At 52.5% G+C, this 139168-nt stretch overlaps 5 protein-coding genes and 1 long non-coding RNA gene across 12 annotated transcripts; 2 read left to right on the top strand and 4 right to left on the bottom strand.

The window, feature by feature from the left end:
• Positions 1-2812: 2812 nt before the first annotated feature.
• On the bottom strand, positions 2813-7844 carry Gpr142 (G protein-coupled receptor 142). Its single transcript, XM_005070218.2, has 3 exons — positions 7571-7844; positions 6654-6815; positions 2813-5655 (listed from the first exon to the last, which is right to left on the bottom strand). The coding sequence occupies exons 1-3, from the start codon at positions 7815-7817 to the stop codon at positions 4796-4798; spliced, it is 1269 nt and encodes a 422-aa protein (XP_005070275.2). The 5' UTR covers positions 7818-7844; the 3' UTR covers positions 2813-4795.
• A 5821-nt stretch (positions 7845-13665) lies between these two features.
• Positions 13666-21356, top strand: Btbd17 (BTB domain containing 17). Of its 2 annotated transcripts, none has more exons than XM_040750024.1 (3): positions 13666-13926; positions 17669-17945; positions 20034-21356. In XM_040750024.1, exons 1-3 carry the CDS (start codon positions 13860-13862, stop codon positions 21106-21108), a joined length of 1419 nt encoding a protein of 472 aa, XP_040605958.1. In that variant the 5' UTR covers positions 13666-13859; the 3' UTR covers positions 21109-21356. The 2 variants fall into 2 exon arrangements, with proteins under 2 accessions (XP_040605958.1, XP_005070015.1); XM_005069958.4 differs by lacking the exon at positions 13666-13926 and adding an exon at positions 14653-15078.
• A 491-nt stretch (positions 21357-21847) lies between these two features.
• Kif19 (kinesin family member 19) lies at positions 21848-48660 on the bottom strand. Of its 2 annotated transcripts, none has more exons than XM_005069959.4 (20): positions 48475-48660; positions 46764-46844; positions 34015-34125; positions 33245-33332; positions 32819-32955; positions 31508-31633; positions 31032-31226; positions 30462-30608; positions 29511-29633; positions 27766-27931; positions 27057-27231; positions 26724-26919; positions 25976-26246; positions 25759-25880; positions 25050-25183; positions 24736-24841; positions 24507-24594; positions 23052-23449; positions 22666-22825; positions 21848-22447 (listed from the first exon to the last, which is right to left on the bottom strand). In XM_005069959.4, exons 1-20 carry the CDS (start codon positions 48511-48513, stop codon positions 22317-22319), a joined length of 2994 nt encoding a protein of 997 aa, XP_005070016.1. In that variant the 5' UTR covers positions 48514-48660; the 3' UTR covers positions 21848-22316. The 2 variants fall into 2 exon arrangements, with proteins under 2 accessions (XP_005070016.1, XP_040605957.1); XM_040750023.1 differs by having other exon boundaries at positions 24760-24841.
• A 7910-nt stretch (positions 48661-56570) lies between these two features.
• Positions 56571-92346, bottom strand: Dnai2 (dynein axonemal intermediate chain 2). 4 transcript variants are annotated; one of them, XM_040750020.1, is made up of 14 exons: positions 92194-92346; positions 91881-92077; positions 85864-86063; positions 83471-83632; positions 82407-82528; positions 80460-80602; positions 78664-78777; positions 72147-72286; positions 70595-70717; positions 65388-65611; positions 62981-63116; positions 62004-62150; positions 59875-60102; positions 56571-57301 (listed from the first exon to the last, which is right to left on the bottom strand). In XM_040750020.1, the coding sequence occupies exons 3-14, from the start codon at positions 86044-86046 to the stop codon at positions 57185-57187; spliced, it is 1839 nt and encodes a 612-aa protein (XP_040605954.1). In that variant the 5' UTR covers positions 86047-86063; positions 91881-92077; positions 92194-92346; the 3' UTR covers positions 56571-57184. The 4 variants fall into 4 exon arrangements, with proteins under 4 accessions (XP_040605954.1, XP_040605956.1, XP_021082638.1 ...); XM_040750022.1 differs by having other exon boundaries at positions 62004-62114; XM_021226979.2 differs by having other exon boundaries at positions 91881-92288.
• A 5165-nt stretch (positions 92347-97511) lies between these two features.
• Ttyh2 (tweety family member 2) lies at positions 97512-136816 on the bottom strand. 2 transcript variants are annotated; one of them, XM_021227113.2, is made up of 15 exons: positions 136611-136816; positions 127277-127449; positions 123130-123241; positions 116504-116724; positions 113576-113671; positions 113144-113216; positions 108387-108456; positions 108082-108137; positions 107320-107412; positions 106962-107054; positions 105677-105819; positions 104868-105056; positions 104078-104156; positions 100332-100390; positions 97512-99159 (listed from the first exon to the last, which is right to left on the bottom strand). In XM_021227113.2, exons 1-15 carry the CDS (start codon positions 136737-136739, stop codon positions 99144-99146), a joined length of 1602 nt encoding a protein of 533 aa, XP_021082772.2. In that variant the 5' UTR covers positions 136740-136816; the 3' UTR covers positions 97512-99143. The 2 variants fall into 2 exon arrangements, with proteins under 2 accessions (XP_021082772.2, XP_005070017.3); XM_005069960.4 differs by lacking the exon at positions 100332-100390 and having other exon boundaries at positions 136611-136814.
• LOC121141557 lies at positions 135361-136507 on the top strand. The gene is made up of 3 exons (XR_005878504.1): positions 135361-135640; positions 135718-135820; positions 136204-136507. It is a non-coding gene; the product is annotated as an uncharacterized LOC121141557 (long non-coding RNA).
• Positions 136817-139168: the final 2352 nt, after the last annotated feature.

The following is a 139168-nucleotide window of genomic DNA, read 5'->3' as shown; positions in this document are numbered from 1 at the left end:
ATGGATTTGGGGTCAGCCTGTCTCAAGAACAAAACAAAAGGACAAGGAACTTCAGAGATGTGGGAAAATCCACTTCTGTTGTCCCAGCCCTAGACTGTCCAACTTTGTGATGTCAGCCTTAGAAAATGAATTCCATGGGTCCATAAAATCATTCTCCTGCCAACTTCCAGTCAAACCAGCAAAAACTATATGGCTTGGGAATTGCTGAGAGTAGTGGCCCATGCCTTTAATCCCAGTACTTAGGAGGCAGAGACAAGGCAGATCCCTCAATTCCAGGCCAACCTGAGTTCCCTGACTGCCAGGGCTCCACAGAGAAACCATATCTCAAGCATCACCCTTCTAAAAGAAGACCTGGGGAGAAATGGGAGACCAAGACAAGTGACTGTCCCCAAAGCTAATGAGGCTAAGTGATAGTCAACAGGACTAACTGACTCATGGTCACTAGGAAGCCAAGGACCCCAGGAAGGACTGCACCACTCCGAAGTGGATTCTGATCAGTCAAGATGTTTCTACCGGAATGTGGGTGGGTGGGTGGGTGGAGGGGCAGGGAAGGACAAACAAACTGTTAGGGACAGGGCTTCTTCACCTCTAAAAACCACTTGAGGGTTTATCAACAAGAAAATCCTTAAAGGAAGGTATAGCGCCTCACATGGTGTCCTCAGTACCCAGGCAACTGTGGCAAGAGAATCGCTCCAAGTTCAGGTAGTCATCAGTTACACGGTGAACTTTGATTTCAACGACCCCACCCCTGTCCCACGCCCCAAATCCTTAAACAGAAGTGCACAAAGAAACAAGAACAGATCATTTTGGGAGTTTAATTTGTTTGTTAGTTTTTAAAAATATTTTATTTATTTATTGTGTATACAATCTTCTGCCTGCCTGCCAGCAGAGGGCACCAAATCTCACTCAAGGTGGTTGTGAGCCACCATGTGGTTGCTGGGAATTGAACTCAGGCTCTCTGGAAGAACAGCCAGTGCTCTTAACCACTGAGCCGTCTTCTCCAGACCCTTGTTTGTTAGTTTTGTTTTTGCTGGATAACCCAGGCTGGCCTCAAACTCGTGATCCTCTCGCCTCAGTCTCTCAAGCACTGGGGCTACAGGTGTGTACCGACATGCCCATCTGAGAGCAGATACGCGATAGCACTTGTTGTTTGCATTTCAAGGATACACTTAACAGAATGGTATCTGATTAATTGGTAAACTTTTTTTTTTTGAGGTAGGGTCTCACATAGCCCAGGATGGCCTCAGGCTCCCTATGTAGCTGAAGGTGACCTTGAACTCCCCGTACTCCTGTCCCAGTCTCTCCAGTCCTGAGACTGCACTGTCTGCCTGCCTGCATCACTTCTGTCTGCCGGTCTGCAAAAAGTGTTAGAAGTTGTGACCCGGGGTTGGAAAAGACGGCTTAATGGTGAGCAGCACGTATTTCCTCTTCCAAGGGATCCAAGTTCGATCCCCATTACCCATATCAGGCAGCTCACTGCCACCTGTAACCAACTCTACAGGGATATTTTGGGACTGGAGAGATGGCTCAGCGGTTAAGAGCACTGACTGTTCTTCCTAGAGGTCCTGAGTTCAATTCCTAGCAACCACATAGTGGCTCACAATCATCTTGAATGAGATCTGGTGCCCTCTGCTGGCATGCAGGCAGAAAACTGTATACACAATAAATAAATAAATAAATAAAATATAAAAAAAGAAGTTGTGACCCAATGCATTTCCTCTGTGTTCTGAAAACCGTGTTTTAATTCTTTTGCGTGTGATGTGCAGTCTTGTGTGTATTCATGTGCCCGTGTGTGGACGCACACAGAGGCTAGAGGGTGACATTGGGTGCCCCCCTCAGTCACTCTCTACCTCATGTATTGACGAAGTCTCTTACTTGAACCTGGAGCACAGCCGCCTGGCTTGCCCTGGGGTGTTCCTGTTCCCATCTCCCGTGTGTTCAGATCACAGATGGCTGCCAGGCCTACCTGCCTCTCACCTGGGTGCTGGAGATCCAAACTCTAGTCCTTATAAGGGGTCCTGTCTGAACACCTGAAGCCACGCGCCTAGGATGTGGCTACCACTGAAAGTTCATGAAAGTTCACCGGCAAAGCAAGACGCCATACACTTAACCCACTGAGCCACCTCCTTGGTCTCACTTTAAAAAAAAACAAAAACAAACTTATTTTTAGACAGGGTCTGGACGTGGTACCCAGTGGGTCTCCACTTCCATTTCTGGTGGCTCACAAGTCCCCACCTGTGCGGATCTCTATCTGCCTCAACGGTACCTCTCCAGTCATTGGTGACATGGAGGGGGGAAGGGAGGGGGTATTCCTGGTTTCTCCTGTGCTCAGGGACATGCGAGAGCATTTTCTTTCTCTGGTCTCCCTGGGAACATTTGGAAGTTCTTTCTGCATTTGGAAGAAGCCTCCTGTAGCTGGCCCAGCCCCCTGGTGTGGTTGCCATTGTTGTCTAGGAAGACAATTGCTTGTCCCTGATCCTGGTACTCCCTTGTGGCGTTTCACAGCTTCCCCATGGGGGAGGAAGAAAGGACACCAGTATTCCATCTGGCTCAACAGCAAAGGTGTAATGAGAAGCTTTTTCTTTGCTAGCTGCTTGGGTTTATCCCCCGCCAGCCGCCTGGGCTCTGCCGCATTGTAGTCCCCAAATAAACACACAGGAGGCTATATTAATTATGAAGCTGTTGGCCTTGCTTGTTTCTTACTGGCTAGCTCTGACTTAAGTAATTACCCCATAATTGTTAATCTAAGTATGTCTCTTACCGGAGAATAGTTCCGGGCTCCTACCCCATGGCGTTACATCTCGAACTCTGTGTTTCTCCTTCCCAGAATCCTCCTGGACTCCTAGCCCCACCTATCTAGATTCCTATTGGCCAGCAGTGCTTTATTGACATATACACAGGACTTCCCCAACACAAAGGCAACTATTGCTTTCTCCTCAGAGACCCCATGTAGGGGATGGACTGGTCTGAGCTGAGACAGACGCCGTCCATTCCTCCCGGGGTTCCCTTGTTTCCTGCACCCTCTCCCCTCAGCAGGTAACAGAGACCCATGCGTCCACCTGCCCCACACACATCTGGGGATGCATACCGGAGACTCTGATGCCCAATGCCCACGGTGGCAGAGCACGCCCGCCCCCGGCAGTTCCCAGACTCCTAGCCTCTTTCTCATCTCAGCATCCTGTGTGTCTCAGAACCAGACCTGCTGGCCTAGAACACACACGCATCTGCTCTCACAGGGTGTAGCCAGAAGCACCCCACGCCACCCCCAAAAAGCCCTGGAGGGGCAGCCTAGCCGTCTCCAGTACACCAAAGCCACATCGAGACTGGAAACCATCACCTCTCAGTTCAAGCCGTGTCTGTGACACACTTGGAAACGTTTTTGCTTTTTCCGAATTTAATGGGGTTGAGCGTGGTGGCTGAGGGACAGGGATGACAACTCTGGCTGTCCTCTTCCCACGCATGGTTGAAGGCTCCTACTCTCCTGACAAGTGAGAGAGGAAGGGTGGGGGGCTGAGCATTTGTTCTGCACCAACTGTGTACCTGGCCTCCATCCGCTCCTTAGCTGGCATCACCCAGACAGTGGCAGTGAAGGTAGGTGGGGCTTAGCCTATCTAGGAGAGAGGTCAACTCAGCCTGCCTGGGAAGCAGAAAGGGCACCAGCTGGCCCCTAATGTGTTTACCCAAGGCCGGCAGCAGGTGGGCTGTCCATCTGCTCAGCCCTTTCTGCTGAGCCCCAGAAGGGGAAAGTGGGAGGAGGAGGGGAAGGGGGAGGGGGGAGGGAGAGGCAGAGCCAACAAGAATGGCCCAGCAGGGGTCAGAGAGTGGGGAACACTTTCCAGCCCCATCAGCCAACTGCTCTGCCTCCCTTCTTATACTGGAGAAATACCTTTCTCCAAGGCTCAGGGGTTGAAGTCACCTACACACACACACACACACACACACACACACACACACACCAGTTTCTCGTACCCGGGGGTGATGAAGGCAAAGCAAGACCCATAGACCCACTGTGGTGCTGGTGCAAGAGAAACCTAGAATCAACTTCAGATCGATTCTTCCCGGATGGGTTAGGCCTGGGGACACCCAATGTTTGTTAAGACACTGGGAACCTTTATTTCTTATCTAGGCACCCCCCCATTGCTCAGCCAAAATCATTGGCTCCCTCAACCCAGAAAAGGCCTTGAGTCTCTGCTCATAGCCTCCTTTTTCAGACTCCAACTTTAACACCAGAAGCCAAAGAGGCCATCACTTTAGGGAGTGGGAGGCAGGCCAGGTTCACATGAATACGTGCATCTGTCCGTCCATCCATCATTACATTCATCCATTTGGCTCACGTTAACGTTTGCCCTGTATGTGCCAGGCAAAAGGCCCCTTCAAAGGGGGTACCCCAGCAGCTGTTCTGATGTGTGGGCCAGCAGAGCCCGGTCCTTTCCCTAGAAGGTGGGAATTGGGATGAAACTAACCTACAGGGTAGCTAATTTTTTCCTTCTACCCGGAGTCACCCAAAGGGGGAGCCTTTTCCTCTTCCCCAGATTGCAAACTTGGAGAATTTTTGACAGATACAATTGCAAAGGTGCTCCCAGCAGTGGGAGCACGTGTCTTTCATCTCAACACTTGGGTGCCAGAGGCAGGTGGATCTCTGAGTTTGAGGCCAGACTGGTCTACAGAGCGAGTTTCAGGACGGCCAGGGCTGCACAGAGAAACCCTGTCTCGAAAAATCAAAACAAAACAATTGCAAAGGCCTCTTTGCCGGTGGCCCTGAGGCCCCCAGGATATCTAGCCTGGTCCTCTTTCTCTACAGTTCTCCCCCTACAGACTTCAACACAAGTTCCATCACCGTGCCCTTTGGCTGTGACTTTAAGGTGCAAGACGTGTGGGCATCATGGATGACTTGCCGGACTGTGACTCTGAAAGTCTTGCTGATGAAGCAATAGAGACCGAAGTTGATAGCTGTGTTGAGCATGGCCACCATGTTGGCTATGTCCAAGGCCAGGTGGACCCTCCAGTCCCGGTGAACGGGGGCCACATACAGGTGGTACAGCATGACACAGATGCGCGGTGCCCAAAGGAGAGCGAAGAGGGAGGTGACACCCAGGAGGATGGCTGTGCTCTTGCTCATCCAGGGACGCAGCCCTTTCTGGCTCCTCTTCCGGAGCCGGAGGATGATGGCTGAATTGGTGACCAGGAAAACGTTGCAGGGGATGAAGTAGACGATGAGGCAGTGAGCCCACTTGAGGAGTTTGTCCATAGTGCTGGGGGGGTCTGCGTCCCTCCACACATCCAGCCACCAGTAGAACGGGATGCCAGTCAGCAGGGCAGTGCTAAAGACAGCAGCAATGGCGCGGTGCGTCCTGCCTGGGGATGAGGTAGCCCGGTGGCGCAGGGGCCGGCACAAGGCGTTGTAGCGATCCACTGTGAGCAAAACTGCAATCCAGACCGACGCGTGATTGGCCGCAAACTCCAGGATGTTAGCTGTGCGCACCACAGCCTGGGGCACCTGGCGGGCCAGCACGGCTCCCTGCAGGAGGAAGCCCGCAAACACGATGACCACTTGCGTGACGATGTCTGAAACTGTGAGTGCCAGGAGATAGTGGTAGGAGGGCTTCCTGGTCCTAGCAGCAAGACGGGCCAGGGCCACTGTAGTCAGGAGGTTGACTGATGGAGACCCAGGTCATGGAGGGGACAGAGAAGTCAGAAGCATTAGAAAGGGGTGTTAGTAATGAGCTTCTCAAGAGGTTTGCATGGTCCTTCTGATCTGCCTTTGCGAGGGACAGTGCTATGCTGTTTCTAGTTCCCTCTTTACCTCTCCCTGCAGCCAAGCAAGTGCTGTATACTACTGTAGTACATCCTTAGTCCAGCAGCCTTCTCTTTTACTTTGTATTTTGAGACAGGGTCTCTTTAAGTTGCCGAGGTTGACCTGGAACTCATGTGGTAGCCTGGTAGGCCCTGCACTTCCTGTTTCTGCCTCCCCAGATCCAGCTGGTCTCAAACTTCCTATAGAGTTGAGGATGGCCTTGAACCTCTGTCCTCCTGCCTGTCTCCCAAGCACTGAGATTACATGTGTGCACCACTAAGCCCAGTTTATGTGGTGCTGGGATCAAGCCCAGGGCTTTGTGCAGGCTAGACAAACACCCAACCAGCTGAGCCACCGAAAGCCCTCCAGTGGCTTGGAAGAATAAGTGACAGATCACTTGCCTAGCATGCCACAGGTCCTGGGTTCTGTCCCCATTACGCACAGAACCAAGTCAAATGACAACAAAGCTTACTGGCAAGCTGGGCGATCTGTTCAGGCTTGCCCTGTTTTACCCCGGGCCATGGATCTCCTTGGTAATAGATGGACTCATCTAGGTGGGCATCCACACGCTGGCATTCCAGCCTGTGTCTTTCTCACGGGTTTTATGCCCTTCAGAGCAGAGGTGTCCTGGGAGCCAGGTGACTAGACTTAGGGTATGACCCCAGAACAAGGCCACCGGCCTTTCCTACATCAGTACACTGTCCCCTTCTCTGGCTCCACTCTGCACAGTTACACAGGGGCCGTGACAGTGCTGCACCGATCCTCTGTGGTTGAGCCATCTCGAGAGAATCTGGACCGAATGGAGGAGGGCCCTTGCTCTGGCTCAGTCTGAAGTCCCAGACCCTGACTCCACACTCACCAGGCAGTCCTAGGCTCAGCAGGACACTGTAATATATGACAGGGATGTTTCCAGCCACACATGGCGACCTCTCTGGGATCTCCGGCCAGTGACCATCCACATTGCGGTATCTTGGGTCACTCCCATTGAGCGCAGGAAGCAGGGTCACTTGTGACTGCCCAACTAGAGAGGACGGAAAGGCAGAGCGACAGCACTTACTTTTTTTGTTTGCTTTTGCTTTTCCATTGGGGTTTCATTGACAGCAGCCCTTGCCTGGCTCTAACTAAGGTCCTTCCATTCAGTACTGCTCTGTGCAGAGCCCTGGAACAGACAGCTAAGGCCAAACGTAGTCTCTGTCACCATGGGACTCTCACCCCCCCCCTCCACTCCGTCTGCTCTCTTATCAAGAGTCCTTGGAAGTAGCCTACCTCCCCCGCACCATAATCTTTGCCACTAAGGAAACCGGCTACCCTGTGGTAGTTGTAGACACTCGGGATCTGGAATGGCCCTGGAGTGACTGCAACTTTAGTAAAGATGGCGATAACTCTGGCTGGTGGCGGCTCCCAGCCGATGTTCGGTTCCATTCAACAGCCAGCCGCTCTCAGGCAAGACTAAAGGATCCCTTCCTTCCCAAGTCAAGAGTGTCCCTCTTCCCAGGTTACCACTACTGATGCTCAAATGACCCAGATTGTCCCAAAGGCAGCACCACTGTTGAGGGGCTAGCATGGAATGAGGATCCCTAGACTCATCTGCCTTGGCCTCAGATACGCTCTACGTCATTTTGGAGTTTAGCTTACACTTTTCTTTCCCACTGAAGGTGAGTGGAGATCCTCCCTCCCTCCCCCCTCCCAGGTCCACCACCCATCCCCACCCCCACCTCAGGTCCCACACCTGTCCTTTATCTTACTATACCCCTTCCCTGTTGGAAAGCATTTTACCCGCCTCTGGCTCCGCAAGTCCCATAGTGCTCAGGCCTGGGCCCCAGGTCACCAGCAGCTTTTCCTTGGGGCCTCCATGGTGCCGGCTGTGCCTCTCACTGGGGGGGAGTTGCCACACACTTCTCCTTCTCTGCTTCTCCCGGTAGGTAAGTCCGGTAAAAGAGTCTGTTGGTGCAGAGAGTGTGGGGGTGGGGGTGGGGAAGGAGAGAAGGAAGAAGCAGGAAGGGCGAGGTGCCCGGCCATCCATCGAGTCTCCAGTGGATTCAGGAGGAACAAAACAGCTTCTCCTGTGGTACAGTGTTGGCAGGGAAAGTTTGCTGGGTAGGGGGCTTCAGGACAAAAAGGCTGTGGGTCAGGATTTGCTTAAAGGGGTATGCCTGTGCTTGGGGGAGGCAGGGAAGTAAGTGAAAAGGCAGGAAGGCAGGCCTGGCTCTGGACAGCTGCCCAGCTCTAGGGCCCACGGCAAACTGATCCACTCCGTGGAGGCAGCCACACCCTGAAGTTGAGGCTCTTGGGGAAGGATGAAGGACACAGGAGACTGATTCTATGGGCACCCACACGATGTTGGTCAGAAAGGAAGGCATTTGTGTCCAGGAGCTGGGGGGTTAGCCCCAAGCCTCCGGAAAGCAGCAGCAGGTAGGGTTTCTACGCCCAGAGAGGTCCCAGGAATCAGGGTCAAAGGAGTCTTACCTGTAGACACCACAATGGGTGCTTAGGATGAGGTCCAGGGGACCTGAAAGAGGGGGGATGTTGGGACAAAGTCCACGAGGAAGCCACGTGCCGTGTTACCTCCAGGAGAAGGCTGGCCAGACTGCTGGCTGTGTGGAGCGCATAGGACCCAGTGGCCCAGCAAGCTGTTGCTTGTTTTTTCCCCCTGGACGTGGTGCAGCCAAGCAGCTCTCAGGAACACCATCCCCGGGTAAATAGACACCAGCCGGTGCCAGCAACGCTCCAAGGAAGCTGGAATCTGTGGCCAGCAGTTCCCTGCACCTGGATGCAGAGGATGCCGAGTAACCAGGCTGGCTTACCCAGACTCTCGGAGGACTGAGACCTACCCTGGAGCCGCTTTTCATGGTTGTCTTAGTCACTGTTCTATTGCCGTGAGAAGACACCGTGACCAAAGCAACTCTTATAAAATGAAATGAAACATTTAATTGGGGCTTGCTTACAGTTTTAGAGGGTTAGTTCATGATCATTATGGTGCTGAAGTAGCAGCTGAGAGCTTTGCGTTCTGATCCACAGGCAACAGGCAGAGAGTGAGAGACTGGGGTGGTCTTACACCAGGTATCACACCTTCTCCAATAAGACCATAGCTCCTAATCCTTCCCAAACAGTTCCATTCACTGTGGATCAAGCATTCAAACATATGATCCTGTGGGGGCCATGCTCATTCAAGACACCACAATGGTCTAGTTTCTGGAAATGAACCAAGAAAAGTAACAAGGAATGATAGGCATTTTCTGGCTCCCTAAGGTAGTTCCCATGTCTGGGGCTAGAGCTAACCCATCTAATCCCCAAGGTTCACTCTCATACTCACTGCAGAAGCCTTCTGTGCCTGCCCCCTGGTGGCCACACAGGGATCCTGCAAGACTGCACCAGGCCCTCAGGGCAGCAGGAAAACTGGGTCAGGTGCTATCTACTCAGGACAGGTCCCCAGATACAGCGTTGGGAATTCAGCTCAGAAAAAGCAAGTGCTGGGGCTGGAGAGATGGCTCAGTGGTTAAGAGCACTGGCTGCTTTTCCAGAGGTCCCGAGTTCAATTCCTAGCAACCAGATGGTGGCTCACAATCATCTATAATACATTCTGATGACCTCTCTGGCATGCAGGCAACATGGAGACAGAACACTGTATACATAATAAAATTAAATTCAAATGCTACAGATAGGCCCTGCAGACTTCCACTTCCTGTACCATGTACCATGAGGCAGGAGTGAGTTAGAGGCAGGCCCGTGCTTCAAGATGCTGGGAAGATCAATCATGTCTGAGGAGCCAGGAAGGCTGACTATTCTGTTATTCTGTCTTTTTTGGAGGGATGTACACTTTATAAGGAAGTTTAAGTGCTCTTCATACAGAGGCCAGTGCTCCCCGTCACAGCTCTCCTGTGAACTATACAGATACCCAGAGCCTTTGGATCAGGGGCAAGGCCAAGACAGCGGAGAGGAGGGAGGCTACCATTGCTAAGAAGGACACCTCTTCATGTGTGCCTGCAGCCAGCTTAGCTACTCCAGTCTCAACTTGGCCCTTGGTTTCTCCCTGTGAAAGGGACCTTCACACACACACACTCACACACACTCACACATACACATTCTCACACACACATGCACACACTCACACTCTCACACACTCACACTCACTCACATAAATGAAAATAGGTAAAGTCTGAAAGTTGCCTTGGAACTGGAGAGATGGCTCAGCAGTGAAGATGCTAGCTAACCCTTCCAGAGGACAGGGGTTCAAATATCCAGCACCTACGCGGTAACTCACAGTCATCTGTAAACTCTATTTCCAGGGGATCTGACGTCCTCTCTGGCCCCTGTGAGTACTACATGCACGCGGTGCGCAGACATACACCCAGGCAAAGCTCCCACACATATTAAATAATAATAAAATATTTTTTAAAAATTGTCTTTCAATCCTCAGGGTGAGGGTGTGGCTTTCTAGACAGAAAATGCTGTGATTCAGGGACACGTGGGTCCCAGGACCCTTCATACCCCATAGGAGACGTCATGCCTGTCAATAGTATTGAGCTCCACAAAAAAAATGAGGTTTGCAGGATCCACAGCCATGGGGACAGTACTGTCAACACTGTCACACAGGGCATGGCAGTACCTGAGAGGGCATAGGTGGTGGCAGGAACAGGACTGCCAAGTCATCACCAGGCACAGAGCCTCTTCAGAGGTAAGTGGCCTCTTCTTGGTGAGGGAGACTCTTCCCTACCTTGCGTCTGTGTCTGTGGCCAGGGTGTGCCACTGATGGTGCAGAGGAAGGAGGCTGTGCCCCACAGGCGGGTAGCTGTGACCTAATTGGCTAAGGTGAAATGTGCTGTCAACCAACAGCAGCGCACCTTGATCTCGTTCTGCTCAACACCTTCAGCTACCACCAGCCCATCCAGAGATCCTGCTGGGAGCACCATGTGGGTCGCACATCCGCTTGTCCCTCCACCTATGCTCATCCTATGGCAGCCCCGCTGGCTAACTGTCTACTGGCATTAACACACAAGGAGACCAAGGATCGGAGAAAGTAAGCACATTTGTGGGGATCACACCGTGACAGCTGCATTCGGACTCGGGGTTGCCTCTCCCGTTGTCTCCCCCAGGACTGTTCTGCTTCACCCCCTCACACAACGTGATAGGGAGTCAAGGCCACTGTAAGCTGAGGCTCCAGGGAAGAGAGGTCTGTGGGCCAGGTGACTGGCTGCGTTGAATAGAGACAGACATTCCAGCCAGGGGAAGAGCATGATCAAGGGTGTTCAACAGCGTAGTGGTTTTTCCCCACTTTGGGGGCTCAGCTCCCAAATAAATACATGGAGTCTTATTCTTACTTATGAATGCCATAGATTACCTTATTTCTAGCCAACTTTTCTTAACTTAAATGATCCCATCTACCTTTAGTCTCTAGAGTTTTACCTTTCTGTATTATATACACCTTTCTTTCCTTCTTTCTCAGTGACTGGTTGTGTGACTGGCCCCTGGTGTCCTCCTCTCCTCCTCCTTTTCTCTATCCTCCTTCTTCTCACTCCTCTTCATACTACCCCTCCTTGCCAGCCCCGCCCATACTTTCTCCTTCCTAGCTATTGGCTCTTTATTAGACCAATCAGGTGTTTTAGGCAGGCAAAGTAACACAGCTTCACAGAGTTAAACAACACATCTTTGCATCTTAAACAAATGTTCCACAGCATAAATGAATGTACCACACCTTAAAATAATATCCCACGGCAGAACAGGAAAGAAGCTGTGACACCGTGAGCTGCCCACAGCATGCGAGTGACTTTAGGGAAAGATGCTCTACCCTTTTTGTTTATCTTTAGTGAGCCTATTGGGTGTATTGAGTCCGGAACCTAAACTCACAAGAGTCCCTCTTCCCCAGTGAACTGAATCATTCGTGAATGCACAGACGACATTATGGGTGTGGGAAGGCTGCTAGGTAGAGGCAGGGTGGGTCTTAGGTTCGCTCATCCTCCTTGTCCTCTTAAGCTCCGTGTCAGAGTGATCCTCTGTAGTTTCCAAAACTCACCTTTGTAGTTTCTGAAACTCACCCTCCTGTCCATGACTGTAGAAGTTTCTGGTTGCTTCTAGACCCTCTTGAGATAACTTGCTACATGGAGATCATTTCCCAGGAAAGCTACCCTGAGCTTTGTGGGAACACCAGACCTTGAGCAGAGACCCACTTCCCCTTCTGCCTGGGAGTAGGCAGCTGTAAGACAATGTTTAGTAAAAACATGTTTACTAAAAACGATACAATAAGTTCCTGGCCACTTCCCCTTCTGCCTGGGAGTAGGCAGCTGTAAGACAATGTTTAGTAAAAACATGTTTACTAAAAATGATACAATAAGTTCCTGGGAAAGGCCTTCCCACAGAAACCGCCCTGACCTCGACCTTGTCCAGAGACTAACCGCACCTTCAAAAACCCACACACATCCACCTCTGGTGTCAGAGCAGAACCAGCCAGGGTAGAGGAGAGAGCAGAAGCTTCTCTGGTGGGAGCTTTTCTTAGGAAGTTTTTCTTGAACCTTTTTGGAGCCTGTTTAAAGTTCTCTTTATATCATTGAACGAGTCTCTGTGTTTTCAATACCCGACACCCTCCGCACGTTCTCGGACACAGGCCGTGCAGCAGACTTGACAAGCTTATGCACACTTATGCCCTGGCTGTGCCAGCCTTGACCGAGCATAGACAAGTCCTGTAGAGGATGCACATGTACCCTGGGTGGGAAGTCACACTCCACTGGCTCCTCTCTAGGGACTATTTTTTTTAAGATTTATTTATTTATTACATATACACCAGCCACCATGTGGTTGCTGGGAATTGAACTCAAGATCCTGGAAGAGCAGTCAGTGCTCTTAACCTCTGTGCCATCTCTCCAGCCCCCGGGACTATTTTTGTTGTTGTTGTTGTTGTTTTTGTTTTTTGAGACAGGGTTTCTCTGTATTATTTTGGAGACTATACTGGAACTCGCTCTGTAGACCAGGCTGGCCTGGAACTCACAGAGATCCGCCTGCCTCTGCCTCCCGAGTGCTGGGATTAAAGGCATGTACCACCAATGCCTGGCCCTCTAGGGACTATTCTTGCTCGTGAGATCTTCAGACTTGTGCTCAAGGAACGATGGGGCTTCTGGACCACAGTGGCGGTGGAGTAGAGGACAGGGAATACAATGTGGGGTTGTCCGTCTGTCACCTGTGCAGGCTGAGCACTATGCTGTACACATTCTGGTCCAAGACGCTCCCACCACAGCCATGTATGAATACATAGCACACACATGCACGTGGGTTTGCACACACTATGGCAATGGAAACTTCACCCAGTTTCTAAATCATTAGAAGAGAGGCCGGGATAAGGGAAGTTAGAATCGTGGAAAGGGCCTATCAGAAGTGGGGAATAGGAGGTCTTCTTGGTAGCCCGAGAGCTCCTGGTTCCTCACACTTGAAATGCCAATCACCTCTCTAGCAGGTGGGTCATAGCTTGGGGTGTCCATGACAATCTGTCGGTTTACTTAGGAAACACGACGTCCAGGCCTGTCACTGAGAATTCTTGGTTCCTAGTGGAGCATGGAGGATGCCACTGCAGGTAGGCCAGATATCAGGAGGAGCCGATGAGGGTCCCCAAGGAAGAGAGGGTGAGAAGCATGCCCACTGAATACCAATCTTTCTTGTTGTTGGGAATTGTGCGTGGAAGTAAGGCTGCCTCCAGAACTGGACTGCCCTGTTCCACACAGGCTCAGACAGCCTAGGTGCGGTACAGTCTACAGGAAGGGTAGGCAGGCAGCCAGCGGGAGACGATGGTCCATCTGGACAAGGGAGACCAGGCCTGAGAGAGCTGGGAGGCGTTTCCGCTAAGCTGACAGCTCTGATTCTGCCAACCCGGACAAGGTTGGTGCCAGACCCAATTCTCGCTTTCTCTGTGGCTCCAGGAGGAGGTGAAGCTTCTGGGTCTCTCGGCACCACAAAGAGACAGAACCCAGTGCATGGAGCTGGTCCTTGGGATCCAGAGAGCAAAGGCGAGAAGTTCCAACACATCACCAGAGCAGGATCTGGTCTCTGAGAAACTCAGATTTCCTGGGATCCACTGACTTCCATGTGTCAACCTCAAGGGAGTTTCCCTCACAAGGAATGGGGACAAATCCTGTTTATTCCATGCAAAGGTGAGATCTCAACAACACACACACACACACACACACACACACACGAATGCAAACACATACACATGTACACACACATCACAAGCATGTACACCCAAACATACACACATGTGCACACATGCACGGGGCTCTAGACCCCACCCTCTCTGTCCCTATCACCTTTTGTCAGAACATTCCTCTGTGCTGTCTGAGACAGAAATCTAGCTCCCTGCCTCAGTTTCCCTATGCATGGACTACAGCGCCAGGTGTGCTACAAATGTTTTGGGGAGGGGAAGGCTGGGAACCAGGCAGAAGCTGGTGAAAGACACCCTTCTAGGGAGGGAATCTTGAGACGCATCGCCATGCCTAGCGGTGAACTAAAGACTTGGGATGTCTGGATAGGGAAACAGGCTGCATCTCTGGCGGGAGGTGGCCAGGCCCCGTGCAGCCTCCCTTCACCCTCTCCAGAGCATGACAGGAGCTTCCTTCAACAAGCAGCATGAGAATAATCCCCATTATACTCCACGCCCCTATTCAAGGCCCTCATCCTCTCCTCTGGAGAACTGGCCCACCCTAAAATGGGAGTGGGGGAGGGGTGGAACCCCGGGCCAGCTCTTCCTCGCCTCTTCCAGTCTCTCCCTTTGCAGCCTGCTCACCAGGACACTGCCAAGTATGCTCTGTGCCAGGGTGGAGGCTGGGCCTGGGGGCTGGGGCCTTGGGGAGGGTGGCTGCCAGGGGTCCTGAAGCCCGCTGCTTGCCCTTCAGAGAGCTTAAAACTTCCCCCAGAGAGCAACGGCTAGCCCTGCCGGGTTGTCTGGAGAGGTGGGGGAGGAGGGTGTCCGGATCTGTTCCCCTTGGGGGCCCAGGCCTGCACAATAGCCCCTGGGGCTGCCACACTCTGGCTTAAGTAGTTGCCTAGGCAACAGCAGGGGCCAGCGTCAACCAATCCATGGCAGAGACTGGTAGGGGAGGGAGGCTGGGAGGGAAGAGGGTACTGTCCCTTTGCCGGGTCCTATATAAGGAGGAGGGATGGGACTGGAGTGCTCTGGACTTGACTGTCCCTGCAGTGGACTTAGGGACAGAACACAAAGATGCTTAGGAGGGGCCACCGCAAGCCCGGGTCCTGGGGCAGCTTCTGGGCTACCTTGGCCTTGGTGGGACTGGCCACTCGTGCAGGTGAGCGGGCTGTGGTGGGACCAGGTACCTGGTAAGAAACAAGGTAAGGGGTAGGGACAAGAACTTCTACTAGGAGCTACACAGGGCTGACCAGGAGGTGGCGTGGTCCAGCCAGCCATGGAGAACACCCAGAGACCTAACATCTCCAAGGACAGGTCCTCAGAAGGGAGAAGGGGCAGACTGCCCTCAAGGGAAAGAGGGGCTGGGCAGCAGGCAGGGGTCTTGATGACAAAAAGACCTGCTATTCATCATCTCAGGCAACTGGGTCCAGGCAGACACATGGGGACGTCATCAGCATTCAGGTCCTTTAGAGCGACAGCTGGGGGGCAGGGCTGGGAAATTCACCCGCAGCTGTTCCCTTTCTTGCTGGGTCTCTGTCTCCCACATGCAGATGCTCCCTCTTGTGAGCCTTTCTTTCATCAATCCGCATGCAAGTCCCGTGCCCACCGTGTGTGTGTGTGTGTGTGTGTGTGTGTGTGTGTGTATGTGTGTGTATGCGTGTATGTATGCGTGTGTATGCGTGTGTATGTGTATGTGTGTATGTGTGTGTGCGTGTGTATGTGTGTGCATGTGTGTGTGTGTACGCGTGCATGCATGCCCAAGAAGTGCCTGCCAGCGCTCTTCTGCAGCTCTCAAACTGTCAGACACCCTCTTTTCTCACCTTGCAAGGCTCCCTGCACTGCTCTGGCTGGGGGCTGTCCTTTGTATAACTCAGTTTGTGTCCCCATTTGACCCCATAGCCTCCCTGAGAACACAAGAGACAGGTCTCCCTGGGGGGGAGGGGTGGCAGCTTCTACACTTAGATACCCAGAGAGTCCTATTCTTTCAGCGGCTGGCCCTTGGTTCTTCCTTATCCGTCTCACAGGTGGGGAATCCAATAGGGCAGAGTTGGGGCTGTGCTTCCCAGATGAGTGTGGTGGTGCACCTCCCCCCAGCACACGGGAGGGAGGAGGATATTAAGAGTTCAAGGCAAACCTCAGTTAGTGGTGAATTCAAGGCTAGCCTGAGCTACAAGAAACCCTATCTCAAAAAAAAAAAACTAAAAAGGAAACAAAACAAAAGGAATAAAGAAAGAAAACAGACAGACAGAAAGGAAACCCATGCCTGCTGTTGTAGCTTTGGTTTCACTTCGGTCTCCCCAATGCTGTCCCTAACCCCAGCCCCGCAAGCCCTTTCCCACCAAGGGTCCTTAGGGGCTTTCCCTTGTCTCCGTGTACTCTTTCCCTGGATGACTTCAGAGTGCTCATTTGTATATTTACTTTTTAAATTTATTCTATTTGTGTGTGAGTGATGAGTGTGCATGAGGAAGCCAGAGTCAAGGTACCACCCAACAACCTACCTTGTATTTTTGAGACGTCCCTTACTAAGTTGGGGCTCACTGATTAGGGTGAACCGGCTGAGCAGGGAGCTTCAGGAATCCACCTGTCTCTGCCTCCACAGTGCTAGCATTGCAAACATGTGCCACCACACCCAGATTTTAAAAGATTTATTTATTACAAACATAGGTTCTGCCTGCATGTCTGCCTGCAGGCCAGAAGAGGGCATCGAATCTCATTACAGATGTCTGTGAGCCACCATGTGGTTGCTGGGAATTGAACTCAGGACCTCTGGAAGAGCAGTCAGTGCTCTTAACTGCTGAGTTATCTCTCCAGCCCCACACCCAGATTTTTTACCTGGCCTCTGGGGACAGAATTCAGGTCCTCAAGCTTATATGTCAATCATTTTACCAAGGGAGCTTTCTCTCTGTCTCTGTCTCTGTCTCCCTCTCTCTCCTTCCCCCCTCGGAACCCTCCCCCACCTCCCCCCTGTAACCACATTTTATTATTTATTATGTACTTTGTATGTGGGTATGTGTGCTCATGTGCCACAGCCCCCAGGTGGAGGTCAAAGGACAACTTTTAGGAATTAGTTCTCTCCTTATACCTCGTGGGTCCCCAGTATCCAGAGCACGCTGTCAGCAGGTACCTTACGGGCTAAGCCATCAGATTGCCCCCCCACACACTTTTTATACCGGGTCTTGTTAGCAGTAGCACTTGGTCTGATACTTTCTATGTAGCCCAGGCTGGCCTTGAACTCTGGGCAATCCTTCTGTCCCACCCTTACATTTGCATACTTGTGACACGGGTGTTCTGCTCCCCTGAGCTTTCCCGGGCGTGAGAACTGGGTTTGGCTCATTCACTGCCCCACACAGCAGTCACGTGACATGACAGGTGCTCACTACACAAGAGTAGGCCACTTCTGACAACGTTTTTTTGGGGGGCGAGGTGAGAGAGGTGGGGATTCAGGGTTTTCTTCACCCTCCCCTGGACACCAGTTCACGGAAGCAAAGGCTGCTCCGTGCCTTCTTCCTGACCAGAACCCACCAGGCTTCTGAGAGCTCACTCCTGAGTGTGTGTGGGGCCACCGTGCCCACCCAGTGAACTCTTGCACACCCGTGTACACTTGTGTGTGTGCACAGCTCCCTCCCTAGACTTCCAACCCTTCTCTCACACCTTGGCACATCTGTCACCAGCTGGTCCCTTCGCAGCCTTAGTTGGAGGCCCCAGGACGGGCGCCTTCTCAGGCTGTGTCACGTCCCTTCTTGCTGCAGCTCAGAGGGCAGATGTGGGCGGGGAGGCAGCAGGCGCCTCCATCAACCACTCCCAGATGTTGCTCCAGCGGCTGCAGGACCTGCTGCGGCAGGGCAATGCCAGCGATGTCGTCCTGCGAGTACAGGCTGCGGGCACCGACGAGGTCCGAGCCTTCCACGCACACCGCTTGTTGCTGGGGATGCACAGCGAGCTTTTCCGCGAGCTGCTGGGCAACCAGAGCGAGGTGCTGCTGCAGGAACCCCGGGACTGCGCTGCTGTCTTTGACAAGTTCATCAGGTACGGAAGGGAAGAGCACCGTGCTGCACCCTGCCCACAGCCCCCCAGCTCCTCCGTATCCAGGGGTCACAGAAGCCTGGCTTTAGAGGCTATTACACCTGCTTTCACAAGTCATAGCACGGCACAAAACACACACCTCCTTTGTCCCTGTTTCCACTGCCCTCCCTGCTATGGCCTGTGTACCACTTCCTGCCCTTGGGAGTCCCTCCTAAGCTACTTACAAACCAGGCCGAGAGAGCTTATAACAGATTCTTGGACGGTCACTTTCTTGGGTGGTCGCTTTCAAGTCTCAGGTTGAGACCAGCCATTTCTTTCTTTTCCTTTTTTTTTCTTTCAAAGATTTATTTAAGTTCTGAACATATGCTTGGACGTCAGAAGAGGGCACCAGATCACTTTATAGAAGGTTGTGAGCCACCATGTTGTTGCTGGGAATTGAACTCAAGACCTCTAGAAGAGCAGCTAGTGCTCTTAACCTTGACCCATCTCTCCAGGCTGAGACCAGCCATTTTTGTTTTTCTTTTGAAGATTTTATTTATTTATTATGTATACAGTGTTCTAGAGGACACCAGATTTCACTATAGATGGTTGTGAACCACCATGTGGTTGTTAGGAATTGAACTCAGGACCTCTGGAAGAACAGCCAGTGCTCTTAACCACTGAGCCATCTCTCCAGCCCCGAGACCAGCCATTTCTTTTCTTTTTTTTTTTTTTTTTTTTTTGGTTTTTCGAGACAGGGTTTCTCTGTGGCTTTGGAGGCTGTCCTGGAACTAGCTCTTGTAGACCAGGCTGGCCTCGAACTCACAGAGATCCACCTACCTCTACCTCCCAAGTGCTGGGATTAAAGGCGTGCGCCACCAACGCCCGGCCAGCCATTTCTTAAACCTGTGTGTTTTGGAACCACAGAGCTAAGGAGTGGAAAGGTTAAGCTAGGTCCATGTCACCTTTCTGCTTCCTGCACAGGAAAAGACTTGGAAAATAGTCTAAGAAGGTGACCCTATTCTGATGGCTTAGACAAGGTGGCTGCAGGATCCCAGACATCACTTCCAAGTTCCAGGCAACGGGAAGAGGGATAAAGCAGAAGGGTTTTCCATAGAGCCCAGGGGGGTGCTGTGTGCCAGTGAGTCTGCCAGGAAGAATGAGGCATGTGGGGTGGGGGTGGGGGTGGGGGGACAGTACTGTTATGAGAGCCAGAGAGAGTAAATACAGCCAGCAAGGGAAACTGGATAACGAGAAAGGCCCAATTGCAAAGAGAAGGGGAGCCCGGGGTAGGAAGTAGCCTGGGTTGGCTGTGTACTCTGTAGCAGGACTTTTCACTGTCTCTCATTGTGACAATTTTCCGGAGAGGCTCTTCCCCTTTTCTAGATAAGCTTAAGACTTATCTAAGTTAAAGAACTTGCCTTGCCTAGTGGCAAGGAGCAGGTCACATGGGCATCCAAATCCAGACTGTGGACTTGGAGGTTATCAGCAGCCCCTTCTCATTTTAACCTGTAGTTAGGTATCTAGGAGATGCTCAGTAGATACATATGGTTTCCACAGCACCAGAAGCTAAAAGAGCAGGCTGGGAGGGAACTTAGTAAGCCTCAGGGCCCATTCATCCTGTTTGTTCCTGATTACAAAAAAGGGCTGTGTTCTGGGAAAACCAGCTAGAGGTGGAGTGGGTGGCCTTGTCCAGGTCCAGCCCTGCCCATCTTCCTATTTTTGCTTTTATTGTTACTATTATTATTATTATTATCGTCATCACTACTACTATTATGTTTTTTGAGACAGGATTTCTTCTGTGTAGCCCTGGCTGTCCTGGAACTCACTCTGTAGACCAGGCTGGCCTCGAACTCAAGAGATCCACCTGCCTCTGCCTCCAGAGTGCCACCACCGCCTGGAGTCTACTTTTTTAAGTCTTATTATTAGTTTATATGTCTGTGCGAGTGTATTCAGTGTGTAAATGGGTGTCCTCCCGCCATAAGAGGGCTGAAGTTATAGAAAGTTTCAAGGCACCCAATGTGGGTGCTGGGGACCCAATTCTGGTCCCCTGGACAAGTGCTCTTAACCGCTGAACCATCTCGACGGGCACCCTCTCCAACTCTATTGCAGGTACTTGTACTGTGGCGAGCTGACCATCCTGCTGGCCCAGGCTATCCCGCTGCACAGGTTGGCCACCAAGTACCGTGTGGCATCCCTGCAGCGAGGTGTGGCTGACTACATGCGTGCGCATCTGGCTGGAGGCGCGGGCCCTGCTGTAGGCTGGTACCACTATGCAGTGAGTACCGGGGATGAGGCTCTACGTGAGAGCTGCCTGCAGTTCCTGGCTTGGAACCTTTCGGCCGTAGCGGGGAGCGCCGAGTGGGGCGCCGTGAGCCCCGAGTTGCTGGCACAGCTCCTGCAGCGCTCGGACCTGGTGCTTCAGGATGAGCTGGAGCTGTTCCACGCCTTGGAGGCGTGGCTAGGTCGCGCGCGGCCGCCCCCCACAGTGGCAGAGCGAGCGCTGCGCGCCATCCGCTACCCCATGATCCCTCCCGCGCAGCTGTTCCAGCTGCAGGCGCGCTCGGCCGCACTGGCGCGCCACGGCCTAGCGGTGGCAGACCTCCTGCTGCAAGCATACCAGTTCCACGCCGCCTCGCCGCTACACTACGCCAAGTTCTTCCACGTGAACGGCAGCGCCTTCCTGCCTCGCAACTACCTCGCGCCTGCCTGGGGCGCCCCGTGGGTCATCAACAACCCGGCTCGCGACGATCGCAGCACCAGCTTCCAGACGCAGCTGGGTCCGAGCGGCCACGACGCCGGTCGCCGGATCACCTGGAACGTGCTCTTCTCTCCGCGCTGGCTGCCCGTCAGCCTGCGACCCGTCTACGCGGACACTGCAGGTACTGCGCTGCCTGCCGCGCGCCCCGAGGACGGAAGGCCACGGCTGGTGGTCACGCCGGCCAGCAGCGGTGGCGACGCGGCCGGCGTGAGCTTCCAGAAGACGGTGCTGGTGGGTGCGCGCCATCAGGGCCGCCTCCTGGTCCGCCACGCCTACAGCTTCCATCAGAGCAGCGAGGAGGCTGGCGACTTCCTGGCCCACGCAGACCTGCAGAGGCGCAACTCGGAGTACCTGGTGGAGAATGCACTGCATCTCCATCTCATTGTCAAACCCGTGTACCACACCCTCATCAGGACGCCCAGTTAGCCCCTGGAGTGAGAAATAAAGGCCTGGCCTGGATGGCGCTCCAGGGTCTGGGGAGGGGTAGGCGAGCCTGGAAGTGACTGCCAGCCTGGGCCCTGGGTGTCCAGGTACGGCTGGTTGCGGCTGGGGTGGAAGGCAGGCAAATGTGGTAGGTAAGATGGCTGTACTTCCAGGAGTGCCTTCCCCTGCTGACTGGAAGGCAGCGCTCTTGGTCCAGAATAAACCGATGCTCAGAGAGGCAAGGAATAGAAGCAACTCCGAGTCTCAAAAGTCTGGGGTTCACACGCCCTCCACTGAGCTTTTCCCTGAGAGTTCCCATCCAGACATGAACCAGGGCAGGGAAGAACGACCTAATGGTCAATGATTGACAGCCAGCATGGGCAGTCTCCCTCTTGGATAGGAAATTTCACGTATGAGGCGAAGGTGCTCCGTGAGCTGCGACCTCCAGTGTGGACAAACGTCCCTACAGCTTGTGAGGCTCTCTGCCAAGTCCTTGGGCTCTCGCGCAGAGGGGTCCAGGCTAGCGGGAAGGCCCTTGAGAGACTGCCACAAACTAGACCTTGCTCTAGTCTCATCCTTTTGGGGAGGGAGAGTCTCGGCACCTTAGGGGAAAAAACCATTCCCCAGATATGTGTAGGTTTGTGTCAAGGGAGATCGGGCGCTGGGGGGGTGGGTCAAAGGGCCAGAAGCTGGATGAATCTTAGGACCAGATATGGCACGTTCTGAAAACTAAACACAAGCGTCAAAATCCCAGTAGGACTTTATTTAAAAGAAAAGCAAGAAAAAAAAGTTACAAAACCAGACTCCCTCCCCATCCCTCCCGACACTATGTGAAGTCCTGTGGGCTCCTTTCCCATCCCCCACCCGCCCCCCTTGCCCAGGGGTGGGCCTGGGAGTCCTATCTCACTAACAGCCCCTCTCTCCCCATTGCAGAAGCCAAGACAGGCCCCCAGGTCTGTGCAAATTTTTGGCAACAATGTTCTGTCCAGGGCTGGGAGGCCAAGCTGCGGGGTCTGGGCCTCCCTTTCTAGTGGCCTGGAGAGCGGGGAAGAGTTACGGAGGCAACCCCGCCCCCACCGTTTCCGGGTCATGGGAGCCCAGCCCTCTGCAGCTCTTGCTCCATGGGATCCCCATCTGCCTAGCTTCTACCTCCCGGTTCCTGCCACACCCTGTTCCAGTCCTGGGGGCAGAAGAGAAGGCACCAGGGGCCCTCAGTTGTGCCGGAGGCGTCCGTCTTTGCCAAGAGTGTTTGAACCATGGGGCAGGCTGGGCCCGCGAGTAGCTCTACGGGAAACGCCAGCTGGGTTGGGGGGAACAGGAAGGGGTGAGGGGTGTCCAGAGCCTAGAACAGGGGAGAAGCCAGCATCAGGCGCTGAGGAATGCCTCCCCTCCCCCCAACACCCAGGGACCTTGAACTTCATAGGGGAACAACCCCTGCTTGTTAGCCCACCGCACTGCTTCCGGAATCACGCTTCCAACCAGGGGCAAGAGTCTGCGTGTCTCCCCCTCCGAGCTGGCCAAGGCCTCTCCCACCCCGACACTTCCTTTGCTGGTACTGACCTGTGTTCTGCCCTGGAGGAAATTTGACCTTGGCTAGAGGCAGCGTGACTTTTGCCAAATGTCTGACGCCAGGGGATGGCCGCCCACACACTGGCATCCTCCTGTCTGAAATGCCCTCCGAGGGATGAGGCCCCGGCAGGTGTGTGTTGGGACGAGACAGCTGTACAGTAGGGAAACAGTGAAATGGGGTGGAGAGATGCTTAGCGCTCAGTTACAGAACCCAGTCCTTGCTACTTTGTCAGGCTGGGGACCGTTGCGGTTCAGATCAGGACCTCTGGGTGTAGCCAAGGGCTGAAGCGTCCTGTAGCTTCTCCGGGGAGCTAGCTCTCGGGCCCTCACCCATTAGGAACGGAAGCAGACATCTCAACCCCTGCGTCTGGCCTCACCCCCTGTCCTGTGACCTCGAAGGACCGAGACCTCCGCTTCCTCCTCTTCGCCTCCAGCGACTCCTCCCTTTTCTTGCTAAGGCATTTCTTCTGAGCACGCACCCAGGGCCCACTGCCATCACCTCGAGGTCCTACCGCCCGAGAGGGGCCCTCGCCGGTGCTGCTGGATAGATTGTCCTCGCTGATAGCATGCTGCAGTGTGGGGCTGGGCGGCCGCTTGCAGGCCAGTGGGCCGGATGGACGCGCATCTTCAGCTTCGCTCAACGAGTGGAGGGACAGGCTGCTGCGTTCTGCGGCAGGTGCCAGCAGGTGGCGCCCCTCCGATCCCAGGGCCCGGGAGCGCCGCTGGGCGGCCTTCACGGAGATACACTTGGTCCGAGTCAAGATCTCTTTCTTCTCTACAACAGATACCCAAACCAAGGTCAATGTCCCTTCCTGCACCCCTTCCTCACAGGTCAAAAGTGAACACGGGCCAGGACTCACAGATTTCACCCAAGGAACCCTAACTCGATAGCGCCCCCTCAGAATCTTAATTTCATTTGTAAATGGGAATTACAAAAACAAATACTCTGGGGCTACTTCAAAGATTGAGAGTCTAGACTGGTGTCACAGGCCTGTAATCTTAGCTCCTCAGGGGGCTGAAGCAGGAAGATTAAAAGTTCAAGTCTGCCTGGACATGGTGGCGCACACCTTTAATCCCAGCACTTGGAAGGCAGAGCAGGCAGATCTCTGTGCGTTTGAGGACAGCATGGTCCACAGAAAGAGTTCCAGGGCAGCCTGGGCTACATAGTAAGACCCTGTCTTTAAAAAAAAAAGGGGGGGGCCTGCCAACTAGGCAACTTAGACATGATCTCAAAATGAAAAGTGAAAAAAGGACAGAGGATATAGCTTAGCAGTAGAATGTCTCCTGTGTGTGAGACCCTAGATTCAATCCCTATACCACCCCTCAAAAAAAAAAAAACAACCATATGTTTTATGAGACTGACGAGCTGCCTACTGCGCTAACGAGGCACCTACAACATATGTTTTAGACAACGGGTTTAGTCTATTGGTCTAGGAGGCAGAGATTCAATTAGAATTTTCTAGAATCCAGTGGGAAGGGGGTTTCAGTTTAATTTTTGCTTTTTGTTTTTCAAGACAGGATTTCTCTGTCTTTGGAACCTGTCCTGGAACTCACTCTGTAGATCAGGCTGGCCTCGAACCCATAGAGATCCACTTGTCTCTGCCTCCCGAGTGCTGGGATTAAAGGCGTGCATCACCACCACCCAACCAAGTCTCCCTATTTTATTTCTGATTGTTCCCCATCTTCTGTGTGTCCTTCTGGTACAGCCAATGAATTTGTGCCTTCTTCAAGGGCAGAGAGAAGGAAGGAGCTTCAGGCTTGGTCACCAGAGCAGTTTAGACAATGTCAGGCAGTGGGAGCCTGGGCTTGTGAAGTGCAGGGCACACACCCACCTTTATGGGACAGAGGGATCTCTGACAGGTTTTCACTGCTGTCCGGGGAAGAGTTGATCTGGCTGCCCAGGCTGTCCTGTGGTGGGGCCTAAGGGGTGAACCGTTTGGAAAGGGGAAGGCCTTGAAGACAGCAGGGACTCCCACACTACACTCTGCAGAGGCTGCGTGGCCTTGGAGGTGCTAGCCCTTTTGGAAGAAACCCACCCGCTGCTGGACACCCAGATCTCACCTGCTGGGTCACCAGGGTGCCCACCTGGATGGGAGGTGGAGTGGGCACAGAGGAATTCTTCGCCTGCCAGGCCCTGGGACTGGTCTTGAACACATGGTAGGACTCACTGCGGTTGGCAGAGGAACAGGAGGAGGCAGCCGTTGACCAGGCTAGTCACACCAAAGTCCACCCCCCACCCGGGGAGGAGAAACTGTCGGTGCCAAGGGAAGAACCCTGACTGCAGACCCATGGCACTGCCTCCCCTGCTTCGGGCTCCATCTTCCCTACTGAGCTGACATTCCTCACACGGGTTAGGCAGCATTAGGATGTCTCACCTGTCTGTGCCGAGTGGGGGGAGGGTGCTGTTTTGGGGGCGCTGGGTCTCAGAGCTCAGTGTCTTCACACTCTCCAGGTCAGAGTCTGGGGTCAGTGTGGTCCCTGCTCCAGTGATTCTGGGCAAGGAGCTGTCCTGTGTGTGTGATGGGGAAGGGAGGGGATGGTGACAAGGATGAGCAGTCAGAAGACTTGCACCCAGTAATATCGCAGAGTGACAAAGGCCGTAAGATGGGCTGGGCACCCTGAAGGGCAACGGGCCTACGCTCTGGGTCCCGAGCCACTTGGAGTCTGCTAGGCAGTCTCAGTGGCACAGCTCAATGGACATTAGGTCCACTTTTCCCTTGATTTTTAGAAACCAACCAATTAATTAATTCATCTATTTATTGTCTGAGATAGAATCTTGCTGTACCAACAAGGCAGATTTTTCAACTCTCCTGCCTCAATTTTCTAACTGTTGGGATTAAAAACTATCCTATTGACTAGTGGTCACTTGGGATATCTTAGATGGCCATTCCTGACCGTGTGACCCTAGGTGGGGACAAGTGTTTGGCCAGGCAGTAATGTCCAGGAATGGGGACCCTCACCCAGGTTTGACAAGGCAGAGAGAATGGGCAAGAGGGGAAAAAAAAAGCAAAGCCATCTCATGGAACTTGGCTGGCTTAATGGGATTCCCCATGTCTGCGAATTTAGGCCGGCCCAAGCGCCCACCTGCAGGGCCCTGGAGGCCACGCGGTCCATGATGGTGGCCCGCTCCAGGCTGCCTTCTTCCAGTTCCCGAAGGTAGACTTCATAGAGTTCCTCCAGGTGCCGGGGAACCTCCAGATTGAAGTCTGTGCATGGAGGAAGGAGAGCTGAGGGCTCGGCATGGGCCCGCAGCCCCTCACACAATGCCCCAGACCTTAGGGGGTGGCAGGCTCGGCCCTACCATCGATGATCTGCCGCTGGCCCTGAATGATCTCCTCGCAGAGGCTGCGGTGCTGCTCCAAGCGGCGCACGGCCTCGCGGCGGTGGCGCAGGGCACTGTCGCGGAGCAGAGCATGCGACTGCATCTCAGTGTTTTCCACCTCCAGCTCGTGCACTCGACACAATAGGCTGAGCACCTCGCGCTGCTCCTCCGAGCCGATGCGCCGTGGCAGCGTCTCTTCCAGGCGCCGGCCCCGCGCTCGCAGTTCCCGGCAGCGCTGCTCCAACGCCAGCTGCGGGGACAGCGGCAGCGGCACGGCTCAGCGCTAGGCTAGTCCCACCCGCCCAGTCAGGCCCTGCTCTCAGGCCTTCTGGCCGCTCTCCAAGCCCAATTAAAAAAATATGAATTAATGTAACTACTTACAGCCTTCTAATTAATATTATTGCTCTAAGCTAACCTTCAAAGCTTATTTTTGGGTCTTGCAACTATTCGGCGCCCACTTGACTCAACCACGCCCTGCGGCAGCCTTTATTCCAACACAGAAGATAAAAATATGTTATTGTATTGACTACCATGTTCTTAGTCCCTGCTTTATGCCAAGCATTAACGTAGCTGTCTCCAGCGACTCTGTTCAGGCATCACCATGGGTGCTCGCATTGTAGAAACTTGGCAAGGTCGCCCAGACTTGTGGCTTATGCTCTCTGGTCTCCCTCTTCGCCAGCCCTCCGCCTCCTCTTCCCCACTCTCTCTGCACCCAAGGCCCATATACCTTCTGCTTGCGCAGTTTCTTCTGTTCGCCCACTAGGGTGGCGATGTTTTCCCGGGCTGAGGCCACCTCTGGTGGCTCCAGGTTATCTGGCTCATCTCCCGTGTCTGAGTCCTTTTCACTGTCATCTTTGGTGTAGGACTCCTTCCTCCGCTCCTCCCGCCACTTGAGAGCCCGACGTGACTTCTCGTGTTCCCAGCTGCCGGCAGCGCCCCCCCAAAGAGAGACACAGATTCAGCACACGGGGCAGGGCGCTGGGTTTCTATGTTCTGGGCTCCGCCGTGACAAACCTGAACCTGGGGTGGGCCCGAAGGTCCCAGGACAGGGGAAGCATACCCCGCGATGGTGAGTAGGTGCCGGGAGGTATCGATCTGGATTTCCATGGCCTGGTTCTCCAGCTCCAGCAGGCGCCGGCGCATGTCCATCTGCTCGTGGAAGGCACTGATGAGCTGCTCCCGAAGCTGTCCCATCTCCGCCTGCCCTTCCTGCCCGCTGTGTAACTGTACCTCGGCTGAGGAGTGGGAGTGGTGTCAGCACAGTGGCCTGCTCAGGCCGACCTGGGGGCTCTGTCCCCCAGTTTCCTCCTGGATCACTGCTTGCATTTCCAGCTGCTTGGATTCCTCTCCTCCCACACACCCCACTCCCACAATATTATCTCCAAACTGCAGCCCAAAGACGACTGTTGCTTGCCCACACGGATTGAGATTGTGCTAGCCCTCAAAGCATCCTTGTGCCAACTCTGAAAAGGTGTCCCTGCTCCTCTGCTATCTGGTGGAAAACCATTACAGCAAACAGGAGAGTCTCGGTGAGCGGCACGCCTTCTAGGGCCCCACAGGGCAGCCCTCCCTGTACATCCTCAGATCATCCCATCCCATCCCCGGCTCTGCGAAGTAGAGGTGTGATCCCATTTCACAGGGGAAGGCGCTGAGATGTAGATATCACTTAGCCAGAGTTAATGCTACTGGTCCGAGGATCTCATAAGGCCACCTGGAGAGGGTTGCTAAGAGCAGCTCCCACCTCCAGACCAGCAAGACTGGATGCCTACCTTGGATATGGCGAATGTCACCCCGTTCCAGTCGGCCCCGGCCCTGGCCCCGCCCCGCCTGCTGGTCAATCTTGCACTTGAGTCTCTGGATCTCGCCCCGCAGGTCCGCGATGATGCTGGTGTACTGGGCGATGTGGTAGGAGACATTGAGCAGGTTCTGCTTCACCTGCAGGGAGCCCAGGATCAGGGGCGAGGGGTACCGTCACTCCAGGAGCCACGCCTGCCTGTGGAGTCCTCTTCCTTTTGCCAGTTCTTTCCAGTGGCAGCAATGGCCTCCTGGCCCCTCCCCACAGCCTCCTATCGCATCTGCACAATTCCTTTAGGCCTGCAATCCTCAAGTTCCAGTCCTGCTCTTCAACCTCAGTGGCTCCCTGTTGCCCGAGGAGCCCATTCCTTCACTGGGTATTGAAGCCTTGATTCCTTTCCCCCACCCCATTTTACCTTTTACTTTATGCGTATGCGTGTGTGTCTGTGTGGGAGTGTGTGCACACGAGTGTGGGAGCCTGAAGAAGTTTTAGATCCCCTGGAACTGGAGTTACAGGCAATTGCTAAGTGCCCGATGTGGGTGCTGGGATCTGAACTCAGGTCCTCTGGAAGAGTTTTGAACCATTAAAACTCTCTCTCTCTCTCTCTCTCTCTCTCTCTCTCTCTCTCTCTCTCTCTCTCTCTCTCTCTCTCTCTCTCTGTCTGTCTCCCCCCCCCAGGGTTCTCTCTGTGTAACTTTGGAGGCTGTCCTGGAACTCACTCTATAGACCAGGCTGGCCCTGAACTCACAGAGATCCTCCTGCCTCTGCCTCCCGAGTGACAGGAGTAAAGGTGTGTGCCACCATCGCCCAGCTGGACTCTGTTTCTGTATCTGAGTGTTCTGTTCTAGTCAGGCAATTCTGCTGGTCTTTCCATACCCACAACAGATAGTTCATCTCTACTTCTCCTTTTCCTGGCTTGCTTGGCACCTACTGTTAGCATCAATTAAATAATTAGCTGCTTTTTAAAAAAATAGGTCTCATGTGGCCTGTTAGCCTTGAACTCGTTGTGTAACCAAGGATGACCTTGAACTCCCGACTCTCCTGTGTCCACCTTCTAATACAGGGCTGCAGTGTTCACTACCATGCCAGGGTAAGCCTGTCACTGTGGAGTTCCCGAGGCTGCATGATCATGTTGGGGGGGGGGAGTTGCAGACATTGGAAGAAGGCTGGCTCACTACATACTACTTCAAAGGTAGCCTTTCTTCCCCTCACACCCACACAGGCTAAGACAGCTTCCTGACCAGAGAACGAGTTTGACCATGAACTTGGGAACCAGGCAGCCTCAGCTCCAGTCTCTGCCGTCCTCAGAGTCACTTTATGTCCTTAAGCTTCATTATCCTAAACTGTATGGTGGAGGAGCGTTAACTCCTGCTTGGTTCTGAGTGTGCTACAGTGCCCAGAGGGGCACCAGGTAAGGGAGCCTTCTACTGTGACTATGATGGGGACATACTTTGGACACAGAGGCCTGAGTAACCTCTGGAGAGGAAGGGAAGGTAGAGGGATGGGATGGGGGCAAGCCTGGAGTGAGAGGCAGAAGAGGTGTTTGGGAGCCAAGGGCTCCAGGCGTGCATACATGCAGGCAGGCCAAGGGCTCGGGGCAACGCTGGCCTGGGTAACGAGGTCAGGGCAGAAAGAGTGGAGGGGCTGGCAAGGATCCTCCAAGGATGTCACATCTCAGTCCAGGAGGGTGTGCTTTGGGGGAAGTCCAAGGGCCCTCACCCGAGTCCTAATATTCTTGGCTCGGCCGGCGTAGGTCAGGGTATTCCGGGACTCCTCGAAGGCGGTGCTCGCCGGGCTGATGTGGGCAATCATCACTGTGCGACTGTTCCCCCCTAATGAGTCCTGGGGAACAGGGATGTTGGCTAGCGGGCGATCACCTTCCCTAGAGACTCCCCAAGGCTATTTACCAAACCTTCTTTGGGTGTACACACATGTACACAGACACACACACACAGGCATGCATGCATGCCTGCACAACACGAACATACGCATATAGCGGTGGTCATTTTCAAGTTCCCCTACTCCCTGGCGTGGGGATGCAGCCCTCATGGTAGCCAGATGCAGGCCTTCATAGACTACAGGCCTCTGCCAGGATCTTGTTTTCAGCACTTACAAAGTTTAAGCCTACAGGGAAATTCCTTAACCTGTCTGTGCCTCAGTTTCCTTATCTGTAAATGTATTCCTCCTAACTCACAAAGTCACTGGGGAGGCTTTTGGACTGGTGGGAAGAAGCCCTTGAGCCCAGCAAAGCATGGGGACTCAGTGATACCACGTCTATCACTGGAGCCCGAGAGTGGCCGTGCCATGAGTGAGCAGCCCCAACAAGCAGCTCCGTTGGCTACAAGGCTATCACCAAGGCCCTGCACCTAGGCTCTCTGCAGCTCACAGCCCTGGGAGGAGGTCCTGGCCCCGCTCTTGTTCATTCTCTACCTGTGCCTTGGCTAGAGTTGCCAGAAATACAGAGAGCACCTGCTTGCAATCAGATTTCAGATAAACCGTGAACGGCCCGCTTTAGCTTAAGGGTGTCTGGAATATCGCATGGGGCACACTGATGCACAGTCAACTTGGCGATTCGTCTGAGATCCAAGTGGCAACAGCTGCGCATTGTGTGTGGCTGGCCTGGCAGGCCCACTCTTGACGCCAGTGCCCAGGTCCGGCTTGTTTTGGTACCTTCAGGAGCCGGGTGAGCTTGCTGTCCCGATAATTGATGTACTTATTGCCGCCCTTGTCGCTCAGGGCATTGATGCAGTTGCCCAGGGCCAGCAGAGAGCGGTTGATGTGGGCCCCCTCCTTCATGCGCTGCCCCCGGTTCTGGGTCTGGAGAGACAGCAGGGGACATAACATACTGAAGCTTCGTTCTGTCACCCAACAACACCCACATGATCCTGGCTGTAGAGCATGGCCTCTCTCCCGAGGTTCCTGAAGGTAGAGGTGACAAGGCATGGAAGGAGGCTTTGCTCTGCCCCTCCCCCCCACGTCGTGGCTCCTCCAAGCAGCCTGCCCCTTCAAGATGTCAGGCCCACTGCTCAGCACCTCCCTCTGGGGACCCCACTGGTGCCCTGACATCCTTGAGACACCCTGCCTTCCTGACTGCCTCATCCAACTTAGCCTCTCCCTGAGGTCCTTCCTCCTCTGAAATGTGGCCTCACCTGGAGGGACATCGCCCCGCCTGCCCCACCCCTTGCCTCTCTTTGGGGAGCCCTCTCTCCAGCTCCGCTGGACCCCTGGAGCAGGCCTCACCTGGGAGGCGCGCTCAGAGCCGGCCAGGTCGATCATGAACAGGCGACCCTGCCGCACCTCCTGCAGGATGTTCTTGACCCGGCTGCGCTGGCGTACGGCCACCTGGAGCACTGCGTGGGAGCGGGAGGATGTCTGATTGGCAGCTGTGGGCTCCTGTGTCCTCTGCCGGTTTCCCTTCATCAGCAGCTGCATAATCTGGGGAGTAAAGATGGAGGTGATGGCCAGGGACCCTGTCGAGAGGAGCCCGAGCTTGGTGAAGGAGGTCTAACTGTGAGCTCCCAGGGGGAGCTACAGGGCCTGGACAGGTCTCTGTACAAATGGAGAAGCCCGCTTACTAGGGTGAGTATGTTAGGGCATTGTGGGGGTGCGACTTCTCTTGCCACCACTCAGGGTACTCTGTCCCAGTAGTTCCCTGGCTTTGGTCCCTCGGAGTGATTGTCCTGTCCACTGGCCCTAGCCAGTTGCTGGAGACTTGCCTCCTTGGCATTGATGGTGGACACTTCGGTGATTCCGGCCACTTGGATCACCCCTTTGGAGTCCTCCCTCAGCTCCAGGTACCCCAGGGCAGGGTTCAGCAGGTCCCGGATCATCTCATTGTAGATCTGATGGGACAGTGGGAAAGCGGGAGGGAGATGGACAAGCTGCCCAGCGAGCGGTCCCCTCCCCGCTAAGAAATGAGGGACCCATGATGGTAGAGGCCTCAAGGCCAATATTGCAGGAGGTTTCTGAATGACCCGGGACTCCCTTTGCAGAGAGGCCAGTCCTGGGCTGGACACCTGGACCTGATTCCTGGCCAGACAAGGGAGCTCAGCTTGTTGCTAGGCAACCTTCAGGCTACTTCTCTTAGGTGTCACCACCCCTGCCCCAGTCAAGGCCAGCCCCGCTGGCTGAGTCAACACCTGCTGGCTGCTCCCCTCACTACTCCTCCTGAACCATCGACACCCTGGGAGATTACCAGCTCCCAGAGGAGCCAGATGGAGACTGGCTTGCTGGATTAGATTGCCCCCTCCCCTCCCCTCCCCTCCGCCCAACTTCTGTGACTACCTCTCAATCCATGAAATCCTTAATGGGAAGATGATTGCTTAAGGTAGTGGTTCTCAACCTTACTGATGCAGCGACCCTTTAACACAGTTCCTCATGTTGCGGTGACCTCTCCCAACTATAAAATTGTTTTTGCAGCAGCTTCATAGCTGTACTTTTGCTACTGTTACTAATCATAATGTAATTATCTGATATGCAGGACATCTGGTATTAGTCCCCTTCATGAAAGGGACATTTGATCCCCAAAGGGGTCACGACCCACAGGCTCAGAACTACTGGTTTAAGGAATGGGCTCAAAGGGTTGGGGGCAAGGTGAGCTTTTGAGGATGCTGGCTTGGCGGCTTGCTGTCCCGGCTTCTGTGAAGTGCCACACCACATTAGAGCCACGGGGTCCCTGCTGTGCTACCATTGTGTACCACAGACACAGGTGCCTCTCTTCTCCATGTCTCATTTCTTGGTTTTGTTTTTCAGGACAGGGTTTCTCTCTGTGTAGCCCTGGCTGTCCTGGAACCTGCACTGTAGACCAGGCTGGCCTTGAACTCAGAGATAGGCCCATCTCTGCTCTCCGAGTGCTGGGATTAAAGGTGTGTGGCACTGTGTCAGACTTTTGAGTCTCAATTTTTATCAAGTGGGGCTAATGCTATACATGTGGGGAACGGGCATACTGAGCAACCCAGGGACTGGCTCTACGGAGGGGGAACCACCAAATTTCATATGCCTCCTATCTAAGCCTGATGGGGACTTACCTCCAGGTAGGACATGGACACCTCATACTCCATGTCATTGCTGGTCTCCTCGATGGCTCGGAACAGGTCATTCAGGGTCCGGACATAGATGCCTGGCTCATGATCAGTGCCCAGCATGGTGTAGGTCTTCCCACAGCCTGGATAGGTCAGGTTGGTGGTCAGCAGGACAGGGGCGAAGGGGGGTGAAGCCTTATTGAGGAGGTACCCTGGACCCCTGAGCTGTCGTCCTTGAGGATGCACCCTCCTAGGTGGCTGAAGAATGGGGCCTTTGCGGGACAAGGGTACTGGGTGAGGCAAGGTTCGGACAACCCCATGCTCCATTCCGGACCCTACTCGGGCCAGGACAGTTCTCCCATGAAGGGTTTGGTTCTCAGGGGAGTGGACAACGGTGCTGCAGTCTTTCCTGTGTCCGTGTTTCCTCCTCACCTGTAGGGCCGTAGGCAAACACAGTGGCATTGTACCCTGAGATGACACCTTCAATGAGGCTCTTGGTGGTGGCCTGGTACACCATTTCCTGCGGTGGAGAAGACATCTGTCAGGGTCTGAGACAGTATAAAATGTGGGTGCTCCCAGGCAGGTCCTGACTGTGAACAGGTGAGGTGTCTGTCCCTGGATCCCCAAGCTAGAGGTAATTAAGTGGGGAGAGTGGAGGAAGGGAATCTCTGCTTACACGCCTCAGGGGTGACAACAGCCTGCAAGAGGGTTCAAGACACCCGAGAAGCCTCCTCTATGGGTGACTCCCCCACCCCACCCCTGCTGAGGGTGCAGAGTCGGCCCCGGGGCATCTCAGCGTCCAGAAGGTGGGCAAGATGGAATCCCTAGGAGGGTGTCAGTTTCCTTGGGTCTGCCCGACACCTGTTCTTTCCGTACCAGATGGGCTTCACCGTCCTTCCCCCATCCCGCCCCGGCCCGTGTAGACCAGCTGTGGAGGTCTCATGTGGCTTTCTCTATACCAGTCGGTACGTGAGTGCCAACCTAGTGTTTCTGCACAAAACCATGTGTGCGGCCCCGTCGGGCCATGCAAATGTACAGGTGAGAGGCCACACAAGTACAGGTCACACAGATGGGCAAAGTTCCAGGAAGTGGACCCTTGAGTGAACGTTGGAGAAAAGGTGAGCAGGGTCCCCTGAGAATCCTCCCTTGCAGGGCAAAGCGTGGAGGGGTCTTTCCTGCTTCCAGACAATGTTCCCCCTCACCTGGGTGGCCGTGAAGTCAAAGGCCACGTCGAATAGGTACGACTTCTCCCGGGACCGGTGTGCCCGCAGGATGTCATCAGGGTCCTCCATTGGGTCCATGAGGACCACCATCTGTAAATGTCCCCGAGTGGGGAGACCACAGTCAGATGGGGTTCCCACAGCCTGCAGACCTCTCCCACCACTATCTGAGCTTCAGGTGAGGGTGCTTGGGAGACAAAAGCCTCTTTGGCGATGAGTGACTGTCCCCTGGAGATGGCACCATCCCAGGGCAGCAGAGAATGCTGTGTGTGTGTGTGTGTGTGTGTGTGTGTGTGTGTGTGTGTGTGTGTCATCTACAGTGAACCCAGGATCTGAGGCCTCTCCCACTAACCACAGTGCCACTTCCCATGCTGCCTTGACTGGAGGAGGAACTGTAACTCCGCTGGCGGTCATAACACATCTTTTGTGACAAGGTCCATTTCGCCCACTACACCCCCATCTCTACTGCAGCCTTGCTTTGTGCTATTTCAGTAGCAGCAAAGCTCGTGCTCCCACCTGACAGGTGGGGTGGGGCGTTCGGAGTCCAGAGATACTTTTGGGCTACACACTAGTCTGTGGAGGATGGAACTCAGAACCCAGAGCCTGAGTTCCATCCCAGAAGACTTTCCCCCTACCCCTGAGACAGGGTTTCTCCATGTAGCCCTGACTGTCCAGGAACTTGCTCTGTAGATCAGGCTGGCTTCGAACTCAGAAATCCGTCTACCTCTGCCTCCCAAGTGCTGGGATTAAAGGCATGCACCACCATGGCCCTGCAAAACCAGCAGACTTAACCGCACCTCTGCAGCTCCGTGGCCCTTGGGCCCTGCCTGGCCCTCCTAGACCAGCCTCCCGACCGCTGTAGGTCAAGGCAGGCAAAGAGCTGCTGACATCTGGTGGACACGTGTGAAAAGAGCAGGCGGGCTTGGGTCCTTCCTATGTGAACTTAAAACTAACCGCATCCCTGGCCAAGACCTGGGGTTAGAAAGAGAGACTGCAGGACCCTAGGCTCACATTCCACCCCCGTGAGGTTGGGGTAGCTGTACTCCATGTATGTGTGTAAACACAGGCGTTAAGGTGTGGATGGGGCTGCCTGGGTTCCTCCCTTGTTCTAAGAACCATCTTTGAGCCACTCCAATCTGCCCAGATCCCAGTGTGCGGAGCTTTGCTGAGGGTTTGAGGATCAATACAGGGCAAGTGGCTGGGTTCTTGCTGGGGCTCCCGGTCTAGAGTAGGGTTTGAGATAAGAAATGTCAGAAAACACTCAGGTACTCACGGGGGTGTGTCTGAATTTTAGGAGAGGGCAAAGGGGGTGGGCATTGAAGGGGACACTAGGGATGCTTTCTGAATCTTAGCCCTGCCTCTCGTTAGCAGAGTGGCCTCATGCCTGCATGGGGGCCTGCCTGAGCCTCAGTCCCCTCCCCAGGGGAGGAAATGGTGGTGCAATCTCCTTCAGGGCTGTGCACAGCCCATGAGACAAAGTGCGTGACACATGCCGCGTCTCGGATAATCCCCTTGCAAGGAGCCACGAAGAGGGAGAGTTGGGCATGGAAGCAGGGGAGGGCAAGTCACTGACTGCCCCAACCCAAGACTCTGCTATCGAAAGTAGGGTGGCAAAAATGAGACAAAGAGAAGACAGGCGGAGAGTGGCAACAGCAGCCGCTCCCTTACACAATATAGGTGCCCCCTCGAGGTGCCTGGCACCTGGAGCGCTGAGCATGGTTCCCTAGACACCAGCCTCTGCCAGACAGCCAGGGGAAATAAGCCATCCCATGATCCTTACTTAATGAGGTGGGGCTGCTCCCAGGGGCCAGATGCTGGCTGGCCTTGGAGCCCAGGGAGGGGAGGGGCAAGGAGGGGAAGGGAGGGGCGAGGAGGGCAGAGAGGGCACTCTCACACCCAGGGCACACTGCCATCCACTCCTGGTGCACACTAACTTTGGATCTTGGGGCACACTGGCAAGCATTGTTTCTTTGTTCTTTGTTTTCCTTCAAGACAAGATCTTGTCTGCAGTCCTGCTAGCTTCGAGCTTAGGGCAATCCTCTTGCCTCAGCCTCTCAAGTGCTGGGATAACAGGCATACACCCCCACACCCAGCCAATACCACATCTTTACTGAGTGAGCCCCTCAGTGTGGGTTTCTCATTATTGCTCTCAGACAAGGGGGTCAAAGCCCAGCCTCCCGTTGCTTGGAAATGGCAGAGGCAGAGTCAGGGATTCTGGCCACTTGGCTCTCAGGCTGGTACCTGAGCATTCTCCAAGCCTTCCCCAACTCTCCTGCTCCCTCTGCTGTCACAGGGGCTTGTGGGGTGCCTCTGCAGTTTTCATGGTCTAAGTAGTCCCACAGCCCCCAGCCCCCAACCACCACCGCTCACATTAGTCCTGGGTGCTCACTCCACCTTAGGGAATGCGATACACTACAAGTAGGTAAACCGAGGCCTCACAGAGGGCCAAGCAGGAAGGGGGCTGGCTGTTACAGGGCAATTAAAAGAAGGCTGAGAGGATAGCCGTGCCAACACTCCACCCCTCCCAGGGATCATTTCAGGAGAGGCAGGGCTCATGACTTTGCAAAGGCCTTGTGAATAGGCCAGGCATGGAGAGACATCCAGGGGCGGCAGAGGTTAGTAATGAGGGTGAGGTGAGACCAGCCTGCATGCTCAACCAAACCCAGGAGCTGAGGAGGTCCTCAGTGGAACCCTTTGAGTCCCACAGTCAGGCGTGTGGATTCAGGAGGATAAAGGCCTTGGGATTCCTTGCAGACTCCTCCCTGAGTCCATGTCCTGGGATTAACCACAAACACACACACACATGAGCGAGTGCACACACACACACACACACACACACACACTAGACACTTGAAACAGCCTGCACCTGGGCTCTCTGAATTCACCTGACCCCTCAGATAGCTACAGCCCCCGTCCCCCTTCCGTGATTCTCCAGCGGAGGGTGACTCCCCGAGACTGCCAATCATATGGGGTTCCAGGCGAGCAGGCTAGAGGCAATGATCAAATACAGGCTGGGTGCTGGCTTTGTGCAGGGAAAGGCCACCAAGTCTGTCCCCTCCCAGGTGGCCAAAGTCTAGCAGCCACTGTGACCTCAGTGCTTGCACTGTTCCCTGGGGACTCACCTGTCCTCAGCCACTGGCCCCTCCTCAGGACACCTGCCCGGAGCCCTCCATGCCTTCTTGGTTTGATTCCTATCCTAGGCTATCATCAGCCTGAGCCCTGCTCAGATTCCAGACCCAGATGAAGACAGACTCTGGCTCTGAGGGTTCTGGCATGGGTTCCCCAAGGCCTGCAACAGGAGCAGGGCTAGCTATAACAACTCTCATCTTGGGCACTGGGGTCCTGTGACCACAGAGCCTCGAGGGGCTTTGGTTAGGGGGGGAGTGAACAGCATGTAGTGTCGTGCACCATAAACAGATGGCCTTTGTTATGGCTTTCAGACATCCCCAGGTTCACCTGGACACCCAGTTCCTTTGATGCTGGAATGCTCCTGCATCAAAGCACTGTCATCTCACCTGCCATCACCCCACTGAATGAGGGCCTTGTTTGAGCTCCATCTGTTGGGACCCCAGCCCCCACAGCACGCTCCAGAACATCACTGCTCTTCCAGGCCACCACAGCACACAATGGAACCCTTGTACCCCTTGACCAGGTGAACCAGAGCTGAGCCAGTAAAGATTGGCCAAGGAGCCTGGGCTGCCATGGAAACCAGCTTGGGGTGTTCAGGCTAGTGCAACTTATTCGTGAAGCACCTACAGTGTGACCCAAACATGGGGAAGACGAGGCCTGGTGTTCTGCCTTTGACACTCTCAGATTCCTAACCCGGAGAGAGCTGGTGTGCAGAGGAGAGACCCCCAAATCCAGCCCTGCCAGGACTGGATGGCAGCCTGGAAGGGATGACGTCGATAATGTACTTTCAAGGATGAGCAGGAGACAGGCAAGAGAGGTTGGCGGGGGTGTGGAAGAAGAACATTCTAGAGAAAATCATGAGCAAGGCCAAGAGGTGAGAGGCCAGACATGGTCTCCAGTCTCCAGGGAGAAACACAGGTTAGGAAGAAAGCCTGGAGTTTTGCCTTTGGTCTTCCTCGCTGGCTATTCTCACGGTGCGGACCCAGGGCCTGCTATGAGCTTGCGATGGCCCTGTGAATGTCACCCTGGGCTGGTACACAGTGTATGCCCAAGGACATTTGCTAAGTAAATAAATGCCCTAGGAGGCAGTTTGGGGTGTTACATGCACCCTGCTAAAGGCTTGGCATGTGTGTTCTCATTCTTATGGCTTTCTTTGCAGTGCCAGCTGCTTTGGAACTCACTCTGTAGACCAGGCTGACCTCAAACTCATGGAGACCCACCTGCCTCCGCCTCCCGAGTGCTGGGATCAAAGGTGTGCACCACCTCCTTACTCTCACTATGACCCCATCCTCACTTAAATAACTACATCCGTGGGTATGTGTTTCCTAAAAAGCCCTTGTTTTGGGGGCTGGAGAGATGGCTCAGTGGTTAAGAGCACTGACTACTCTCCCAGAGGACCTTGGTTCAATTCCCAGCACCCACATGGCAGCTCACAACCGTCCACAGCTCCTGTTCCAGGGGATCCAATACCCTTGTAAAGACATTCATGCAGGCAAAACACCAATGTACGTAAAACAAAAATAAATAATAAAAAAAGCCCTTGTTTAAGGTCCTAGGGTTAGGACTCCTACATATGAACGTGGGGTGGAGATGGGAGACACAATTAATCTCTAGCAAAGTGGGCTTTTGCTCCGGACAGCTGTCTGCCTAGTCGCTCACAGGGGGCAGCAGGGATGGGTGGGCTGAGGTTGAGGAGTCTGGGTCCTAGAACCAAATCCCTTTGCGTCTGACAGACCAGGGCCCTGTGCTAAGAGCACAGTTTGATGCAGTCTGTGTCTCCTCCACGGCCCAGCCACAATGAAGACCTAATTACAAAATGCCAGAGAGCCAAACCTGATGGCTCATGCCTGCAACCCATGGAGGAGGCAGAGGCAGGGGGACCACAGAAGTTCGAAGCCAGCCTGATCTATGTATAGAGACCCCAACTGAAACAAACAACAAAACCACAGCTCTGCATAGGTGGACGGTTATATGGAGAGGCAGGGAAGACACAGCCATCTACGAGCCTGCCAGAGGGGTGTGCACACAACTTCCGTCCACCAAGCCCGTGAGACGACAAACTGTCCTCTCAGCCACACAGCCCCCCACACACACTTCCTTACACTTTGCAAACTCACGTCCACGTTCCTCAAGGCAGCTCCCCTGCCTCAGGGGAGCAGGTGTGGCCACAACCCAAAGTAGGTGCACACAGGCCCCAGGGACTTTCACGCCTTTGGACAGGAGGCTTCACTGAAGACAGGGCAAGAGAAGGAAGTCAGGCAGCTCACCAACCTCCTTCCCCATGGGTGGGAATCTGCCTGAACTCGAATAGCGCTCACATCCACACCCAAGTAGCTCCCTCCAGGATCAGCTGCCCTGCAGCCCGTGGGCCTAACCCAGCAGAGGGCCGGGCAGCTGTGGGCCTCCTCAGCTAGGTCTTCACTCTGGCCTGGCTCTTAGGTCAATGAAGATGTCATCAGGAGTTCTAGAGCCACTCAGAGCTCTGAGCTCCTGCAGGGAAGTGGGGAGAGGGTGCCTAGTCCCTGAGAGATGCCCCAGTAGGGACCAGGCTCTCTGGGCATCTCCTGGATGAGAGGGACTTTGCACACGACATGTCAGGCATTTCTCCTGCTGAGCTGACGGTGCCTTGGTCAACCCTGCAGCCTTAGTGGGATTCCCTCTGGCCTCCTGATGGTGGTGACACCTAACCCAGTGTCATACTACTGATCATTCCTCACTGTGGCTGTCCTTTGTGTGGTGACCACAAACCCTAGCCCCTACCCACCAGATGGTGGGAGCAGTCTTCCCCCAGCTTTGATGTTCCCAAATGTCCCCTTGAGGGCAAAATAGCCCCAGTGTGAAGCATAACAACCCACACACTTCTTCCCTGGCTGCAGAGCCTGGCAGTGAAGATCCCCAAAGAAAGGAGGGCCCCAAATGGGGCATCAGAGACTATGCGTCATGTGACCTTGAGCCAAAGGCATCACTTTTTTAGGGGAGCCGTGGATCTGGCCCAGTGGAGGGAAAGGAGGACTGTCAGGGATGAAGCAATAACACGAGAAGCCACAATGACACCCCAGCCTACTCAGGAAGCTTCAGGTTGTCTCTGGCTTCATCCTCAGCCCAGAGACCCAGGCTCACAGTCCCTTTATTCAGATAGGTGGGAGCAGAACAGAACCCCGATTCTGGGTGGCTATCAGACATGAAAGGCTGACTCTGGATTCTTGTTTGTTAATGAGAACATCTGCTGCTGGTCACATTTCTAGCTATAGACATACAGACCCATGGGGCCTCAAAAAGGAGACTTTGATGCCAGGAAAAGCAGAGCCTACTGGGCTCATAAGGCTGCCAAGGCCTAACCAGCAGCTGAGGGCATAGCTACACCTGGCTGATATCCTACTCAGGACCTCATCTGATTTCAGGACTGTGAGGACCCCGAGGCTCCAGATGACCTAGGATGTAGTCTCATGTCTCTCAGGGAGCCTGCTGATTTCTTTATCACAGACCCACACGGATGTCCCAGGTGCCACCGAGAACCACACACGATCTCTGGCGAGGTGGGCCCACCAGTCTGCAGTAAGAAGCACCCCTCTCCCTGTGCCCATCCAAATGCCACGTGTAGGAATCCTTGTATACTTGTAGCATTACACACCAGAACCAGAAAACCAGAACCAACTCAAATGTCCATCAGCTGTTAAATGGGTAAACAGGTGACGGGATGGCTACGCACTAAAATATTACTTGGCCATGAAAAAGGGTGATGTTCGGACACAAGCTAGACTATTCGTGAACCTTGAAAGCGTCACACTAAAGGAAATGAAACCAGACGTGAAGGGCCACAGGGAGTATGATCCAATCACAGGGGCGCACAGTGGAATGGGGGAGATGGGAAGCAGCTTAGTGACTGCCTGGGGACGTAGTTACACTCGCACTGTGTCCTGTGCTCTGCCCTTGGGGCCTGGAGCCCAGGAGCCTGGAAACGTACGAAGAGAGCCCCACCTCCCACCGTGCCCAGCGCAGCAAGCAGGTTAGTTAGCTCCTGCTGCGTCCTTGGGATCTGTTACTTTACACTGTGTTTGTCTCTCACAACGGCCTCCTTGCCTCATCTATAACCCTCGCCACAGCTCTTGAGGTAGACAGGACAGGCGCTCACTCTCCAGTCCTCTGACGGGAAACAGAGGCCCAGGGAGTCATCAGCAGCCCTCAGGCACCCAGCCAGGGATGACAGGGTTGGGCCTCTGGCCCAGCCCTGTCCCCTTTCTGCCCCATGTAACCCTCCTGTCTTACACCTTCCTCTTCCTCGCTTGCTCTGGCCCCTCTGCTGGCCTCCTGGAGAGCTTGTGTGGCTCCACAGGACCCCAGAAATGGGCGGTTGGACAAAGGCTAATTATGGGATTACACATTTCATTGCTTGATTTAAATCCTGTAGATAAACGTGGTGGGAGGAGTCTGGAAGGAGGCTTTGGCAGGGGTGTGTGGGAGGAGAAGGTGGCTGCTTGTCCTGAGCCCCGCCCCTACTTTCCAGGCCCCTTCCGCTTTCTTGGCCTCTTTGGGGGGGTTTCTGGCTTCAGCATCCACCTCACCCCAGCTGCTATTAAGGCAGGAGACCCTACCGCAACCTTCCAGGAGGCAGCCACAGGGGACTGCAGAGAGACATTGTGGCAGGCAGGGGCTTACTCAACTCTGGGGCCAGAAGCCACCCCACGGTGACTTTGGGAGAAGTAACTCTCATGTCCCCTTCTTCAGGCCAGGTGTCATGTTTAAGCATCGCACTGATCCTCTGATGCTCTTCTAAGAGAGGCTTGAAGATCACTGTCCTGGACTGAACTAGGGCTCTGTGATCTCAGGCCCTCAGAGCCACCGGAACTATCCCCTGACAAATCCAAGACCCACTTCAACTTTCCCAGAATCCAGACACACATTGGCCTACTGTCTTCCTTCCTTCCTTCCCCCTTTCTCCCTCCCTCCCTCTCTTCTTTCCTTTTCCTGTGTCTATCTTTCTTTCATTTTATTTTTTTTTAATTTGTTTATTTATGTTGTAAGAGGGCACCAGATCTCATTACGGATGATTGTGAGCCACCATGTGGTTTCTGGGAATTGAACTCAGGACCTCTGGAAGAGCAGCCAGTGCCCTTAACCTCTGAGCCATCTCTCCAGCCCCCCCAATTTTATTTTTTAACGAGGCAGTGTTTCCTCACATAGCCCGGGCTGGTCTCTCACTTGCTATGTAGCCGAGGATGACCACGAACTTCTGATCCTCCAGCCTTTACCTCTTAAGTGTCAGGGGTACAGGTGCGCCACCATGTCTGTGGTGACGGGGACTGAATCTTCAGCTTTGTGCATGCTAGGCAAGCATCCTACCAACTAAGACATAGCCCTGGATTCACACTGTCCTCTTGATGCTCAGGGAGTCTTAGCCTGCTGACACTCCCTCTTCTGCTAAACCTCATTGCCACAGGCTACCCAGCTGCAGATGTCCCCCAAAGGATACGCTCAGTCCCAAGGCAGGCTCCAGACCCCTCATAGTGGCTGAAGTAACTTAGTCCCCTCCACCTCTCCCTGCTTAGGACCCACTGAAACGTGGGCTGTAGAAATACCTACTAACTGCAGCTGATGACCAACGGGCTGGCTGAGCTCCTGGGAGGGACTATACTATAGCCTTGGATACCTTACTTTGAGGTGACACCCACAGAGGAACCCACTCAGCTCTGAGTAGAGAGACAGGAAGCAAGAAGCTGGATCTATCACCCAAGCCCCTAGGGAGCTGGCTTGGTGAGCTCCTCAGAGGGACCAGGACATGGAGACCATGAGAGCCTCAGCCCCAGGGAGCACGAGGGGGTGGGGGGGACGGCAGTGCTGACCACAAGGGCCCAGCCTCACCACCATTGCTATACTGTCCTGTGTCAGCTCGCCAGCTCACCCCACTGCCCGGCCGTCATGCCCTGCGACTTCAGAGAGAAGAGACAGCTGGCCTGACTACAGCCGGGGCCTTCCTCTGGGCCAGATGAACAGCAGGGCTTGGAGAAAGGGGAAGGGCCAGAGGGCTGCCTAGAACCGGAGGCAATGATCTCTCCTCCATGTTAGTTTTTGGATTCCCACGTCTTAAACACCTAGTTGCCAGGGTCTATGTGCCAGGAGACAGCTCACGGGAGGCTGTCAACGGGACCTTTGTTGTAGCCACTCCCAGGCAGCAGTAAGAGGGGCTAGGCCATGAGCCAGGTGTTGTTGGCGCATGCATTTAATCCCAGGTAGAGGCAAGAGGATCTCTGCAAGTTTGAGGCCAACCTGGTCTACAGAGTGAGCTCCAGGCCAGTCTCCAAAGCAATACAGAGAAACCCTGTCTCAAAAAAACCAACCAAACAAGCAAACAAAAACAACAACAAAAAAGAGGGGTTAGGTCAGGCCCTCCTGTACAAGCCCGGTTTGGAAGCCACTGGGGAGCTGGACAGGGTGTGCAGAGGGTGGTGTGGAGGGCCCTGCACCGCCAGTATGCTTAGGTAGCGCTCTCAGAGCCTCTGCTGACAAAGGGAGCCTGTTGAGCTGGCCCAGCCTGGTGGGAGGTGTATGTAGCTCACTGGGGTAGGCTAGAGCCAGGCTGGGCAGACCTCCCTCTGCCCTCCTAGACAGAAGGAGCCAGTGTCTGATAGGCGTGGGTACTTAACAGGGACTGTTCCCATCACTTCATATTGATCAACCCCCAAGGTGGCCAGGAGCCAGGAGCAGCGGAGAGAGACGCCATTGTCCCAGCCAGTGAACCTGATATCCTCGGAGGCAGATGGACAAACAGGGAGTGGCTTTGTCTAGAAGGAGGCTTCGCCTCCCAAGCGCTTTGCCTCTTCCAGCTGGTCCCTCTCAAGAGCCAGCGCAGCGCTCTGGGGGCCCCCTCCTCTATTCACTAGAGCTGACTGCCGTACACAGAGCTCTTCCCTTGCAACAGGCACTGGGCAGGCATAAGTAAAGATCTCCCCAGAGGAGCCCTTTTGTGGGGGCTAGAAAGATGGCCCAGCCGGGGAAGCCGCTTGCTGCCAAGTCTAGTCATCTGAGTTTGATTCCGGGGAGTCACATGTGGGAGATTACCAGCTCCCCCAAACTGCCCTCTGACCCCCAGACACACGCCGTGATGTGCGTGTATCCGATCCCTAGTCTCACTCTAGGATAAAAAGTTAAGAAAAAAAAAAGTCTTGTTGTAGAGCGCTTGCCTAGCATGCACAGAACCTTGGGTTGAGCCCCTAGCATTTCATAACCTGGGAATGGGGGGGCACACCTGTAATTTTAGCACTTGGGAGGAAGAGTAGGGAAGATCAGATCGTCTCTGGCTTCATAGTGAGTTCACGGCTAGTCTGTCTCAAACAAACAAACAAACAAACAACCTCAAAACCACAAACCACTAAAAAGAAGACTGGGCAGTCTCCCCCACTTAGCGCTGAGGCTCCTATACTGTCTGCATACATTCTCTCTGTTCCTGCTCACCATATGGGGTTCTTCCAGGCACACCATTTCCCCCAAGGACTTCGAGAAAGGGGGCAAAGGAGAAAATCATTGGGGTTTCCTGAGCCCAGCCCAAAGGACCGGCCTGGGGCAGCATCTGTCCATGGTCTTTCTAAGTTATGCAGCTTCCTCTTCATGCTCCCTGATCCTGGAGCCCATCCCACAGCCCAGCCAGCGGGCCCGGCACTCAGAGTAGCCAGTCACACAGCTCTGAAGCTCGGGTGAGGGTCACCAGCAGGCTGTCACACCAAACCTGTTCCAGTCCAACCACTGTGCTCTAGTATCCGAGTCTTGGGGTACCTACCCAAAAGAGCACCAAACAGGCCCTACCTATGTCACCTCACCTCATGCCCCTTGCCCCCGTCCTTGGACCATACTAATGTTTTCTCAGTGACGAGGCTGTGCTGTGACCCCACCTCGAGGGTCTTGCGCACTGTACACGCCTCTGGTTGCAACTCCCCCCTTCCCCCGAGTACATCCCTAAAGATCTCTTTATCATCATCGTCATTATCCTTATTATCGTTTTCCAGACTATGTAGCCCTGGATGTCCTGGAACTCACTCAGAGATGCACCTGCCTCTGCCTCCCCAGTACTGGGACTGGAGGTGTGCGCCACCGCCGCCCAGCACGCCGTCTTCTTTATAACCCTCTCCAGTTCCAGTTAAGACAGGGTCTTGATTTGAAGCGCAGGGTAGCCTGGGATTCCCGATCCTCCTGCCTCAGTCTCATGGGTATGGGGACTACAGACATTGCCATCATATCTGGGTTCACCATCGCCTCTCCTTATCTTTTTCCTTCTACTTTTTTTTTTTTTTTGGTTTTTCTGAGACAGGGTTTCTCTGTGGCTTTGGAGGCTGTCCCTGGAGCTCGCTTAGTAATCCAGTCTGGTCTCGAACTCACAGAGATCCGCCTGCCTCTGCCTCCCGAGTGCTGGGATTAAAGGCGTGCGCCACCAACTCCCGGTGAAAGGTTTCTTTTTTTTTTTTTTTTGGTTTCTCGAGACAGGGTTTCTCTGTATTGTTTTGGAGGCTGGCCTCGAACTCGCACTGTAGACCAGGCTGGCCTCGAACTCACAGAGATCCGCCTGCCTCTGCCTCCCAAGTGCTGGGATTAAAGGCGTGTGCCACCAACGCCCTCTTCTACTTTTTTCTTGTGTGTTTGCATGTATGTTTGCAGGTTTGTGGGTAGGAGTGCTCTGAGTGCGTGTGTGGAGGCCTAAAGTTGATGTTTAAAATGACTGTATTTTTCCTGAATTGCTCTTAAACCTTCTTGATCACTCATCTGCACCATGCGCTGAGGCGGGGTCTCCCAATCAAATCCAGAGTCCACAGATATGGCCATTGTTGTCAGCTAGCATGGCCATTGTTGTCAGATAGCTCACTCTTTGAGTTCCCTGTCTCTGCCTTCCAAGACTGCCACCACACCCACAAACATTTCTGTGGCATTTTACGTGGGTTCTGGGGATCCAAACTCCCCATGCTCATGAGGCAAGCAAGCTTTTTAACCGCTGAGCTATCTCCCCAGCCTAGGTCCAGTGCCCCTTATGCCTCTCCTGGCAACAGGCTCTTTTTTTCCTACCCCCCACCTAGGCTGCAAGTCCTCATTCGCTTTAATTCTTAGGGCACCTTGTCTTCTCTCCCCACAGTAAACTTCAGCAACAGAGGGGGGGCAGAACTTTTCATGTCTGAGTGTTTTTCCAGCTCCCACCACAGTTCCCAGCATGCTGCGGGTTCTTTCGAGTAACTATCGCCTCATATGCCCTCCTCCATCACAGTGACACGAGGACCGTGACACGAGGACCAGGACAGCAGACAGTGAAGGACTTTGCCAAACTTGCATGCTCTAGAGGCGGGCTTCTGACAGACCACCTGAATATGTGCTTTGTGGATAGCACGAGTATCAGGTGGGGAAAGTTTACACCACGTCCACCAAGGTGTATTTTATGGTCTGGGCCCACCCAGGCTCCGAACGCTCCTAGCTCTCATTGGGCTGATTTAGGAAGCCTTCCTGGAAGAAGAAGGCTTGGTGACGCTATGGGTAGCCCACCAGAGGTGTGGTGAGACACAGAGCTCTTGCTGTCCAGCCAAGCAAGCTGAGCAGGTGCCCTGTGGTTCCCGGTTGTGGTCCCCAAGTACCTGCTCGTCCATCTTGTGAGCGATGAGGGTGGCTCCCTCCTCCAGCTCAGCCACGCTGATGGGCCGGACCCTAAGTGCCACCTGGGAGGAAGATGAGAGCCCTGGGTTAGTAGGACCACATACTTGGCCATGGATGAAGGGACGAGAAGTCTTTGAATTCCTTCCCTAACAGCCCTGTGTTCTCCAGCATCCAGCCATTTCTGGCTCCTTGCTTCTGAAGAAAGCTGTCAGTCTAGGGCATCTCCCAAGGCAGAGGGCAGCAGGTCCATGGGGATGTCTGGCTGAGTCGGAGTCTATGTCTCTTTTCAAAAGTCTACACCTCGGAGGAGCCCCAAGGGAAACACTGTCTACACAGGCTGCTTCAGTCACATATCCAAATTAAACACGTGCTACTCCCTTGGGCTTAAATCTGGGGCCTTGGGGACCAGAGCCACCTGTCTACGAGTGCGGTGCTTCTGGAAAAGGTAGTGGGGCATGACAGGAATGGCTTGGAAATTATGACGGGATCTAGAGATCTTCCCCTTGTTATCCTAACAACCTGCGACAGCATCCTAACACTCCCAGGAGTGTGTCATCAAGGGCTTCCTTGCTCTTTATTTCCTGGCTGGTGAGAGAGATGGTGAGTCTTCACCCAAAAGAACAGAGTTAGGGAGTAGGGAGACTTTCTTCAGCTGAACTAGTGGGGAGATTTTTCTTCTGCTGGATACTGGCTGGATCCAAAGGGTCCTCGGCTCATTTCATCCACACAGCCTGGCAGATTGTCCTCATCAGCCTCCTGGCTGGACCTCCTTGCAGGGGGGGGGGGGACCCTTCCCTAATGACAACGAGCATTCTGGAGCAAACCCTTTCAAAGAAGCCATTTTTGTTGCCAGAGAAGGTGCCACAGAGTCTGGGACTGGCCCTTGGGGCTGTGTCCAAGCTTCCTTTTGTAGAAGCAGGTTCCCTACGTGGGGGGGGGGGGGGGGATGCATTGTGGTAGCATGCCATCTGGCTACAATCATCATCTTCTGCTGCAGGACCATTTCCACAGATCAAAGACTAGGGGCTGGGAGAGAGAGAGAGAGAGAGATCTCCACCTATCCCCAAGGACCAAGGCTTCTCCTTGTGTCTTCAGCATCCACCACGGATAGTCAGGAATCTCCATCTTTGGTCTCTACCTATCCCTAATCTCCGAGCCGTATTACCATCCGTCACAGGCCGGGAGACCCTGGGGACTATCCAAGCGGCTTTCAGTGTGTCTCTGAAGTATTTGGTGTCCTGATTTGGACAGAGCCTGGGTTACAGTCTGTAACTAGCTACTCCAGACTTGGTGCTGACTCATCCTGTTTAGGTGGCTTTTGTCTTCCTAATTGTGGCTCCAGCCTCCTTTAGAACAAGACCTGGCCGGGCCTAAGCTCTCTGGGCTTGCTTGAGATTCCCAGCTTTCTTCTCAGGCAATCAATCGCTCATGTCTCTTTTGGGTCTTGACTTCTAAGTCTTGGCCCAAAGAAGGTTCCGCTTGGAGGGAGGGAAGTGGGGTGCTAACTTAATCAGCCTCAGGAGGCTCCACCACCCCTTACGGCCACCTGCTCTGTAGAACTTGGGCAAAGTTGTTCTGCACAGTCCCAGACCACCACATCTCGCCTGTCCTCTTAGGGGACATGGTGTGTGAGGTTGTCAGATACCAAGATTGGTGGAGGGGACTAAGGAGGAGCTTGATAAGGGGTCTCACCATGAGTTGCTGGTCCTTAGAGTCACCACTGTCCTTCATGATTGCGGCAGGTAGAGAGCCTCAAGCCGCGACAGCTGGCATGGCCGAAAGGCACCTCCACCGTGGTCACCTCCTCGGGTCGCTCTTCCGCCTCCTCGGCTGCCTGACAACCCGAAACCAACAACGCGCCTGCCGCCCGGGCGCTGACCAGGAGGCGGGGCCGGGAGGGTTCGGCCGGCTCCGCCCCGCCCCCAGTGCTCCCCCGCCCCCTTGCTCGCTCCGCCCCCTGCTTTCCGCTCCCTGAACCTGGGTGAGCAGGACGTCCCCACCCAGAACGTCCCTCCGGCTTGCGCTGCGTCTGCAGCAACTGCTGCTGGTGCTGACGCGCTCTGTCAGATCGAGTGGCCTCCGGGCCTCAGCGCCCGGGCCTCCTCCCCGCCCAGCGGCGTCCGTTTGGTGGCTTCTCCTCTCACCGGCTCGCGGGCTCTCGGCTGTGTCCTCTGCGCTCTCGGCATCCGCCTGGCACGCGACTCGCTGGGCAGACGCACCCTTGTCCCTGCGGCCACGATCATCGGCTGCCCTTCTGACTGTTGCTGGGCGTCTCCGGGGCGCACCCGGCAGCCTCGGGTTTCCATGATCAATGCGGGCGTCGTGGCTGTGGGAGCCAGTGCCTAGGGTGTTGGTGGCTGCACCCATTGTTCAGAGAGGATGAGAGCGTGGGTGAAGGGCTGTGCCTGTGGACCTGGCTTAGTGGGGTGTATCTCATGGAAAAGTCCCCTCGGTGTTGACCCACCAGCAAACCACGCCTGAGGCACAAACCTAGAATCTAGGTCAAAATGAATGGACCCAGACTGCCTGCCAGGATAGCACCACCTAGGAGAGTCCACCTGTGGCCCTAGGTTGCATTTGGCTTAGGTTAACTATGGATGCGGCTCAACACTAAGTCATAGGCTTACTTAAAACATGCCGAGGGCCCTCTACAAATGGCCCATTTGTAAGGGAGCTTGTGGTCAAGCCTTACTACTTGAGTTCAATTCCTGAGACCCACGTGGTGAAAAGGCCAAAACTGATTTCCAAATGTGGTCCTCTGACCTCCACATGGGCATCCTAGTACATGTGCATAATATATAAAAGTAATTTTTTAAAGTATAAATGCTCGGGGAGAGGGGAGCTGGAGTTAAGAGATCGGGAGTTAAGAGCACATGCTACTGGGCTGGAGAGATGGCTCAAAGGTTAAGAGCACTGGCTGTTCTTCCAGAGGTTCTGAGTTCAATTCCCAGCAACCACGTGGTGGCTCACAAACATCTGTAATGAGATCTGATGCTCTCTTCTGGTGTGCAAGCATACATGCAGGTGGAACACTGCATATATAATAAATAAATCTTTAAAAAGAGAGAGAGAGAGAGAGAGAGAGAGAGCACATGCTACTTTGGCAGAGGACCTCAGTTCCCGGCATTGACACCAGGCAGCTCACAACTCCAGCACTAGCGAACAGATGCCTCTGACCTTAGCAGGCACCCCCCCCACACACACACAATTTTTAAAAAAGTCTAAAAAAGACTATTAAAATAAGTCTTTCTTTTAAATGACAAATTTCTTTTTTAAAAAGTTTTTGAGACAGGGTTTCTCTATGGCTCTGGCTGTTCTGTAGACCAGACTGGCCTTGAACTCAAGAGATCCCCCTGACTCTGCCTTCCGAGTTCTGGGATTAAAGGCATGTGCTACCACCGCCTGGCTTGTGTTTTTGTTTTTGTTGTTGTTTTCTGGGTTGGGGGAGTTTCTAGAAATTAAAACAAAACAAAAAACTGCATTGCACAGTGCCCCACCGTTAGCTTTATAGATAACAGCAGCACTTTTCAATGTCAAAAGGCTGCCCAGGTGAGGGGGGAAGGGGCGCATGGACTACGACAATGGGTAAACAGTTGCCATTGTTGGTAACAGTAGCAACAAAGACACTCAGGGAGCCCGATGGAAAGATTCCTTCCCTCAGGAGGCCTGGGCAAAACAGGATTTTACTCCTAGTTCTTCAATCAGCTTAGCCTCTGGGAGCCGGGTTTTCCTGTCCCTGCTGCCTGTCACCTGGAGAGTGTTGGAACTCTTCCTGAATATCACCTGTCTCCCCTGAAGCTGAGCCCAGAGCCCCTGCAAAGACCAGAAAGGGAAACTCCGTGGGGTTCAAATCCAGGAAAGAAGCTGGAGAAGTTAGCACTCCGGTCCGTCGGGGCTGTCACCGCCACCTGGCATGCACCCAGACACAGAGCATGATGTCACCCTGTGCCTTGGGACTGGTTTCCCGGGCTTCCCCCAGGAGCTTGTGTTGGGGATAGTTATTAATAAACAGCCGCAGGAAGGAACTGGCAGCCCTAGGTTTGATAAATATATAAACCAAGCTGTGTTTGGAAACCAAACTCTTCTGCAGGGGGTCCCCAGCAGTGCCTGACCCTCTGGTCCCAGCAGCCTCAGAGGCCGGCCATTTGCAAATGGGTGGTCCTGAAAAAAGAATCGGCTGTGAGTTCAGGTGTCTCCTGCCTGTTCATTTTGTTCTGAAGTGGAGATCAAGACTGTTAGCCCAGGCTGACCTCAAACTCACGATCCTCCTGTCTCAGCCTCCCAGACATGAGCCACCACTTCCCTCTGCTAGCGTTTTAGACCCTGAATTGACTCTTTGGATTACTCAAGACGGTCCCTGGTCTCTGCAACTTTGGCTTGTTTTCTTTTTCTTTGTTATTCCCCCACATACAGAATCCCGCCCAAGATGGTCCGTTATGACTGATGAGTGAAAAATAAGCAGATTTGGAGGCAGATATGGCTGTGTGTAGGTGTAATCCTAGCACCCGGGAAACGGAGGCAGGAGGATTGTCGTGAATTTGAGGCCAGCCTGGCTTACATAGAGAGATCCCATCTCAAAACAAGTCACTTCAAAGCTAGAGGTTCCAGACCATTTGACATGGAGACTCATCTTGAGGTTATGCCTACTTTCAAACATTCTCTTTGGTGACTTTGAGGTTGTAGGGTTAGGGTTAGCAATTTTTCAGTTGTTATGACAAAATTCCTGACAAGAGAAACTAAAGGAAGAGAAAAAGGAAACTAAACGTTTATTTTGGCTCACAGTTTGGGGGTACAATTCAACTCGTGGTGCACACCTTTAATCCCACCCAGAACTCAGGAGGCAAAGGCACTTGGATCTCTGAGTTTGAGGTCAGCCTGATTTATAGAGTGAGAAACCCAGTCTTGAAAAACCCAGAAAGAAAGAAAGAACGAAAGAAAGAAAGAAAGAAAGAAAGAGAGAAAGAGAGAAAGAAAGAAAGGAAAGGAGAGGGGGCAGGAGCATGAGGCAGAAATTATATCAACAGTAAGGAAGAAGAGGAGGAGGAGGAGTGGAGGAACCAGGAGGAAGGGGAAGAGGAGTAGAGGGAGGAGGAGGAGGAAGAGGAGGACAGGGGAAGAAGAGGAGGGCCAGGAGAAGGAAGAGATGGTACTTGGCTCACTTTCTCCCTACTTGGTTCCCAACTCCAGCCCTTGAGGATGGTGCCATCCACATTCCTGGTGGTTCCTCCCCGCTTTGTTAAACCTTTCTGGGGGCATCTTCAGACTCAGAGGCGAGTCTCCACGCCGATGCTGATGCTGAACCCAACACACCTGTCACTGCCCGCATCTTCCCCTCTAGGGGATGTGGATGGAGCTCATGGCAACACTCTCTCCCGTTTTCATGAGAGTGCTCAGACTGGGGGATGTGGAGATGCTGCAGATACCAAGGCTCAGACTGAGTTCATTTAAACTATACACCACCTGGCTGCCTCACGCTGCCTCTCGGGGTCTCAGCCTGTCAGTTTGTCACGGAGGGCACCTGACAGCTTCTCCCTGTACTCCTGAGAATCTAGGATGCTTCCTCCTGTTATCCCTCTCATAACGCCTATATTCCTCAAAAATGTCACCCCAGAGGCTGGGATGCCGGTCAGTTGGTAGAGTGCTTGCCTAGCATTCATAAAGCCCTGGCTTCCATCCTCAGCATTGCATAGACAAGCATGGCGGTATGGACCTGTAATTCCAGCACTGGAGGTGGGGGTGGGAATTGGGAGTTCAAGGTCATCCTCACTACATAATGAGTTCAAGGCCAGCCTGGGCTACATGAGACCCTGTCTCAAAGGAAAAACAAAACATCATCCTGTCCAACTGTCTGTGTGTGTACTAGTCTTTTGCCAGCACCATGTGAGTTCTAGCCCAGGGTGGGTGGGCCCAAATCTGTTTTTTCCAACACTCCGTGGCAGGGACCTAACTCAGAGCTGAGCAAAATCACTGTTATCCAGGTAGTAAGCACCCTACTTGGGTTCATTCCTGCCCCATCTGTAAACTCCCTGTTGTCCTTGGCTCCAACTCACTCTCTCAACTTACAGCCAGAGATGTTTCTCTTAGCTAGGATGGGGATGACTATCTGACCCTGGGAGATCAATAGTTGTCATCCCCTGCTTCAGCATTGTGGCCATCAAGCCTAGGGACCACTTTATTTGGTTAAAGATGAAGGGTGACAGGGCTTTTCCTCAGCATCCTGCTCTGGGACCCCAGCACCCAGTGGCCTCATGGAAGAAATGGTAGTCACAGGGCTGTGATGTCTGCAGTGACACTGTCACAGACCTAGGATGGGTACATATAATGGTGTGGACACAGGGGTCTCGCCACCTTTCATGCAGCTTACTACGGCTCTCCATGTCATATCCAGCCTGACATTGGCATTTCCAGATCCTCTTTTGGCCTCTGCAGGCACCAGGCATGCCCGTAGTACGTGTATACCAGGCAACGCTCATGCTATAAATTAAAACTAATGAATCTTTTTGGAAAAGATGATAGTGGTAGGGTACAGTCCATGAAGGCAGGGAGTGTATGGTAACATGGATGGCTTATGGGTGCATCAGCATGTATGTGAGGCTGCTTTGCTTACGTCTGGATGGACCCGAAGGCACTGAGTGATTTTCCTGTGTTTCCCTTTTCATTCACTCTGAGACCTTAGTCCATAGGATGGTGCCATCCACATTCAAGGTGGCTCTTCTCCCAGTTAAGCATCTTTGAAAACATCCTCATAGATACACCCAGAGGTGTGGCTCTTAGGTGTTTTAAACTCAGTCAAGTTGACAGTGAAGACTGTAAGGAGATGGAAAGGGACCCTGACAGTCAGGAGCCAAGGAATACCACAAAGTCACTGTAAGCATAGCAGCTTATAGCCCAATGTAACAATTCTGCCCCTGTTCCACTCACATCCGGTGAAATGTTAAGCTCTGCTTTAAGGGAAAGTTTCCCCAGCCAAAGTGTTACAGCTCTGCTCAGGTCCCACCGACTCTGTAACTAGGGGGAAGGTTTCTCCCAGCAAAAGTGTTACAGTTCTGCTCAGATCCCACAGACTCTGTAACTAGGGGGAAGGTTTCTCCCAGCAAAAGTGTTACAGCTCTGCTCAGGTCCCACCGACTCTGTAACTAGGGGGAAGGTTTCTCCCAGCAAAAGTGTTACAGTTCTGCTCAGCTCAGTTCTGGGTCCAGATAGAGTTGTTACTTCTCTGTTCTGCTCCTCTCCTGTGAAAGGTCATCACCCAAACCTCATTCAAGAGAGTTACTATTAGAGAAGAATCCAGGATGGTGGCAGTGGCAAACTGAGCAGGGTACAGAGCTTATATAGGGTTTCTTGAAGCGGGGGACTGGCAGAGATTTCTAGGGTGCCTTGGAATTAGTGAGTTTTTCTGCTCAGAGATTGGGATTTAGTGCTCAGGGAACTCAGGGATTAGTGGGACTTCAATCCCTGCTCCCAAGTCAGGGTAGGCTGTTTTCCCCGGGCCTCTTTCACCCTGCAAAGATCCACAGCCACAGAGGGAATGGACAACAGCTTCCAGGTGCTTAAGACAAAGGAGGTCGATGCAATAAAGCTGGCAACGGGGACACCACGTGCACAGAGCTCCCCAGCCCCTTATCCAGCATGGTGTGCAGGCTTTTTTCTTCCCACAGTCTGTTCTAGAATGCCATCCTATCACAGTGGTACCCTCTGTGCCCACGGGAAAGCATTTTCAGGTCCTAGCAGGTGGCCTGTTCTTGCAAGCACAAAACAAAGGCCAGTGTTCCAGAATAGCAAAAGAATGTTCTTCTGCCTTGAACACACAGTGTCAGCCCCTCAGAGGGGCTCATCAGTGCCCAAGTCAACAAGTAGCTGTCTCCCCCCACCCCCAGAGCGCTGCATTTGGTTGATTTGGCTCTCCAAATCAGGTTTCTGCACCCTAACTGCATCTCATTTTGTTTGCTTGTGAGCGAGTCTCTTGTAGCCTAGGGTGGCCTTAAACTTGTTATGTAGCTAAGGATGACTGATGTCTGGCTCCTCTCCTCTTCCTTCTGAGTGCGGGGATTTCTGGTGTGCCACCCACCCCCTCGTTTCTGCAGGGCTGGGGACTGAATCCAGAACGGAGGCAGGCACTACCCCAGCCATTTACTGACATTTTGGACAAGACCATTCTTTGTGGTAGGGGTCTAGAATCCTGGGAACCCTAGAATGCTGAACAGTATAGCACCCATGCCCTTCTGTGTGAAATGCCAGGAATAACTCACTTACCAGGTGTATTAACTCAAAATGTCCCAGATGTTGCCAAATGTCCCAATAGGGCAAAAATCCACCCCACAGAGAATCACATTTTCAATAAGAGAGTCCCGTAAGGCGGCATGGCTGGTCTCTATGTCTCTATGTCTCTATGTCGCCTTCTATCCTCTTGCAGTGAGGAGCCTTCTGCTTCCTCCAGTCCCCTGTGCCTGCTGTCTGAACATAGCAGCAGGCAGGGAGTAGGGCCCAGCTGAGCCCACTCTGGAGGCTGGAAGGAGGAGCTCCGAGTGCAGAGTGTGTGATATACACTTAGGGATCACGGACAAGCCTGAGCTGAACTCTACCGTTTGCTTTTTCGAGACCCAGCTCCTCCTCCGGCTCTCTGTCACCTGCCACACTGGTGGTGTGTGAGTGGAAAATGGTGAGGCCCTCCCTGGAGCCCTGTGAAGATCTAACCCTCAATAAACATGAACATGACTACTGACATCAGAGTCATGCCAAATGTAGCAACTCGATGTCCCCTCACTGTCTGGGGCAAAAGGAATGGCCCGTGTCTTCCCTACACAAAATATCCAAACTCTAGTGTGTGGAAGTCAACTTTAATGTTGAGGTCCATATTCATCTTATTTTGAAATACATTCTCTCACTGAACCTAGATCTCACTGATTCATCTAGGCTGGCTAGGCAAGGAGCCCCAAGGAGCTGCCTGCCTCCACCTCCCTAGTGCTGGGATCACAAGTACTTGGCATCATGCCTGGCTTCGTACAGGGTCCTGGGGGATCAACCCCAGGTCCTCATGCACAGCAAGAATTGTACGACTGAGCTAGTTAGTTCCCTGCCCTACCTTTTTGAGACAGTGTTTCTCTATGTAGCCCTGTCCTGGAGCTCACTTTGTAGACCAGACTGGCCTTGAATTCACAGAGATCTGCCTACCTCTGCCTTCCAAGTGCTGGGATCAAAGATGTGTGCCACAATGCCCAGCCAATGACGTTCTTTTTGTTTGTTTGTTTGTTTTTGTTTTTGTTTTTTTTGGTTTTTCGAGACAGGGTTTCTCTGCATTGTTTTGGAGGCTGTCCTGGAACTCACTTTGTAGACCAGGCTGGCCTCGAACTCACAGAGATCCGCCTGCCTCTGCCTCCCAAGTGCTGGGATTAAAGGCGTGTGCCACCAACGCCCGGCTGCCAATGACGTTCTTAATGCAGGCACTTTAAATCTCTGCTGACAGCCACAGACCCTCTGGGACTTTGTATGGGTATGGAACTGGCTCTGAGGTGGCCTCTACCACTACTGTATGGAGCCGTGACTTTGGGACCCACGCCGGTGCCTACCCCCAAAGGGCCTACTGCTCTGCATAGTTCTTGGCCCACAATCAATTGCCCCATGCTCTGGTCCCTGCTCCACTCCTCAGCTGCCGTGACCAGGTAACTCTCCTAGAGCCTCAGTTTCCTCTTTGGTAAGACAGGGACTGAGAAACACAAACATTCCAGGAACTTTGGAAGGATTGTAGGAGATCAATGAGAGGCCCCAAGTGTGGGATTCATGACAAACACTGCTGTTATCACTGATTTAATTTGCATAAGATGCATAACAATAAAAAATATGCATGGACAAGGAGAGCCAGGATCACCCTACCTACTCTCTCGTAGACCGCCCTCACGTGGCTGCATGCCAAGATACCCCTTGGGGTTGCTTGGAAGGCACTGGAGAGGAGGACAAGACTTTTGTTCCTGTTACAAAGTAGGTGAGGGGGCGGAGAAGGCAAAAGAAACTTGCCCCTCTGTAGGTGTTCCGGAGGCCCCTGTACCATGGGGCAAGCTCAGCTGAGCTCTGGGAGTTTCTAGAGAAAGGCATTGGTAACTACTGATCGGAGATCCTGTGATGGGCAGAATGGAGTCTAACTGAAGGTCCCATGTGTCCTGAGCCAGAGAGAGCCACAGAGTGGCTGAGGCTGGGGGAGCTATCGCAGGGATAAGTCCTATCCCTTCCCCCCAGAGAAAGGCACACACTTGGGGCTCGGCCCGGGTGGGGGCTAGTGATTTGTCCTTGATCTCCCCACCAAAAATTGTCCAAGAAGGAAACTCAGCTTCCACTTGTCAGAAGGGGTGGCATCAAGGCGGCGGCCAGCAAGGGACACAAAGGGACAGCGCCGTGGGCAGACGCTGCCCTAGGTGGACACATCTTCTCTCTCTTCACCCCCCACGTCTTCACCCGTGTCTTCTTCCTCTCCGATAACTTCTCCCAACATTTCCTCTCCACCGTCTGTCTCTACACTTGCCTTTTTCTTTTGAAGCAAAAACAGAAATGCTGGTGAGGGGCAGGCCCTCCCTGATTCACTGAGATAAAACCCCAAAGGCCAAGGGCAGGGAGCTGCCAGGAGCCCAGAGAGTAAGTCCCTAGGCGCCCGTGGTGTCCACTCCAAGCTGGCCCAGCAAGGGCCCAGACCCATGGGATGGAGGAGGCAGGTGAGACTTTGGGAAACTGTGAGCCCGGCTTCTACCACTTGCAGTGTGGGCAACCTTGAGCCTGCTCTGCATGGGGTACCTGGATGTAGGCATGACGCCTGGAGGGCTGGGCTTAGAGGTAAGAGTGAAGGAAGAAAGTGTATAGGGACAGCATCCATCCACCCCCACTTTCATTCTTTTGAGAGGAACTCTTGCAACATAACAGACGTTGGCCTCAAATTCTGGGTTTTCTGGCTCGGGTTCCCTGCAGTGCTCAGGTTACAGGTATGGGTTATTCGTCCTCGCTTCCGAGTGATGCTCTCTGACCCCCAATTTCAGGCTAACTACAAGTACTAAGAGAGGAGGAGGTATTGCGTGGGCAGGAGAGGGGTTGAATCTGTGAGCCTCAACACTTTCTCTAGGACAGCTTCATCTAGAATGTTTAAAGGTTGCAAGAAAAGCACTCCAGGAGGTAGCACACCGAGCACACGCCTCCTGGTCCCATGACACTGTAATCTTTGCCTTCTGAAGAATGGGGTGGACCAGGAGTGACAGATGGGAAGAGCCTGGGGCTTCAGACCAGAGAGACAGGACTCTAGTCCAGCCTGTGCTATAAATGGGGGCTCCCCTCCCCACCCACAGCATGGCTCTCAGCCAAGGGCTGTCCAAATACGAGTTACATCACCAAAATCACTCCCTGTCCTCAAGCAGTGGGAGGGAACAGCAAGTGTCTCCAGGCAGAAGGAGGTGCTGGGGAGATGGTTCAGGGGTTAAGACTCGCTGCTCTTGAAGATAATCTGCATTCAGTTCCAGAACCCATGTCAGGCGGCTCATAACCACCTCTAACTCCATCTCCAGGGGATCCGAGACCCTCCTCACGTGACGTTACCCTCCTGCCTGAGTCTGTATAAGTGAGCATTGCAGGTGCTCATGACCCCACCGGGTTTATGGTTTGATATTGAACATGGAAGCCAGAGCTTCATGAATGCCAGACAAGCAGTCTATCAACTGAGCTGCACCCTAGGCCCCTCTAAATAATTCTTATATTTATTCAGGGTGTGCGTGTGCATAGGCGTGTGTGTGTGCATGTGCGTGTGCATGTGCATAGACGTGTGTGTGCATGTGTGTGTGCATGTGCTGTGTGTGCGCATGCGTGTGTGCGTGTGCATAGGCGTGTGTGTGCATGTGTGTGCATGTGCATAGGCGTGTGTGTGTGCATGTGCGTGCATGCGTGCGTGCGTGTGTGTGTGCCTGTGTGTGTGTGTCTGTGTGTGTGTCTGTGTGTCTGTGTGTGTGTGGGCACTTATGTGACCATGCACATGACCTGAGTTCCACAGCATCCCTGGGGTAGTCAGAAGACAACTTGTGGGAGTTGGTTCTCTGTTTCCACCATGTGGGTCCCCAGGAATCAAACTCAGATCATCAGGCTTGTAGTAAGTGGCCTTTACCCATAAAGCCATCTTGTTAACTCCACTAAATACTTCTATTTCTTTATTTTGAATGTGTGTTTTGCTTGCACGTATGTCAGAGTACCACATGTATGTCTGATGGCCACAGACACCTGAGGAAGGCGTTGGACACCCGTGGAATTTGAGTTGAGTTAGACAGTTGTCTATGGTCCTCTGGAAGAGCAGTCAGTGCTCTTAACCGCTGAGCCATCTCTCCAGACCCTCCCCTAAATACTTTTTAAACAAGGGCCCCACACTTTCATTTTAGCCTTGAACCCCATGCCACAAGCGGGCCCTGTGACACAGCTTAGAAAAGCAGGCACTGGTGTAGCCTGGCTGCATTGTTTTCCTGGCCCCTGGCTCCTTCCTGTGTAGACCCCTAAGGGCAATGATATACATGAAGAAGATTCTTTTCCCTTTGACCCCAGAAGGTAACCAGGCACCATCTTTACGGCGCTTTCTCCGTTTTCCAGACGGCAACTGAAGAGATGAGAGGGAAGTAAGAGGCCAGGTGACAAAGTCAGAGAATGCTTGCAAGCTGGGGCCAGGGGCAGGGGAGCAGTCACAGGCCACAATCCTGTCACCTGGTTGGGCTAAGGCAGAACAGTGCACACAGGGCAAATACCACAGCCCTTTCCTCCCACAGGCCTCAAAACCCTCATGCTAACTCATGGATTCCCAGGGCCCTGATTCAAGGGCACCACACATGTTGAAGATGAGCCTACCATGGTGAGGAGGATAGCAGGAGGCATGGAACTCCAGCCCTCAAAGGAACCTGGTGTCTCTTAGGAGACAAGTTTCCTCAGGAGATAGAGGGAGTCAGCCCTTTACCAGTGGACAGTCAAGATCCATCCAGGAAAGTTACTGGCTCTGAGGTCACCCAGGAGGCCAGCAGTTGGGCAGAACTCAGGCCTCACGGCTCTCTCCCAAACCCAGCCCACCCAAGACCCTGCTGAGATGCTTACAGGCTTTGGTTTCTTCTTCAGAGCCTCTGCCTCCTTCTTCTTCAGCTCTGAGAAGATGACATCGAAGAACTCCTGCTCGGCTTTGGTGACTAGCTCTTCAAGGTTCAGGGCCGCCTCCTCATCCCTCTGGTCGTCATCTTTGCCCTCTGCCTTGCCTTTCTCCTTCAGCCGCATCTCGCGGTGCCTGGCCTCCAGGATCTTTTCCCGCCGGGTCTCACGTTCAAACATCTGGGACAGACAGGGACAGGCTGGTGGTAGGGGAGGTAGGGAGACAGCTGGAAACCCCAAATAGTCTGGGCTTCTATGGAAATTTGTCCTGGGTGAGGTCTGCTGGGGGTCATATCAATAAAGGAGGGCTGGTCCAGGAATGGTGATATACACTTAGGATCTCAGTGCTCAGGGGAATGAGGCAGGAGGATTACTGCAAATATAAGCCAGCCTGGGCTTGTCTGATATATATATATATATATATATATACATATATATACATATATATATATACACATACATACATACATATATATATATATATATATATATATATATATATGTTTTCCAAGACAGAGTTTCTCTGTATTGTTTTGGAGGCTGTCGGTCCAGCCTGGCCTCAAACTCACAGAGATCCACCTGCCTCTGCCTCCCGAGTGCTGGGATTAAAGGCGTGCGCCACCACCGCCCGGCCGTCAGATATTTTTATTACACTGTGTGAAGCTGTGTCACTGTTTTACCTTGCCTGCCTAAGGCATCTGACTAGTTTAATAAAGAGTTGATTGGCCAATAGCTAGCTAGACAGGAGAGGATAGGCAGGGTTTCTGGGCAGAGATAGGAACTCTGGGATGAAGAGAGACAGGGGGATTTGTCAGCAAGACACTGAGGAAGTTGGACATGTGATACTGAGGAGGAGAGGTAAAGAGCCACGTGACAGAACACAGATTAATAGAAACAGATTCATTCAAGTGATAAGAGCTAGTTGGGAATAAGCCCTAGCTAAGGCCAATCTTTCATAATTAATAATAAGTCTCCATGTCATTATTTGGGGTCTGATGGTCCCAAAAGAAAGTCTGACAACATGGGCTACTTGGCAAAACCCTGTCTAAAAAAAATCTATGCCATAGCTGAGAGATATATTATGTATTGAACTACTTCCTTTGAAATTAAAGGTGTCAGCATGTAATTACGCATCAAGTAAATTTGTAACTGCAAAAATGCACCTCTGAGTATGTAAACCTTGAACATTTGCTTTTATTTATTTGTATTCATGTACTGGATACAAACAAACAACTAAGCCAGATATGGTGGCGCATGCCTTAAAACCCAGCACTCAGGAGGCAGAGGCAGGTGGATCTCTGTGAGTTCAAGGCCAGCCTGGTCAACATAGGCCAAGCCAAGGCTACAAAGTAAGATCCCGCCTCAAAACAAACAAGTACATACTTGTTCACAGTGCTAGGGACGTAGGGCAGCTGTTAAGAGTGCCTGCCTAGCAGAAATCTGGCTGCATAAACGGTACGGTGGCACACACCAGCAACCCCAAGTCTCTGGAGGCCAAGGCGGGTGAATCAGAAACTCAAGGTCATCCTTGAGCAGGGACACTGAGTTACTCAGTTCCAAGGAGGTCCAGATACACAGGCTACAGTGAAGAATGTCCTTGGGGTAGGCAAGATGGTGATTTTGGTCCTCAGCTCAGACATGAGGCCTCTGCCTCAGGCACAACCACCAGGCTATCCTGGCTTCAACACCAAGAACTTCAGTCCTAGTGTCCCCACGCTACTGGGGAATGAGCCCCAGGGTGGGGAGAGGGGTTGTGTTGGATCTCAGTACTCTATCATCCATCAGGCAGATCACTTCCATTGTCTTCTCTGTGGACGAATGCTAAGCCTTTAACTGAGAGACTCTGCTGCCAAAAAAGTCCCATTGTTTTACTCTGTCAAACCTCTTTGATTTACAGCTGAGAAACTAAAGTCTGGGCATGCGAGTGACCTGGCCAGGACTGCTGGATGCTAGCAACGGCGCAAAGGCAGATCAACAGTTTGGTGACGCCGCCATGCTGCCCTGGCCAACAGTGACAGCCCGTTTCTCCTGACTCGGCCAGGTCAGGACCTGTGCAGAGTGGGCCTCGCCCTGGCACTCACGGAAGATGCTATGTTCTTCTCATTCCTCTGCAGGGTGGAGAGACTGCTGGAGACCTCCAGCAGAGTGGTCGTTCCAAGCTGGGAGCCACAGGCGATGAGACAGCCGGTGTCCTGAACCCGGAGGCAGAAGAGGGCCTCATCACACACCTGCTCAAGGGTCAGCAGAGACAGGTAGAGCAGGAAAGAAAACTAAAGTCACAAGTATCCCATTAGCTGGCCCTGTTCAAACACCCCCAGTAATACACCCTTCCACGGCGGAGGAGGTTCGTTTGCTGACAAGACCCTCATTGTTGGTGTAACGCCATTTGTGCTATGGATCACTGAGCTCCCTGGCCTCCCATGGCTCCAGCCAGTGACCTCAGCTACAGTGTGCTGATATAGGGTGATGGGGGGGCAGGGGCTGCAGACAATCTGCATATAGGGGGTCTGAGTATAGGGATCACTATTGGAGAAGGGAGAAAATGTCTACTTCTCTTAAATTATCTCCTGTCTTATTGTTGTTTGAGTCTGGGTCTCATGTAGGCCAGGGTGGTCTTGAGCTCACTGTGCAGACAAGAATGGCCTTGAACTTCTGATCCTCTGGCTGCACCATCACACCTGGTTTCTGGCACACTACAGACAGAACCCAGGGCCGTGTGCCCACTAGGTCAGTGTCCCACCAACTGAATAAACTCGTTTCTTGTGGTCCTGGTGCGAACTCAGACTTGATGAACGCTAAGCAAGTGCCTTGCCACTATTTAAATCCCCGGGATGATTCTTCTACATCATCCCAGCTGCAAGTCTCCTGGCCCCTCAGTTCTGCAGGAACCCATGCTCCCAAGGCCAGAGTGTAGCTGGGCAGAAATCACATTGCCCAGAGAGACCCTGTCCGAGTGCACCTACTACCTAGAGCAGCAGCAAGACACACATACATACATGCACCCAACCCCCCACCCATCCAGAAAGGACCCCGGAGGGAGGGAGGGAGGACATGTGACCTTCAGGCTGAGGGCAGGGTCACACTGCTTGAACACCAAGTCCCAGATGTCCAGGGTCCCATCCATCTTGGTGGTGAAGAAAACTGCTGGTCTCACGGGGCTCCAGGCTCCATCGGAGAGGTAAGACATGTGGTACCTATAGGAGCCATGTGGTGAGTCAGAGCCTGTGTTGGGAGGGAGCACTAAGGCTGGCTGGCCCATGGTGCCTCTCGCTGAGGCTCCCACAGGGCCGGGTTTCTCTGAGTCCTTCTGGGTAGGAAGTTCTTTCCTGGGTCTGACCTCCAGCATGGCAGCCTCACTCTTCCATGGTTTCTCAGGATGAACTTCACAGGGGGTGTGGCTCTCCCCCATCGGCTGGCTGGCCATTGGTATTTCTCACAGAGTCAGAGCTGCTGGAACTGGGATCCCAGGAAAGAAATGCCCAGGAAGTTCACAATTCTGAGATGGGAGCTGGCTCTGTTTCCTCCTGGCCCTTATTTTAGATTTTCAAAAGCTTGTTTGGTGAGCAGGAAATACATTTGTTTAATAGTTTTAAAGACATATTTTTTACGTGTAAGTTTATATGTGTGTGGGGGCATTTGTGCCACAGCACGAGTAGGAGGGCTGAGGACAACTTGCAGGAGGGTTCTGGGGATCAAACACGGGCTGTCTGGTCCACACAAGCACCTTCATTCACTGTGGCATCTTACCAGGCCAACAGAGATTCAGCCCTCAATGTGGAATGTTTTTAAACTCTGTCTGTCTGTCTGTCTGTCTGTCTGTCTGTCTGTCTGTCTGTCTGTCTGTCTGTCTTTCCTTGACTTTTCTTCCAAACCCATTCCTCCTCCTCCAAAGAGGTATAGCTGAGGCTAGACTAAAATTTCCAGCTTCATTTGCTTCATATGAACAAACAGTTGATCCACAGCAGAAGAAATGATCCTAACAAGAAGAAACTGGAGATATTTGTTTGAGACAGTTCTCACTGTATAGCTCTGGCTGGCCTAGAACTGGAAGAGATCCGCCTGCCTTTACCTCCTCGATACTAGGGGAAAAAGGTGTGCGGCACCATGCCCAGCTGACTGGAGATTTTATTTAGTTTAATTTCTACTTTATGTGCATTGGTGTTTTGCCTCCATGGATGCCTGTGTGAGGGTGTCAGATCCATCGACAGGTGTGAGCTGCCCTGTGGTTGCTGGGAATTGAACCCAGGTCCTCTGGAAGAGCAGTCAGTGCTCTTAACCCTGAGCCACTCTCCAGCCCCCAACTGAAGATTTTTGAAATTTTTAGTGTAAGTGTATTCCAAATACTACATGAGACATATTCATACTCATTGGCATTGGCTGGGTGTGGTGACACAGCTTCCTTCCTTCCTTCCTTCCTTCCTTCCTTTTTTTTAAACAGGGTTTCTCTGTGTAACAACCATGGTTGTCCTGGAACTTGCTTTGTAGACCAGGCTGGTCGCAAACTCACAGAGACCCGCCTGCCTCTGTCTCCCGAGCGCTGGGTTTTAAAGAACATGCGCCACCACTGCCCAACGACACAGACTTTTAATCTCAGCCACTTGGGAGGCAGAGGCAGTGTCTTAGGGTTTCTACTGCTGTGATAAAACACCGTGATCAGGAGCAGCTCGGGGAGGAAAGGGTTAATTTCCCCTCCTACTTCTAGGTAGATAGTCTGTCACCCTGGGAAGTCAGGGTGAGAAAGAACCCTGAAAGCAGAGGCCACAAGGGAACAAGGCTCCCTGGCTCACCCCTCAGGCCTTGCACACCCTGGCTCTCTTACACACCCAGGACCACCTGCCCAGGGGCAGCACTACCTTCAGGGGGCGGGGCCCTCCCGCATCAATCATTAACCAAGATGCAGATGTGCATACAGGCCATCTGATGGAGGTGCATCCTCAAATACGGACGTCTCTTCTCGGGTTAACCCCAGCTTGTATGGAGTTAACAAAACAAAACAACCAAGACAGGTAGGCTGATCTCTGTGAGTTTGAGCCAAGCCTATTTACACAGAGAGCTCTAAGCCAATCTGGTCTACACAGTAGGACCTGTCTCAAAAAAAAAAAATCTAAAGTGTTAACCAGGCATGGTGATACACACCTCTCCAGTACATGCGAGGTAGAGACAGAAACACAAGGCATTCAAGGTCATCATTAGAACGTCCTTTAAAACAACAACAAAAATTTTAAATGAAATTTAAATTTCACTTAGAATGTGGTTTTTTGTTTGTTGGGTTTTTTTTTTTTTTTTTTTTTTTGCTTGTGGGGTGGTTTTATTTTGTTTTGTTTTGTTTTAGACAAGGTCTTTCTATGTAGCTCAGGGTGCTTCAAACTTGGGATCCTCCTACTTTGGCCTCCAGAGTGCTGGGATTGCAGGCATGAGCCGCCATGCCGAGTCTGTGAAGTGGGTCCCGTGCCCCTTCTGCTTACCTGGTCCACATGATAGATGACTCCCTACTGTCCTCAGACCAGATGCGGGCTGTCCAGTCACCAACCGTCAGGAAGTTCTTCGGGTAGAAGGGGTTTCTCTGGAGGGCATAGATGGGGCCGTGGTGGCCTGAGAAGGTACAGACGATCTTCTCAGCTGATGTCTTGGCCTTGCGGTTGCAGGAGATAACGATGCCCTGCTCCGTGCCCACCATGAACTTGGTTGGCTGTGGGGGGACGATGATAAAAGAGGAAGGTGTCATGAGACATCAGCTCTAGGCTGGACCCACGTGACCTTGGCTCTGGTGTTCTCTGAAGGGTCACTAGGAGGGCCCTCCACACAGCTATCACTGCAAGCACTATGCAGTGTGTGTGTGTGTGTGTGTGTGTGTGTGTGTGGTGAATGTGCATTTGTGTGCAACAGTGCGTATAGTCCAAAGGAGACTTTGGGTGTCTCCCTCTACCACTCTGCCTTGCTCCTTTGAGGCAGGGTCTGTCACTGAACTCGGAGCTCTTGTTTCAGAGAGGCTGGCAGCCAGCAAGCCCCAGTCACCCTCCTGTCTCCGTTCCCCAGAGCACTGGAGTTAAAGAAAGCGGGTGCTTTACCACAGAGCCACCTCTTCAGCCCCAGGAAGCATTCTGTCATATGATTTTGGATATTTGTCTATATGTAGAATAACCAAGGCCTAGGAGTAGACACAGTGTGGCTCAGACCATGCCGAAGCCGTCTCTGGTACCATAGTGACCATGCCGCCAAATCTGACAACCCGAGTTTGATGCCTAGGACCCAGGATGGAAGGAGAGAGAACCAACTCCTGCAGGTTGAATTGTCTCCGAGACCTCCACAGGTGCATTACACATAGGTGCACCAGTACATGTGTGCACATGCCAGGACATGCACACAAACACATACACGCACACACAAAGTTAATGAACTTTAAAATTACAAATAAAAGCAGGAAAAGGGCTAGGAGTGCAGCTCAGTCCGCAGAGTACTTGTCGAGCAGACACGGAACCCTGGCTCAGACCTTACACAGCAGGCATGTGGTGCGTTCCTGAAATTCTGTAGTCAGGCGCAAGAGACAGGATCAGAAGTTCAAGGTTCCCCCCAAACACTTAGCTAGTCTGAGGTCAGCCTGGACTAAATGAGACCCTACTTTAAAAGAAAGGAAAGAAGCCGGGCGTTGGTGGCGCACGCCTTTAATCTAGCACTCGGGAGGCAGAGGCAGGTGGATCTCTGTGAGTTCAGAGACCAGCCTGGTCTTCAAGAGCTAGTTTCAGAACAACCTCCAAAGCCACGGAGAAACCCTGTCTCGAAAAACAAAACAACAACAACAACAACAACAAAAAAAACAAAAAAGGAAGGAAGAGAGGCAATTGCTGTATGACCCTTCTTTTTAGATGTCCCTAGAGTAGGCCAGGTCATCAAGGTAAAGAGTGATGAGAATTGCTTGGGTCTCAGGGAGAAGGAAATGAGGACCTGTTTTTCTCACAGGCATAGGGTTTCAGTTTTTGTTTTTTGTTTTTGTTTTTTGTCTTTTGTTTTTCTCTGGCAGGAGAGCTGGTTATTGGGAAGGAAATCATATGCTTCACTTTGAACATTTGAAAAATCAGTTAAAATGAGTGCTAGGCAAAGAGGTTTGTTAGTTTTTTTCTGTTTTCCTTCCTTCCTTCCTTCCTTTCTTCCTTTCTTTCTTTTGACATATGGTCTAACTTTGTAACCTTAGCCGTCCTGCAACTTGCTGTGTAGACCAGGCTAGCCTTGAACTCCCAGGGATCTGCCTGCCTGTGTGCCTCTGCTGGCACTAAGGCTCAAACCATCAAGCCCAGCTTTAACTGGAAAATGTAGAAATAACCACATTCCTTTTGAGGAAGGACCGTGTTAAAAGCGTGAGTCAGCAGAACCCACACAGCTATGAGGAAGTGCCATCGTGTTTATCAGTAACATAGGAAGCGGGGCTCCTGCCCACCCAGACATGGTAAATAACATGTCACATCTTGATAAAGAGCTTCAGCTTTGAAAGACAGGAAAATTGCTGAGCCAGTGGCAGGGAAGGGCGTGTGACACTGGGTAGAGCACCGCTGAATTGGCCCTTCAGAGCGGGTTAGCTAGAGCAGACCTGTAAACCAGCACCAACTGGTGGAGGCAGGGGCATCGGAAGTTCAAGGTCATGAGTCTGGAGGTGGCTCCACGGATGAAGGACATAACCGCCAAGCTTGATACCCTGAGCTGAGTCCCCGAGACCCAAACGGTAAAGGGGAGAACAGACTCCCACAAGTTGTCCCCTGACCTCCACAAGCATGCCCCCCCACCAAAAATAAATACTTAAAAATGTAGTATCTTTTTTTTTAAGTTCAAGGTTGTTTTTGGCAAGATAGTAAGTTCAAGTCCAACCTGGGATACAAGGGACTTGTCTAAAATAAAAAACTAAGAGACACTGGAGATATCAGTTAAGAGCACCTGTTGCTCTTGCAGAGGACACAGGTTCGACTCCCGGCATGGGCATGGTGGCTCACAAACGCAGCTCTGGTTTCAGGGGTGCTCTCTTCTGACCTCTTCAGGTACCAGGATTGTAAATGCAGGCAGTAAACTCACACACACAAAGTAAATAAATCTTTAAAATAAATGAATAATAGCCGGGTGGTGGTGGCAGCGGCACACGCCTTTAATCCCAGTGCTCAAGAGGCAGAGGCAGGCTGACCTCTGCTTCAAGGTCAACCTGGTCTACAGAGCCGGTTCCAGGCCAGCCAGGACTACACAGAGAAACCCTGTCTTGAAAAACGAGAGAGAGAAAGAGAGAGAGAGAGAGAGAGAGAGAGAGAGAGAGAGAGAGAGAGAGAGAGAGAGAGAGAGAGAGAGAGGTAATTTTATTTGAAGCATGCAGAGACTGGAAGATGGGTTAGTGTTAAAATGTTGGCCCCAGGTTCAGTATTCATAACAAGAGACACAGAGACAGAAAGAGAACACAAACTGAGCTTCTAAGTTGGACATCAAATAAAAAGACCAAATTTGGGGGGGGGTCCTGAGAAAAAAGCAATTACGCCAGCCATGGGGTACCCGTAAGTGGCCAGGTTCGAAGCACCCAACCTGCTTGTCTCAGACATCACATTGGGGTGGAGATGAATCAGAGCTGGGGGTTCAGCTTTATCAGGGTGCTCAGACCAGGGTGCTCAGTTTACTGTCACCGAGACTCTTCTTGTCTGGGGGAAGCAGGGATAAAACCAAGGTCTTCCAGGAGCACGGTGGCTGCCCATGTCTGGGAAAGGCTGTGTGCTCAGGGACCAGCCTGGAGAAGAGGGGACGTTACATCTATAGTGCAGCCTAGAAATCCCAGCACTGGGGCACAATGTCTTACCGAGCCCCGAGTTCAGGGGCTCCTCCTGTGCCATGGTGGCAGGGAAACTGGTTTGTCTTCCAACTTATCAACCCAGGGTGGAACTCTGGCCGGTGGCTGAGGATCCCCGGGGCAGGTGTGAGGCCAGAGCCACCCAAGGTCCTAGGACAGGACCTTGAGCAAACAAGTGACACCCCCAAAGTGTGGGTAGGGGGACAAGCTTGGACCTCAGCAAGATGTAGAGGAGAGACCAGCCCAAGCCAACAGCCACCTGCAAATGTGATTTTCTTGCTTTATTTAGTGAGAGGGTGTTTGTTCCTATGACTGCTCAGCTCAACTTTAAGCTTTGTGATTAAATTTTATTGGTTTTTGGTTTTGTGTGTTGGAGGCATGGTCATACTATGTACTCCTGGATGGCCTAGAACTCTGTATAGACCTAGCTGGCCTTGAATTTTCAATGATCCTTCTGCTTCTGGCTTCAACTTTGAATTATTATTATTGTTATTATTATTATTATTTCCCTCCAGAGACAGAGTTTCCCCGTGCAGTCCTAGCTGTCCTGGAACCCGCTCTGTAGACCAGGCTGATCTTGAACTCACAGAAATCCATTCACTTGTCTCTGCTCCCCAGTGCTGGGATTAAAGGTGTGTGCCGCCGCCGCTGCCGCCGCCGCCGCCACCACCACCACTGGAGTTTTTGAATTTTTTTCTCTTTTTTTAATTTTATTTTTAAATTTAAATTCAAATTAGAAACAAGGTTTCTTCACATGTCAATCTCACATCCCTCTCCCTTTCCCTCCCCTCCTCCCACCCCCTCCTACCACCCATCCAATACCCCCTCCTTTCCCTGGGGAGGGTGAGTTCTTCCATGGGGGTGTCCATAGTCTGTCATTTCATCCAAGACAGGGCCTAGAACCTCCTCCAAGAGTCCAGGATGAGATTGCATCTCTCACTGTGGGATGGGCACCCAATGTCCATTTGTATGCCAGGAATAAATACTGGTCAACTACCAAAGGCCCCATAGATTGCCTAGGCCTCCTCACTGACACCCACATTCAGGGGGTCGAGTTTTTTAATTTTTATTTATCATCATCATCATGATTATCATCATGGTGTGTGTGTGTGTGTGTGTGTGTGTGTGTGTGTGTGTGTGTGTGTGTGTGTGTGCACCATAGCATACTATGTATACACAGAAGTCAGAGGACCACTTCCAGGAGTCAGCTTCCTTAAATAGTGGGATCTGGGAATTGAACTTGGGCCATCAGGTTTGTGCATTAGATGCTTTTGCCCACTGAACCCTCTTTGCTGTCCTCTTGTTTTCTGTTTTGTTGTTGTTTTGTCTTTTTTTTTTTTCAAACAGAATCTCACATTTGCTATGCATGACCTTGAGCCCCTGACCTTTCTGCGCCCATCTCAAAAGTGCTGGCCTCACAGTCATGTACCACCATTCCTGGCCTCTGGGGTTTCCTTGCCCCTTGAGACTTGCTCTAATCGTGCGCAGACACGATTTCCCACCAGATTTCCCACCAGGCTCCTCTGCTCTCCCTTCCTTCCTCAACACCTTTTTCTTCCCCTGGGGAAGGGAAGTGACCAGCCTGAGGCCTCAAATGAAGCCAAAGCAGTGTGGATACTGGTCCTGACCAGCGATCATCCCTCCCAAAACTGTGCTTTTCTGGTTTTAAAGCTTAACTCTGCTCAGAAGGGCGGGCCTCAAACCAGTGAGCATAGAGGCCTTTGTGGAAGTGCTCTGCTGCCCCCTGCTGGAACAGCACGGTAAAGCCTTCACATGGCGTAAAGCTGCCTCGGGAAGGGCTTCCTCTCGTGTCTCCTACACCAACCCCCGCAAGTGAAGATGAGGAGAGCAAGAAACACCCACCAAAGTAGACTCGAACTCCAAGGAGATTGCGCCCAGGGCGTTCTCCAGCTGTTCCTTTCTGGAGATGTCCATGATGACCACCTCGGTGGGCTCGCTGATCTTGCGAATGTCCCACCACATGACCTGGCATGGGAAGACAAACGAGAATTTGAGGACCCTGGCTTTTGCCCCTTGAACCATCCAGAGCCTCAAATGATGTGGGACCAATGAGAACAAACGTATTTGTAAGATTCACAAAGGCCAACTGTGTACCATTCAGACGCGGGCACCAGACTCTCCCTATGTAGCAACATCTAGCAAGGTGAAAACAGGACCCAGGCATGGCCATATGTGCCTGTTGTCCCAGCATCCAGGAGGTGGAGGCGGTAAGCTCAGCAGTTCGAGGCCAACCTGGACTACATGAGATTCGATCTCAAAACAGAAACAAACAAACAAAAAATCAAGGCAGGGTAGCATTCCCACTGCCAGCAATGTATGCCATAGATTTGCCTGTGTAAGTATGTAAAGATCCGGGCACATATGCATGTCTCACTATTCCTTTTGTGATGCTAACAGAATGTAAAATCTTCTTAAACAAATCATAATGTACCCACGCCAAGCAGTCAACGTGCACAGAATCGGGCTTCGTGAAATTTGAAGCGCCTGCTGAGTAGGCTCAGGGGACGCAGCAGGTGTAGACAGGTGTCACACGTGCAGAAGGGGGAGGGCAGAGAGATGGGTGTTTGCTTGAGTACGCAGAGAGCACCTCTCAGGGCGGACACAGAAAACGAACATCCCAGGGAGGGGCTGGGGCGTTGGGGATAGAGGCGGCATTTCAGAGACTGCCCTTGAATCCTTGGGATCATCCAGTATTCCATGTTAAAAGGGGGAGAGTTTAGGGCGGTGAGATGGTTCCGCAGGTAAAAGTGCTTGCACCAAACCCGAAGACCTGAGTTTGATCCCCAGTACCCACGCGGGCACCATGGTATGTACCACTGCCCCCAAATAATTCTTCCCCCTCTGTACGCCTGCCTCTCTCTCTCTCTCTCTCTCTCTCTCTCTCTCTCTCTCTCTCTCTCTCTCTCTCTCTCTCTCTCTCTCTCTCAGTGTAGCTCAGTGGTAGAATACATCCTACGCGCAAGGCCCTGGATTCCAGCCCCAGCACCACACAATAAAAGAAGTGACACAAAACTGAACATAAGGCAATGTTCTCTGGATGCCTCTCATGGGTCCCCCTCCCCTCCCCTTTCCTCTCCTCTCTCCTTCTCTCCCCTCCCCTCCCCTCTCCTCCCCTTCCCTCTCCTCTCTCCTTCTCTCCCCCTCCTCTCCCCTCTCCTCTCCTCCTCCTCCCCTCCCCTCCCCTCCCTCCCCTCCCCTCTTCCTCCCCCTCCCCTCTCTCCTCCCCTCCCTCCCCCTCCCCTCCCCTCCCTTCCCCTCCCTTCCCCTTCCCTCTCCTCCCCTCCCCTCCCCTTCCCTCTCCTTCCCTCTCCTCCCCTCTCCTCCCCTTCCCTCTCCTCTCCTCCCCTCCCCTCCCCTCCCCTCCCCTCCCCTCCAGGGTCCAGCCAGGTGGTACCTGCCCATCCGTGGATGCTGAAAAGCACTCAGTGCCTGTCTTTGACTGCAACCAGATGGTGCCATACACTGGGTCTCGGTGGCTGAACTCGATGGTGGACAGCTCTGCCACCAGGCTGCCCTTCCGGGTGTCCCAGCAGGCTGACGGGGAGAAGAGGAGACTATGAACTGAAGGTGCCAGAAAAGCAAACCAACCTAACCTGTAGTAGAGCTTTTCTTGTGACCGAGCAGAGTTGAAACTCTGAGGTTGAGACCAGCCTGGTCTACATATCAAGTCCCAGGCCAGCCAGGGCTACATAGTGAGATCCTGTCTCAAAAAACAAAAATAATACACAAGAAGGATGTCATCAGATACTATGTGAGGCCTGTAACAGGCTTCCTGTACTGTTACAACCCACCTGCCTGTTATTTTCACTGATATTGGGCAGTAGGAGGTGGGTGTTCACTTACTTTGTTTTGGGTTCCTTGAGACAGGGTTTCATGTAGCCCAGGCTGGCCTCAAACTTGCTATGTAGCTAAGGATGGCCTTTAACTACTGAGTCTCCCGCCTCCACCTCGGGAGTTCTGGGTCTGAAGGCTTGTGCTGTCACTCACGGCTTCACCACTCTCTGAGAAAGGCCTTGGTTGGTGGTTTTTCTGCTGTGCAGCTCTAAGAACTTTGGGAAACTATTGTCACTTTGTTCTTTAGTATCTGGTGTCACCTGTCCAGACCATGGTCACTCATATTTGACCTTAGAACTGTCTTTCACTTTCCTTGGAGGTGAGAGCTGTGTTTGGGGGCTGGTGAGTGAGTGTGTGTGTGTGTGTGTGTGTGTGTGTGTGTGTGTGTGTGTAAGAAGCATGGGACTGGAGGAACACTGCTTCTCTGAGGTTGGATTTTTAGAATCAGGGCTACATTCGAACCAGCCTGTGTTTCCTACCAGCCGCGCACAATCTATGCAGAGACTCAAGGAGCACAGATTTCATTCATTCCATCATGCCCCAGACATGTTCTGAGACCACCCTACGCCCTGGTGAAGCTCCTGGGAATGGACCAGGCTCAGTACTGGGAGGGGACAGGAGTGGGGTCAGGAGGTAGAGAGGCTGGGCTGGTTGGTAGGGAAAAGTGGCAGAGAGAGAAGGCTGAGGGTAGAGCTAGCTAAGCAAAGGGGTGAGACCAGGACCCAAGGCAGGGGAAGCGCAGCAGAGGCCAGAAAGTAAGAATGTGGGCAGATCTCCCTGCCCTCCCTGAAGTACAAATGGAGGGGCAGCTGGAGCGATGGCTTGGTGGGTAAAGGTTATTTTCACGAAGCCAGATGACCTGGGTTTGATTCCCCAAACCCACCTAGTAGCTCACAACCATCTGTAAATCCAGTTCCAGGGGATCCGTTACCTTTGATGGCAACTAGACATACACATGGTACACAAAATAAATCTAAAAAAATTAATAATGAACAATAATAAACAAAGCAGGCTGCTGAGACAGCATCAGGTAAAGGTGCCTATTGCTGCTCCATAACCTGAGTTTAACCCCGGAGAGCCACATGGGAGTAAAGAACCAACTCTGTCAAGTTGTCCTCTGACCTCCACCCATATGCCGTGGTACCCCGCTGTCTTGTTAGGGTTTCTACTGCTGCAAAGAGACACCATACCATGGCAACTCTTATAAGGAAAACATTTAATTGAGGTGGCTCGGTTACAGTTTCAGAAGTTCAGTCCATTCTCATCATGACAGGGAGCGTGCCAGTGTGCAGGCAGACGTGGTGCTGGAGCTGAGAGTGCTACATCTTTCATGCAACAGGAAGTCAACTGCCACACTGGGCAGCACTCCAACATAGGAAACCTCAAAGCCCGCCCCCACAGTGACACACTTCCTCCAAAAAGGCCACACCCCCTCCAACAAAGCCATTCCCTATAATCCCATTCCCTATGAGATTATGGGGCAAATTACATTCAAACTACCACAGCCTCCAACACAATAAAGCTTTAAATTGTAAATTAAAAGCTAAAGAGAGTTTAATCCCAGCACTCGGGAGGCAGAGGCAGGCGGATCTCTGTGAGTTCGAGGCCAGCCTGGTCTACAAAGTGAGTTCCAGGACAGCCTCCAAAACAATACAGAGAAACCCTGTCTCGAAAAACCAAAAAATAAATAAATAAATAAATAAAATAAAATAAAATAAAAAGAAAATAAACAGGGATGGAAGATGGTTCAGAGGTTAAGAGCACTGGCTACTCTCCCAGAGGACCTGGATTCAATTCTCAGCACCCATATGGCAGCTCACAACTGTCTGTAACTCCAGTTACAGGGGATCCAACACCCTCATATAGACATTCATACAAGCAAAATACCAATACACATAAAAAGAAATACTCATGGGTGTGCTCAAGATCCTGCCGTTATCTCATCTTTGTGCTTTGCCAACAAAGGGGTAAAGCTTGCCTGCCTGCCTGCCTCCTGCCCTGGTCTGGCTTGTCCTTCCTCCTGAGAGCCATCAAGGGTCCACATACTTACTCAGAACCATTTCCAGGAAAGATGATTTTGGAAACCAGCAGACATACTTGCTCATAAGTTTTGACCTAGTAGGCCCCAAGTCCAAGGCTTTTGTCCTTGGCCTGGCCAGGCCCAGAAATGTTTCTTTGACTAACTTGCTCTGCAAAACAACGCTTCAGGGTGGGTTCCGAGATCCCAGAGACACAGCTGGAGTCTGCTTCCTGTGGAAGCAGGACCCCAGGGCTGAGCCGTTGTGAGCCAGTATGAAAAGTCACTGAAAGGAGTCATGAATAATGAATGAGTGAATACTGAATAAGTCATGACAACAGCTTGGCTATGGCCTTTATGGCTCAGACAATGGATAATATAGCAGGGCAATGTATGGGGCCCTTAGCTGTGACACAGCCTGGCTCCTCCCTTGGGGATAGACCTGGGCTTTTCTCTCAGGGAATCAGGAGTTTAAGGCTAGCCTGGCCTACAAAATAAGACACAGTCTTTAAAGCAAAAATACATTAGGAAGCTGGAGAGATGGCTCAGTGGTTAAGAGTGTATACTACTCTTGCCACTGGATCAGACTTGGGTTCCCAGCACCCACAGCAGGAGGCTCCCAACTGCCTATAACTCTGATGCCCTCTTCTGGCCTTCAAGGGCACTGCACTCAAGTGCACATTCGCACATAATCAAGTAACAAAAGACAAAAGCAAATCGGAAAACAAGAGCAATTAAACCCAAAGCAAAACTAAACACAGTGGCTCAGATTTATAATCCCAGAGCTCAGAAGATGGGGCAGGAGAATTAATGCAAGTTTGAGGCCATCCTAGGCTACACAGTGAGTTCAAGTCCTATTTGTGATTCATATGGAGACCCTGCCTTACAACATAAAATGATAAAATAATTTAAAAAGCCCAAATAGCCAGGAATGGTGGTGTGTGTCTTTAATCTCAGCACTCGGGAGGTAGAAGCAGGCAGATCTCTGAGTTTGAGGCCAGTCTGGTCTACAATGCAAGATCCAGGACAGCCAGGGCTACACAGTGAGAGCCTCTCTTAAACAAACAAAAATGAGAGCTGGATATGGGAAGCACACCCAGCACTTGGGGGTGGAGCCAGCAGAATCAGCAGCCTGGGCACATGTACACACACACACACACACACATATAAACACATACATACACATACACATATACACACACATGCACACACACATACACACACCAGAGCACATGAACACACACACACACACACATATAAACACATACATATACATACACATATACACACACATACACACACATGCACACACACATACACACACCAGGGCACATAAACACACACACACACACACATAAACACACACATACACATATACACACACATGCACACACACATACACACACCAGGGCACATGTACACACACACACACACACATAAACACATACATACACATATACACACACACGCACACACACATACACACACCAGGGCACATGTACACACACACACACATATAAACACATACATACACATACACATATACACACACATACACACACATGCACACACACATACACACACCAGGGCACATGCACACACACACACACATATAAACACACACATACACATATACACACACATGCACACACACATACACACACCAGGGCACATGTACACACACACACACATATAAACACATACATACACATACACATATACACACACATGCACACACACATACACACACCAGGGCACATGTACACACACACACACACATAAACATATACATACACATATACACACACATGCACACACATGCACACACATGCACACATATAAACACATACATACACATATACACACATACACACACATGCACACACATGCACACACATGCACACACATGCACACACACCAGGGCACATGTACACACACACACACACACACACGGGCACATGTATACACACACATACACACATAACTGAAACAGAAAATGTTATAAAAATTGAAGTAAAAAAATATAAATGAAAGAACCAGGTGGTGGTGGTGCACACCTTTAATCCCAGCAGTTGGGAGGCAGAGGCAGGAGGATCTCTGTGAGGTCGAGGCCAGCCTGGTCTACAGAGTGAGTTCCAGGACAGCTAGGGCTGTTACACAGAGAAGCCCTGTCTTGAAAAAACAAAACAAACAAAAAAAGTGAAAGATTGACAAATTGACACACACACACAAGCTCCAGGTATTGAAAGCACACAGGAATCGTGGGTGATGAATGGTGTGTTAGAGAGTCGGGTAATCTAGATGAAATGGAAACATCCCAGAACATCAGGCGCTGCCAAGGCAGTCAGAAACAAACCTGGCAGAGTAGGGGCCCATCTGTAATCTCAGCACTAGGGAAGTGGAGGCAGGAGAATCGTAATTCAAGGTCAACCTTGGCTATTTTACTGAGTTTAAGTCCAGCCTGGGCTACATGAGACTCTGTGTCAATAAGAACACGGGGGGGGGACGAGAAGGGGGGATGTCAAGAGTCACAGAAACCAGAGGACTGAACTCATTCATTAGCTCCCAGTAAAGAGTAGCCCAGGGGCTGAGAGACATCACTGGGTAAAGATACTTGCCAAGCCTGACAACCTGAGTTCAATCCCAGGACCCACAAGGTGAAACGTGAGAACTGATCCCCACACATCCTCCTTGGACTCTCACAGACCCATCCCCCACCTCACCCCTGGCCGCCTCCTCAGAACCACCTTGGGGAGTTCAGCTGTGTACCCTTAAGAAAGGATTATCCCAGCTGGCCTTGTTGACTGCACTCTAATAGAGGGGAGGCAGTCAGGGGACCCCCACCTGAGTATCAGGCTGCCCTACCACCCATTGTAGCCAGCACCGCCCTAACTACTGCCCTAACTGCCTGGGGGGGGGAGGTGCATGTTGCTGGGCACCTATCCCATGAACTTTTTCCAGATTGGACTCCACGATGGCCCTTAACATTCCTCCATGGCTGACCCTGGTCCTTGATTTTATTTGAACTATAGCTTTAAAACAAAACAAAACTACATTTCCTGGGGCAGTGGTTCCTTTAAATCCCAGCACTTGGGAGCCAGAGGCAGGCAAATCTCTGAGTTCGAGGCCAGCCTGGTGTACAAAGTGAGTTCTGGGACAGCCAGGGCTACACAGAGAAACCCTGTCTCAAAAGATCAAAACCAAAACAAAACCCTACATTTTATTTATTTATTATGCGCATACATGTGTCTGTGTGCCTAGGTGCAGTGGCAGTCGGGTGAAGGTCAGAGGTCAACTGCTGTCTCTGTCTACCGTGTGGGCTGCACAGGTCAGCTCAGGTTAGCAGGCTTAGTGGCAGGCACCTTCACCCACGTAACCATCTCCTGTTGCATGATATTTGATCACAATGTGAACCCCCGAGATTGCGTTATTTACTGGGGAAAAAAACAACAAACATGTTTCTAGTTGTGATGTGGCTCAGCCCTAGCACACACACACCTTTAATCCAAGGGCTTTCTGCTTGAATATTGTAAATACAATTAAATAAGTCAACCAGCTGATAGGAGGTGAACACAGGATTATTGAGAGAAAAACACAGAGAGTAAGGAGGAGTCGGGAGGATGGATAGAGAGATGCACAGGAAGGAGAAGCAGGGGGGAGGGGGAGAGGGGAGTGGGGTACACTCAATTTGATGAGTCTTGTTGGAGATGGCGGGAGGCTTTGGCTGAGGAGGAAGGTCAGCCAGGTGCTTTCTCTGCCTCTCTGAGCTAGCCGGCCTTCACCCCAGCATCTGGCTCCTGAGTCTTAATTGGTAAAATCGAACAATTGAGATTTTGTTAAAGACAACAATCTCCCTGGCCTGAATTATAATTTTTAAAAACTTCTTGCTGCCTGGTAATGTCAGATTTACCTGAATGAGTATGACTGGAGGCTAGCCCAAGGTGTCAGCAACCCTTGACTCCCAGGGGACTGCGGTGTTAGCTTCCCGAATGGCCTGCCTGCTAAGTCCAGGCTGGGCCCTGGCGGCCACGTGGGTTAGCGGTGTCCTGCCTCTCCTTACCTATCTGCCCATTGTAACAGCCCCCTAGGAGCACGTGGGAATCCTTGGGGTTGTACTCCAGGGTGATGAGAGGAGAAGATGGCTTCAGGGCAATTTCAGGTCTGTTGGGGTTTTCTAAAATAAAGAGGGGGAAAAATCCATTAGGCCTACATAGAGAAAGGGCAGGGTCGATCAGTTCAGCCCATTCTCCATGGTACAGAGGGTGACATAGACAGCGTGGAGCCCTTCCTCCCCTTGTGGTCTCTTTTGCCTGAATCTTGGCTAGTGGCTTTATTTGGGGGACGTGGAGGTAAGAATCAGGCCCAGGGAGGAAGGGCAAAGTCTCACCCCACCTCCAGCCCCACCAGAGGTGAGGCTCCCAGGGAAAGGGTAAAGCTTCCTCGGGCAGGCTGGAGTGGATGCTGAGATCGTGTACAGAGAATGTCGGCCGTAGCTTTCTTCTCACCAGACATTTGCAGCCTGAAGACGGCTCGCCTACTGGGATGGATCCCACTAAGATGACCCAAGCCTGCCTCCTAGATCCAGCTGTACAGAAACCCTGCCTCCTTGTTTATCTGCATGTGCTGACCCCGTATTCTTGTTCAGCTGTATGCAATAGCCCCCACGTCTCTGTTCAACTCTATACAACAAACACGCTGAGCTTCCTCCATACTGATTTCTCCAGCAGAGAGCCCAGACCGCCCCGCCTCAGCCCTTCAGTGTGTGTCTGTGTTTGTCTTTTCTTCGCTCCTTTGCTGTTTCAGCCAGCCCAAGTCCCAGGATCCATGATTTGATGGCACTGAGGTTTTCCATAAAGTCTACTCTTGGGGCCAGTAAGATGGCTCAGTAGAGGCACTTGCCGTCAAAGCCTGGTGTGACCTTGGTTCCGTCCTCAAAGACCAGATAAAGGTGGAAGAGAAATGACCTCACAGAGTAGTCATCCAACCTCAACTTGTGCACCGTGACACACATGCCCCCCCAAACAATATCTATCTGTCTTTTTGTTTTTTAAAATCTACTGTGACGTGGAGGTGCACGCCTTTAATCCCAGCACTGGGGAGGCAGAGGCAGGAGGACCTCTGTGAGTTCGAGGCCAGCCTGGTCTACAGAGCGAGTTCCAGGACAGCCAGGATTGATTTATAGAGAAACTATCTTGAAAAACAAAAATAAAAACAAACAAACAAACAAAGTCTACTCTCTGTCAATGTTTTCCACCCAGGTCTGAAGACCAGGGTTGAAACTGGAGAGCGAACCTGGGTGAGGGCGGCCGTCAGAATTTGATGAGCTGCAGAAAGCGGCTGCCTGTCAGTTCTGAGTTGTGCCTACATGTTTCATGTCCTTACCATTCCTCCCTGGGGAAAATGGCCTGTCACTGACTGCCATGAGTGAAAGGCAGGGGTCAGGAGTGGTGGGATGGTTTCCCTCTGCTTGGATCCCCGCTTGGTCACATAGGAACCCTTCTGTTATGGGGATTCCATGACTCTGGGATCCCACAGATCCCTGTCTTAATGACCCAGATTAGCAATCTGGAGTTGGGCTGGGGAGGAGCGACTTGGAACACTCACAAGCCGTAGAGTCCATCCCCAGGGTGGAAGGCAAAAGAAGAGTGGACCGGAACCTCCCGGGTCTGGTTTGGCTCTGTGGAGTTGTGCCTGCCCACGCCCACACAGGGAAGAGACAAGAGCCTTCCTCCTGGCCCTGGCGGCGCCCCAGAGTGTCTTTGACCCCTCGTTTCCAGTCTCAGCTCCCTGAGTTTGGCTGGCTGCTGACCTGGCCCCTCAGCCCTCCCTGGCCAGTGGAACCACCTGTTTCCTCACCCAGGTCCCAGATGTACGATTCGTAGCTCATGCCCATGGGGGCTCGCTGGAAGTTCAAGCAGGAATAAGCCACCGCCAGCTTCCTGTTGCCATCAGGGTGCCAGGAGAGGTGGGTGGCTGTCCGCTTGATCTCCTGAGGGTCCCTGGAGGGAGGGCAGGGAAGGCAGAGGATTGGAGGGTAGGGTGCCCCCGATCCGAGTCTATCAGATTCCTTTGCAAAAGATCCAAGTAGATCTAAGCAACCCTATCACTTAGGAATTGATTTTACGAGGTTGAAGCTGCCAAATCCTGGCTCAAGCCTGTAATCCACAACTCAGGCTGGCTTAGGTTACAGAGTAGATGGACCTTGTCTCAATAGATAAATAAATCGATGCAACATAGATAGATAAATGGATAGATAGATAAATAAATAGAACAAAGCGAAACCTACAGAACCGTCCCCCCCCCCAAGTTGACAAGACTTCCTTAAATGGAAAGCCAATCTCAACAGCTCCACCTAGAGGAAACAGCCAGGGAAGCAGATCAGTGAACTTGAGCCTAATAATAATAATAATAATAATAATAATAATAATAATCCTTAAACTGAGGATACCCTTGAATTTCTGGTTCTCCTGTCTCCACCTCCCAAGTGCTGAGACTACAGGCATGCACCAGGACACCCAGTTTATAAGACACTGGGGATCGAACCCAGGGCTTGTGTATACTAGGCACACACCAACACAGGCTGTGTCTCCAGAAAGAAGGTTCCTGTAAAGCCCTGGCTGATCTGATACTGTAGTTTAACACTTTCCTTTCTTCTTTTTAAAGACAGAGTCTCACTGTAGCCCTGGCTGGCCTGAAAAAAATCACTGTAAACCAGGCTTGACTTGAACTCACAGAGATCCGACTGTCTCTGCCTCCCGAGTGCTGGGGCTAAAGGCACATGCTGCCACGCTGGCCCAGTTCAAACACTTACCTGGTGAAAGTTTTGACTGCCAGCCTTATCTCATAATTATGGGATAGAAGAGGTGGAGAACCCAGCCAGTTCACTACTTGGTATTCGTCCAAATGCGTTCAAAACTCCTGTCCAGCTAGGCATGGCAGCACACACCTCTAACCCCGACCCAAGTCCTAACCAAATAAAAGGGAGATCTGGGGGATGTAGTTCATTCGCTAGAGTCTTTGTCTACATGTATGAAGCCCCGAATTTGTCCCCCAGTTCCACATAAAACAAGGGCTGTAATCCTAGCACTTGGAAGGCAGGCAGAGGCATCAGGAATTCAGGGCTAGTGTTGGCTACATAGTGAGTCTAGGCCAGCCTGGGCTACAAGACACCCAGTTTCAGAAAGGAAAAAAAGAAAAAGAGAGAGGAAGGGGAGAAGGAGAAGAGGGGGAGAGAATCAGAGAAACAAGCCCATTAGTGAGAAAAAGAAGGCAGACTAACAGGGCCACAAAGTGTAGGGCATTGATGATGATAAAAAGATCAGCGGGGCCGGGCGTTGGTGGCGCATGCCTTTAATTCCAACACTCGGGAGGCAGAGGCAGGCGGATCTCTGTGAGTTCGAGGCCAGCCTGGTCTACAGAGCGAGTTCCAGGACAGCCTCCAAAGCCACAGAGAAACCCTGTCTCGAAAAACAAACAAACAAACAAAAAGATCAGTGGGTACCAGGAGTTGGGGGTCAGGAGAATGAATAGGGAAAGCAGTGAGGACTTTTTAGGGCAGTGGAAACCTGCTCTGCATTGGACTTTGGTCCAAATCCACAAACCATGAAGCCTGCCTAAGAGTACCCCCTAGTGGAAACCACGGCCTCTGCAGAGCAGAGATTTGGTAGATTGGTTAACTGGCTCTTTTTTTTTTTTTTTTTTTTAAGACAAGGTATTATTCAGCCCAGGCTAACCTCAGACTCCCCTCGATTGGTTAACTGGCTCACCTACCAATCTGACCTGGACCCCTCCCTCTGGAGCTACCTGAAGACGTTGATGGTCTTGGCTGAAGGGGCCTCTTCGGTCACCTCCACGCCATCCTCGTCATCAAAGTATTCCTCGTATATATCAATGGCGTTGTTCTGTTTGATGCAGTGCTCCATGATCTGGGGAGACACCCAGAGTTCTTAGCCGTGAGAGACCTCTGGCCCTACCCAGCGGGGCTATCCCACAGTCTGAGAAGGAACAAACATGGAGTGGTCCCTGCCCTTGTTCCATGGGGGAAGCATCGCCTCCAAAAGAGTTACAACTGGTTCTTAGGGACACAGGTATTCGAGCATGGCCCGTGTAGCGTTTTACATCAAAGACAAACCACCCCAAAGGCCCTGCCTGTTGTTTCTTGTTCAGCAAGGTCTAGCCCAAGCCCAACACCTTTCCAGGAACCTTCTTTGATCCCATCAGCAGGAAATCCCCCCTTAGGAAGCAAATGTGCAAGTCCTTGTCTCCAACAGTGTTCCTTTTGATGGTATCTGGCAAAGTCTGTGCATCTGTCTCTCTGCCTTAGACTCTTGGAGTGAATTAGACTCTTTTGGGGCAGGAAGCGTGTGAGATTCAGTTTGCAGCCTCTGCTGTGTCTGGCGGAGATGTAGAATTCAGTTCTGTGCGTGAATGTGAATTACTGACTGACTGACTGACAGGCTCTTTTGGAGTACACTTTTACCCAAGGGACTTCCCGCATTTTATTTTTTAATTACTATTGTTGTATGTGTGCCCGTCCGTGTTTTGGTGGGATGTGCTCACCATTGCGCATGTGTGGCAGTCAGAAAACACCTTACAGGAGTGAGTTATCTCCAGCCCTCATGTATGTTCCAGGGCTGCAACTCATGTGGTCAGCCTTGGTGACAAAGGCTGAGCCATCTTGCCAGCCCTCTCCCAGCATTTTGGTCTCTTTCTAACACCTGTTTGTCCATAGGCGCTTATGGTCAGCAGTGAGGTCCCCCTTCCCTGAATGAGAGCTACGGAAGCCTTCATGGGGCTATGCACAGCCCGGGCGCAGGCCCAGGCGAGGGAACTGGTGTTGGACAGCGGGAGCTGGGGAGGAGCCTAACCGAGCCCAGCTGCATGACGGTATTGATGTAATTCTCATCTTTCTCCACTTTCTTCCGGAAGCGGATGGTCTGCTCCAGCTCCAGGGGGTTCACATCCTTGGGCCAGCCCCCCTCAATGTGGTTAACCCCACAGCTCTCCATCTCAAACCGCTCCGTGTTGGCCTAAACAGAACAACAGATGAGAAGATGTCACAGGTTTAAGCATTCAGCCATTTCTACAAACCCAGATCCTCAGGTCTCGGGTCCCAGGGACCCTGAGCTCTTTAGGGGGTACTGAGGAAGGGGTGCCCTGACCAAAGGCACCAAGTGAGGCCCTACCTGGTCCTCAGGTGACCACAGGTGGCCTCAGTAGCACTACCTTGACAGCTTAGCATGGGGCAACGGTGGTCATGGAAAACCCAGTTTCCTATTTATCTTGAATAGGTCCAGGAGCCCAGCTACCCATCCCGGGAGATGTCACATTAGCAGTGATTAATACTCCCTCCTTTAGCATCCCAGAGACTGCAGTTTCAGTGTGACTTACCATGTGCATGCTGTGGAGCCGGCAGAACAGTTTTCCCAGCCAAAGCTGCCTTTCCTACCCCATATTCATTCATTCATTCATTCATTCATTCATTTCATTTGTTCATTCATTTTATATGAGGCAGGGTCTCACATAGCACAGGTGGGCCTCAAATTGACTGTGTAGCTTGAGGATGATATTGAACCTCTGGTCCTCCTGCCTCTGTTTCCAGGGTGCTGGGACTATAAGCATGTCCTGCTTTTATTTTTATTGCTTATTTTATTATTTTTTTTTGTTTTTTCGAGACAGGGTTTCTCTGTGGCTTTGGAGGCTGTCCTGGAACTCGCTCTGTAGACCAGGCTGGCCTCGAACTCACAGAGATCCGCCTGCCTCTGCCTCCCGAGTGTTGGGATTAAAGGCGTGCACCACCAACACCCGGCTTTATTTTATTATTTTTTAAAAAGGTTTATTTATTATGTATACAGTGTTCTCCTGCATGTAAAGAAGAGGGTGCCAGATCTCACTACAGGTGGACAGTTGTGAGCTGACGTGTGGTTGCTGGGAATTGAACTCAGGACCTTTGGAAGAGCCATCAGTGCTCTTAACCGCTGAGCCATCTCTCCAGCCCCTGTTTTACTTTATTTGTGAGACAGGGTCTCACTTGGTAACCCTAGCTAGCCTGGAACTCGAGATGTGCCTATCAAGTTGGCCCTAGCTAGCCTGGAACTCGAGATGTGCCTATCAAGTTGGCCCTAGCTAGCCTGGAACTCCAGGTGTGCCTATCAAGTTGGCCCTAGCTAGCCTGGAACTCCAGGTGTGCCTATCAAGTTGGCCCTAGCTAGCCTGGAACTCCAGGTGTGCCTATCAAGTTGGCCCTAGCTAGCCTGGAACTCCAGATGTGCCTATCAAGTTGGCCCTAGCTAGCCTGGAACTCCAGATGTGCCTATCAAGTTGGCCCTAGCTAGCCTGGAACTCCAGATGTGCCTATCAAGTTGGCCCTAGCTAGCCTGGAACTCCAGATGTGCCTATCAAGTTGGCCCTAGCTAGCCTGGAACTCCAGATGTGCCTATCAAGTTGGCCTTGAAGCCAGCATCACCGGCCTCTGCCTTCCCAGTGCTGAGATTAAAGACGTGCACCACCACGCCCGGCTCATGCTTGGTTGTATGCAACATTTGGGATGGAACCCAGGGCTCTCTACGTGCGCTAGGTAAGAACTCTGCCAACTGAGCTACCTCTCCTCAAAGTGTGGTGCAGCCATCACCTCTCTGTAGTCCCAACGCTTTTCATTATCTTGCAGGAAGGGATCCCCATGCCCAATAACTGGTTGCTCCATCTCCATTCCTAGAGTGGGATGCTTTGAAGCTACACCTGGAAAGCCCTAGGTGGTGCGCCGTGCCACGAACACCAGTTAGGGATGGGCCACACTCACACCTATTCTCGGCCACATCTGGAGTTAAATAGGTCCAGGAATCCACCCACCCATCCCAGGAGATGGCGTATTAACAGTGATTAATCGTCCATCCTTCGCCAGGCAGTGGTGGTGCATTCCTTTAATTCCAGCACTCAGGAGGCAGAGGCTGGTGGATCTCTGTGAGTTTGAGGCCAACCTGATCTAGCCTGGACTACAGAGTGAGTTCCAGGACAGCCAGGGCTACACAAGAAACCCTGTCTCAAAAGAAAAAAAAAGCGTCCTCTATCCTTCAGCATTACAGAGACTGCATCAACAGCGATTCAGAGCGTGGGCTTGCCGTGTACACCCTGTGGGCACACCTGCTCTGGCCCACGAAGAACTGGTGTTATCCACTCCCGATCCTGGCACCTGCTGTCGTCCACTCTACCAGGCGGGCCTGTTTCCCCACTGACCACCCTGGGTGCCCACGGCAGAACCCACCTCGTGTTCTGACATACTGGTCGAGCACTGGATGCCTGTGTCCACTGGGTTCCGCTCCACATACAGGGAGGACAGCTCAGGGTTGGGCGAGATGTCGATATTCAGCTCAGCCTGGCGGTCTGAGAAGTTGCACTGTTTCCCAAACTCGCTGCGCTTCTTGACGTACACGTAGACGATCTCCATGGTGATGGCTGCGACGGCTGTTGGGGAAAGGAACCGTAGAGGAGAGCCTGAGACTGGTGAGGGGTCTACCCAGATACTGCCTGTCTCCTCGGGTCCCACCAAAGGCGGGGCCGTGTTTTGCAACTGGTTAGCAGGGAGCCAGGTTAGGGAATCCTAGGAGATCTCTCCAAGAAGCTACACCTGTATTTTTAAAACATCACTTAGGGACTAAAGAGTTGACTCAATGGGTAAGAGCACCGGCTGCTCTTCCAGAGGACCCCAGCTGGGGTCCATTCCAGCAACCACAAGGCTGCTCACAAGCACCTGCGACTCCAGTTCCAGGAGACCCAACATTGCCCTCTTCTGGCCTCCGTGGGTAGTGCACACACATTGTACCTAGACATACACACAGGTTGCAGGTACCCCCTCCCCCCCACATACACACAATCTCTTAAAAATAACCCCATTCGCTGGGCGTTGGTGGCGCACGCCTTTAATCCCAGCACTCGGGAGGCAGAGGCAGGTGAATCTCTGTGAGTCCAACGCCAGCCTGGTCTACAGAGTGAGTTCCAGGACAGCCTCCAAAGCCACAGAGACCCTGTCTCGGACCCCCCCCCCCAAACAAAATAATCCCATTTAGCAAGACACCTTGAAGGTGGAGGCAGGAGAATCAGAACTTTAAAATCATCCTAGGCTACATAGCAAGTTCAAAGCCAGCCTGGGTTACATGAAATCCTGTCTCAAAACACAAAACAGAAGCAAAGCAAAGCAAACAAACAAACAAACAAACAAACAAAAAACCCAAACCAAAAATCCCTCATCTGTACTTCCAGCCCTTGGAAGACTGAAGCAGGATTGCCATGAGTTTAAGGTCAGCCTCTGCTTCGAAAGCAGCTTGTGTACACAGTGAGGCTGTCTAAGATAGACCTGGAGAGATGACTTAGTGGTTAAAAGCACGTGCTGCTCTTCCAGAGGACGGGAGTTTGGTTCTCCAACTGCTTCTAACTCTAGCTCCAGGAGATCCAGCGCCACCTTCTGGCCTCTGTGAGTTTGTGTGTATGTGTCAACCCTGCCCACCCCCTCCCCCCCCAGCTGAAAATATCTTTTTTGAGACAGGGTCTCCCTGTCTGGTCTGGAGCTAACCATATAGACAAAGCTGCCTTCAAACTTGGAGATTCACCCGCCTCTGCATGCTGAGTACTGAATTTAAGGCATGAGCCACCATGTCCAGAAAAATAAAATCTTTAAAGAAACAAAATAAATCGAGACAAGAAACTTCCTCAAACAGTAAGAATGACAGAGTGCCAACTGTGTGCTGAGTGTAGATTACACTGTTTGTTTCTTGCTCTTGGCTTCTGAGATGAGCAATTAAGTCGCCATTTCACGTGAACATCCATAACTTCAGGTGGCTTTCCTGGCGTCACATAGCTGACAAGTAGCCCAGGTGGTTTGCCTGGCTTCAGAGCTCTTACCCACAAAATTACACACTTTCTGCTGAATCAATATACTTCCTGGGAGGCCGGAAGCAATATTGTTGAGCTAAGCCCACCATCACACTCAATATTTGAGCCACATGGTACACAGGTTAGAGAGGCCTGAATCTCTTAAGAAGCAAGCCCCAGCCACTGGCACAACTGTTCAAAAGGCTCATCCATGCCAGAGTGCCAGATTACCAGGCTCGACACTGCCCCTGGTGGCCACACAGGGGATCTATGGCTCCTCCATCCCTCTACCTATGTGGATCTGTGAGCCACCTTGAGAAGGGACAAAAAAGCCAGGTGGCTTCTGGAACTGGACAGCCACTCATCTGTGTCACTTGGCCATGAGAATCCAAGAACTGGGGCTGGTGAGATGGCTCAGCAGGTAAAGGGGCTTGTGGCGCGAGCCTCATGACCCGAGTTCAAATCCCAGAGCCCATGGTGGAAGAGAGAAGACCATCTCCAAAGGTTATTCTCCGCCCTCCACATGTGTATGGTGGCTTGTACAATGCCCACACCTGCACACACTCGCTCTATCCTCTCTTTTAGTTTTGCAAGGCAGGGTCCTCTGTGTAACGGCCCTGGCTGTCCTGGAACTCTCTTTGCAGGCCAGGCTGGCCTCAAACTCATGGGGATCCACCTGCCTCTACCTCCCAAGCACTGGGATTAAAGGCATGCGCCACACTCACTGTAAATTAAAAAAAATGTAAAGAAGTCTGCCAAGACCCTGGGGCTGGGGCCCTGCCTGCACAAGCAGTGTGTCTGTGGCTGGGTGACCTCTAGGTACAAAGGTTAGGGTTACGGTTAGAGGCTGTTGGAAACACAGTGTGAGGAAAGCCCTCCTTATCAAAGTCCCCAGGACACAGAAAGTCGATGCCAACTGCCCTGCACTCAGCACAAGGGACCTTCTGACCCTGTGCATTAGGAGGCTGAGTACAGGTGGCTGGCCATCTGGGACATTGTACTGGGACTCTGGACTTCAGCTTGAGCTGCGTCAGACCCTGTCTGGTGCTGAAGGGATGGCTGGGTGGGTAACAGCACTCACCCACCGCTCTACAGAGGACTGGAGTTTGGCTCCCAGCACCCGCATGAGGCAATACAGACAAGTGGGCAAACACACATACACATCACTAAAAATAAAACTTTCCAAGAGGCTGGGGAGGTGGCTGGGTGGTAGAGAGAACTTTCTGTTCTCTCAGAGGACCAGGGTTTGAGTCCCAGCACCCACATGGCAGCTCTCAGCCATCTGTACCTCCCTCCAGTTCCAGGGGATCTGATGTCGTCTTCTGGCCTCTGAGGGCACCAGGCACACACGCAGGCAAAACATTCATACACATAAGATTAACACTTTAAAAATCTTAAGAACAGCCGGGTGTTGGTGGCGCATGCCTTTAATCCCAGCACTTGGGAGGCAGAGGCAGGTGTATCTCTGTGAGTTTGAGGCCAGCCTGGTCTACAAAGTGAGTTCCGGGACAGCCTCCAAAGCCACAGAGAAACCCTGTCTCGAAAAAAACCAAAAAAAAAAAATCTTAAGAACAGGAGGAGGGTGGAATGGGAGAGGGGAGAGGAGAGAAGCGGCATGGGGAAAAATGCATACCTCAATTTAAAAAAATATCTTAAAAACAATGGTTTTTTTAAAGATCCTATTTCAAAGACAGACACACACACACACACACACACATACAGAGGAGAGAAGGGGAGACAGACAATAAAACCCAGTTAATCACTAGACGTGGTGGTATGTCTATAATCTCAGCACGGTAGGAGCAGAGGCGGGAAGATCACTGCAAGTTCTAGGCCAGCCTAGAACAGAATGAACGTCAGACCAGTCAGGGCTACCCAGTGAGACATAAACTCAAAAACTTGTTTAAATCAATCAATCAATCAATCAATCAATCAATCGTCAATGCAACCACGAGTAATGGAGGCAGCCATGTCCTGATGCAAAGAGAACCAGGGTCAATGAGACAGAAGGGGAAGGTCAGCTCTAAACCTTCGTTCGTGCTTCCGGTCAGCTGATCTCTGACGAGCCATCAGGGGATGCAAGGGGAGGGAACGGCCTTTTCAGCAGATGATGCTGGGACAACTGGGAGTTCCCAAGCGAAGGATCGGAAAGAGCAGTACCCCATACCCACCCTGAAAAAAAAATGAGCTCAAAATGAGTCGTGTGGTTCTGAATGCAAGAGCAGGAACTATAAGACTCCCTGATTATGGGAGTCGGACCCAGGGCTCTGGCTGCTGAGTCCTGACCTCTGAGAGGCTGAGAGCTGGGCATGTCCTTCTAGAAGCAGGTGCTGGGGTGGAAGGGAGCAGCAGGGCAGAGGCTGAGTGAGAAGACAGGGGCATGGGGTTAACTCTCCACTCTCGGCACCCTTACATTGCTCCTTGAAGGCAGCATGGTGACACACCCCTGCAACCCCAGCACTTTTGGGTGGTAGAGGCAGAAGAATCAGGAGTTCAAGGCTAGGCCCAGCTACATCGTTCAAGGCCAGGTTGAGCTACATGAGACCCTGTCTTGAAAACTAACAACTAAAAATAATAAAAGTGTACGTCAAACCACTCCCAAAGCCAACACAAACCACACTCTTGGAGAAAGTGGGTTGGACAGCCTCCCTTAGAGGTGGGAACCATGGCTCAGAGGGCAGAGGGTGGGCAAAGCAGCAACTCTGCATAAGGGCGCCCTGATGTCTTGTGTGGATGAAATCGAACGAACCCTTGGGGGAAAGAGTGCAAAGTCAATTAGATTCCCTGTCTCCCACCAGTCGTGAGAAGCGCCGTGCCTCCCAGACCCGGCAGCTGGAGGCAGGCAATTAGGGGCTGTCTCTCTCCATCTCCCATTGCTGTGACACAGCTGACTCCTAAGGCGACATAAGGACGCTGAAGAGATTGAGAACATTCTGGGAAGAAAAAAAAAAAAAAAAACACCCAGCCTCTTCAGCCTCAATCAGATTCTAACAGCTTTGCTGTGTCCTTGGCGTTTCCCAAGGCCAGGCCCTCCTGGAGAACTGAAACATTGTTTTGTGTCTGGAGGCCGAGACAGAGGGGCATTTAAAGGCTAGCTTGGTGACAAGAAGAACAGCACGTTCAAGGACCCAAAACAGGCTCTTTTCTCACAAGCTAGCACTGGGTGAAGATAAATGACAAGGTCAGCCAAGGGTGTCCCAAAAGTCCTTCCCCTCTTTTGGGAGACAAGAGCTGCAGGATTGAGCTTCCCCGGGGCCTGAGCAGGGTCTCTGCAAGAGGGATGTGTGTGTGTGTATGTGTGTGTGTGTGTGTGTGTGCAGCAGAGGGGACCAAGAGTATTATTGTTGCCTAGGAGTGTCAGGGGGAGATTGCCCCTGTGAGAATCTAGACACCCTGAAGTATGAAGAACCACAATCTGGCCCCGCCCCCATTGCTAAATCTGGACTCTAGAACCTCACACACACCCCAGTCAGTGCTCTACCACTGAGCTACACCCGGCCCCAACAACTCTCAAACCCAGAGCCACAAAGAACCTCCATAGCCTGGTCCAAACACCAAAGCATGTGGGGGAGAGTCACGATGGATCCTTCACCCCATCTCAGAACAAAGCTTGCCTCATGCAGGGACAGTGAGCAAAGCCATTCCTAGAGAGAAGCTTTCTGTGGCTTAACGGGAAGCGTGGTACACGCTGGGAGGGGAGTCCGGGGAATGGCAGGAAGCAGGGGTGTTGGTGCCCGAGAGAGGCCAGGAGGAGGACCAGCCTTCGTCACTTGGGGCAGCCCATCTGTGTGCCTTGCTTGAGCGATGGATGCAGAGGGAGGGCTCCCTGTGTGGATCCCATGACTTTGAGAACCTCCTGGACCCGGCTGGGAAAATGTTTTCATGACCCTAATGGGCATGACAAGGCCAGCTCTCAGGCCGAGGGGCAAATGAAGGAATGCATTTACATACAGTGCCTGTACCCAGCCCACAGTCCTCTTGTGACCCCCCACAATTGCTCCCCCACATTGACTTTATTTTCAATCATGGGGGGGCTGTGTGTGCACACAAGTGAATTGGGGTGGAATCCAGAAGTGTCAGATCACCTGGAGCTGGAGTTACAGGGGCTGGGAGTCACCTGATGGGGGTGTTGGAAATCGAACTCCTGACCCTCTGCAAGGTCTTAACTGCTGAGCCATCCCTCTGCAGGGCCCCTCTCTCTAAGTTTTTGAAACAGGTTCTCACTCTTAGTTCAGCGAGCCTGCAGCCTATGGAGAGTAGTCTAGGCTGGTCTCAAACTCTCAGCTATCCGCCTGCATCTGCCTTCCAAGTAGTTCAGGGATGACAGGCATATGCCTTTCCCTCTCCCTCCTCTTAGTAGAAAGCTCTCTTAACAGCCCCATCCTCCCCGGGTAGAACGTTCGCTTCATTCACCTGAAAGCCCGAAAGAAGTCCCGCCCACTCCGGGACACCGTCGGGGTCAGGGCCTGGTGGGGTTGTGGTGCAGAAGGCCAGGTGCTTGGGGGTTGCCGAGGTCCTGGAACTTGGCGAATATTCCGGGCAGCGAGGATTAATGCTGCGGGAAGAGCGCTAGGGAGCGCTGGTCCTGATCCAAGCATCCGACAGTTCTCCTAGAAGGAATCCAGGTTTCTTGCACTTTTGGTGATTATTACCCTCAGGGGCTCTTCCCTCCTCTCGCCAGGTTTTCTCTCGGACTTGGACGTCCTCCCAGGCGCCAGTCCCTTACCTAGGCTCCGTTTCTCCTGCCACACCGCGCCCGGGAAGCGCCCAAGACACGTCCCGGTTCCAGCTCCAGTTCAAACGGCTGGGAGCTGCGGAGTTTACCGGTTGCCTAGCAACCCTGTCTGGGCCGAGACACTGGCCGTTCCGAAGGTGATCTGGAGCGCGTGACATCGGCCCCCACCACCACTACCACTACCCCACCCCACCCCTACCCCATTCCTGTCGGAAGCAGAGCCCTTCTCTTCTCCCTTATCTGGGGGTCATCTGCAGAAGAGGTGGTGGAAAGTTAACCAACTTGTAAATCCCGCAAATGGGCATAAGCGCTGGGCAAAAAAAAAAAACCCGCTTACCCAAGGCTACAGTTATGCATCCGGCGAAGTCTCCTGAAAACGCAAGCAAAGTGACCGGTGCGTGGGAAGCCCTGCGCCTGGGTTAATGAAAGCCTGCTCTGTTCAGTTCTGATTTTGTCTGATTTGTCACTGTTTGCTGCAATGTCTGGGCCTCTTCGGCTGCCATATCCCCGGCACCGCCACCCTTCTGAATACATCTCCAGAATGGAAATTCCTTGAGGGTCAGGCTGAATGTATGCACGACTTAGCTGTGTGGTTGGCGCGTTGGAAACATGGTGTCATTGCATGAATGAAAGAGCTAATGGATACATGAATGACACAATGAGAGACGTGTTTCTCGTGAGCTTAAGGCAACGAAGTGAGAAAATGCAGGAGGGATTAGAAAACCGGCAAGATGGCTGAGTGAGTTACAGTCATCCTGACAAGTGAGAGTTCAAATCCTGGAACCCAGGTAAAAGTGGAAAAAGAGAATAGATTCAACAAAGTTGTCCTCTGACCTCCTACACCTACGATACTACTACTACTACTAATACTAATAAAATCAGTAATTAAAAATTAAAGAAGGGGGGTTTAGTCCTACATCTAGGGTTGGTGAGATGATTCAGTGGGAGAAGGGGCTTGTTACCACTTCCAAAGACCTGGGTTTGATCCCTGGACACATATGATGAAGGAGAGAGCTAACTACACACACACACAGTGTTTTTGTTTTTTGTTTTTTGTTTTCTGAGACAGGAAGAAAACTACAGAATCTCCTATAGCTCCCCAGAAGACCCTAAGAGCATTTGGAGCTGGGGACCCTAGCTTGGTCATTTATTTATCTCGTTATTTTTAGCAAGTCCCTCTCCCTCCCTTGTGATGGCTTGCACGAATTTGGATCCCACAGGCTCATAGATACTCATGCTTAGTCCCCAGTTGGGCAAGCTGTCTGGAAAAGATTAGGAGGTGTGGCCTTGCTGGAGGAGGCGTGTGTTTGTGAGGGGGGAGCTTGGAGATTTCAAAAGCCCACACCAGGCCCAGTGTCTCTGTCTCTTCCTGCTGCCTATGGATGAGGACGTAGCTCTCAGCTATTTCTCCAGCGTCACGCCTGCCTAGGTACGTGCCGCCATGTTTCCTGCCACGATGATTATGGACCAACCCTCTGAAACTGTAAGCAAACCCTCAATTAAAAAGTTTTCCTGCGTAAGAGTTGCCTTGGTCATGGTGTCTTTTCACAGAGATCGAACAGTGACTTAAGACAACCCTGCGGTACTGGGACTGAGCAGGGGCTTGCGTCTGATAGGCTAGAGCTCTACCAGTGAACTACACGCCCAGCCTTAGTTTCCATTTCTGGGACTTAACCTCCCTCATCCTCACAGTAGGACAGTGACAGTTCTTCGGGCCCATGTGTGATCAGACACGGCAGAGCCCAGCCCACCGACAGCTCTGCGCTTGGGGCTACAGGCTGTGGAGGACGAGGTGAACCTGAGGCCAGGCGTGGGCACTGGAGATTTGGACGAAGCCAGGCAAAGACTGAGTCACCAAGATGTGGGTTATGGGGCTGGAACTGGGCCCTAGAAAATGGTTTTGAGTTGCCGGGGAGAAGGAGTGGGGAGTTATTCCCGGGGTGGGGGCGGGGTGTGATGTGAACCAGAGTAACAAGCTGTGTCTGCTCCAGGATGAGCAATGTGGCTGGCTGGGGTTGCAAGCCGGGGCCCCTCTGATGACGAGTGGGTAGGGAAGCAGGGGTGGGGTGCAGATAAGAAAAAAGGGGGGCTGGAAAGGAAACTGGCAGTCGTTTTTATTATAACAATGATGTTATCCCTGACCCCCCACCCTATCCCACCCCACCCCACCGCACCCTACCCCATTCTAGCCTCACTCAGACCTGTGTGAAGCCAAGCGATAATGGAAAGGGTTACCTCGCTCACTGGCTCACTCGCTCACTAGCTCTTAGCTCTTGGCAAGTCCAGCTTCAACCACCATGGGAGGCCAGCATGAAGTCATATAATTAGGAGTATTCATAACGTCCTGGGTATTTTTTTTCCCCTCAGCTTCTCGGATTTCCACCCAATCACAGCGTAACCGGCCACAGAAATTCTTTGCTCAGACCAGCCCCCGCCCTGGACAAACTCCAGCAGGTGCCTAGTCCATACCCCGCTGCCTTTATTTCCACCCCAGTTTCCATAAGACAGAGTCTCATGTAACTCGGGCTAACTTTGAACTTCTGATCCTCCTGCCTCCACCTCCTAAGTGCTGTGAGGACAAGCTCCAGCACACCAGACCTTGGAACTCTTTTTTTTTTTTTTTGGTTTTTCGAGACAGAGTTTCTCTGTGGCTTTGGAGGCTGTCCTGGAACTCGCTTGGTAGTCCAGGCTGGTCTCGAACTTACAGAGATCCACCTGCCTCTGCCTCCCGAGCGCTGGGATTAAAGGCATGCGCCACCAACGCCCGGCGGAACTCTTTTACAGAAAGATCAGTTAGTGATTTTTTTTAATTGGAGTATTTAATAGTACAGGGTAAGGGCTTCCATTACACACACACACACACACACACACACACATGCATACATATATAAAATGTACTTCGATCATATCTACTCCCCATTACCTTCTGTTTTCGCCTTTTTTGTTGTTGTTGAATTGTTTTGTTTTTCCAATTTTAAATTTTCCAATTTTAAAACTGAGGGAAGGGGGCTGGAGAGATGGCTCAGAGGTTAAGAGCACTGACTGTTCTTCCAGAGGTCCTGAGTTCAATTCCCAGCAACCACATGGTGGCTCACAACCACCTTGAATGAGATCTGGTGCCTTATGCTGGCACACAGGCAGAAGACATACATACATAATAAATAAATAAAATATTTTTTAAAAAACTGAGGGAAGACATGACGCCTATGCTTCTGAAATGGAACCAGAAGTTCAAGGTCAACCTTACACACTAAGCTTGAGACCAGCCTGGGCTGTACAAGACTGCCTCAAAACAAGCAACAAACAAAGCTAGACCAAGGTGGGAGCCTTTTGATTCCAGCACTCCTGAGGTAGAGGCAGGCAGACGTCTGATTCCCAGACTAGCTTGGTCTACATGGTGAGTTTCAGGTTAGCCAGGGCTACATAGTGAAACCTCATCTCAAATCAAAACCAAAACCACCAAACAACACACACACACACATACACACACACTCACAGAGAGAGAGAGAAACAGAGAGAGAGAGAGAGAGAGAGAGAGAGAGAGAGAGAGAGAGAGAGAGCAAACTAAAACAGGAAGCACAAGCTCATGAGATTCTTGCCCACAAAAGCTAACCCATATCCAAGCAATCAGATCTGGTTCTGGTACATGATAATTGGTAAACTCCATCCCAGGACCGAGACCATGACTCTACAGACGCCTCTGCTACCCTCGAATTCAGAGAAAGTAAGGGGCCACCAAATATTTAGGCTTTGTGGGTTAGGAGGCACATATCAAAGTTCTCATGGGGGCCGCTAAGGACAGTTCTTATCTGAGCGTGCTGGGCAACGAACAGGGCTGGCCTCTCCCGCATTGTGTGGAGAGAGGAGGGAGTGCTGGGCTGGGAGTGTAGCTCAGTGGTAGGAGTGGCCACCTAGCATGAGCCAGGCCCTCATTTCAGTCTGAACTTTGGAGAAAGCCCAGAGTACACACGGGGCCTTTCCCTGGTTCTGCAAGAGGAGCTATGGACAGAGGTTAGGGATGTGGCTCCCTGGATAAGAGCTTTTGCTGTGCTAGCCTGAGGACCTGAGTTCAAATCCCCCAGCCCTCACCTAAAAAACTGGGTGTGACTGGGCACATGCCTGCAATCTCAGTGCTGCAGTGGGGGAGACAGGAGGATTTCTGCCTGCCAGCCTAGTGAGAGACCCCATCACAAGGTCACAAGGGAATAAGACGGGGGTAGAGCAGAAGAGGCATTGTCCTTTGTCCTCTGGCCTATGTTCATCTCTCTCTCTCTCTCTCTCTCCCTCTGTCTGTCTCTCTCTCTCTCTCTCCCTCTCCCTCTCTCTGTCTGTCTCTCTCTCTCTCTCTCTCCCTCTCCCTCTCTCTGTCTGTCTCTCTCTCTCTCACGCGCGAGCGCGCGCGCACACACACACACAACACCATTGCCACCCCTACCACCACCATCACCACCACCACCAAACAAACAAAAAACAGGTAAATGTCACAGGCACCTGTGACCTGAGATAGTCACTCACAGGCCCATCTTTTTCCTTAAAAAAAAAAAATTTATAGCTAGGTGTACTGGTGCATACCTTTAAGTCCCAGCATTCAGGAGGCAGAAGTCACCAAGGCTAACTCTGGTCTACAGAGTGAATTCTAAGACAACCAGAGCTACACAGAGAAACTCTGTCTCGGAAAAAAAACATGTGTTTATGCTGAGCATAGTGGTACACACCTTTTAGTCTCAGCACTTGGGAGGCAGAGACAGGCAAATTGCAATGAGTTCTAGGCCAGCCTGGTCTGCACAGTGAGTTCCAGGTCAACCAAGGCTACAAGACCTGTGTGAGTGCATCATATGTGTGAATGCCCATGGAGAGCAGAAGAGGGCATCAGATCCTATGGACCTGGAGGGTCTGATCTTGAGTTGTCATTGTGGGTGCTGGGAACCGAACCTGGGTTCTCAGCCTAAGCAACAAGTGTTCTTAACTACTGAACCATCTCTACAGCCCCAAGATTGGCTTTTTAATTTCTATTTATGTGTATATAGGTCTCTGTGTGTTATCCTGGAAGAGCAGGGCAGTGGATCCCCTGGAGGCAGAGCTACGGTGGTTATGAACTGCTTGACATGGGTGCTGGGAACCAAATTCAGATCCTCTGGGAAAGCAGCAAGTGCTCTTACCTGCCGATCCGTCTGTCCGGCCCCTCATAGCCCCCCTCACCTCTCATCGGAGCCTCTTATAATCCCTCCCTCCACAACCTCGGTGGAAGGGAATGCACCCTCGATAGTCCCCAAAGCTTAGCAAGTAAGTGACCCAGTCAAGCGCACATCTTCAGAGACATGGTTTATTTCTTGGCTCAGGTGAGGGTGAAGACGTATCAAGCAGAGGTTTGCCCACCCGACTCCTGTAGAACCCGGAGGAGTTTAGTTTAACGTACATGCATTAAAAAGTCCTTCAGTTGCTGCAGAGGAAACATTAGAAGCAATGCCTTGAGGTCAGCCCAAGATCTGCACAGGGCACAGATACAGAAAGATGGCTCACAGTATGCGCGGGTTATAGGGGACACAGTGAGGCCGGCGCCTGGTGGCTTGGCTGGGAGCTGTCAGTGTGATGACAGGGAAACGGCCCTGTTGCACACTATCACAGGCCCTGCTTAGGTGTGCAAGGCCACGGGGCTTCAGGGTGTTGTGTGCTCTGGATTGGCAGGAGGTTGGAAGCACCAAATAGCCTAACCTGGTTCCTCAGCAGGCAGGACATCGGTCATTATTTTCTCCTAGCCAGAAAACGGCTTCAGAATAGAGAAAGCCCCTCAGTCTTGTGGGCTACCACGTCTCTCCCTTTACAGGGCCCTAGATATCCTTCTCCAGCCATCTGGCACAGGGTGTCTCACCAATCTTTATTTAAAAAATAAAAAAAAAAATAGATGGACTGAGTGTGGTGGCGCACACCTTTAATCCCAGCGCTCAGGAGGCAGAGGCAGGCGGATCTCTGTGAGTTCTAGGCCAGGGCCAGTCAGGGCTATATAATGAGACCGCAGTAACACAAAAGAAAGCCCCACACAACCCACTCCCCAGCCTCTCCTCCAGATCTGTAAAACGGCTTCTGAGAGAGAGCTGCAGTATGGAAACAGATGTAAGGCCCGAGCCTTTTGGAGGTGCCTGTGAGGGAGCTGTGGGTCTTTGGATCATCAGAATGTCTTAAAGTACAGGGAACAAGAGCCCAGTTGCTTTCAAAGTGTCTGTTCATACCTGAGACTGTCCCCACCTGCAGCTGAGACCCGGCTGCAGAATGGAGCCGGCCGGTGGAGGTTAGAGAGGCAGAATGTGGCGGGCCCTCTCCCATGCTCCTGCCCAAAGCTGCCAGGCTGCAGTGCCCAGCGTGAAGCCACCAAGCCCTCTGGGAAGTACTCTGAGTGCCATCCTTGGCAGAGTCTGTGTGGTCTCAGAACGTGGTTCCTGGGCTACGTGTTTTCCTAACACACTTCCAACTGTCACCTGCTAGGAAGTGATGACAGAGTTACGGGAAGGTGTGGCCTGGGCTTAGGGCCGTGCTACTAAGAGGCAGGGCCCAGTGGCAGGACCTTGAGACAATGGAGCTCTCAGGCTGGTGGTCGCCTCCTCACTGCCACTTAGCATCTGCTCAGGATGGGGCTTAGGGGGCTGAACCGGGTGGCCGGTTCTGGGACGGCAGCTGAGTCCTAGGACGGAGAGCTTGGCCAGAGAGGCTGGTCTAGTCTCGGCCTTGCATCCACCTGTGGCTTGGTCAGGTGTCCCAGCTGTGTCTCCGCAGCCACAGGACCTTCCCAGTCCAGGAACTTTCAGTTTCTGTTATAGAAACACAGCCAGGACCTGCAGCGGCTGGAAAAACCAAGCTGGGTGGAGGAGGCAGGTGCCCTGGAAGTTGCTAGGATGGGAACTCGTAGTGTCTCAGATGCTCATCCGCCACGGACATGTAGGTGGCCCTCATGCTGGGAGAGTACTGTGGTGGAGAAGAGGGACAGTCAGAACAGGGCACAGCTCACTGTCGGGTCAACCTGACACTATACAGCCCGCATTCCCGTGTGAACGCTGGTTCCATACCCATAGATTCCCATAGATTCAACTGTGGATCAAAGCTACTAAAAAAAGAAATGCCCGCACTAAGTATGTATGTGCTGGTTTTCTTCTATTGTTTCTGTTACTTATTTAGACAGGGTCTTACTTTGTAGTCCAGGATAGCCCAGAACTCCTTATGCAGCCAGGCTAGACTCTTAACTCAAAAGGATGGCTTCAGCGAGAGCTGGGATTACGTGTGTATGTCACCACACCCAGAGTCAATGAAGCAACATTTTGCAGAGTTGGATTGCTTTAGTTATTAAAAGTCACCCGGCTGTGATCCTGAACACACAGCAGGGTGTGTGCAGGTTACACGAAAAGCAGCGCATCGTTTTACACGAGGCACTGGAGCATCATCGGAGTTTGGGATCCTTGGGATCCCTGGAGTCAGTCCTCTCTGTGCACTTCTCAGAGGATGACAGCCTGGCCAGGGACAGCAGCCAGACACAGTGTTTTCATCACAAGGTGTCGTGTAGCTGGGGGAATACCAGCATGGCTTGAGAAGCTTCGTGTCCACCGATGCCTCCCGTCTGACACCCATCGGGGGCCCCGGGCTTTAGCCTCTAGCATAGCGTGCACACACAGAGCAGGGATCTTCCGTCCTCCGCCCCAGCACCCAGGCTGCTCTCTCACTAAGGTGTGGCACTGGGCTGTATCAGGTGCACCAGTTCGGAGCAGTTAGCTAGCAGCCAGAAGCCTGAGTGGCGCAGACCCATAGGTCCTAGGAGCCAGGTCTGAATCCCAAGTGTGCATTGTATGTGTGTAGCTGCCACCTACCTTGTTTTGTTTGCATTTGAAACAAGGTCTTTCGTTAACCTAAAGCTTGCCCAGTAGGTGAGGCTGGCTGGCCAGTGAGCCCCAGGGATTCATTCACCCGTCTTCGCCTCCCCAGCGTTGAGATTATAATACAGACTACCACACCTAGCTTTTTATAATGCAGGTACATGTTTTAATATTTTTATGCTTTTTATAATTCTGGAGGCTTGAATTCAGGTCCTCACAAGGCATTCACTTTACTGACTGAACTGTCATCCAGTCCCCATCTATACATTTTACCTTCTCCGTGACTTTGGCAGAGGTCTTCCAAACTCTCCTGGCCACTTGAAAAAATGGACCTAAAATAATTCAGCAAGATCCTTTTTCTAAGGGTCTTCAAATATCTAGGGAGTTTTAGACGTCCCCATGCTCAGGCCACACCCACCAAGATACTTTTTTTTCTGTATTGAGGTAGGACACAGAAAGTAGAAAACCAAACTTTTAAAAGTGTCACCAAGATTCTACTCCTTCCTTCCTTCCTTCCTTCCCTCTGTGTTTTTTTCAAGACAGGGTTTCAGGTTCCCTGTGTAACAGTCCTGGCATCTGCTTTGTAGACCAGGCTGGCCTCAAACTTAGAGATCTGCCTGTCTCTGCCTCCCAAGTGCTGGGACTAAAGGTGTGCGCCACCACCGCCCAGCCAGACATTTTCCATTTCTTTTTTTTTTTTTTTTTTTTTTTTTTTTTTCAAGACAGGGTTTCTCTGTATTGTTTTGGAGGCTGTCTTGGAACTCACTCAGTAAACCAGGCTAGCCTCGAACTCACAGAGATCCGCCTGCCTCTGCCTCCTGAGTGCTGGGATTAAAGGCGTGCGCCACCACCGCCCGGCCATTTTCCATTTCTTAACACCCATGATTGTTGCTGGCCTACTGACCCCAGGATCAGAGTCTCCAGGCCCCAGGGACATTTCTGAAGTCTAGGTCACACATAACAGGAAGCATGCCACCTGAGGTAGGATGAGGAGAAAGGGGCACGAGGCCCTTCAGGTAGCCCAGTGCATCTCCATGAGGTGATCTTGTCTCTTAGACACAATACAATGTCTAATGATGGCCCAGTTGTCACAGCTGGGGCAGGGCTGGGGATAGAATACTGTGGACATCTAGCAAGCGGAAGCCAGACAAGCATCCTACAATGCACAGGCCAGCATCAACACCCAGGACCACCCTGCCCATCAGAGCACCGGGAGCGTTGAGTGAGGCAGCCTAAGAGTGTTGGTTCTCTGCTTTGGCTCACAGGCCAGCAGCAGGTTTGCCTGGGAATAGCTAGATGTGCAAATGCCTGGGTGCTGGCCCAGAATCCACAAGCCCTTTTAAAAGATTCCAGTGAGCACACAAGCACGAGACCCCCCCCACCTCCCCCAAACTCTGAGTGAAATGGGTCAGTTTCAAGCAGGGTGGTGCTTTAATCCTTACCCAGTGGTAAGGATTATAAGGATCTCCTTTACAAGACGGAGAACTTTGAAAAGACCAATCAGAATTTTGTTCCTTGTTTCTGCTCTCCTTGGTCCTTTGCTGTCTGTAAAACCCATCTCCTGGGGCTGGGGGTATAGTCTGTCGGTAGACAGAGCATGTGTGAGGCCCTGAGTTCTAGTCCCTAGTACCAATACTACCCCTTTCAGGGCTTACAGCAGTACTGGTATTTTATGGGATAGAAGAGCTTGGAATTGAAGATAAAGCCAGCAAAGATCTTGAACTCAGGAATTTTCACAATCACTCTGAGTTGTTTTTGTTGGGGGGGGGTCTAGAAACACAAGAGAGATTCCCTGGAGACAGAGCTAAGGGGAAGACACTTTCCAGGCTGCGCTTTCGGTGGCCTTGCTTTCTCTCACTCATGCTCTAAGTCTGATGACTCTTTGGAAGGAGGCGGAGGCAGGGGCAGAACCCTCTCCACCTCACAGCCAGTGTGCTGCCTTCCCTGAGGCAGATGCCCACACCCTCATCCCTCCTGTTTCCATGGACGACAGCATCAATACCTGTCTCTCCAGATGTCCCTAGCAGGGGCAGAGGGTGGGAATCTTCCCCCGGAGCTGGCTGGGACAGGGCAGCTTGTAATCACCTTTGCCAAGGCAATGAGGGCTGTTCTGTCCTCCAGCCTTGCAAATAAGGTCAACTATTGTTTACTTCAGCTAAGGACACGGAGAGTGGCCTGATTGTCTCAGACAGAAGGTAACCTAAAAATCACTTTCACTTACAATCACAGTTTAGTGATTAATTCCTTTTTCACAGCAGCAGATTTTCCCAAATCATGTTTGGCTTAGATTAATAATAAAGTCAGTCTGCATCCCTGGGGCCTGGCAGCTGGAGGGAGATAGAAAGAACCAGAAGGCTGACTAGCAGAAGGCAGGATGGGATTTTAAAGGTGCAGCCTCTAACTCACTACTGCGTAAACCCTGGGAGGGGCATGTCTGTGAAGCCTGCACTTGGGGGGTGGCGGGGTGTTGTGGGATATTATTTTAAGACGTGGGTTGCTTTTGTTTATGTTGAGCTTGTTTAACTCCGTGAAGCTGTGTCACTTTGCCTGTCTAAAACACCTGATGGCTTAGTAAAGAACTGAGTGGCCAATAGCGAGGCAGGAGAAAGAAACAGACAGGGCTGGCAGGCAGAGAGAATAAATAGAAGGAGAAATCTGGGAGGAAGAAGGAGCAAGAGAACCAGGGAAGGACAACACTAGGGGACAGCCACCCAGCCAGCTACAGAGTAAGAGTGTGAAAGTAAGATTACAGAAGTAAGAAAAGGAAAAAGTCCAGAGGGAAAAAGGTAGATGGGACAATCTAAGTTAAGGAAAGCTGGCTAGAAATAAACCAACGTAAGGTTAGGCATTAAAAAAAAAGCCCCCAGTGGAGCTACAGTAAAACAAGGTGGGGGCAAAAGTTCAAGGGCAGCCTCAGCTACATAGCGAGCCATGAGTTAAGTTCAGGGTCAGCCTCGGCTACATAGTGAGCCATGAGTTAAGAGGTCAGGCTAAGGGAGACCCTGCTCAAAGAAGCAATAGTAATATGGGGATGGGGACAGGTGGCTCAGTGGTTAAGAGCATCTGCCACTCTTCCAGAGGACCTGAGTTCCGTTCCCAGCACCCACATGGTGGTTTAAAATCATCTGTAACTCCAGTCCTAGAGGATCTGATACTGTCTTCTGGCCTCCACGGGTACTGGGCATGTTTGGTGCAGGCAAACAACCCCCCCCAAGCAATCAAATAAATGAATGAATGAACAAAAGAACAAATAGATAGACAGACAGACAGACAAAGACCAAATTTTCTTTTGGTCTTACAATGCAAGAATAACGTTCTTTTCTTTTTCACTTTTTTTCCTTTTGAAGTAAGATCTCCTATATCTCAGGATGGTCTTGAACTTGCTCTGTGTGACCTTAGACTTATTAGAATCACCATACCCAGTTTTACACTGGGGCTGGGGTTTGAACCCCAGGCTTCATGTGTGCTAGGCAGGGACTCTACCAAATGACCCACATCCGTAGCCCTGGGAGCAGTTTCTTGAGGGCCATGTAAAGGCCATTACCACGAAGACCCCCCCCACTCCTCCCCCACCACACCCCCTGCAGTGCCCAGCTCCAAGTTGGAGCCCTGACCATCATGTGATATGAGAAATTTACTTTTCCCTCTAAGTAAAAACAATGGCCAACCAAGCATGGCTACCCTAACCACCAGGTGGATTTATGATGGGCCAGTGTGACAAATGCTGTCTCTGGTCCTCTTGCTTGAAGACAGAGGCCATTTATCTTGAGGACAGTCGTGCAATGGGCAATGCCCAGGAGACCATCTAACAGGGTGAGATTGCTTTGTTTCTCTATGGTCTAGGTAGCTGACGGCCCGTGACATGCGTGGCAGTCTCAAAGACCTATTTGATATCAAAGCTGTTGCTTTCTTTTCTATCTCAACGGGGATCACACACCGTGATGACTGACAGATTCTGTTTTTGATTATGTCCCTGACAGGGACCAGGACAGTGACTTCGCCACAGAAGGAATACTTACTGTGGGCGGAGGGGAACCTCTCCCGATGAGTGGCACATTCTCGTATCGTGGGTTCCCACCAAAGAGTATGGCCTGGTTCCTGGGGGCCGAGAGGAGAAATCAGGTGTGTGTGTGTGTGCTTGAACTTGTGCTCCTGGGAGTCGAGGGTGGTGGTGTTGGCCGGTGGAGGGATTGTGGGTAGGACAATCAAGGAAAAAGAGCTGGGCGTGGTGGCTCACACCTGTAATCCCAGGACTTGGGGGCGGGGAGATCGAGGACATCTTGGGCTACAGTGTGAAAGAACACTCTAGGGCAGGTCCCCAACCTTCCTAATGCTGTAGCCCTTTAACACAGTTCCTCATGTGGTGACCCCCGATGGGAAAGTTATTTCCTTGCTGCTTCATAACCGTACTTTTGCTACTGTCTTGAACTGTAATGTAAGTATCTGATGTGCAGGATAGCTGATAACCCACAGGTTGAGAACCACTGCTCCGGGAGACCAGAGAAGAGGCAGCTAACAAGGGACAGATGCCAGGAGCACCATGACTTGGAGAAATGCAGCTTCTCAGGCCTGGGGCTGCCCTGGGGGCTTGTGGCGAAAGCCCATGGCTTTGTACCTGCAATGTGCTTTTCTCCGTGGAGAGGTGACTAGATGCTCCTATTGGGCAACCTGTGGGTCTTTGGGGCCTTCCCTCCCCCGTTTGTTCTTGGGGACCAAATGCTCTGTCTACAAACTCAACCTCACTCCAGGGCTAGGAGGGCTATGCTTCCCAGCCCGGGTGTGGGAGACTTGGGGCCCTACTGTGCGTACATGTACTCGGAGACAGGGGCGTTGGAGATGGTCTGGGTGGGGGGAGGCTGGAGGCTGCACTGGCTGCCAAGGCCACTGCTGTAGCTGCAGAAACTGTGCAGCTGCCCCCTCATCGGGTTGTGGGCTGCAATGCGCCGAGCTTGGGGGTTGAAAGGGTCATCGTCGTCAATGTCATCGTAGTCTCTGTCCCTAGAGAAAGATACAGAAGTTGGTCAGCCATGAGGGGTGAGGCTCAAGGCCACGCGGTCCTATTCTGCTCCCCAGTCTCTCTTCCTAGGGCACTCTCGGGCCGTATGCATCTTCTTCAGCATGTGCAAAGGCCTGGTCCCCAGGGGTACAACTTACTCTACCTGACCCCAGTGCCATGTCCACCTCTTCTAGGCAGCCGCCATACCGGCTGTGTACATGGCGTTGGGGAGGTGGCCCACTCACTCTATCTTGTCCGTCCATTTGTGAGGTCCTGAAATCTTGTCTTTGTCTCTCTCCAGAAGGAGCCTGCAGATTCCTTCTTGATATCTTTGACCCTCCCTACTGCTTTCTGGGGCCCTCTCTCATCATGTCACCTTGTAAAGTCTTGCTTAGGAAGAAGAGCAAGGGCTTCTGGGAGGTGCCAGGAGGGTTGTCACCATCTTTGACCCAGTTACTTTTTCAGGGATCTATGTTAATTCTCAGGGAAACCCCTGCCAGTCTGCAGGGGCTGAATGCTGGGCCCTCTGCGGCCCTCCATTGTCTCAGGTGACAATTGGTGGTGCCACCACCGCAGGAAAACCCCTATGCGGCAGGGGGCCACTTCCTTTCTGGTACCCTACCTGCTGATGAAGTGTTTCCAGGCCTGAGGCCCCGCACAGGTCAGGGTAGAGAAAGCCATGGCAGCCAGGATGGAGAAGAGACCAAGGAATAGCAGGCCCTCAATGCCATCATAGCAGATACCAGTGAGGGCATCCAGGTAGTCCTAGGGAAACAGGGACATGTCATTGCAGGGAGATGTGTGGCAAAGTCTAGGGTCTGAGCCTCTCCACGGGAGCCCCTCTCCTTCCTGCCTTTGCCTGTCATCTTCAGGTTGCTCCCCACCCAAAGCAGAGACCACTGCCTTTTGGGGTCCCCAGTCTAGAGTCACCTGACAACTCCTTGGGACAGACGGGCCGGCGGCTCTACAAGGATTTGTGGGCCTCCTACTGTGTGCCAGACACTGGAGGCTGACTTCAAACAAGACAAATGAGGTGGTGGCTAGTTGTAGAATTGGAAACAGGTTATATCCATAACTCTTTCATTTTAAAAATTTTATTATTTTATGTCTAAGTGTATTTAAGTGTGTACAGTGTGTGTGTGTATACATACATGGGTCATAGCATATGTGTTTATTCTAAATCTATACAGGTTGTGGAAAATGTTGACATACATGATATATATTGGCTTACTGCTTAGGGGTGAGGTGCTCACATACCTCCAGTATCTCTTGTATTATTGTATATATGTGAGATTAGGTTTTTGGTATTTTTTTTTAGACAGGATCTCACTCTGTAGACCAGGCTGGCCTGGAACTCACAGAGATCCACCTACCTCTGCCTCCCAAGTGCTGGGTACTAAAAGTATGCGCCACCATATTTGCCCCCCCCCTCCAGAGCTTCACCATATAGCCCAGCCCAGATGGTCTTAAATTCATGATCCTCCTGCCTCAGCCACTAAGTACTGGAACTACAAGCATGCATCAGCATGTCTGGTATATTGTATCCTGGCGATGAGACTGAAACACTGACTTGCAAGACAGGGAGATGGATGGGTTGACCAGATGGCTATTAGTCTAGGTAGTGGGTAGCTATACACTAATCATTTAGGTCGAGAGTCTTCCAGTCTTCTAAAACTTTCCTGCCCAGCCTTTCTAGGTTCCTATTGTAAGTCCCTTCCATGGGGTGCTCTCCTGAAGCCAGAGAATCAAGAAGCTAGATACCTCCTTCCGCTTCCCACTGTTCGGCTTCAGCCTCATTCCTGGGCCTTAAGGGAGTCCAGACAAGTCCTAGGCCTTTGCTGGCTTCTCTCTGGAAAACCGTGCCCTGCTGGTGTACCCCACACCCTTCGCAGTCAGTCACCTAGTACCTTGTGCAGCCCTCGGCAATCTAACATGGCAGTCAGCTGGTGCAGGCTGGTCTCGGAGGAGTTCAGCAGAATCTGGATGCCGAGAAGGTCTTTCTGAAGTGGGGGGGGAGAGAAGGCAGGGCGAGCAGCTGGGGAGGGCGCGCATACAAGACGATAAAGAGCAGCTGTGCAAAGAGGCCTTCGGGTGAGAGGAAAGGGCTGAGCCACAGGGAGTGAGGGATGCCCAGGTGGCCGGATGCTCGCCCAAACCTGGCTGGGGCACAGGCAGGAGTGTGGCAGAGGACAGGGTGGATGGGGGCAGGGCCCAGCGAGGGCTCTCCTCCTCCCAGCACAGCTGCTGGGATGGCTGGTCCCTTACCTCTGCTGTAGGGAAGAGGGGAACAGCAAACTGCAGCAGGCCTACAACTTGGATCTGCATGGTGGTCAGTGAGCGCTGGAACACGGTCAGTGACTGCGTGGAGAGGACCACAGCCTCCCGTGAGAACCCATTCCCCGGAAGTCCTGCGGCTACCAGGAGGCTTGTCCTCTTGGTAGTCCCTCCTGGTAGTCACATCACCGTCAGGCAAATGTATAGGAGCGGGGCAGGCTGTACCCACTGTAAAGGGCTTCTTGGACTCTGGATTCAGGGGACAGGCATAAGGAATTGGATTCCGCTGGTTTTGGAACACTGGACCTTGACTCATAGAAGGAAACTGCTCCCCAGCATCCGGATCTCGAGCCATCTGGTCAACCCAACCACTCACTATATGGCATGATTATGCTCTTTCCCCAAAAGAAATCTTTCCCCCACATCCCTCTGTCTTTTTAGAGCTTCACAGTCCTCCTGCTTCTCACTATTCACATGTGGTCCTCATACTACATGGCACTTGCTGCCATGGGACCTATCCCCACGAGGCACACCCCAGCTCTCTAGGGAGGTGCACACGCGTGAGCATAGGAGAAAGGTATAGAATGCAGTAACCAAGGGCAAACCCCTTTTTGAGGATGGCCAAGAGAGGGACCGCAGTGAAGTGATGCCCATCTGTCCACCATCCTGGCACATGGTAGGGGCTCAGGGTCCAGGGAGAGGGAGGCCAGGAGGGGCTGTGGGAAAGGCGAAGTTGTGCTTGGATGGCTGTACCTGCTGGAAGGGGCTGCTTAGACTCTGACTGCATTGCAGGTAGTAGCGGGTCACCTCTGCAAAGCAAGAGCATCGGCGTAAGGAAGCTCACCGGAAACCAGACCCCTCGGCCTGCTCTGTGGTCCAGCCCACTCCCAAAAGGTGGTTTTCCAGGAAGTGGCCCAGTGGTCTAGAGGAAGCTAGGCCTGGGATACGGAGACCGCCTGATGAGCACAGGAAGAGGTGAAGTGTAGGAAGTCGGATCATGCAGGCTTAGCCTGAGGTTGGGGAATGGCTCTGGTGACAGAGGCCCCAAAGGACATTACCTGAACTGAGCTGGCTCCGTGTGTTGTTCAAGATGTAGATGTCAGGGGCCATGCAGAAGTCACTGGTACCCTGAGTCGTGGAGACAGGAGTGGGAAGAGGATGGTCAGACAGGCCCTCGGGCACCGGGAGGAGAGAGCCTGGCTCCTGCTGCCCTGGCCACTTTGATCTCTAACTCAGCCCAGGGCAGAAAAGAAGCTGGGAGCCAGATTATCAACTTTGAGTCCTGGCTCTGTCCTTTCCTACCTGTTACCTTGGACAAGTGACTTATTCTTTTTGTGTCCGAGTAGTCTCACCTATTGTGTAGACACAGGGACACTATTCACCTCACATAGGACTGTTAATGTAGGGGCAGCTGCAAGTGTGGGTCTGGAGTGGTCTTCCCTTGCTCTCGGACTTATTTGCTCTTCTCTGCTGTATTCTTGCCATTGCCAAGCTCTGCACACTCTGGCGGTCAACCTATAAAAGGTTGCTTTTTTTTTTTTTTGTAAACAAAACAGAACAGGATCTAACTATATAGCTCTGGCTGTCCTGGAGTTCACTACGTAGATCAGGATGGCCTCGAACTCATGGAGATCTGCTTGCCCTCTGCCTTCTGAGTGCTGGCATTAAAGGCATTCGTCCTATGCATGACTCTGACTTGCCATCTAAAGGATAAGACTAGGAAGAAGTCCATCTTGGCGCCTTTGGGGTCATGATTCCATTGCTGAGACCAGTAGGGAGCCAGTGGAAAACTATTGGAGTTGGAGCATGACCAGTAAGGTCAGTGTGACTGTTTGACAGAGGAGTGACAGGAGGATGCCATGTTCTGAGCCTAGAGTTGGTATGGGGTGCAATGGAGACCTGGAGAGAAGAGGCACCCCATCTTTCAGAGCAACCCGGCAAACTCTTGCTCCCATGCCCCATACTAAGGAGCTACCCAGTTCTCTGATGCATGATCCTGGAGCATGGAACTCCTTCAGGCAGCCCTGTGACACGAAAGGTACTCTGTCCATATGCAGCACCACCCCTCACCCACTGAATACAGGTTTTGAGCTCTTACTAGATACAGGCATGACTTTAGGACTGAGGACTGGTACTTGCCAGGGGCATGTGTTTGTGTCTTGGGATTGAGAGCAGAACATGTATGGGGGACACTGGGAGACAACAGGCTCCCCTAGATTCAAAAGTTCTCCAGAGTATCCCGACATTCATCTCCTCCCCCACACAAGCACGACCATTCCCCCCAACCCCCGACATATGCAGTCACCCACATGCACTCAGGACCTCGGAGCATGGTTTTATATACAAACCACCAACATACATAATAAATCACCGAGCCTATTATTATCAGTTAGAGCTGCAGCGTTAGCAGGCCTGGTGGTGCGCCCTCGCCCCTTGGCTGGAAAAGCAGAGATGGAGAGCCAGGCTGGGGTTGCTGGAGAGAAGCCTTGACAAATGGAGTAAGGCCACTGTCTTTGAATCACACCTCCAGAAAGACCAGGACCCAAAGAGGGGGAGCTAGGAACCCCTTTATGAGGCGTCACCAATGCTGAGGCTTCTCTTCCACCTCTGGTTAGGTCAGGCCTGGGAAAGTGGGCTAAGATATTGTGGCGGTACAAGGCTTACTGTGAGAAACCAAATCTGCCAATGAAGGTGTGCATGCGTGTGAATATGATACATGTGTGTGTGCACGTGTGTGTCCATACCTGTTCATTCAATGATGCATAGAAGGAAGGGCATGAGGGAAGAGGATGACAGGAAGAGGGCAGCTAGTGTAAGTAGGAAGGCTGGGAGAAGCTGACATTGGCCCAGGTGAGCTAGCCCAGGGGATGGCTGAGCCTACAGGAAGTTCCCAAGCATCTGAAGGGGTTATCCCTGGGTCCCTCACATGCTGAGAACTGTGTTAGAAGCCAAGATGGCTACTACACATTGAACAGTCATCGTGTGCCATCTGAGGCACCGGGTACTTTTATTCTCCTGTGTAAAACGGAGGCATGGAGGACTTCGGCAACTTCCAGAGGTTCTGCTGCTGGGAAGGGATGAAGGAATGACAAGACTAAGGCTGGGGGCTCTAGCAGCTATGCTCCTGCCTCTGACCCAGGAGGTGGGCCTGCTGCCCCTCAGGCCTGCATGCTCTGGAGTCTTCTGTCACCTTTGCTGCGGCCACAGCACCTGTGAGATGCCTCACCAACTCCTGCTCTCTCCCCCTCTGGGCATTGCCTCTCCTCTGCCCAAAGAGCCCCCGGCACCTGAAGGTTGTTTGTGTCTCATTGCCGGCTACATAGGGGTGGCCAGCAGGGCCAGTAGGAGGGCTTAGGGCCACAGGTCTGGGGGCTCTGAGCTTGGCTCCCCAGTCCCTACCTGCCCTCCACTCAGCGTGCCCCGGAACTATCTGTGTCCATACTCTGTCCTGTGGATGTCCCGCCTGGTGGGTAGGTTGGGGGAAGGGTGATGGTGTGACTCTGGCCCCACTGCCCTGGAAATCGGCCTCAGAGGACAGTGGCAGTGGAGGAACACAAAAGCTCTGCACAATGACCCCTTGACAGCTGGTGGCCCCCCCGCCCCCACCCCCAGCTCCTCCTTACCCCTTTTCCTATTAAAATGCCACGGCAGCATCGGCTCTGTCAAAGACCCATTCAGTGCCCTCACACCCGCCTCTCCTGCACAAGGGCCCGACTAAAGGAATTAGGGAGATGGCATGGCTCCCAGCTCCCTGGCATTCCACGGCACCGGGCTGCAGATAAAACGGCCTGTGGGTTCCTTGAACGCAAGATGCTTGATGGGAGAAACCCCTGCTGGGAGGGAGCCAGCTCCCAAGGGCAGCTCACGGTGGCAAGCCGGGGTGCTGGTTGCTTCTTCAAAAGGCAGAGGCTGCCAGAAAGGGGCCCCAGCCCCATAGGCTCAGCAGGGAAAGCTTCCCTACGCCCGCCCGCACTTGTATCTGGAGCAGAGGCTGCCAGCCAGGCAGCTGTGCCCATCACTCTGGGCAGTGGGGCCCCTCCCCACGCTGTTTACAACCTCCCAGCTCCAAAGGCCACCAGGATGCCTTGAGCACAGCCTGGGCCCCAGTGCTGTCTTCTTGGCACCAGTCCTTGGCACAGAAGGGGGGAGGTGAGAAATACCCACTTCCTTTCGGTTTTGAGACAGGATCTCATGTGACCCAAACTGGTATCAGACTTACAAATCCCTGCCTTTAACCCCTCACATGCTGGGATAACAAATGGGCTCTATCATGGCCAATTACGCAGCGCTGAGGATGGAGCCCAGGGCATGGTCTACGTGGGCCAGCACCTTACTGAGTGTCCCCGGCCTTCCCTATCCCCTGCTACATACAGCGCTAGAACTCAAACCTACGGCTTTTTACTAGAGTAAAAAGTTCTGTCACTGAGCTATGTTTCCAGCCCCCCCACACACACTTAGATTTATTTTATGTGTATGAGTAGTGTGTGTGTGTGCGTGTTTGTATACACGCACATGTGTACCGTGTGTGTCTGGTGTCCTGCTCAGCAGTCAGAAAAGGGCATCGAGTCCTCTAGAACTGGAGTTGAGGAGGACTGCGAGCCACCACGGGTGCTAGGAACGGAACCTGGGCCCTTCTCAAGAGCAGCGGCAGGTGCTTTTAGCCGTTGAGCCAGATCTCCAGGCCACAGCCTCCCAGCCCCTCAGAGCTGCCATACTAAGTTACTCAGGTCAGACTCCAGTTCACCCTGTAGCTCATGCAGGCCTTTAATTTACAATCCTGCCTCGGTCTCCAGAGTAGCCAGGGCCATAGACTTGAGTCACCAGAACTGCCTGCTCAGCACTTCTGAATAAGCGCCTATCAAGTGTGGCAGAGCCAGGTGGCACCAGGGACCATTTATCCTGTGGCTATGCCAGACCAGAGTTCCCAGGCAGCCCCAGGGACACCAGGCAAGGTGTGCTGTGGGTTAGGCAGAGCAGGTACAGATGGGGGAGGGGGGGACATGGCTTACAGCCCTCAAATCAGAGTGGGTCCCTGAAACCTCCTAGTGAAGTGTGTCTTCCCCAGAACACGCACAATTGTAGGTTCACACAGGCGTGCAGCAACATACACACGCGGAGCGAGCACTTATCACTAGTGATTCCCACCACATTGTGAATCTGCCTACAAGTTGTGGCTTCCACTGAGTGACTGTCAATAGGGAAAGTCAATCCCGCCCGCACCCCCCCTCGCTCCCCCCCTGCCCGAGTTTGCAGCCCAAGGCACAAACCGCAACCCCGCCAGCTGAGTGAATGAGCACTCAGGCAGCTCAGCTCCAAGATCAATGATTTTTTAAAATACATTCTCATATAGAAGTCCCTCACTTTCCCGTTACATTTGAGGCATGGCATTCTGAAGCACACACGTGTGTTTCAGAGCAGGTGTAAGGGCAACAGGGCTGCAGAGGGGCAGACGGTGGGAGACGCCGCCTTCTGGGTACCTGATATCTGGAGGAAGGTAAAGGAACCCACCCGGCTTCCGCCAGGTTAGCTCTTCACACTCGTACAGAAGCTCCCTGTCTGCCCACGCGCTCTCTGCTCGCCCAGACAAGCAGGGTGTCTTGTCTTGGCTCTGTGCCCCGAAGCCCTGTAACTTTGGATAAGCCCCTTCCTGTCTCTGAGCCAGGCCAAAGTGACCCAAGCCTCTTTAGTTCTAAGACTCTGGGATGGAAGCTGAGTGAGGGACTGAGCCCAAAGCTAGCCTGTCTGGGGTCTTTGAACAGGACAGGACAGGCGACTGTCTTGGTCAGAGCGGCTACCCACAATCCCCTCCACTTACCACCGCTGCAGCCGAGTCAGCAGCCAGGGAAGCCCAGCTGAGGATCAGGGTCAGAACTCCACAGCACAGCATGCTAGGAGAGAGGCAGACACTCTGGGATCTCGGAAGGATGGGCAGGAGGGGCTCTTTTAGACAGTGGTCATCCTACCCGCTTCAGCATCCTTCCTGCCAGGAGGAGCCCTACCTGGCCACGCTTTGGCCCCCACCCCCACCCCATCTCCATCACAAGCTAGGAGAGGGCTGTGGATCCCAGCGCCCTGGTTGAAGAGACCCAGCTGGGACAGCACAGAGAGAGCTGGGGTGTGGGGCATGTGACACACAAGGGACATCCTGGCTACTGCCCCTCTCAGGGCCTGGCTAGGTCCTCATCTCCCTCTACAGGGGGCCTCTAATCCCACTCTTTGCTTCAGGAACATAAACAGGGCTACTCACGAGGCTAGGAGACACTTGGAGCGCCTGGCCAGTCCCAGGCAGGTGACCAGGCAGATGACCAGGTCCAGGATGAAAAGAAGGAGGTAGAACAGCCACCTGGGTGGAGGCAGAGAGAAGGTGAGGATCCGCAAAATCAGAACCCCTCCCCCACACCTGCTGCCCTTGGGAGACCAGAAGAGCAGCCCAGGCCAGCAGGAGCACGGTTCAGGGGCTGCGGGTTCTCAGAGGTTCAAGTAGCTGCACCCCAAACTCTCCTACCCCTTGCCTTAACCATCTGGTGGAATACCTAGACCAGTACTGGGTGCTAGAACTTTCCATCATGGTGGAAACGGTCTACATCTATCCACCACTATTCACTGATGCCTGCTGAGAACCTAAAAAAAAAATGCCCAAGAACCGGAGATGTGAATTGTGCAAGAGAGAAAATGAATCGAAAGTGTGGTGGCAGAAACCCGGAACCCCAGCTCTGGTGAGTTCCAGGCTAGCCTGGGCTGTAGAGCAAACTTAGCCTACTCCCACAAAGGATAAGAATGTCTCAGTTTACTTAATATTACTATTTCTTTTTTTTCTTTTTTCTTTTGGTTTTTCAAGACAGGGTTTCTCTGTATTGTTTTAGAGACTGTCCTGGAACTCACTCTGTATACCAGGCTGGCCTCGAACTCACAGAGATCCGCCTGCCTCTGCCTCCTGAGTGCTGGGATTAAAGGCATGTGCCACCAACGCCCGGCCTTTAATATTACTATTTCTTATGATGCTGGGGAACAAGTCCAGGGCCTCATCTTATACACGCTAACAAGAGTTCTGCCATTGAGCTACACCCCAGTCCCCCAGTCTACAAACACAGACCGAGATGGGGAAGTGACCCTCAGCATTCGGGAGTTCCCCGGAGGAGGGGAAGGTGGGCTGCTTGAACCATTCATGCTCCTTATCCTGACCCCAGTAAGAAGAAGCCTCTCTTGATATAGAAAACCTTTACCCATTTTATCAAGGCCTTCACTAAAACGCCCACAGGACCAGCCAGATGCACTCAAGGAAAGGAGCCAGGTCAGCACGGACACCCCCTGTGGATACTCTCATGTGACAACGGTCTCCTCAGAGCTGGCAGGTCCTCTCAGTCCCCCAGGAGGAAGACATTTTGCCCACGTCTCACAGGAGTGATCCCAAGGGCCTGTTCATCTATCACATCTCTGACATCAAGGAAACTCGAAGTCTGTGGGGTGGGAGGTGGGAGGCCCTCCTGAATCCCAGAGTCCCCCAGGAGCTGGGGACTGGGTGAGCGCTTCCCTTTGAGAAAGGCAGGCTGACAGGAAAGGCCTTAGCATTTCCTCTGGACTCGGACCCCAGCAGCGGCCTCCTGGGTGGGGCTTTATGATTTAATAGGCTACAAATCCAGAAAACCAAAAGTACATTGTGCAACGTTGAGGCAGAGGCTCTGGTCGTCGCCAGTGGCTTGAAGAGGTGCCAACTCATTTGGGGGAGGGAGGGAGGGATCCAAAGCAAAGACCTGACACTTGTCACGAAAGACCCACATATCTGTTCTACCCTGTGTCGATGATACTGGACTTCTGATCGTTTGAGCACAATGATGTGCGTGTCACACACAATGCACGCACATTGCATGAGTGCATGCTACCATTCGGATGAAGGTCAACTCAGGACAGAGACAGCTGTCCCCTTTCTTGGCTCTCAACAGTGACCCTTCTGAGACCCTGGTATTTGGAAGGAGGGCAGCCAGTCTGGGGTCTATGACCTGAGTTTAGTGACGTCACCAGGGATATGGTTACAGAAGGACACAAACAGATGCTGGAGGAGACAGATGAGTTTGGAGACCTAAGCTAGGTGCTGTGGTCATTAAACTTGACTGTCAACTTGATGGGACCTAGACTCACCCAGGAGACAAATCTCTAGTCATGCCTGAGAAACATTTTTTTAAAACTCTGTGTGTGTGTGTGTGTGTGTGTGTGTGTGTGTGTGTGTGTGTGTGTGTACATGTCACAATACATGTACAGGTCAGAGGAAAACTTGCAGAAGGCAGTTTTTTCCTTCCATCATGTGGCTCCTGGAATTGAACTCAGGCTGTCACATTTGGTGCCAGAGGCCTTTAGCATGTAAACTATTTCAGCAACCCAAGATTTTCTAGATCATATTAATTGAGGTGGTGTGCTGGCTGGTTTTGTGTCTATTCGACACAAGCTAGACTCATCAGAGAGGAGGGAGCCTCAATTTAGAAAATGCCTCCATATAAGGTCAGGCTGTAGGCAAGCCTGTAGGACATTTTCTTATTTAGTGATCAATGGGAGAGGGTCCATTCCATGTGTGCGGTGCCTCTCCTGGGCTGGTGGTCTGTAAGAAGGCAGGCTGAGCAAGCCATGGGGAGCAAGCCAGTAAGCAGCGCCCCTCCTCCATGGTCTCCGCATCAGCTCCTGCCTCTAGTTTCCTGCCATGCCCGAGTTCCTGTCCCGACTTCCTTTGATGATGAACAGTGATGTGGACGTGTGAGCCGAATCAGCCCTCTCCTCCACAAGCTGCTTTTTCGACCATGGCGTCTCACCACAGCAATAGTCACCCTGACTAAGACAGGCACGAAGGACCACTGAATAAAAAGGGGGCGGCCTCGGTGCCAGCAGCCATCGCTGTGCTGCCTGACTGCGTGGGTGTGATGGGGCCGGCCGCCTCATGCTCCTGCTGCCGTAATGAGCCACGCTCTCAAACTGTGAGCCAAAATAAACTTCCCTTCCTTCCTTCAGTTGTCCGTGTCAAGTGATTTAGTCACAGCAACGAGGAAAGCACACAACAGCATGGGTTAGAGGCCAGGCGGCGCCCCTTAGTACTGCATTGCCGGGGCGCTGCCCAGTGAAGCTGCGGGGAGTGGCTGCGTCTGTAGACGTCGCCCTGTTGGCCCCTCCCACTGCCTCCCCAGCCCCTCACCTGTAGTGCTCCACATAGGCAGTCTGGTGGGACAGCTCAGTCAGCTGCGTGGTGACCTCCCTCCACACGGGCAGTCCCGAGAGCTGGTTGACGACGTTACCCGCCATCTGCTGCATGAACTTCAGGGTCTGGATGTAGTCGCCCCGAGCGGCAAAGATCTCGCTGAGCCGGGCCAGGTGCCGTTCCAGGTCCACTTTCATCTTCTGGGTGTTTCCAGACACCTGGGGCAGGTAAGGAGGGGGCTAGGAGTCTGGCCCTGGGGTAGCCACTGAGAAGGTCTCTACTGGAGGAAGTAGCGGTTGGCCAGCTAGCTGGGCTTGCAGCTGCTCCACACTGGCAGACCCTGGGAGCTCACGAGGCTGCTGCGGCGGGGGAGTGACCAAGGACAGAGGTCCTGCACCTACTATGTGTGTCTGGAATATCCCCCAAAGGTCCATGTTAGAGGTGTGGACCCAGACTTGGCGATCCTGGGAAGTGGCAGATGGTTGATTAGATCTGTGACAGGGCTTCAGGTCACTGGGAGATGCCCTTCCTCAACAAAAGGGGCCTGGAGAGATGGCTCAGCGGTTACGAGCACTGGCTGCTCTTCCAGAGGACAATTCCCAGCACCCACACGGCTACTTTTGACTGTCTGTAACCCCAAAATCAGACAAACACGCAGGCAAAACACCAATGCACATAAAGTAAAAGTAAATAGTTTTAAAAACAAAAAAGGACACTGGAATTCTTTCTTTCTTTGCCTCTGTGGACACTGAAGTGAGCAGCTCTGCAGCCCCGTGGGCTCCCCATGGCCTCTCAGATCAAAGGCTTCAAAGTAACGAGACAACCAGCACAGCTGAAACCTTCCAGGCTGCACAAAAACAAGCCTTTCTCCTTTCATTTCCTCCCTCTCGCTTTCACTTTAAAAACTGCGTTATTAGCCGGGCGTTGGTGGCGCACGCCTTTAATCCCAGCACTTGGGAGGCAGAGGCAGGCGGATCTCTGTGAGTTCGAGGCCAGCCTGGTCTACAGAGCTAGTTCCAGGACAGTCTCCAAAACAATACAGAGAAACCCTGTCTCGAAAAAAAAAAAACCTGTTTTATTTTTGAGACAGGGTCTCAGGTAGCCCAGGCTGGACCCAAACTTGCTATGAAGTTGAGAATGACCTTGATCTCCTGATCCCAGTACCTCCCCCTCCCAAGTGCTGGGACTACAGGTGTCCAGACATCCCCCCCCATAAATTTGATGATCTCGGCAATTTGTCACAATGCTAGAAAGCTGACCCAGAGACACACAGCCTTGTCATGTCTGGCTCTGTTTTTCTAGCTTTCCCTGGGCCTTGGCTCTCCAATCCAAGCCTTGCTGCAGCCTGAGTTTATCCAGCCTGAAAAACCTAAATCTTAACACTCTAGCAGGTAAACACTATACAAATAACTCCAAATATAAACCCCCAAACTCTGAAATCCCAAACACCTCAGGCCTCCCAAATTTCAGAGAGGCAGGGCTCAAGCTCAATCTGAACTCCGAATTAGGGAACCAAGAGAATTCATTTTTCTTCTCTGAACATTTGCCTAAAGTTTTAGCCACTTTGGGATTATGAAATCAAAGACTTAGAGCACCAGGCCACCACCTTGTGCTTTGGTCCAATAGGGTTCCCAGGCACCCTACAAGAGAAGGGGTTTGTCTCTGAGCTAGAGTCAGTATGTAGCGTCCCAACCACAGAGCAAGGCAGAACAATGGGGCCTTGAAAACAGAGAACAGACGCTGTCTCCTCCCAGCCAGGGACAGGAGGAGGAAGCCAGTGTCTTCTCTTGGGCTCATGTCCCCCTAGTCCCCCAGGATGTCTGTCCCACCCACCTGTCCTTTGCTTTGGCCTTAAGTGACCCCGGAAGCACATCTGTCTACACAGACAGAAGTGAAAGGAAGACTCCTTGCCAGCCCCTAACCAAGGGGCAAGGCACAGCTTATACTGTAAATGTCATGCTCAGGCAGCCACTAGGCTGGGGGACACAGCACCATAGCCCTCTGAGCAGAACCAGCATGCTGGCAGCTGGATTAAGAAGGGCTTCCTTTCTGGTTTATTCTGTTTTCAGACAGGGTCTCCGTAATTGCCTGGAGTTGGCTATGTAGTCTAGGTGGACCTTGAATTTGAGATCCTCCTTCCCCGACTTCTGGAATAATAGCTGGGTGACAGGACCATGCTGCCAGGGTCTGGCTTTGCTGTCTTGACATTGTCGGGCGCGAGCAGCTGAAGGAGGGCAGGGTGCCTGGTTAATCCTTACCCAGAAGTCTTAGCTCCCACAGCCTGCAGGATAAAGGCACAGCAGAGGGGCAGAGGAGGGCTCAGCAATGGAGCCCAGGGGAGCACTCTGGTCTTGGGGAATCATGGGAACTTGACATCGCCCTTGTGGTCTTCATGTCTTCCCCACGCTGTGACTTCCTGATTCTAGAATAGAGAATGGCTCTCTGTGTCAGCACTTCTTCCGTTTTCTGGACTCAGCTGAGTTTTTGGGAAACGGTGAGAGATTAAGAGACACCAAGGTAGAGACAGCTACCTTGGCACGCTGACTCATGCCTGTAGAACCCTAGCACTTAGGAGGCTGAGGCAGGAGGACTGCCTTGAAGTCAAGGCCAGACTGCACTACACACAAGCCCTGATCTCAAGACAAAACAAACAAAAGACAAAGCAAAATTTTAAACGTTGTCTTGGGCCTCTTCAAGCTCTCTACCTCTTACTTGTGTGTGTGACCCTTCTGCTTCAGCCCCGAGTCCTGGGATTATAGGCCTGTGCCACAAGTCTGGCATTTCAGTTTGTTACTGTCAAGGATGACCCTAAGAATAGACAAATCAAGGCTGGGCACGCAGCTCAGTGGGTAGAGTGCTCGCCTAGGATGCTGGGGGTCCTGGCTTTGATTTCAAGCCCCCAACAAATAGGGTGTGGTACCGAGCACTATGATCTCAGCACTCAGGAGACAGAGGCAGAAGGAGTTTAAAGGCCATCCTTAAGCCGGGCGATGGTGGCGCACGCCTTTAATCCCAGCACTCGGGAGGCAGAGGCAGGCGGATCTCTGTGAGTTCGAGGCCAGGCTGGACCGACAGCCTCCAGAAAAATACAGAGAAACCCTGTCTCGTAAAAACAAAACAAAAAAAAAAAAGGCCATCCTTTCTATATGGAGAGTTTTAAGCCAGCCTGAGCTATCAGTGTCCCTGACTCAAACAAATAAACAAACACAAGTCCCACAAAACAAACAGCAAATTCCCAAACAAACAAAAACCCAAGAAGAAAACGAAACGTTAAAAATTTACAGAATAGCCGGGCGATGGTGGCGCACGCCTTTTAATCTCAGCCCTCCCGAGGCAGAGGCAGGTGGATCTCTATGAGTTCGAGGCTAGCCTGGTCTACAGAGTGAGTGCCAGGACAGGCTCCCAAACAACACAGAGAGACCCTGTCTGGAAAAACCAAAAAAAAAAAAAAAAATTACAGACTAGCCAGGTGTGGTGACACATATCTGGTCTACACAGCAAGTTCCAGGACAGCCAGAGCTGTAGAGAGACCCTGTCTTTAAAAAAAAATTCACACAAACAAAACAACAACAACAATTAGAGAACAGGTCAGGATTGGTGTCCAAGGCCTGTAATCTAATTGCTTAGAAGGTTGAGGCAGGAGGATCAGTAGTTCTAGGATAGCCTGGGCTACATAGCAGAACCTTGCAGAAGGGAAAGAAAGAAAAGAAACAAAGCCACAACTCAATAAACATCTGTCAAGTCCATTTTTCCTTCTGGTATTGGTTCATGGGAAGGGATTGATTAGACAGACAGATAGATGATGGACAGACAGACAGACAGACCATGTCACAACAGTGGCCTCCTTGTGGCTTTGTGCTTGTTCACATGGTTCCCAGTCCTTGAGGTTCAAGAAGACAGAGGTGTGACGCCCCCAAGACAGACTGTGGCTTTCTCTGGGGAACGGAGGACTAGGTGAACAGCTCAATTCTTCCACCTTAAGGGGACTAGGACCAGTTCAAAGGAGTCACTCAAGGAGCTCATTAGGAAGGCAAATTCTCACCCTGCCTGGAAGGTGAATTGGAGCCCCAGCAGGGTGGAGCCTGCTGCCACGCCCTGACAAGTTCCCTAGGCGATTCTGATGCATGCACTAGGTTGAGACCCTGGGGCGGGGAGGGGGCGGGGGCGGGGAGACTCGTGCACAAGGGAGAACTCTAGGCCAGGTATGGAGTGGTTGAGAGGAACAGCAACTTAGATTCCGGGAAGTAGGGGAAGGGAAAGAACGCAGGGCTAAGATCTGAGACCCGGGCTCTGTGTTCTTGCTGTGAGATGCACTGATTTTCAACTCTTGGGTGATGCCACCTATCTGTGCCTCAGTTTCTCCCCCTGAACGGTTTCCCATAGGCCTACCGGTTCAGGATGGTGGGGGTTTCTAGCCGAAACAGGGGAATGCAGAGAGGGTCCCTGGCCTTTGTGCTTGGGGGTAGCCCTAAAAGGGTCTCTAGCTGCTATAGATCTGGGCTCCAGCAGGGCCCAGCTTCAAGTTGTCTGGGCTGGGGGTGAGTCTCCATCTTGACGCTGCCACCCACAGCCTCCCACAACCCCAGCACCTACCTCTACTTCATGGTAATTGCAGTAATTATCATAATGACACCATTTTCTTAATCCCCCGGGGAGAGTGCACTCTATAGTTTACTTTCCTTTGTGGTAATTCATCTGATGCCATTTAGCCATTTACCTGCAATTTAGACCCCACCCCTTGGATGACAGGGAAGGTCCTATAAGGATCTACCGTCTCCCTGGAGCCCTCAGGCCTGACACTGTGGGATACCCACCCTGAAGCCTTCACCAGCCCCTCAGGTAAGAGGGTCATAAACACTTCACAGTTGACAGCGCCATCATAAATCCCTGGGACAGCGGTCCCACATAGCAGTAACAGCCCCGGAGTAAGGGGCTATCTCCCGGGACAGGGTGAGGGAAGGTAAAGTTTTCAAACCTGCCTCAGGAGAGCTAGGAGCCCTAGGGCTTGTTCCCAGGTATCAGCACATTTCTCCCCTAAGATAAAGACTGCATTTTCCTTGCCATCGGGGAAGGTCACAGCTCTGGGGCATTCCAGCACTCAGGCTTCACCCAGTGCCAAGGTCACTGATGGCTCTTAGCGGGAGACAGTACACCACCCAGAACAGGCAGAAGGTGTCCCTGGGGGCTGGATCCTCATCAGGATGGGGTGAGTAAGAGTGGGGGAGTTCCCAGGGGTCACCTCCCACAAATACTGGGTAGTTCACATCCCAAGCAACACAGTCTGTCTCTTTAAGGTGAGATTTCCTGCCCCTGGGGGAGGGGGTGATGAAAGGATTAGAACCGTAGAGCTTAAAGATGCGTGCAGGGAGGGGGCAGATGAGGTTGAGTCCTCCCTAGGACGATGCCAGGGGAGTGCCCGATTCCTCTAGTTAGGGCTGGGTTTGGTGGTGGAGGCTGAGGACACAAATGTGCCTTTTGTGGGGACTCTTGATATTCCCGGGGTGTGTGGGGGTGTGTGTGAGAGTTCTGGTCTAGACAGGGTCAGGTGCCCAAGGACTAGTTTCCCAGAAATCTTCTTATGGGATCGCCTAGAAAATCAGCAGGACAGGCAGGCATTCTGCAGAAGTAACAGGCAGGCAGGGGCCAGGGCGAAAGAGCTCCTGACTCCTCCCACTCCAACACTCAGGCTCAGCCCCTTAGCTCCTCCTCCAAGCAACCTAACTTCTCTTAGTCCAGCTCAGTATTCCACTGTGAGCTTCGAACCCAGAGTCCAGAGACACACTGCTACATTTATGAGGTCTTCCCAGCCCCTGTAAACATTGCCCCTGTGTGTGCAGGCAGGGGTTGGGGTGGGTGGTCTTCCATTGTTACTAGAGACTTTTTCTCCACTTAAAGGGGCAGGGTGTGTGCCACCATGCTAGGTCCCTAGTGTCCCCTTTTGATGGGTGGATCAGAACTTGGTACAAAGTACTTAGAGCTAACATTCAAAAGTCCACATTCAGGGCTGAGGATGTAGCTCTATGGGTGAGGAGCTTGCCTATTCATATATGAAACGTGGGGTTCAAACCCGCACTGCATCCACTAGGCATGGTAGTGCTCACCTGTATTCAAAGCCCCGGGTCATCCACTAAGACTACAGAGCTCGACGCTAGACACCATCTCAAAGAAACAAACCACCGATGCTCAGCAGGTTATGGTGGCAGTAATCCTAGCACTGCGTACACAGAGGCAAGAAGGTCATAGAAAGTTCCAGGTGAGTCTGATCTACACCGTGGGTTCCAGGATACACAGCAGTGAGACCCCGTGCTTTAAAACCAACAACAAAAACAGCTTCAGAAAACCACGTTCAAGGTCTCCTTCAGGGGACGGGCAGTGCCCAGATGCTCTGCAGACTAACTGGGGCTGATGTGGGCAGAGCTGCTCTGAAATCTCTCTTGGCCTGGGTCATAAAAACTGCTTGCCTTTGGCAGGGTGACGGCTCAGATGGCAGCCCAGCCCACAGCATCCGCCACACAACTCGGAAGGGTGCAGCTGGGCCCCTGAGCTCTGACTGGCACCCTTGTTCTGGCCCTGCTGATCTCATGGGCTGTGTCTGTGCCCAGCCACCTGCCCACCATCCTTACCAGCTCGTCAATTCCAGAGAAGGTGTGGTTCGCGTTGTCCAGGGAGTAGATCAGCTGGTGCACCCCATCGTTGGTCTCACTGTTTCCATAGAAACCAACACCCACAGCGGCACTACAAGCAAAGCCCCGAACAAAGGTTAGGGGCGATGTACCCAGAAGAGAACGCTCTCATCTCTCTTTGTGGACCAGGAGGCCAGGAAAGGGTGCTGGGCGCCTTCCTCCGTTGCTTTCTGTGTTATTCCCTTGGGACAAAGTCTCGCACTGACGCTGGAGTTCACTGAAATGACTATGGCAGCAAGTGAGCTAGCTGTCTCTGGTCCCCATTCCCAGCACTGAGTTTGCAGATTGTGTGAGCTTTTTATGTGGCTGCTGGGAATCCAAACTCAGATAGGTCCTTGTGTTTGTACAGCAAGTACACTGCCCACCAGTCCCTCAGTCCGTTAAGTTCTGTCAGCCTTTCTTCCTCTGTCTGTCTGTCCTCATACTGAGGGTTGAACCCAGGGCCTCAGGCATGCTAATCAAACAATCAAACAAGTAGAGTCCCAGCACTTGAGTTTACCTTTTAAAAATTGTTTCTATAGCCAGGTGCGGTGGTGCAAGCCTTTAACCCGGGAGGCAGAGGCAGGAGGATCTCTGTGAGTTTGAGGTCAGCCTGGTCTATGTAATGAGTTCTAGGACATTCAGGGCTGTTACACAGAGAAATCTTGTCTTGAAAAACAAAACCAAAACAAACAAAAAGAAACCCCCAAAAATTGTATTTTTAGGGCTGCAGAGAAGGCCCAGTGGCTAAGAGCACTGGCTGTTTTTCCAGAGGACCTGGGTTCAGTTCTTAGCACCCACATGGCAGTTCGCAATCATCTATAACTCTGTAAGTTATAACTCTAATAACATCATCTACAAGTTCCAGGGGGATCTGACGCCCTCTTCTGGTCTCCATAGGAACTGTATGCACATAGTGCCCAGACCCACATGCAGGCAAACCATCCATACACACAAATCTTAAAAGAAAAAAATTTAGAGCAATTGCAAGTTCACAGCGAAACTGAGCAGGTGCAGGATTCCTCTATTCGTGTACAGTCCCCCATATGTCATCCTTTATGAAGCGGTGACATTGCGGTGATCACCCAGTGGGAGCATGGGTACTATCCAAGACTCACAGCGTGCATGGGGGTCACTCTTGGTTGAAATGCTACAGGTCTAGACATAGTGTTAAGTATTTACCATCAGAGTGACCCCTGCCCTGAAACTCCCCCACGCTCTGCCTATTCCTCCTCCCTCCCCTCTCCAACCCTAGGCCTTATGTCCCACAACTGGATTCGTGGCATGCAGCCTCTTCTGATGGTTCCTTTGCCTTAGTGACAGGCATTCGAGTCCCCAGTGTCTTTCATGGCTCAGCAGGACATTTCCTTTCAGCTCTGCATAATACCCTATTGTCCAAATGTGTCCAAGTGTATTTATTCACCCGGCTACAAAAGGATATCTTTGACTTGGTTCCAGGTTTGGGGAGCTGTGAATAAAAGCCACTGCAAGCAGTGTGGGCTGGACTTTAGCTGAGGAGCTTTACTCTTCTGGGGGTTGGGATGAGGGGCTATTACCTGAGGGTGACCACTAAGGACCACCAAAGTGACCTGGCCTGCTTGTCCTGGCTGGCAACATACTTCTAAAAGGGACAAAACTTCAGGTGGCCCTGGTAGGGTCTTGAGATCTGATTTGACATGCTCAGTGCCAGCCTTCAGGTCCCTCCTGACCTGATCAAGAACCTAGGACGTCCCTAGATACTCCTGATCTAGTCCTGTGCTATCAAGTTTTAGCTTCTGTCTGCCTTGTTAACCCACTAGGTCCTGATTCACGTTTTTGGGGTAGCTGACACGAGTCTCTAGTTCTGCCACAGAACGCCCCTTTGTCATCTCTTGCCTTCTGGTCTCTGAGACAGACACATGAGACAGGGTCTCATGTATCCCCAGCTGGGTCTCATACTCCCCATATAGTCAAAGATGACCTTGAACTCCTGATCCCCCTGTCTCCACGGCTGGTTTCCAATGTCACTCTTCAACCCAGACTCTGAGCAGAGTGTGGGAGCTGGGTGGTGTGTGTGTGTGTGTGTGTGTGTGTGTGTGTGTGTGTGTGTGTGTGTTCCCCACATTGGCCTGCTCTCATGTCCTCAATGACCTTACGGTCTGTGACAGCCCCTCCCAGAATTCCTCCTCAGGACATTCTCTCTTCTTTCCTATGGTGTCTTATTGATTTTAACCAAAAGCCAAACTTGAAATCCATCTGTGTGAAGTTTCATGGTTGGCTTGAATTCAACATTCCAGCCTGAGTAAATCATTTGCAGTCTTAACTCTGTCATCCATCATATTCTATGTGGCTCTCCCCTCTGGGGATCACAGGACCAATGGAGGAGCCTTCCGAGTTCTCATCCAAAATACAGACTCGGGGAAAGATAAGTGCAAGCACGCGCGCGCGCGCGCACACACACACACACACACACACACACTGATGCTTATCCTTCCTTCCTTGAGACAGCTGTAGCTGGGTTGTCTTCCTTTTGTAGATCAAGCTGGGCTTGAACTCACAGAGATCTGCTTGCCTCTATCAGGGATTAAAGGTGAGCACCACCACGCCTGGCTCCCATCAATATTCTTTGCATTCAAGCAGTAGTCGCACAACGTGCTCTGAGTAGGTTTTGCTGCAACATGGCTCTGTCTGTTTCTTTGTGGCTTTGGAGGCTGTCCTGGAACTTGCTCTTGTGGGCCAGGCTGGCCTCGAACTCACATAGATCTGCCTGCCTCTGCCTCCTGAGTGTTGGGATTAAAGGCGTGCACCACCAATGCCTGGCCCTTGAGTTTTTCCTAACAACAGGTAATAATTAATTACTGGACTGAACACTTAACACCATTTTTATCTGCTGCAAAATACACATGGCCAAATTACAATGGTTTTGCTTAGATTCTGGGTTAGCCAACATTAAATGCACTTTTCTAATGGTATTTGTACCTGACAAATAGGCTTATCTGGCAATAGCCCTACTGGAAATGTAGGAGTACCTGCAGTTTTCTGCGGATCCAGGGATTGCTGCATTGGAGCAGGCACTGCTGGTGTGTGTCTCTGGGTCCCACCTCTCCCTAACTGCCGTGTGATACCCTCCCCAGGTAAAGGGATTTTAGCACCCCAGTTCTGGATGCTCCCTGGTCCATCTCTGGGAACAGATCACCTTCCCATTAAGTCAGGATCTACCCATCTGGGCTGGAACTGTTTCCTGTAGGCCCTGACCCCAGCCACAAGTTTCATCATTTCTCGGTCCTTGCTCACTGCTGAGGATGGCTTATTGTTGGCGTTGGTGAGCCCCACCACACCCTCACCCACATGAGATCATGAACTCATCACCACACTCCATCTTGGCCAAAAGGCTGAGAAACAGTGAATGAATACATTATAATAGGAAAAAAAAAGGTGTTCAGGAGTAAGGTGACCCTCCTGCAGACTAGACCCTAGGACCAGTCCTTCTGACAAGCAGCAAGGGACTCTTACCTTAGAGGGTGGCCTCGCCCTTCAACAGCTCAAGGGGGGGGGGGCTACACACCGAAAAAATGTCTGATACAGAAACAAGGAAAACACGCCAACTCCTGAATAGAGCTTGCTCGCACCTCACGGGCTGGGGCTGGGTGGGTGCGGTGGGCTCTCAGGGCTGGGAACCTGCCTTCCTCAGTTAGAGTGCAGGAGAAGATCTACCTATGAGCATTAGAAGTTCCTGATCTCACGAGACAATGGAATTGATTGGGCCTAACTTCTGATCCTGCAGACCCAGGATGGCAGCGGAAGGTGATGCAGAGAAAAGAGATGCCCACTGTCACCTGGTCAACTCAGGAAGGGACCCATGTGGCTGTCAGGCCTGGTTCTGGTCTGGTAGAAGGGTTGGGGGGCACTATGTAGACTCCTATCACCACACTAGGGACTGATTGCCCATGCTTGGCCACAAAAGGGACGGTATTCACTCGGGGAGGAAGGGTTATTCCCTAGGTGTTAGCTTGGTGGGTGACGAGGAGCCATCTGGACATAGGGGGTGTCCTAGTCACAGGCTAGCTTCCCCTTGCATGTGTCCCTTGTGAGCCGAGTTGCATGGTGTAGCTGTGAATGGGACACTCACCAGCAGAGGAGACCGGCCACCACCGCCGTCCAGGTCACACAGCATGATTTGGGCTGCTTGGTCTGCGCTGTGTGGTCCCGCCGACAGCAGCAGGTGCACACCAGGTACACAGCGAGGAAGATGAGGTTCAGGCCCAGGCCAACGGCAGCTAACACCCCCAGGAAGAGCAGCGACTGTAAGAGGGAGGGGCTATGTCAGCTTATGGTCCGGCAGGGGGTCAGGGGCTGGACTGTATCCTCATGCCCAGCCCTCTAAATAAACAGCCTGCCCTACAGTTGGGTGCCAGGGTGGGGATGGTGGAAAAACAGACAGGGAGGACAGCTCAAATCCGGCAGGATCCAGAACCTACTAGGCGACAGATCTCTGGATGTGTGCGAGGAAGTTTCTAGATTAAATTTTTTTTTTTTTTTTTGGTTTTTTGAGACAGGGTTTCTCCATGTAGCTTTGGAGGCTGTCCTGGAACTAGCTTTTGTAGACCAGGCTGGCCTCGAACTCACAGAGATCCGCCTGCCTCTGCCTCCCGAGTGCTGGGATTAAAGGCGTGTGCCACCACTGCCCGGCTAATTTTTATTTTTTTTTTAATTTTATGTGCATCAGTGTTTTGCCATGGGAAGTTCCGGGTCTCCTGAAACTGGAGCTACAGACAGTTGTGAGCTGCCGTGTGGGTGCTGGGAGTTGAACCCCGATCCTCTGCAAGAGCAGTCAGTGCTCTTAACCACTGAGCCAATTCTCCAGCTCCTCTAGATTAGTTTAATAGAGGTGAGAAGATACACCGGAAATGTGGGAGACACCGTGCCATGGGCTGGAGTTCCAGCCTGAATACAAAGGAGAAAGTGAGCTGAGCAACAGCCTTCGGCCCCCTCTGCTCCCTGACTGCAGACGCCATGTGGCCAGTGGCTTCACGCGCTGCCATGATGGATGATGTACCCTAAAACTGTAAACTGGGGGGAGCCCAACCTTCCTTCTTTAAGCTGCTTTTGCCAGGAATTTTGTCACAGCAATGACAAAAATAACTATCGCATCTAAGCATGGCTAAGCCCAGGTTTCTGGATGAAGACGCAATCTAGGCCAGGCCTGATGACAAGCCCTGAGCCCCTTAGGAGCGTAAGGAAGGACTGCCAGCTGCAAACAGGGCTGAGGACAATGACTGCTGTGACCACAAGGACTGGGAAGAGATGCACGCTGGGTAGGACGCCTTACGTGCAAGGTGAAACTAAGCTAGGGACCCTAAGGATCATTGGTGCTGGCAAACGTGGGCCCCACCAGACGAAATGTGCCTGTCCTAGGTGCTGGGGCTACCCAGAGTCCTCAGCAGTCAGCTCTGTGTTCTAGGGAGGGTACAGAGGACCTAGGGTAGGTCATCTTTGGTGCCCGTCTTGCTGTACCCTGCCCCAGCGGTAGCAGTAAGGCCAGAATGTGAAGGGGGGCATGGAGATACCTCTTCAGCACACCTCCCCCCCTCCACAGCAGCTCAGGGTTCTCAAAGGGAGCTGTTGTCTGTCGGGAGGCCTAGGTGTCCCCCGCCACTGCATCATCCAATCCCTTGATTTGGCCAGATGGACACCAGATGGCCCTGGGATCAGTGGCCGTCAGCCAGGGCTGGACCTGGCTCTAAGTCAGGCTCCTGAGCTGACAGCCTCCTGGCTTCCCGTTCGGCCTCGGCCATGCCCCTCATCCTGAGCCGCCCCCCCCTCCCATGTCCCAGTGGGGGGAGTGCTCTTCCTAGGGCTTTTTGTCAGGGAACCTGTGTGGGTGGTAGCAATCATCTGGACAGGAGACCACAGGACACCGAAGTCTGAGGGAACACACTGAATGCAGGGGAAGCCTAGGCAGGCGACCTGCAGCAGGGCTGGTGGCTGCAGGCAGGGTAGACTGCATAGGTGACCCCCTGAGGGTGACTGCTCAGCTGCCCGTCCCTGTGAGGACTGCTGACTCGGGCTCTCCTGACGCTAACACTGGGTGGACAGACTTCTCGGCCTTAGGGACAAATCTGGACGTGATGCTGTCAGGACAAACGGGACATCTCGTTTCATTTAGCATGTGGCTCCCACTTCCAGCCGGGCAGCGCTCAAGCATGGAAGGGACCTCCTTCCTCTTCCAGCAGGTGGGAGACGGGCAGGAGCTCTGAGCACAGCGTCCTCCATCCCACAATCCCACCCAGAGCGGGGGAGGAGCACCTACGGACGACAGCTTCCTTTGAAAATCCTGAGCTGCTAGGTGGGCCTGAAGAGGCTGGAGGGTCAGAAGCTCAATGCCATCTTTGGTCGCATCCTTGATTTGAGGTCAGTCTGCGCCATATGTGACCCTGTCTCAAAAGTCAGCAACAGCAACCCGTGTGGTGGTTCAGATGACAATGGGGCACTATTATGAGGTGTGGTTTTGTTGAGGTGGGAATGGCCTTGTTAGAGGAAGTGTGTCACTGGGGTGGGATGTGGGGGGGGGGTTGAGGTGGGCTTTGAGGCTTCAGAAGTGAGGCCCAGCATCCCTCTCTCTCTCCGCAGCCTGCTGACCCAGATGTAGAACTCTCAGCTCCTTCTCCGGCGCCGTGTCTGCCTGCACACGGCCATGATGGGAACGGGCTGAACCTCTTGACTTCGGGTCAGCCTTAATTAAGTGTCTGCCTTCATAAGAGTTGAGTTGGTCATGGTGTCTCTTCACAGCAAGGACAACTAGGACAGACAACAACAAAATCCTCCAAATCTCAAAGAGCAAAACAAAACCAGAGCGGACCCCAGGCCAACTGCATCTCATTCGAGGGCTTCCAAGCGCAGAAGCAAGACTGATGTCTATAGACGGTAATCCCCTCCTTGAAACCGACTCACTCTTTAGGGCCCAACACACAGCCTTGTGAATACAATCATCACTGTTGGTTTTTTGTTTGTTTGTTTGTTTTTCCTATGCATTGGTGTTGTGCCATGGGTGGCAGGTTCCCTGGAACTGGAAATGCAGATGGTTGCGAGCCGCCATGTGGGTGCTGGGAATTGAACCTGGGTCCTCTGGAAGAGCAGTCAGTGCTCTTAACCACCGAGCCATCTCTCCAGCCCCACCACTGTTGGTTCTTAAATCTGATTATTTTTTTTATTTTTAGGTAGGGTCTCCACACCACCCTTGAGCTCACTATGTAGCCCGGGTTTACCTCGCCTTGTTGGTATCCTTCTCTTCTAAGTGCTGGGACAGGAAGTGTTCCCACCACACCCAGCCCTGGAAATGTCACTCTGCGGCACACATCTGTGCCCATCATCCTAGCACTCAAGGAGCCCAGGCCAGCCTGGACTTCAGGATGAAACCCTGTTTCCAAAAACTAAAAATAAGCCCCTTCTTTTCTCACAGGCCCCGAGATCCCACCACTAAGAAGCCGGTATCACCCCTGGGCGATTTGCAAGCCGCTGCACGTCTGCGCACACTGTGACCCATAGAAAAGAGGGGTGTCTCCCCGCCACAAGAGCCACACACAAAAGCCCACGCCACCAAGCACTAGAAACGGCACGGTGTACGTCGCTCGGGACACACCGTGTGCTGCAGTCATACAGTGGGATACTTCACAGGCATGAGCGGGTCCACGGAGGAAGGGCGGGGCAACAGACTGTGGCAGAGACTGTGCAGTCAGAGGTGGTCATCCGTGGCAATGGAGATGAAGGCTCATGTAGCAGCGCCTTGGGTGGTCAAGGGCACACGCTGGCAAAGACAATGTATTCCACACAAGGTGAGGGCCGCAGAGATGGCTCAGCGGTAAGACTACTTGACGCCAAACACAGGAACTTGAGTTTGGATCCCGGCTCCCACATAAAAAGTTTGTATATAATCGGATACATGGACACATGCATGCACACATACGCACGCATTCGTGCGCGTGCGCGCGCACACACACACACACACACATACACACACACACCCTGTAACCCCAGAACTATGGGGGAGGCAGGAAGGAGGCTTGTTGGCCTCAAGCCTGGCTCCAAGCACAGTGAGAGACTCTGTCTCATGAGATAAAGCCAGACACCAATGTCTCCTGTCCTCCATGTATGAGTAGGCGTGTGTGTATCCGCCACACATGCATTATTTATTTATCTTATGTGTGGGGCACACACACATGCCATGACTCTAGTGTAGGGTCAGAGGACAACTTTAGGGTGTCAATTCTCTCCTTAAGCAATGTGGGGGTATTGAACCCATGTTGTCAGGCTTGGTGGCAAGTGCTTTTTTTTTTTTTTTAACTCTCTGAGCCATTTCACCTGCCCCAGAAAGTTCTTTCAATAATAACGACTAATGTTGCCAAGCTACTAGGAGGATGTCCTCTGTGTTTCCCCCAAGCAGAAGGAACCATTGACGCTACGAGATATCCCCATCAGGAGGGAGATGGCGTGAGGACTGCCTTTCCGGTCTCTGTAAACCTGACCCACCAGCTCTCCATAGCTGGTTGCTGGATTTCTGATTCTTGGAAACCACGAGCCTAGATTTCCTATGGGTCCCCCTGAACTCCTGAGCCTGGATGTCCTGCACAGCTCCAGGTCTGGGCCCTCTCCAGGCCAGGCAGTTAGCTTCAGTAGGTCAGTGATAGCGGGCCAGGGCATAAAAGCTGTGAGCACGAAACCGAAATACAGGTGGGGTGCGCTTGTAAGCTCTTCCCCCCAAGATGCCTGGGCAATTAAAGGATTAGAGCTGGATGTTGGGTTGTCAGTGGCCAAGGGAACAGAAAAGGGAAGAAGACAGGAAGGAAAGAGAGGGCGTGGGGAAGACAGAGGGAGGCATAGTCAACTTGGTATCACCTGCTGCTCTGACGGTCCATTATGTGTGAGTTCCTAACTAGTACAAGGACAGGATGGGGGGTGCGGACAGAAGAGGGGGGTGGCTAATTCTACTCATACACCCTCAAGCAATTGCCAGAGCTTAGCAAGGCCAATATCCACATCACCCCATGCCTCCTACTGCCCCCCCACTACCACTGCTGCCTGCCCCAGAACTGTGCCCAAACTCAAGTTTCTCCCCCGCCAAAGCGCCTTCACTTATTTCTGGTCCATCATTTGCAGTCAGCACCGCACTAGTGTTCAGGCTAGGGGGACAGCAGTAGCCACTGTAGACAGATCCCCAGAGGCTACGGATGACCACCTGAGTGGTGTTGAAGCCTCTGGCTGAAATAGGTGGCCTCTCCTCGTGCTCTGATAGGGAGAGCACCACCTCGAAGCCTGGGAAGGGCTAACCCCTGGGAAAGTCTCGTGACTGCCTGATGACCACGACTCCAAGTTCAGATGGAATGAACGGGCTTCCTCATCCCGACCTTGGCTTGCCTCCCACGGGGCTGGGCTCTAAAAGTCTGCTTTTTCCTCCTCAGATCTGCCTCCAGCTGAACCAGGGCATCCTGTTATTCTCCCAGAATTCCATACTTTGTCCCTTCTATACTCTGTTGGGGCTTAAAAAGAAAAAAAAAGAAGAAGAAAAGAAAAAAAGACAGGGTCTATAGCTCAGACTGGCCTCAAACTCCATATGAAGCCAAGAGTGATTTCGTTTGCGTTTATTTTTTAATTACTTTTTAGACAGGGTTTTTCTATAGTTCTGGCTGTCCTGGAATCTACTGTGTAGGCCAGGCTGGTCTAGAACTCACAAAGATCCACTGGCCTCTGCCTCCTAAGTGCTGGGATCCCAGGTGTGTGCCACCCCGCCCAGTTTTGTGGGGCGCTGGGGATACAGCGCAGGGCTTTGTGCATGCTAGGCAAAGCTCCCAGCTAAGCTACATCCTCCCTCAACCTCTCACAGGGGACTCTCAGGGGAGTCTGTGAACTCGGGAAAATCCAAACCAAACTATAGCAGTGGCCACCTCCCTGTACCTCCCAACACAGGCTGAGAAAGGCCTGGGTGGGTGTGCTGTCTGCAGATCCAACAGGAAGTTCTGTGGACATGACATCATCAGGGCCTAGCCTCTCCTGAGTGGCTGGTGGATGGTGAGGGTGACAATTCCCCTGATGAGGAGGGAACCGAAGAGGCTTCTCAGAGAGACACAGTTGGACTTGGAGGCTTTCTAACTGAACTCAGCATTGCACACTGGGCACCTAGCCAGCGGGGTCTCCATCCCACACAGGGGTGACGGCCATCTGCTTCACACCTGCGAACTCTTGGGCCCTTTTGCTGCTTCTCCAGAGCAGGGCTCATCTCCCAGGGGCTGTGATGGAGAGCTAGGCTACTCCCCGCTACAGACAGAGTTCAGCAGAATCCCAATCCACTGCCCTGTCAGCCTCTGCTGGGCCCAGAGGCACGTCCTCCAAACAGCTGGGGACAGAGGCTTCCCGAGGACTCAGGCTCAAATTCAATGGGGGAGAGGATGAGGACTAACTGTCAGGAAACTAGGGACTTCCACTGTGCCCAAAGTCCCCAGGCAGGAGCAGGAGTGGTGACTGCAATTCCAGACCTCAGGGTGGGAAGGCAGATGGGCTCCCAGTGAGAAGTTATCCTCAACTACACAGGGACGCTTGTCTCATAGACAGACAGACAGATAGGAGGGGTGAGCGGGGGTGTAACTCAGTCCCTAGTGCTTGCCTAGCATGTGGGAAACCTCGTGTTCCACCCTCCGCACTCCGCGAACGGGGCTTGGTACAACAACCTAGCACAGGGGAAGTAGAGGCAGGAGTATTAGAAGTTCACTATCACCCTTGCTATCTGGTGGATTCAAGGCCAGTCTGAGCCGCATAAAACCCTGTCTCTCAATCGATCAATCAATCAATCAATCAATCAATCAATCAATCAATCAAGAGCTGGCGAGATGGCTCTGCATTAAGAGCACTTGCTGCCCTTGCTCCCAGCCCCTCCCGGGTAGCTCCCATCTGTAACTTCAGCTGCAGGCACTCAACCCCCTCTTCTGGCCTCCACTGCTCCCCGCTCCAAATCCCAGGAAGCAAAGCAGGGCCCTTCTTGCCCAGGGAAGTTCTGAGTCTCGGACCGCGCTCACCAAGCGGCCTGCCCTTCAGATGAGCCGCTCTGCTAAGTCGGGCTTTGATTTCTAGGTCCCAGCACACAAGGAGTCACTCCTGGAGCCCAGCTGCTGATTTCCAACCTGTGTAACGTGTGTGTGTGTGTGTGTGTGTGTGTGTGAATACGTGCACATGTACACACACTCTAAAAGTTTGTGACTTTCCCACGCATTTTTCAGTGTTCCCTGCTCAGGGTTTTTTCCTCTATTTTGTAGGGCACCTCAGAAACCCATCCCCTCAAGGCCATCTGTCTAATGACGGCATCACTGAGTCTGGTTCTGTCCTGGGCAAACTCAGTAGTGTAACTCATGGATACATGCAGACAAGGGGAAAAAAAATCTCACCTGCCTGTGGTCACACACCCATAGAACTGTAATCCCATCCAACCAGTGGAACGGTAATGCCCCTGCCTCAAACTATGCTGGCTTCAGAGGCGCCCCAGCCACGGCTGCCCTGCTTATCATGTCACCCAGGCCCTGGCACAATGCTCAGCCTCAAATTAAGTTTGCTGAACACCGAGCTGGCTGACAACAGAAGGTGCCCCGTCGACACCGTGAGCTCACCAGCTGCCTGAATCCAGTGCTCAGTACCAGAGAGACCCCGTGGTCAGACAAGGGAACTTACCAAAATAGGAGTGGCCTTAAATAACACCCAGTGCCAGACTTCCGCTAAGGCCCACCACATTCATCCCAGGGATTTGCTTTCCTCATAGCTGGGTCAGGATGGAAGCGGGGGGGGGTGGGATCATGGGAAAGAGACGAAACAAAAGGTGTGGGGGTCAGGACCCTGTAGGCAGGGACTGTGAGTAGTCCGGCTGCCATCTAACCACAGACTGGTGGGGGTGGGTGGAGTCAGGCTCGGGCTGTGGGAGTGAGGGAGTACCCACACCACCCCTCTCCCAGACAGGGGTCTCCTTGACCCAGCTGAGCGGATGGATTTCAAGGAGAAAACATGGTTGGGACCCAGAGCGCAGGCTCTGGGATCTCTCCACACCCCCAACCCAGCTGTTCGGAAACCGTATCCGTCCCTTTTCAAGGGCTTGCTGAAGGAAGACTCCCCGTTGCTGTGCCGGTAGTCACCAGCCCTCGGGGAGCACGCCTTCCTTCCAGGGTCAGACAAGATGCGGGGGTGGTGGGGGTGGTGCAGATCCAGAGAAGTTGGCGCTGCATTGTTTGGGGATGACAGCGCCCCCAGCAGCACGAAAGGGTCCCGACCTCCCAGAAGAGCAGGTGCTGACTGCCCAAGTCTGCAAGCAGCAGAGCCATTGAAGGTTATAACTAGAATCCCGGTACCTGCTCGCGGGCAGTGCGCAGCACAGGGATCGGAACGAGGGCAAAAAGCCACTCCTGGGCTCAGGCTAGAGAGGATCTGCTCGGCCAGACTGCTACGCGACTGCGATCAGGAGAAGGTACCACGCCACTGTAGGTAGAGGTCAAAGTCCGACATGGGCACAGAGCTCTGAACTGATAATGAACCTCTCTCCAGGTTGCCGCAAACTCTGAAACCTTGACCTATGGCGGGGACTGACTCAGCCGGGGCCGCAGAGGCCGTCGTGGGTTTGACCGCAGCTGAGATGGGCGGAGAGACGGTAGATGGGTCTGGATGGGAAATCAGGAGCCTGGACCTGCCCACCAAACCCTCAGCGGGAAGGCCCCGCGCATCGGGGAAATACCAAGAGCGTGGCTGGCCCGGGAACCAAAACCTCGGGATTTCAGGGCCTAGAAGGTGTCGGGACGTCAGGATAGACAGTACAGTTGCGGGGTGCGGGGTGAGATGGGGTGAAGCCACCTTCCTTGACTCAAACAGCTGTGGGCTCTTGGAGTCCAAGAAGTCTGTCACCCAGGCCGCTTCTCTCCGCCCCACTCAGCCTTTGAGAAGGGATCAGGGCAGAGGTGTTGGCAGCTGGGGCGGGGGAAAGGCGCGCCGAGGACTCCGGAGACTCAAGTCGGTTTCTGCCTAAACTTCTCTCAGGTCATCGAGACCGGGAGAAAAAAAAAACGTCTGGCGTTGTAGTCTCCGGAAGGGAACTTCGGGGCACCCCTGCGCACCCACCTCGGCCGCCAGCCACCCTGACTCAGATGCCCCACCCCCACCGTCAGTCTCCGGGTGGCTCAACCCCCGCCCCCTGCGCGCTTCCTCTCCTTCCTCACCGCACTCTAACTCCGATCTCTCCAGCTTTCCGAACCCCGAGGTTCCCAGCCAGTTCGAGTGTCAGAGCCGAGAGGACCCAACTGGGGACCGAGGGGGTCTGACCGCGGAAAGCACGGGCTGCTGAGGCGAGAGAGGATGGAGCGGGGACCTGGGCGCGCTCGGGCCAGCTCTGGCTTCGGCTCAGAGGGTCCCTTTCGGTGGCTCGGATCTGCGACGCGCGGGCTTACCTCCTGGTAAGTCTCGTCGCCGGGGCTGAAGGTGCTGTCTACCCGCTGCAGGCGCAGTCCGAGGTGCGGGACGCTGTGCAGCCACACAACCCACCACGGTGCGATGTACTCCACGCGCGCCGCCGGCATGGCTTGGGCAAGGAGCAGCCGGTCCGCTGCCACTGCCACGGCCGCTACCACCAGCCGGCTCCGGACGCGATCGGGCCCCGCCCCGCCCCGTCCCCGCCCCATGTCCAGCCCTAGGCGAGGACACGCCCCGCCCTGCACAAGGCCCTTACCCCAGGCCCTGGCCCACCTCTCCTCCAGGAATTAGGCCCACCTAATTCCAGAACACAATTAGACCCTAAAGCATCCACTGATCTGATGAGCGAAAAAGGTGGAAGGTGTGAAATGAACTTCAGTCCCTAAAATGTAATGCCTTGTTATCTCATCAAAATTGTGGACCTTTGATGGTGCATGCCTTAGGATGGGAAGGCAAAAAAAAAAAAAACAACAAAAAAAAACCAAACAAACCATGAGTTCAAAAGTCATCCTCAGGTCGGTAGTGAGTTGGAGGCCTGTCATTAAAAGGGGGGGGCAGTGACCATAATAATTAGTGATCTTGGCCTAGGAGGCTGGGCTAGCCCTTCTTTTGTTTTTTTGAGACAGGGTTTCTCTGTGGCTTTGGAGGCTGTCCTGGAACTCTTTCTGTATACCAGGCTGGTCTCAAACTCACAGAGATCCGCCTGCCTCTGCCTCCCGAGTGCTAGGATTAAAGGCGTGTGCCACCAACGCCCGGCTGGGTTAGCTCTTCTATCATTTGTTTATTTACTTATTTGTTTATGAGGCCTGGAACTCATTATGTAGACCAGACTGGCCTTGAACTCACAGCGGTCAGACGCCTCTGCTTGGGATTCCAGGTGTGTGACACCCTTGCCAGCTTGTTTGTTGCAGTGCTGGGGTGAGAACCCAGGGCCTTAGGCATGCTAGGCTAGGCAATGGCTCTGTTGCTGAGCCCTACCAAACCTGCTTAAATCTGCAGGGCAGGACAGGGCCAGGCAGAAGGAACACAGAAAGGCAGGGCCACCTACGTGCCAGACAGAGCAGACAAAGGCCCTGAGCCCCTGCAGACTACAGTTGGTGGACACGGTGGGCAGTCCACACACTCACGTGCCAGGTTGGAAGGTGTCCGGTGGCGGCGGTGGGAGCAAAACAGGGTGGGGCAGCACCAGGGCAGTCACGCTCAGCAAAGCCCCACCCATTACGTCTGTCTTTTGGTTAGAATTAAGTGCAGAGCTCCCAGACCAAGCGTTGGCATGGACAGTGCATGGGTTTGAGGCAGGAGGTTAGGTGATGGGCAGGGCCAGCAGGACAGGGTCAGGCTTGTCTGAGGACAGTGCTGGGTGGGTAGTCGGCCGGAGCACACTTGGTGCAGTAGGCAGGCACCGAGGTAAGAGAGGAGAGGCCAGAGGGGCAGGGCAATTAGCGTCTAGCTTGGAGAGTCCGCTAGGTGCTGATGGGGCTCTGATAATGGTAAGGGTCACAGGCACTGCTGGGTGGGAGAACAGATGCCCATGCCATCCAAGAACCTCGCCAGACATGAGTCTGGCGTTGCCCAGCCTGAGGCCTGTCCTCACCATCAGTCCCTGATCTTGGCTACCAGACCTGCACAGCCTCGTTCTCACAGGGATGTCTTACCAGTTCAACATTGTCTAGGGATCCTCCCCATCCTAGGACACCTAGTGACGATTGAGGCCCATTTCCTGTCTATAGCGTTCAGCAGGTTTTAAACCTCTCAATTATAAACATGCACAGTGTTTTGGAGTCCTGCGTTGTGTTTAGGGAGGGGAGTTTGGGGGTGCCCCCTGAGGGACCTCAGTGAGATGAGGTGATGATGGGGAGCCGCTGGATGATGTCTCCAGTGGATTCTGAGTGGCAGATGGGAATCTGGACAGGGGAAACCTAGAGTGCAGAGACGGAAGGATGAGCAGCTGCCGGGCGAGGGCAGGGAACAGCCATGGCTGCCCTTGTGCGTGCAGCTGATGGAAGTATTCTGTGGAACTGAGCAAGCAGAGCTGAGATTTGTAGATCCACACCAAGAGCGAATTCTTTTCTTTCCATCTTTTTCCTCTTCCTCCTCCCCCCACAGGGTTTCCGGGCTCTCAAACTGGAGGGATCTGCCTGCCTCTGCAGTATTGGCATGGAAGGCACATCTGGCTTCCCTCTTTTAAAGACAGGTTCTTGTTAGGTAGCCCATGCTGGCCTTGAGCTTGTGGATCAATCCTGCTGATCTCCCAGGTACCAAGATCACAAGTGTATTCCCATGCATAGAGGCAGGTGGATCTCTGAGTTCGAGGCTGGGCTGGACCGATAGCCTCCAAAACAATACAGAGAAACCCTGTCTCGTAAAAACCAAAAAAAAAAAAAAAGTATTCCCATGCATGTAAGTTAGAGAAAAGCAGCTGGTATGACCATGAGCCTGAGGTTGCAGCACTCAGGAAGCGGATGGTCACAAGGTCAAGGCAGCCAGGGCAATGTGGTGAGGGCCTCAGAAGAAAACCCTTCAGCCGGGCGTTGGT

Source organism: Mesocricetus auratus, unplaced genomic scaffold (assembly GCF_017639785.1).
Source record: "Mesocricetus auratus isolate SY011 unplaced genomic scaffold, BCM_Maur_2.0 Super-Scaffold_100007, whole genome shotgun sequence".
NCBI lineage: Eukaryota > Metazoa > Chordata > Mammalia > Rodentia > Cricetidae > Mesocricetus > Mesocricetus auratus.
This window is presented reverse-complemented; position numbering and strand designations above follow the sequence as displayed.

Excerpts from the sequence above, each read along its gene's own strand:
- Gpr142 (XM_005070218.2), bottom strand. The coding sequence starts at position 7,817 with ATGGATGGCCGGGCACCTCGCCCTTCCTGCTTCTTCCTTCTCTCCTTC. Across the intron at positions 6,816-7,570 it reads ACTTGCGGAGCCAGAGGCGG|TTGGGCAGTCACAAGTGACC; the intron begins GTAAAATGCTTT and ends CGTCCTCTCTAG. Across the intron at positions 5,656-6,653 it reads GCTGAGCCTAGGACTGCCTG|TCAACCTCCTGACTACAGTG; the intron begins GTGAGTGTGGAG and ends GGTCTCCATCAG.
- Btbd17 (XM_005069958.4), top strand. The coding sequence starts at position 14,994 with ATGCTTAGGAGGGGCCACCGCAAGCCCGGGTCCTGGGGCAGCTTCTGG. Across the intron at positions 15,079-17,668 it reads GGGACTGGCCACTCGTGCAG|CTCAGAGGGCAGATGTGGGC; the intron begins GTGAGCGGGCTG and ends TTCTTGCTGCAG. Across the intron at positions 17,946-20,033 it reads GTCTTTGACAAGTTCATCAG|GTACTTGTACTGTGGCGAGC; the intron begins GTACGGAAGGGA and ends ACTCTATTGCAG.
- Kif19 (XM_005069959.4), bottom strand. The coding sequence starts at position 48,513 with ATGAAGGACAGTGGTGACTCTAAGGACCAGCAACTCATG. Across the intron at positions 29,634-30,461 it reads AGCTCACCCGGCTCCTGAAG|GACTCATTAGGGGGGAACAG; the intron begins GTACCAAAACAA and ends CCTGTTCCCCAG. Across the intron at positions 25,184-25,758 it reads TGGCCTCCAGGGCCCTGCAG|GACAGCTCCTTGCCCAGAAT; the intron begins GTGGGCGCTTGG and ends TCACACACACAG.
- Dnai2 (XM_040750020.1), bottom strand. The coding sequence starts at position 86,046 with ATGGAGATCGTCTACGTGTACGTCAAGAAGCGCAGCGAGTTTGGGAAA. Across the intron at positions 63,117-65,387 it reads TCATCTATCATGTGGACCAG|GTACCACATGTCTTACCTCT; the intron begins GTAAGCAGAAGG and ends TGGCTCCTATAG. Across the intron at positions 62,151-62,980 it reads ACCCTGCCCTCAGCCTGAAG|GTGTGTGATGAGGCCCTCTT; the intron begins GTCACATGTCCT and ends ACCCTTGAGCAG.
- Ttyh2 (XM_021227113.2), bottom strand. The coding sequence starts at position 136,739 with ATGCCGGCGGCGCGCGTGGAGTACATCGCACCGTGGTGGGTTGTGTGG. Across the intron at positions 116,725-123,129 it reads TCTCTGGAATTGACGAGCTG|GTGTCTGGAAACACCCAGAA; the intron begins GTAAGGATGGTG and ends TACCTGCCCCAG. Across the intron at positions 107,055-107,319 it reads CCCTCTTCCCTACAGCAGAG|AAAGACCTTCTCGGCATCCA; the intron begins GTAAGGGACCAG and ends CCCCCACTTCAG.